The sequence below is a fragment of the Salmo trutta genome, chromosome 28 (assembly GCF_901001165.1).
Source record: "Salmo trutta chromosome 28, fSalTru1.1, whole genome shotgun sequence".
Lineage (NCBI taxonomy): Eukaryota > Metazoa > Chordata > Actinopteri > Salmoniformes > Salmonidae > Salmo > Salmo trutta.
In genome coordinates, this window is record NC_042984.1 from 13,861,593 (window position 1) to 14,004,910 (window position 143,318).

Genomic DNA, 143,318 nt, shown 5'->3' on the forward strand with positions numbered 1-143,318 from the left:
TCTTGTCCTCTTTGTCACCCCTTTGTTCCCCACTCCGCTCCCCCCTCTCGTCCTCCACACACACACTCCTCATCCACCCTGCCAGGAGAATTGCCACAGCCCCTAACCGTATCAGGAGCACTGCTAGATTGAAAATACAGGAACTGTACATCCATCAATGGAGAGGGAAGGGAAAGAGAGAGAGAGGACGAGGGAAGAGAGAGAGAGAGAGAAAGAGAGAGTAAGATAAAAAGAAAGAATGAAGTAAGGTAGGAGGATAGTCCAGTGCTGATTGGCCATGACGTCAAGGTCATAATAAGCAGCCTAGTGACCAGGTCATGACCTATGGATCCACTTTACACACCACTGTTATTATTCTCCTGTAATGTGATTAGTGTACGTCTGCTACACTTCACTTCCAGCTAAAGTGATCCACTGCTCAGGCCTGTCTGCCTAACTGTCTGTCTGACTTTCTGTCTGTCTTTAACATTGTGAAGCCAAAACGCCTTAGTATATCTTTCATAATAAATAATAAAGTATTTTTCTGTTCAACTTCCCCTGTCCTGCTAGAGTGGCTGAATCTATATCTCACCTATCCAGTTTGTCTTTAAGCGATGCGCCGTGTTTGAATGGACTGCAAGGTCTCAGCAGCACACTGTTTCTGTCTGCAAGGTGTGTTAACTAGTGTCCATCCATGTGCTGCAGCATCACTACTGTAATGGCCATCTCACTATAGCCGATAGCTGAGGATACTGAAATTAGAACAGTAGAGGATCTGTCTCTGAAATACTGAAATTAGATGGAGCTGTAAGAGGTACTGAAATGCATCATTATTTTTGCATCTGAACTTCATCGAACTGGGAGCTGTAACACATTGATGCTGTCTAAGCACCCGTTGTAATGTAAAATGTGGGCGGCAGGTAGCCTAGCGGTTAAGAGCGTTGGGCCAGTCACCGAAAGCCAACTAGGTGAAAGATATGTTGATGTGCCCTTGAGCAAGGCACTTAACCCTAATTGCTCCAGGATCACTGTCAATAATGCCTGATCTCTGGCCGTGACCCCTCTCTCCAAGGATGTCTCAGGGGGAGTGGGATATGCAAAAAACACATTTCCAATTCACACCTGAATAAAACACACTTGTACATGTGTGAAATAGGACAAACGTAAGCACACACCTAATTCTTATTATAAATGGGGTCCACATATCGGAAACCTCAGGGGGGAGGTAGCTAGCTAGGAAACATACTGTGGTCTGTAGCAACTAGATGAAGGATGGGCCTGGAGGCTATGCATGTGTGCTTAGCGAGGTGAGTTTTGCATCATACAGTACAGAGTAATTCATATATAAATACACCTATTGGGTGAACTTGAATCCTGACCAATAGGAACAGAAAGCCCATATTATGTGTCATATGTCCAGTGTTTTATGGCATGTTGAATGTGTGCAGGGTTCAATCCCAGGTTGTCCTGTTATCTGTTCATGTGCTTCTCTATCTCTCCTCTCCCCCACTTTCTTCTCCCTTTCTATCTCTTCTCTCCCTCCTCCCTTCATATCAGTCTCTCTTCTCCCCCTCCTCCCCCACCTATCTGTCTATCTCTTCTCCCCTCCTCCCCTCCTATCTGTCTATCTCTTCTCCCCCTCCTCCCCTTGCTATCTCTTCTCCCCCTCCTCCCCCTCCTATCTGTCTATCTCTTCTCCCCCTCCTCCCCCTCCTATCTGTCTATCTCTTCTCCCCCTCCTCCCCTTGCTATCTCTTCTCCCCCTCCTCCCCTTGCTATCTCTTCTCCCCCTCCTCCCCCTCCTATCTGTCTATCTCTTCTCCCCCTCCTCCCCTTGCTATCTCTTCTCCCCCTCCTCCCCCTCCTATCTGTCGATCTCTTCTCCCCCTCCTCCCCTTGCTATCTCTTCTCCCCCTCCTCCCCTTGCTATCTCTTCTCCCCCTCCTCCCCTTGCTATCTCTTCTCCCCCTCCTATCTGTCTATCTCTTCTCCCCCTCCTCCACTTGCTATCTCTTCTCCCCCTCCTCCCCCTCCTATCTGTCTATCTGTCCACCCGTGCATCTGTACCAGATGACCCTCGCGTGCAAGGGTGAACATCTCTCTCTTTCCCCATCCCTATATCATTCTCCTCTACTCCCTCTCTCTCCTCTCTCTCTCACCATTTCCCCTCTCCCCCTCTCCCCTCTCCCCCCCTCTCTCTCCTCTGTATCTCTCTCTCTCTCTTTCCCCATCCCTATATCATTCTCCTCTACTCCCTCTCTCTCCTCTCTCTCTCACCATTTCCCCTCTCCCCCTCTCCCCTCTCCCCCCTCTCTCTCCTCTGTATCTCTCTCTCTCTCCTCTGTATATCTCTCTCTCCTCTGTATCTCTCTCTCTCCTCTGTATCTCTCTCTGCTGTACTGTGTGAATAATAGCCTTCCCCTCCTGGTGAACTCAGCTGATAATCCTGGGGAAGCAGTAAGAGCTCATTGATCAGCCTCGCTGACAGGCCCACAAGCCCCAGCACAGAAACAACATGCAAACAACACATACTGCTGCAGGCTCTGCATGGATTGAAAATGTGTGTGTATGTGAAAACGGTGGAGGGGGGGTTGTGTGTGGGGGAGGGGGGGGTTGTATGTGTGTGTGGGGAGGTTGTATGTATGGGTCTACCGATGTGACTACCGTCGGTCTACCGATGTGACTACGTCTGTCTTTTTTGTCCATTAAAATAACATCAAATTGATCAGAAATACAGTGTAGACATTGTTAATGTTGTAAATGACTATTGTAGCTTGGAAACTGATTATTTTTTATGGAATATCTACATAGGCGTACAGAGGCCCATTATCAGCAACCATCACTCCTGTGTTCCAATGGCATGTTGTGTTAGCTAATCAATCAATCAATCAAATGTATTTATAAAGCCCTTTTTACATCAGCCGATGTCACAAAGTGCTATACAGAAACCTAGCCTAAAACCCCAAACAGCAAGCAATGCAGATGTAGAAGCACGGTGGCTAAGAAAAACTCCCTAGAAAGGAAGGAACCTTGAAAGAAACCTAGAGAGGAACCAAGCTCTGAGGGGTGGCCAGTCCTCTTCTGGCTATGCCGGGTGGAGATTATAACAGTACATGGCCAAGATGTTCAAACGTTCATAGATGACCAGCAGCGTCAAATAATAATAATCACAGTGATTGTAGAGGGTGCATTCAGAGTTAGATACAGCAGGTGCGGTAGAGAGAGAGAGTCGAAAACAGCAGGACCGAGACAAGGTTGATCGTCCGATGAACAGGTCAGCGTTCCATAGCCGCAGGCAGAACAGTTGAAACTGGAGCAACAGCACGACCAGGTGGACTGGGGACAGCAAGGAGTCATCAGACCAGGTAGTCCTGAGGCATGGTCCTAGGGCTCAGGTCCTCCGAGAGAAGAGAAAGAGAGAGCGAAAGAGGGAGAGAATTAGAGGGAGCATTCTTAAAACGCTGTGTACTACTCCCTTCACAGAACAGCGCAAACTGTCTCTAACCAGAATAGAAAGAGGAGCGGGAGGCCACGGTGCACAACCGAGCAAGAGGACAAGTACATTAGAGTGTCGAGTTTGAGAAACAGACGCCTCACAAGTCCTCAACTGCCAGCTTCATTAAAAACACCAGTTTCAACGTCAACAGTGAAGAGGCGACTCCAGCTCTGCCTTCTAGGCAGAGTTGCAAAGAAAAAGCCATATCTCAGACTAGCCAATAAAAATAAAATATTAAGATGGGCAAAAGAACACAGACACTGGACAGAGGAACTCTGCCTAGAAGGCCAGCATCCTGGAGTTGCCACTTCACTGTTGACATTGAGATTGGTGTTTTGCTGGTACTATTTAACGAAGCTACCAGTTGAGGCATCTGTTTCTCAAATTAGACACTCTAATGTACTTGTCCTCTTGCTCAGTTGTGCACCGGGACCTCCCACTCCTCTTTCTATTATGGTTAGAAACAGTTTGCGCTGTTCTGTGAAGGGAGTAGTACACAGCGTTTTAAGCTTCAGTTTCTTGGCAATTTCTCTCATGGAATAGCCTTCATTTCTCAGAACAAGAATAGACTGACGAGTTTCAGAAGAAAGTTCTTTGTTACTGGCCATCTTGAGCCTGTAATTGAACCCACAAATGCTGATGCTCCAGATACTCAACTCGTCTAAAGGCCAGTTTTATTGCTTCTTCAATCAGAACAGCAGTTTTCAGCTGTGCTAACATAATTGCAAAAGTGTTTTCTAATGATAAATTAGCCTTTTAAAATTATAAACTTGGACTATCTAACACAACGTGCCATTGGAACACAGGAGTGATGGTTGCTGATAATGGGCCTCTGTACGCCTCTGTAGATATTCCATAAAGAATTAGCAATTTCCAACTACAATAGTAATTTACAACATTAACAATGTCTACACTGTATTTCTGATTCATTTGATGTTATTTTAATGGACCAAAAATGTGCTTTTCTTTCAAAAACAATAAAATTTCTAAATGATCCAAACTTTTGAATGGTAGTGTACCTACTTAATGTAGATACAGAGTGTAGATACAGAGTGTAGATACAGAGTGTAGGGTCTATGTATAGTTGTGTATGTCAGTGGCATGTTTAGCATATAGAGAATCTCCTCTATGTTCATCGGTCCTCCTCACATGACCCCTCCTTCATCTTCCTCTCCTGCTGCGATGTGTGTGTCTGTCTGTATATCTGTGTGTGTGTATGAGTTAGACTGCTGGGTTCATGTGTATATGCAGTATATTTGCGTGGTTGGTATGTGTATGCTGTGTTTGCAGGGTGTGTGTGTGTGTGTGTGTGTGTGTGTGTGTGTGTGTGTGTGTGTGTGTGTGTGTGTGTGTGTGTGTGTGTGTGTGTGTGTGTGTGTGTGTGTGTGTGTGTGTGTGTGTGTGTGTGTGTGTGTGTGTGTGTGTGTGTGTGTGTGTGTGTGTGTGTGTGTGTGTGTGTGTGTGTGTGTGTGTGTGTGTCTGTCTGTCTGTCTGTCTCATTGTGTATGTATGCAGCACATATGGGAGGCATAAATCCTCCCAGCATTCCTTGGGCCCGGACCATAGGAGCAGAAAGGGGATAGCATGCACATGGACTTGGGCTGAGGCTGATAGCTATGAAATTGACCCCTTGATTGATTGAAACAATTAATTATTTTTCGCACCTCCATGCTTTTATTGCCGGGCCTAACAATCATTATTTCTCCTCACAAGGCAAGTGAAGACAGGAGATTGTTTTATAATATATCTACTAAACCCAACGAAGCTTATGCTGAAGCTAAAGATGGCAAACACTTATGTTTCTCAATGTAGGATATTTTCAACTGGCTCAAATTGGCTGTTTTGTAGTCAGTCAGTCAACATTGTAAGGGGTCGCGTGTAAATCAAATCACATTATATTTGTCACATGCGCAGAATATTATATTTGTCACAGCGGCTTGCTTAGGAGGTCTTCCCAACAATGCAGAGGTTAAAAATTATAATAAAAATACAAATAAAATATTAACACAAGAGGAATAAAATACACAAGAATGGAGTTATATACAGGGAGTACCAGTACCAGATCAATGTGGAGCAATATACAGGGAGTACCAGTACCAGATCAATGTGGAGCAATATACAGGGAGTACTTAGAAAGGATTTGCCAGTAGATTGTCTACTTGATTCATGATGATGACTGCTAGCTAAGATTTTGAAAGTATGATGTTGACATGATCAGTCCAATCAAAGCTACTGTACATATAATGGGATTTCACATCATTTTATCTGTCTGTGGCCAATGACCTTCAGCCTTCTTGGATGGGCATTTCTAATGTAACTCTATTGCAGCACCCAAGGGGCTAGAATTTTTTAAGTCTACCCTTAGACTTGGTGGTGACGTAGTGTCCCCCATGAGTGACAGAACACTGAGCCAATCACGGCACAACACTCCGTATGTTCTTCTGGCTTGCCCCACCACAGAAAGCACTGAGCTAAGCTGAATAACCTGCATTTTGGAGCTGCCTTACTCAAGAAAACAAAAAAGAGTCCATGTTTGTATGCGGCTTTATTAACTCAATGATATATATATAATTTTTACATTGTTTGCAAACTGATATGTGACACGTATTAATGCCAAAATAACATGCAAAACAGGCAAGCCCCAATTTTTGGGCAAAAACTGTGGGGCCCAAAACAGGTGGGGCTGCCCTGAACGACAGATCACCACTGCACGTATTCTTGCCAAAATAACATGCAAAACAGGAAAACAATGTGGGACTCTGCCCCACCTGCCCTGAATGACGGGTCACCACTGCTCATTGATCTATGCAATCCCATTTGTCTCGTCCCTATTTGCACACAACAATATGCAGCCATCATGACAGATCAGCGTAACATTTACATTTACATTTAAGTCATTTAGCAGACGCTCTTATCCAGAGCGACTTACAAATTGGTGCATTCACCTTATGATATCCAGTGGAACAACCACTTTACAATAGTGCATCTAAATCTTTTAAGGGGGGGGGGGTTAGGAGGATTACTTTATCCTATCCCAGGTATTCCTTAAAGAGGTAGGGTTTCAGGTGTCTCCGGAAGGTGGTGATTGACTCCGCTGTCCTGGCGTCGTGAGGGAGCTTGTTCCACCATTGGGGTGCCAGAGCAGCGAACAGTTTTGACTGGGCTGAGCGGGAACTGTGCTTCCTCAGAGGTAGGGAGGCGAGCAGGCCAGAGGTGGATGAACGCAGTGCCCTTGTTTGGGTGTAGGGCCTGATCAGAGCCTGAAGGTACGGAGGTGCCGTTCCCCTCACAGCTCCGTAGGCAAGCACCATGGTCTTGTAGCGGATGCGAGCTTCAACTGGAAGCCAGTGGAGAGAGCGGAGGAGCGGGGTGACGTGAGAGAACTTGGGAAGGTTGAACACCAGACGGGCTGCGGCGTTCTGGATGAGTTGTAGGGGATTAATGGCACAGGCAGGGAGCCCAGCCAACAGCGAGTTGCAGTAATCCAGACGGGAGATGACAAGTGCCTGGATTAGGACCTGCGCCGCTTCCTGTGTGAGGCAGGGTCGTACTCTGCGAATGTTGTAGAGCATGAACCTACATGCAGACAGAAGGCAGACAGAGCAGGCATCTATAGGGCTATTATTCTCTCTCATTAAACATGACAGATGGAACTAGGCTACTAGCCTCTATCAAATCCAAATTATTACCCATCATTAGCCTACAGCGTAGGCCTACTGCTATTCGCTGTTTGGTGGTGGGGAGGCGCTGGGTCTGACCATAAAAAACATAGTTTCTACAGAAGATAAATTGATCTACTTCCTGTCAGTCAGTGAACTGCACAGCATTTTCACTGAGGAGTTTCACCATTCATATTTTATAATCCATTATTTTGGTGCTGGTCTGTTTGTGACATGTTGTTTTGTTAATGGGGTTTTCTCTGCTGCTTTGTTCCTAATGTACTGTACCAGGCTGAGTTCATTAGGTCTACGCTGCCTAGAGCAAAAACATTAATGTTCTGTCTTCATTTTCTCTCATTTATTTCTGCCTGTGATACAAGGCTCCCGAGCGGTGAAGCGGTCTAAGGTACTGCATCTCACTGGAAGAGGCGTCACTGCAGTCCCTGGTTTGAATCCGGGCTGCATAACATCCGGCCGTGATTGGGATTCCCATAGGGCGGTGCACATTTGGCTGGGGTAGGCCCTCATTGTAAATAAGAATTTGTTCTTAACTGACTTGCCTAGGTAAATAACCTTTATTTTATTTTTTTAAGACAGCATTGTCACCGTGCATAAAATAAAGCCAAGTGCTTTCTCTCCTCATGGTGAGTGAGCCCTGAGGCGACACCTTGTGGGAAAAACAGGGAACTACCACAACACTAATTTATAAGCATTTCCAGTGGAAGTTCCAATAAAGACTGAAACGTAGTGAAACAAACCCTGCCAGAGACATTCTCCACCATGAAAGAAAAACCACCCAGAACAGAGTTCGATGAAGATGCACTGCTAAGGGCATCTGCTCCACGGAAGGATTATAAAGGAAAATTGAAAAAGTTATCATATTATGACAAGTTATTAGGTTATGACAAGTTATTACGTTATGACAAGTTATCATATTATGACAAGTTATTACATTATGACAAGTTATTACATTATGACAAGTTATTACGTTATGACAAGTTATTACATTATGACAAGTTATTACATTATGACAAGTTATTACATTATGACAAGTTATTACATTATGACAAGTTATTACGTTATGACAAGTTATTACGTTTTGACAAGTTATCTAGGTGGTATGAGAAGGCGGGTCTAGGTGATGATTCTTCAAATTCTTTTGAAAGTGACTTAATCGGAGGGTGTGTGTTTGTGTACGCCTCAGTGAATGCGTTCTGTGTGTGTGTGTCCCATGTGCCAACTTGCTTGTGTGTGATCCTGGTGTCTGTCTGTGTGTTTGTGAGAGTGAAATGAAACGCAATGTGGACATTGACAGATCACAGGGGATTGTACAATTGCAGGTTGCTGCGTCCTGCTGTCACTGGGCTCATCTGTCACTGAGGTAGGACTAGCTGGGAGGCAGGAGGCTTCTCCTCCTCCTGCTCCTTGTGTGTGTGTGTGTGGGGGGGGGGGGGGTCTTGCTCCTGTGGCCCTTTGGAAATCTTATCTTTCTCAGTCACGTCCTCGATGGAACAATACTGTACCAAGACTTTGATGGAAGAAACTGTGCAGATGTGCCAGGTAAAGTATACGGGGAGTTTCCATATACATTATATTGACTTGGCCAATGTGTTGTATTGACTGGGGGATTTTTCAGGAGCTGAACTTGGCAACAACATGAGACTGTGACAGACAGCCTGCTGAATCATCTTCAGACTACTGCTGTACTACGAAGTTTATCCAGCTGCACCTCCATATATCAATACAGACACTCCCTAGAAACACCACCTGCACCTCCATATATCAATACAGACACTCCCTAGAAACACCACCTGCACCTCCATATATCAATACAGACACTCCCTAGAAACACCACCTGCATCTCCATATATCAATACAGACACTCCCTAGAAACACCACCTGCACCTCCATATATCAATACAGACACTCCCTAGAAACACCACCTGCACCTCCATATATCAATACAGACACTCCCTAGAAATACCACCTGCACCTCCATATATCAATACAAACACTCCCTAGAAACACCACCTGCATCTCCATATATCAATACAGACACTCCCTAGAAACACCACCTGCATCTCCATATATCAATACAGACACTCCCTAGAAACACCACCTGCACCTCCATATATCAATACAGACACTCCCTGGAAACACCACCTGCACCTCCATATATCAATACAGACACTCCCTAGAAACACCACCTGCACCTCCATATATCAATACAGACACTCCCTAGAAACACCACCTGCATCTCCATATATCAATACAGACACTCCCTAGAAACACCACCTGCACCTCCATATATCAATACAGACACTCCCTGGAAACACCACCTGCACCTCCATATATCAATACAGACACTCCCTAGAAACACCACCTGCACCTCCATATATCAATACAGACACTCCCTCGAAACACCACCTGCATCTCCATATATCAATACAGACACTCCCTAGAAACACCACCTGCACCTCCATATATCAATACAGACACTCCCTAGAAACACCACCTGCACCTCCATATATCAATACAGACACTCCCTAGAAACACCACCTGCACCTCCATATATCAATACAGACACTCCCTAGAAACACCACCTGCACCTCCATATATCAATACAGACACTCCCTAGAAATACCACCTGCACCTCCATATATCAATACAAACACTCCCTAGAAACACCACCTGCATCTCCATATATCAATACAGACACTCCCTAGAAACACCACCTGCATCTCCATATATCAATACAGACACTCCCTAGAAACACCACCTGCACCTCCATATATCAATACAGACACTCCCTGGAAACACCACCTGCACCTCCATATATCAATACAGACACTCCCTAGAAACACCACCTGCACCTCCATATATCAATACAGACACTCCCTAGAAACACCACCTGCATCTCCATATATCAATACAGACACTCCCTAGAAACACCACCTGCACCTCCATATATCAATACAGACACTCCCTGGAAACACCACCTGCACCTCCATATATCAATACAGACACTCCCTAGAAACACCACCTGCACCTCCATATATCAATACAGACACTCCCTCGAAACACCACCTGCATCTCCATATATCAATACAGACACTCCCTAGAAACACCACCTGCACCTCCATATATCAATACAGACACTCCCTAGAAACACCACCTGCACCTCCATATATCAATACAGACACTCCCTAGAAACACCACCTGCACCTCCATATATCAATACAGACACTCCCTAGAAACACCACCTGCACCTCCATATATCAATACAAACACTCCCTAGAAACACCACCTGCACCTCCATATATCAATACAAACACTCCCCAGAAACACCACCTGCACCTCCATATATCAATACAAACACTCCCTAGAAACACCACCTGCACCTCCATATATCAATACAAACACTCCCTAGAAACACCACCTGCACCTCCATATATCAATACAGACACTCCCTAGAAACACCACCTGCACCTCCATATATCAATACAGACACTCCCTAGAAACACCACCTGCACCTCCATATATCAATACAGACACTCCCTAGAAACACCACCTGCATCTCCATATATCAATACAGACACTCCCTAGAAACACCACCTGCATCTCCATATATCAATACAGACACTCCCTAGAAACACCACAAACTAATTAGTGAAAGAATTAGCAATGTAATAAAAAATTAAATCTCTCACTCCCTTTGCTCTCTCTCTCTTTTCTTCACGCACTGGCTTGTCACCTTCTGCTGTTAGCGCCAAGAATTGTTGATCAACTGTGGACACAAAACAGGAAAAGACAATTAAACCAGACGCAGTAATTCATCTGCCACACAGTCTGACAGGAACACAGCACTGTTAAATATAAGACACAACAGCATCAATCAAAACATGTCACTATAGCTAGCCAGTCACTTGTTATGAGTAATTACAAGTGTAAAAGAAAAGCATTTGAGCATCTGGAAAGAATAAGATAACTTCAATTGAATTTTTTATCACTTTGACTAATTTAAAGCGCAGAAATATATTATGACAAAACTTGAAACATGAAAAATTATCTTTATAATAATTTGCCTTATGTCACACAAGATTCAACTAAATCATTGCATGTTTGAAGAAAGAGCTCAATTTAATCTTATTAAACATTTTTATAAAAACTCAACAAGTCCAACTCAGTATTCCCTACAGACTAGCTGCAGCCCCGCCCCGAGCAGAGCGCTCCATTGCTATTGCTGAGGTTTTATGATGGGCAGTTCACCCTCGGCTGTTATCTGAGCCATCTCAGGAATGGACACGAGAATCAAGTGCAATAAACAAGATTGTCTGGACAGCCATTCACAAAGGGAAGAGTGGGAGGGGGTGAGTTCCCCTATGGACCTTCACACAGAAACTCTCTCTCTCTCTCACACACACACACACGCTACAAACACATCAAAGAGAGAGACAAACAAAACACAATCTACCCACACAGGCAAACATGAGCAGAGAGCAAGAGAGAACTTTGCTCCCAGGCTCCAGGCTAGACAGAGCAGCTTTCCTCCTGTTTGTTTTCACAGCAGTCTCTAAAGAAGGTTCCGGTCTGCTCTTTCTGGGATCTCCCTGTGTGTGTGTGTGTGTGTGTGTGTGTGTGTGTGTGTGTGTGTGTGTGTGTGTGTGTGTGTGTGTGTGTGTGTGTGTGTGTGCTCGTGCTCATACATGCACACTCATACGTGCATGTGTGCTTGCTGAGCATTTGGCGTTCTCTTCTGCCCTGGCTGCTTTGTTGAGTCTGCTGAGCTCTGAGCTGGGCCCCAGGATATCTCCAGAGACAGGGGGTCATAATTTACACCCTTCTCCCCTGAGAGAGCCTGGGAGAGAGGACAGGGGGGGGGTAACAAAGGATAGAGAGGCGCAGAGGATAAGACGGAGGGAGACAGCGAGAGAAAGGTGGAAAGAGAGGGAGAGAGAGGAGATGGAGGGTCCAAGAGTACAGAGAAAATAACAGGAGGATGAGACACAGAGAGGGGAGATATAAGGAGGGATGAATGAGAGATATGGCCAAGATTTATATAGAACAGAATAGGTGATATTGGTGGGATGTGGAATCCAACATGGCTGCTGTATGCTTGCATCATTCAAAATATTACAAAAGTTACACACTCTCTCTTTCCCTTTCTGACCCCCCCCCCCCCCTCCTCTGCAGTGGTAGCTGCTGGGACAGAGACACCTCAGACCGCAGACAGACAGCCCAGCGCTCTGCTGTGTTTGGGGGCAGGTGTACCACCATTACCTGCCTCTAGCCCAACAGACCAGGACCAAGGGCCCCCTCTCACTCTCGTTCTCTCGCTCTGTCCTTTCTTTTCTTCTCCCATCTCATCTATCTCTCTCCCTCACTAAGGGCCCGCCACTCACCCACTTAAGGGAACAAAACGATACACCAGAGTCCCACTCATTGTTAAGTAGAGACAGGACCGAGATCGGACAGAGACAGGACCGAGACAGGACAGAGACAGGACCGAGATCGGACAGCGACAGGACCGAGACAGGACAGCGACAGGACCGAGACAGGACCGAGATCGGACAGCGACAGGACCGAGACAGGACAGAGACAGGACCGAGACAGGACAGAGACAGGACCGAGACAGGACAGAGACAGGACCGAGATCGGACAGCGACAGGACCGAGACAGGACAGATACAGGACCGAGACAGGACAGAGACAGGACCGAGACCGGACAGCGACAGGACCGAGATCGGACAGCGACAGGATCGAGACAGGACAGCGACAGGACCAAGACAGGACCGAGATTGGACAGCGACAGGACCGAGACAGGACCGAGACAGGACCGAGACAGGACAGAGACAGGACCGAGATCGGACAGCGACAGGACCGAGACAGGACAGCGACAGGACCGAGACAGGACCGAGATTGGACAGCGACAGGACCGAGACAGGACAGAGACAGGACCGAGACAGGACAGAGACAGGACCGAGATCGGACAGAGACAGGACCGAGACAGGACAGAGACAGGACCGAGATTGGACAGCAACAGGACCGAGACAGGACAGAGACAGGACCGAGACAGGACAGAGACAGGACCGAGATCGGACAGCGACAGGACCGAGACAGGACAGAGACAGGACCGAGATCGGAGAGCGACAGGACAGAGACAGGACCGAGATTGGACAGCAACAGGACCGAGACAGGACAGAGACAGGACCGAGACAGGACAGAGACAGGACCGAGACAGGACAGAGACAGGACCGAGATCGGACAGCGACAGGACCGAGACAGGACAGAGACAGGACCGAGATCGGAGAGCGACAGGACAGAGACAGGACCGAGATTGGACAGCGACAGGACCGAGACAGGACAGCGACAGGACCGAGACAGGACAGAGACAGGACCGAGATCGGAGAGCGACAGGACAGAGACAGGACCGAGATTGGACAGATACAGGACCGAGACAGGACAGCGACAGGACCGAGACAGGACAGAGACAGGACCGAGATTGGACAGATACAGGACCGAGATTGGACAGCGACAGGACCGAGACAGGACAGCGACAGGACCGAGACAGGACAGAGACAGGACCGAGATTGGACAGATACAGGACCGAGACAGGACAGAGACAGGACCGAGACAGGACAGAAACAGGACCGAGATTGGACAGCGACAGGACCGAGACAGGACAGCGACAGGACCGAGACAGGACAGCGACAGGACCGAGACAGGACAGAAACAGTCAGGGGGAGAAAGGAAAGACAAAGGGGTGGACAGAATAGGAGACACCCCTCACACTAACCTGTTTGGAACAGAGGGGTGGACAGAATAGGAGACACCCCTCACACTAACCTGTTTGGAACAGAGGGGTGGACAGAATAGGAGACACCCCTCACACTAACCTGTTTGGAACAGAGGGGTGGACAGAATAGGAGACACCCCTCACACTAACCTGTTTGGAACAGAGGGGTGGACAGAATAGGAGACACCCCTCACACTAACCTGTTTGGAACAGAGGGGTGGACAGAATAGGAGACACCCCTCACACTAACCTGTTTGGAACAGAGGGGTGGACAGAATAGGAGACACCCCTCACACTAACCTGTTTGGAACAGAGGGGTGGACAGAATAGGAGACACCCCTCACACTAACCTGTTTGGAACAGAGGGGTGGACAGAATAGGAGACACCCCTCACACTAACCTGTTTGGAACAGAGGGGTGGACAGAATAGGAGACACCCCTCACACTAACCTGTTTGGAACAGAGGGGTGGACAGAATAGGAGACACCCCTCACACTAACCTGTTTGGAACAGAGGGGTGGACAGAATAGGAGACACCCCTCACACTAACCTGTTTGGAACAGAGGGGTGGACAGAATAGGAGACACCCCTCACACTAACCTGTTTGGAACAGAATAGGAGACACCCCTCACACTAACCTGTTTGGAACAGAATAGGAGACACCCCTCACACTAACCTGTTTGGAACAGAGGGGTGGACAGAATAGGAGACACCCCTCACACTAACCTGTTTGGAACAGAGGGGTGGACAGAATAGGAGACACCCCTCACACTAACCTGTTTGCAACAGAGGGGTGGACAGAGGGGTGGACAGAATAGGAGACACCCCTCACACTAACCTGTTTGCAACAGTTTCCGTTTCGGAGAGAGGTCCAATTCATTAAGCCATCACAGGTCTGACAGCCTACCAACTGATACCTAAAGACCTGTCCTGTAGTGTCCTACATGCAGTGCACATCTCTATATGGCTTCATTACTATTATTACAAAAGACTCTGGATAGAAAAACAGTGGGTTCAAAACTCCTTTAAATACTTCTAGCATTTTCTTCAGCCTGCCTGAAGTGTTAGATGGGTGGGTTTGCACTTTTTTCACTATTATATTGGTTCCATTGTGCGAGGCAAGCTCAATGAAGCCCAGATAAGGTATTTGAAATGATTTCAAATAGTATTTGAACCCAGGCCTGGTACAGTGCTGCAAATGTATTTTATGTTGACTTCCTAATGAGGTAAGTGTCTATAGCTTTTAGTAAAACCTGTTTCTGATTGACTAAGTGATTCAACTAGAGTAAACTAAAGTGTGCTGCCTCTGGATCTGTATTGGTGGCCTCACACTGTTAGCCTACACACACACACACACACACACACACACACAACATAGACACACACACACACACACACACACACACACACACACACATACCCACACACACACACACACACACACACACACACACACACACACACACACACACACACAACATAGACGCACACACACACACACAAACACACACACAACATAGACGCACACACACACACACACACACACACACACACACACACACAACATAGACACACACACACAAACAACATAGACGCACACACACACACGCACACACACACGCACATGCACACACACACACACACACACATAATAGACGCATGCACACGTAAACACACATTCAGCCCTCCTCTCTCAGAATGCCTCTGTGTACTTCTGATTGACTGCAGAGTAAATGCTTACGCTGCACATCTCACTCCAACACCTAAACACCTGACAGGCAGCCCATAAATAACAGTTAGCCAGAGCCTGCTGCATGGGTAATTTACACCAGCGCTATCTCTTAAACTAACATGTTACAGATCTCCACTCCATATTTTATCACCCAGGAGAGAGCACTTGGAGGAGGGAAGATGAACAAGTGCAAAGTTGGAGACACAGGGTGGTGGGGTGAGGGGTTGGAGGGGGGACTTTAAAGTTCCACGGCCCAGAGAGCAGGTTGAGGCTTTGGGGTGTGGGGGTGTTGGCTCCTCCCAGAGGGGCGGGCAGGGTGCTTCTCTTCAGGAAGCTGGGAACCAGTGGTATGGTCCAGGCCTGGGCTCGTCCCTAGCCTTTGGCCACAGCCATGTACAGACAAACACTCGTAGCCACAGAAGCAGGCAGCAGCACAACACGTGGCAGGAGAAGATCTAGGGAGGACCACGGCCTGAAGCTGCTCTCCTCTTCTCCCTCCATCAGAAATCGCCTTTCTTTGTCTCTTCTCTCTTTCACTGGGTGAAAACGTATCCTCTTTATTAACCCCTTACACTCATGGAAACTGGCCTTTATGGACAGTTTCTAACGGAAACACTATAAAAAGCATATGCATGACATGGTAGCAATTGAAAGGGATCTGTTTTGAGATTATGGGGAAATCATCAGACCAAAGTTGAGAACACAACAGTTCACCTACAAAACACACTGTTGATTTTATGTGCATTTCACATTTACTGTACTTTCACCTAATTTGTCAATGAGGAAATCTGAACAGACTCTGGATACATTCAGTACATAATAAGAATATTCATTTAAATTTGATTAGGCGCAAGATAAGAAAAAACAATTACAATTGTTTGAGTGAGAGTTCTAACTGGCTTCTCCAAGCAGCCACACACCTCTCCAAACTGTGCATACTTCCTGTCATTTATATGTACTTTTATGATTCAAGGAAAGAGCCTTAAAATATAATCTGCTCCAAGCTTTGCCAATGAGGAACTGAAGCAAGCACACTTGTTTTTTTGGTTTGGAACGCAGCCCTGCATCCCCACCATCACATAATTACTGTTGCTGTTTACGCAATCCAAAATAATTCCATTATAAATCACATTCTGGGTCAGGTGGGCATCATTTGACAATTTATTATATATTTAATATATATTACCAACATAGGTTATAATATTATTATTATTATTTTATTATTATATTACCAACTTATATAAGGGACAGTGTTAGGCTTTCAAAAGGCAAACAGATTGAAATATTAGTGCTCATAGAATGGATTCATGGGCGCATCCAAGTGCGTGTTCCGCGGCTAATTTCCCTCACAATTATTTTATCTTGATTTAACTTATTTTCAATGACGGTCTAGGAACAGTGGGTTAGATTTTTGCAGAACGATAGATTTTTATCTTGTCAGCTCGGGGATTTGATCTTGCAACTTTTCGGTTACACCGCTCTAACCACTAGGCTACCCGCCGCCCCATCACAACATGACAAATATTGGGTCATTCTGTTCATGACAACCCAAGGTATAACGCATGTAATCATTGTAACTGTGGATGAAACATAGCTATCATAAACGTTGACACTGTAAATTACATGACTTTTCAAATATGGAAATGTTTAATGCACATTTGGTATTACGGATGTGTGGTTTGCTTGTATGACGTCAAAGCAGTGTACATTATAATCCTCAATGCCTCATCTTTCAGAACACATCGACTCGCTTTACAATATTTCCCTCACTCAGACAACAACAAATGTGAAAAGGTAGACTAATTCGCGAGAGGGATGGGGGCATCTTCTTGTCTCGCACCGTGCTCAAGTTTCTAACCGATGTCAGTCAAAACCCACCTTGCGCTGTGAAGCGGAGAACCTGAGCTCTGACATTGCGTTCCAATTTAGGACTTTATCAATGACAAAATCTGATCTTTTCAACCCGTATGCGGGACGACAGGGGCTGTGATAGCCTACACGTTTGTCTTCTCTGCCTCAAATCAGATATCATTCTAATCAAAATAGAAAACAAATTCCAAATTCAAATGATTTGGCTTTGACTACTTCTAACATTTACATAGCTTGTGGCTTCATAAGAAAATCATTTACATAATCATGGCTTTATGTTTCCAACTGTAAATGTAATATCACATGAAGGAGATTTAATATCCCAGTTTAATAATGGATTTGACAGCATCTTGCTCCCTCTGGTGGGCATTTCTGGAACATTCTACCTGAATGAAAATAGTTTCAGATGTTGTGATCATGTTAACCTATAACTAACTGTTTCCATGCAGCTACAGAATATCTCATTTGATCGATAACATATTTCTGATTTAGAGTCTTGTGGTAAATTCTGGTAACGGTTTGTAAATGTGATTTAGTAGCTCGCTAACGAGCATATTCAGTAACCTACAGTAACTACAATTGCACTGCCTGGAAAAAGCATTTTGAAGACACAGTATAAAACGAACACATAATCAACATTATGTCAGACAATTCCTTTATTGGAGATGACTTTTAAATGCTAAGAGTGCCGTACTGTAGAAAGCTGATATGTTAGAACTGAAGGAGAGAACATAGTCTGGCAGAAGGTGTTACAATTCCTTTGTACATGTTACAACATATACCTGAGTAAGCAACAACATCTGGAGTAGGAGTGTGTGTGCGTGCGTGCGTGTGTGTGTGTGTGCATGCGTGTGTGTTGTAATGGGCTGGTGCAGCTGATCAAGGTGCTGTGAGTGAAGGAGATGAATGGCTTCGCTTGTAGCATGACACTCAAACGAGAACACCAGTGCGTTGCGTTCTGGTGCTCACAGTAATCAATCATGACTGAGGAATGTCGAGGAATGTACAGTAGCCCACCCACTGGTGCTCCAACACTGTCCACTGAGGGCTGATGCCCTCTGGTGGTGATATCATGATATGACAATGACCATCATTCAGCAGCATTGCAGGCAGAGCTAATTCTTTGTATTCTTTGGACAGTTGAAAGGTGAACCATCAGCATTGCGTGAATGCCCATTTCAGCCTGAACCAAAACAACTTGAATAAATGATAAATGTGTATGTGCGTCCGTGCATGATTACGTACGTTACATGTGTGTCCTCAAATATGGAAGGCAGGCGGGAGGAGGCGAGATCAGGTGGGACCATTCTAGCCAATGAGAGGACAGAAACGCGTGCGAACAACAGGCCATAGTGATAGATGTCTTTGTATCTCTGCCATTATAGCATCTGTGACCAAATGGGCAGCACCATTGAGGCCATCTCCATTTTAAAGTATTACATTTTCTTGTTCCTCATTGGCTGATTTGCTCCCAATACATAGGAACCCCCAACCAAACTTTCAACTGTTTCAACTGTTCTGCCTGCGGCTATGGAACCCTGACCTGTTCACCGGACGTGCTACCTGTCCCAGGCCTGCTGTTTTCAACTCTCTAGAGACAGCAGGAGTGGTAGAGATACTCTGAATGATCGGCTATGAAAAGCCAAGTGACATTTACTCCTGAGGTGCTGACCTGTTGCACCCTCGACAACTGTGATTATTATTATTTGACCATGCTGGTCATCTATGAACATTTGAACATCTTGGCCATGTTCTGTTATAAACTCCACCCGGCACAGCCAGAAGAGGACTGGCCACCCATTAGAGCCTGGTTCCTCTCTAGGTTTCTTCCTAGGTTTTGGCCTTTCTAGGGAGTTTTTCCTAGCCACCATGCTTCTACACCTGCATTGCTTGCTGTTTGGGGTTTTAGGCTGGGTTTCTGTACAGCACTTTGAGATATCAGCTGATCTAAGAAGGGCTTTATAAATAAATTTGATTTTATTTGAACCCGTTGACTACTTTAAAATGGTGGAAACCCTCAATGGCAAGGTCCATGTTGAAACGGGATATATCCATGAGTCCTCTATCTCTATGAAAACAGGCACATTGCCAATTTAAAGTCGTTGCCGAAATGCCGAGTCCACTTATATCAGTGCATTCATAACAACCTAACCATTACGAAACTTTTATCCGATAAAATAAGCCTCATGTAGCAAATTAGCAATTACATTTTTAGTTGACAAAATTAGACTCTCATTGACCTGCATACAAAAATGTCTCACTTGGTGGGCTTATTTTCGTGGACAGATTTTGGGTGGAGTAAAACCTCTCGCTTCACCTCTTCCTCTCTGGTTCATGCATGTTTCCAGTTCACTTATGGCTTCATTGCACCCGTGCTGTGCTCCACCCACAGGACAGTAAAAGCACATAAAGCCTGGTAAATTGTAGGAGGGTAATTATGGCTCCTGTTGGATGATGGAAACACAAGAAACATCAGAGGGTAATAAAACAGCCCTAAATGCCAACAGTACATTCATCCATCAGCAGAAAGGTCTGGAGGAGAGGGTAGAGGGTTGTGCAGAGAGGGCTGGAGGAGAGGGTAGAGGGTTGTGCAGAGAGGGGTGGAGGAGAGGGTAGAGGGTTGTGCAGAGAGGGCTGGAGGAGAGGGTAGAGGGTTGTGCAGAGAGGGGTGGAGGAGAGGGTAGAGGGTTGTGCAGAGAGGGCTGGAGGAGAGGGTAGAGGGTTGTGCAGAGAGGGCCGGAGGAGAGGGTAGAGGGTTGTGCAGAGAGGGCTGGAGGAGAGGGTAGAGGGTTGTGCAGAGAGGGCTGGAGGAGAGGGTAGAGGGTTGTGCAGAGAGGGCTGGAGGAGAGGGTAGAGGGTTGTGCAGAGAGGGCTGGAGGAGAGGGTAGAGGGTTGTGCAGAGAGGGCTGGAGGAGAGGGTAGAGGGTTGTGCAGAGAGGGCTGGAGGAGAGGGTAGAGGGTTGTGCAGAGAGGGGTGGAGGAGAGGGTAGAGGGTTGTGCAGAGAGGGGTGGAGGAGAGGGTAGAGGGTTGTGCAGAGAGGGGTGGAGGAGAGGGTAGAGGGTTGTGCAGAGAGGGCTGGAGGAGAGGGTAGAGGGTTGTGCAGAGAGGGCTGGAGGAGAGGGTAGAGGGTTGTGCAGAGAGGGCTGGAGGAGAGGGTAGAGGGTTGTGCAGAGAGGGCCGGAGGAGAGGGTAGAGGGTTGTGCAGAGAGGGCCGGAGGAGAGGGTAGAGGGTTGTGCAGAGAGGGGTGGAGGAGAGGGTAGAGGGTTGTGCAGAGGGGTGGAGGAGAGGGTAGAGGGTTGTGCAGAGAGGGCTGGAGGAGAGGGTAGAGGGTTGTGCAGAGAGGGGTGGAGGAGAGGGTAGAGGGTTGTGCAGAGAGGGCTGGAGGAGAGGGTAGAGGGTTGTGCAGAGAGGGCTGGAGGAGAGGGTAGAGGATTGTGCAGAGAGGGCTGGAGGAGAGGGTAGAGGGTTGTGCAGAGAGGGCTGGAGGAGAGGGTAGAGGGTTGTGCAGAGAGGGCTGGAGGAGAGGGTAGAGGGTTGTGCAGAGAGGGCTGGAGGAGAGGGTAGAGGGTTGTGCAGAGAGGGGTGGAGGAGAGGGTAGAGGGTTGTGCAGAGAGGGGTGGAGGAGAGGGTAGAGGGTTGTGCAGAGAGGGGTGGAGGAGAGGGTAGAGGGTTGTGCAGAGAGGGGTGGAGGACAGGGTAGAGGGTTGTGCAGAGAGGGCCGGAGGTACTCTGTTGAGTTGCTGCTATATAGAGAGACATTATGTCTACTAGTTTACACATATCCTATAGACTACACCTATCCTATAGCCTACACCTATCCTATAGTCTACACCTGTAGCCTACACCTATCCTATAGACTACACCTATCCTATAGACTACACCTATCCTATAGACTACACCTCTAGCCTACACCTATCCTATAGACTACACCTATCCTATAGACTACACCTATCCTATAGTCTACACCTGTAGCCTACACCTATCCTATAGACTACACCTATCCTATAGACTACACCTCTAGCCTACACCTATCCTATAGACTACACCTATCCTATAGACTACACCTATCCTATAGTCTACACCTGTAGCCTACACCTATCCTATAGACTACACCTATCCTATAGACTACACCTATCCTATAGACTACACCTCTAGCCTACACCTATCCTATAGACTACACCTATCCTATAGACTACACCTATCCCATAGACTACACCTATCCTATAGACTACACCTATCCTATAGACTACACCTCTAGCCTACACCTATCCTATAGACTACACCTATCCTATAGACTACACCTATCCCATAGACTACACCTATCCTATAGACTACACCTATAGCCTACACCTATCCTATAGACTACACCTATCCTATAGACTACACCTCTAGCCTACACCTATCCTATAGACTACACCTATCCTATAGACTACACCTATCCTATAGACTACACCTATCCTATAGACTACACTTATCCTAGAGTACACCTCAAGTCTACACCTATCCTATAGACTACACCTCTAGCCTACACCTCTAGCCTACACCTATCCAATAGACTACACCTATCCTATAGACTACACCTATTCTATAGTCTCCACCTATCCTATAGACTACACCTATCCTATAGACTACACCTATCCTATAGACTACACCTTTAGTCTCCACCTATCCTATAGACTACACCTCTAGCCTACACTTTACATCTAGAATGAGGCTGAGCTCCAGGATCCGGTCTCCTGTCTCCCTCCTCCAGCCTCCCTCTAGTCAGCCTCCAGCCTTTCTACTTCTGTCTCCCTCCTCCCTCCCTCCCTCCCTCCTCCAGCCTTCCTTCAACCAGCCTCCTTCCCTCTTCCCACCTCCATCCTAATCCAGCCTGCCAGCTGTCTCCCTCCAGCTCCTTTCCTCCAGCATTCCTCCCTCCTCCAGCATTCCTCCCTCCTCCAGCCTCCTCTCTCCCCCTTTTCTACTTTCTCGCTCTCCCCCAATCTCTTTCTCTCTTTGTTTTTCTCTCTCTTTCCTAGCCAATAGGAAACAGATGAGCTATTTATTCCGCGATAGCCCTCCATTGCCCTTCCTGTCGTCACGGCAACACATCTGACATACATTTTCACGTAGTTTGGAGTAAAGTCTCCTTTTTAGAGCCGATCGTTTTGAAGTAACAACATATTCTTGGAGAGGAAGTCTTCAAGTCAAAAACTACATGTTTATTTATTACAATCGGGATTAGGATTAAGTTCTTGAAACTAGATATACAGTTCAGTAGCAAACTTTATTCACTCCATATGGATTGAAGAGCTCTTGGACGTGAACATGGTGGAAATGTCCCACCTTTTCACCTGGATCAATACTTTAAAGCCTAAGACATCCATGATGTATCACTGACCAGATTAAAGATGAAACCCTAGGCTAGCGCCCTCTTGGATGAACAATAGTCATGATCATTATGAGATGATGATAACACATTAGAAGGGTTAATATGCCTAAATGCTTATGACATGACTTACAATGCATTATAACTGCATCATAATGCATCATACATGCAAGCTTTAAGTTTCACAGATAAATGAAAGGTTTCTTATTCTACTCTAATTTAAACAGATCTCGTTCAAAATTGCATGCAATACGCAGTCAGTTTTTTTACAACAACACAGTAAAACAAACCGGTGGGGACATGCCATAGTGGAGAGGTCAGAAACGGAAACATGATCTTTCTCTCCTCTCTCGGCTCTTATCATGTCTTATAGTTGGTCAAATGCTATGTGGTAAAAGAGAACATTAACCTCACAGTATCACTTATGTAACATATATGTCAGGCTGTATCAGCTCACAGACTTGAAACCAGGTTCACAGTACTAGATACAGAGGGTAGTGAGACAGAGAGAGAGCGAAAGAGACAGACAGACAGACAAAGAAGAGAGAGTGATAGAGAGAGAGACAGAGAGAGAGTGGGTGATAGAGAGAGAGAGAGAGACAGAGAGAGAAAGAGAGAGAGAGTGGGTGGTGAGAGATCGTGAGAGACAGAGAGAAAGAGAGAGAGTGTTTGGTGAGAGATAGCGAGAGAGAGAGAGAGAGAGAGACATCAAACAATTATTATGTAATTGTTTGATGTATTGTATTGCTTTGGCAACATCTGATCGGGTGTATTGGCATGACAGGAACTATTTGAATTAGAGAGAGACAGAAGGTAAAGTTAGAGTGAGGAAAGAGGATAAGAAGGGACTGAAGTGGGAGGTATCTGGTGGTGGAGAGACCCTCTGTTCGCTCTGCTCCCCAAATTATCTCACGTTTCCTGGATTTCTGCCACGGTACTCCGGGAAGAATGGGTTTATTTCTGGCAGAAGAGAGGAGAGGAGATGGAGTCCATGGTCAGACATGAAATGTTTGAATGAGGGTCATGTCACTTGTGACCCCTCTTCTCAATTACTAGAAATGATCTGACACACTGTCTATGATCGATGATCTGATGACACGCTGTCTATGATCAATGATCTGACACACTGTCTATGATCGATGATCTGATGACATGCTGTCTATGATCAATGATCTGATGACACGCTGTCTATGATCGATGATCTGATGACACACTGTCTATGATCGATGATCTGATGACACGCTGTCTATGATCAATGATCTGATGACACGCTGTCTATGATCGATGATCTGATGACACACTGTCTATGATCAATGATCTGATGACACGCTGTCTATGATCGATGATCTGATGACACACTGTCTATGATCGATGATCTGATGACACGCTGTCTATGATCAATGATCTGATGACACGCTGTCTATGATCGATGATCTGATGACACACTGTCTATGATCAATGATCTGATGACACGCTGTCTATGATCAATGATCTGATGACACGCTGTCTATGATCGATGATCTGATGACACGCTGTCTATGATCGATGATCTGATGACACGCTGTCTATGATCGATGATCTGATGACACGCTGTGTATGATCGATGATCTGATGACATGCTGTCTATGACCAATGATCTGATGACACGCTGTCTATGATCAATGATCTGACACACTGTCTATGATCGATGATCTGATGACACGCTGTCTATGATCAATGATCTGATGGCATGCTGTCTGTTTATGATCGATGATCTGATGACACGCTGTCTATGATCGATGATCTGATGACACGCTGTCTATGATCAATGATCTGATGACACGCTGTCTATGATCGATGATCTGATGACACGCTGTCTATGATCGATGATCTGATGACATGCTGTCTATGATCGATGATCTGATGACATGCTGTCTATGACCAATGATCTGATGACATGCTGTCTGTTTATGATCAATGATCTGATGACATGCTGTCTGTTTATGATCAATGATTTGATGACACGCTGTCTATGATCAAATACTGTACATTCTCAAAGTAATCAAATATACTTTCTACTTCTGATCTATGTAAAGGCTTGGGACTGTTGTGAATGCATGCACTAATCTGGTGAATGCAGATATCCAGAGCAAGAAGGATTGGTAATCTACACCACACTAATCCTATGACCATCAGAAATCCACTGTGCTTTTTAAACCTGTTTCCTCTTGTGGAAAGCAATCTATTGAGTCAAAGGCACTGAAAGTACCGCACTTGAACTTTTTGCTGGATCCAAATCCTTGCGGATCAATTAATATGGGCTCCACATTTCCTGATGAAATAAATATCTCAGTTGGAAGTCCAGAGGATTTCACGGGCTCTCAGAACCCTAAACCCTCCTAGAAAAAGCATGGCCATTTCAGTTATCTCCTGACCATTTCCAATTGAAATGTAGGATGTGGAGACAGAGCCAACCTGGTTCAAAGCCTGTATGATGTGGAGACAGAGCCAACCTGGTTCAAAGCCTGTATGATGTGGAGACAGAGCCAACCTGGTTCAAAGCCTGTATGATGTGGAAACAGAGCCAACCTGGTTCAAAGCCTGTATGATGTGGAGACAGGGCCAACCTGGTTCAAAGCCTGTATGATGTGGAGACAGAGCCAACCTGGTTCAAAGCCTGTATGATGTGGAGACAGAGCCAACCTGGTTCAAAGCCTGTATGATGTGGAGACAGAGCCAACCTGGTTCAAAGCCTGTACGATGTGCAGCCTGAGCCAACCTGGTTCAAAGCCTGTATGATGTGGAGACAGAGCCAACCTGGTTCAAAGCCTGTATGATGTGGAGACAGAGCCAACCTGGTTCAAAGCCTGTACGATGTGCAGCCTGAGCCAACCTGGTTCAAAGCGTGTTTGAAAAGAATTTCAAATAGTTTGAGCGTTTGATTGAGCCTGCCTTGGGTTCTAGGTGGGCGGGGTTTGCATTCCATTGGTTCCATTGCACCAGGTAAGCTCAATCAAGCATAGCTAAAGTATTTGAAAGAAATCAAATCCTATTTGAACAGAGGTCCGGTGCATTGTTTAACATTCGACAGACGTGGCCATTTCATTTTTTTTCTCCACTGCCAAATGTCGCATCTCACTTCTACAGTCACAGCTGAGTCATCATCTAAAATCTCAACAGTATAATACCACACATTCATTAAGAGTGTAACATTAGATACTTTATGGTACAACATTATACTCGGGTAAACAGATACAGCGATACGTTCTCTCGGGCTATGCCTTGGTCAGTGATCGGTGGTGGACATGCAGCACCTGGCCAGGGCTTTGGGCAGGGCTGACAACCAGATATCCAGAGGCAGAACGTGTCTGGGCTGAATGTGAGCAGATTAACGCTCACCACACATGTCCTCTCTAGGAAACTCAAGCCGACTTTTCAACGTAAAAGGGCGCCAACAAGTCTCTGTGGTAAAAGGCAGGGACACATGCTATCTGAAACGACCCAATAGTCATGCAGCCGGGATTCCTCTGGGTCAAGGGAGGGCAGGGAAGGAGGGGCTGATGGAGGACAGGATAGGGCCAGGGAGCAAGTGACTACCTTTGGCTGACCTTCCCCTTTTCTTTTCAGCCTCAGAATATCTATTCTAACTACACTGGCAGCTCTGTCTGTGTGTGTGTGTGTGTGTGTGTGTGTGTGTGTGTGTGTGTGTGTGTGTGTGTGTGTGTGTGTGTGTGTGTGTGTGTGTGTGTGTGTGTGTGTGTGTGTGTGTGTGTGTGTGTGTGTGTGTGTGTGTGTGTGTGTGTGTGTGTGTGAGTGAGTGAGTACTCACCAGTGAGGATACCATGTGAAGCAGGTGTCTGTTCAGTTTCCCACCTAGATCTACAGGTGACTGACTGCATGTCATCCCACCCCCTGTATCTCTATCTTCACTCTGGCTGACACTCTGTTCCAATATCCACACTAGCATACTACGTAGAAGGAAGCTATGCACGTGATCCTTTGAGGTTAAATTGTCCAAAATCCAATTTTTTTTATTGAAGAATCGCAAATATAAAATATATTTTGTTTTGTTTAATACTACATGATTCCATATGTGTTATTTCATAGTTTTGATGTCTTCACTATTATTCTACAATGTAGAAAATTATAAAAATAAAGAAAAACCCTGGAATGAGTAGGTGTGTCCAAACGTTTGACTGGTACTGTACATTATAGCTTATGTCTGTGGTGCTTCAAAGTCAGTCCCTGCTCAGTGCATTTTCTACCACAAGAGAAGTTCCTTCTCTTCTTTAATCAGAATCTGAATCACATTGTGCAGCTGCCGGGTAACTTAGGTTATCTAATGGGAATTTACACATGGCAAAGAGATCGCCATCCCAGAGTAACTTCTAATACAGCTTTAAGTGTTGTTATAATATTCAGACGGCCCACAGTTCCAATCTCCACGTGTAATTTACCGACAGGGACGACCACTGGGATAATCTCGGTAGTTCCAATCTCCACGTGTAATTTACCGACAGGGACGACCACTGGGATAATCTCGGTAGTTCCAATCTCCACGTGTAATTTACCGACAGGGACGACCACTGGGATAATCTTGGCAGCAGTCATATGAATAGATTTATTTGAACATAGTGCATATAGACTTGAATGGTAATTCCCATTGTAGTAATTCTCTATCTATGGTGGTAGTCCCACTCTAAAATCAATCAGAATGAATGTGTTTTAAAGCTCTCCACTTAGCTGCTGTGCTGTAAATAAGGAGGACCTGGATCGTATTCAATAGGGTACAACAGAATACAAAAAAGGAACATTTCTTATTGGACAAGTTCATGTAACATTAGTCCCTCCCGGTTTTAGTGTATTTTTTTCTGTTTTAGAGCCTGATGAACCCATGGTTCAGTCATTGTACTGTGTCCGAGAAGAGTGCACTGGAAAACAAATTGGTCAATCCATCGTATGTTACAGTCTAAAGAGTCACACTGTTTAATATTGTATATCCCATACTTTGTCTTCTAACATTGCATAATGCCCTTACAATGTAATGCTATTTTTTTTATATAGCAATGTAATACCAATTGTTGCAACAATTAGCTAACTTCAATTATTTGTGCCTCTTATTAGCTACTCACAAAATGACAAATGTATAAACTTTAAAACATGCAGGAATAGACACTGGTTGTATTGGAATCAAAGGATTCTGTTCTGAAATGATTACAACATTGTGTGTGTAGGACTATTGGTTCATCATGCAATGGCCTTACTAATGCTATCAATATTTTCTCTCTCTCCCTTCATATTCTGCAAATGAATTAATGCTGTAATTACAGGACAAGCCGGAGTTACGAAGGAACACAAATCATCGTCCTTACCAGTTGGCAGAGAAACGAGAGGGATAATTCAAAGTGAGAAGTGGATCAACATTTAGAAAACCAAGGTTACACTGACTATGAGGTGGAAACATCATGCATTATTCCCACACAGAGACGAGGAGTGTTTGATTCTTTGCTGGTGAATGGAGGAGAACTATTCTTTTTCCACCACATGTGGGTCTCTCAACAACATACTGTAACATAACAAAACTTGAGAGTAGCCTATGTTTAGGAATCTGGTGTTGCTATTATTTCCATTAATTGAATTTCCTTCCTCTCCTCATCTCTCCCCTCTCCTGCTCCTCTCCTTTTTCCCTCCTATATTCTCTGCTGGATTCCCCCTCTCAGGCGTGACCTAAACGTCACCCCCAACCCATCCCCAGGCGCCACCCTCCTCCAGCATGTAACTCTAGCTAGCCTGTTTAAGCATTAGCATTTACATTTTATTGGAAGCATTGAGATTTAGAGCGAGGGATCTATCAGCTCTGAGCAGACAGAATGAGTTAACAATGCATTACCTGCCTTTTATGGCAGCTATAACTCTCTGCCCTGGTCCGTAGAAGATATTAATGGAGGGAGGAACGGAAGGATGGATGAGGGAAGCTGAAGGTTGGTCGCATTCCCGCCAAGGGAGAGGAGGGGGGGCTATGGGCCCTGGTGAAAAGTAATGCACGTAATAGGGAACAGGGTGTCATTTGGGACGCAGTCTTAGATATGGAGAAGCTGGGTCTCTCTGTTGCCTTCTTTACTGCACATTAAACATGATAGTGAGTCAAATTATAGAATCACTTCGCAATCACCTTCATACGGATCAGTGATCTACGCGCCGCTGTGCTGTGAGACGCTAATGCCAGAGCTGGGTTAAAATACTATTTCAAATATTTCACACTTTTTGAACGCTTGCTCTAAGCTGCCTGGCGTGCCAGATTCGCCAGGTGTGCGTTTTTGGACTATTCTGTTGGTCCATTAAGCCAGGAAAGATCAATCAAGCAGTCTGCACAGATATGGTATTTTAAATGATTTCAAATAGTAATTGAACCCAGGCCTAGTTCTGCGCTGTGAGAGGCTGAGGCAGAAGCCATCACTGCAGTCAAGGTATGGCCATAATATCTGTGCAACAATAACACAGAACAACAGCTGGAGGACAGCTGTGCAGAGCTGATCAGAACACCAGTGAGACCACCAGAAATGGCATTGGTCTCAGAGATACTCAGACACACAGCCCCTATTGAAATGCAGTATCATAACTTCTGAACATTTAACAGCAAAATAAAATAATATATTCTGTATAAATTCAGTGGCAGCGTGTGTATGTGCATAATAGGTCTCTGTTGTTGAACAGACCATGCAACACTGATCAAGCCCACCTCAGGTACCCTTCCCTTCCCTCGACTCTAGCAACCCCAGCTGCACAGTAGCCCCCTCGACATTCATTTGTGATGATGTGCAGCAAGACAACCAACCTATCACAGGCAATGTCCTCAAACTCATTTACACTGAAAGTTAGATACTCTTACTGCACCGGCTGTGTTTGTGGAGGCTGGCGCACAAACCCATTATTGTACCTCCATTTGTTAGGTCTGCTCACACTCCATGACATCACTGCAACAATTATCACCTGAAATCCATGTATTGTATTTTTACAGTACACAAATAACTCAGACGCACAATACTGAGCTGAAATATTGATTTAGCTAGACAGCAAATTTTCCTCTGTAGCCCCTCGCTGATTTGACTCAACTGGTTCCATAAGCCTGATCATATTTTCCCAGATGCCTCAGTGTTTATACACTACACACAAACACACCGTGGTCCTAAGGCTGCGTTCCGATCATCTACCCTTCTCCAGAAGAGTGCACTTGTTCACTCCAACACATGCAGTTAACATTAGATTGGTGGAAGCATGGCTGTAGGGACTCCAGTGGGTGCAGTCTTTGGGAGAAGGGTAGAGAATAGGAACATAGCCTCTCCCAGTTCTTCAGCACAGTGCAGACAACAGCAGGCTCCATAAAATCCCCTGCTGTTCACTCCCTCTGCTGGGCTTAATGGTCCCACAAGCTGGACAATTTACTGGTGACCTTAACATTCCATTTGTGGAAGAGCAATTTTTTTTTCTTCTCTGAAAATTCCACTATCCAGATGTAGTTTTTGCAGCAAAAAGAGACAAAGGGAGACCATGGGGCAGATATCTGATTGTTCCATGATTAGGGTCAGGAGTTTTACTGACCACCATGTAATCGAAGCAGGAATAACTAGTCTAGGCCCTAGCCTTTACTATGCAAGACATCTGCTCTTTCCATGACAGACTGACCAGGTGAAAGCCATGATCTCTTTTGATGTCACTTGTCAAATCCATTTCAAATCAGTGGAGATGAAGACAGGTTAAAAGGATTTTTAAGCCTTGAGACATGGATTGTGTGTGTGCGTGCTATCGAGGGTGAATGGGCAATAATTAAGTGGCTTTCAACAGGGTACAGTAGGCAACAGGCACATCAGTTTGTGTCAAGAACCGCAACACTGCTGGGTTTTTCCCCATGCTCAACCGTTTCCCGTGTGTATCAAGAATGGTCCATCACCAAAAGGACATCCAGCCAACTTGACACAACTGTAGGAAGCATTGGAGTCAACATGACCAGCATCCCTGTGGAAAACAGTTTCAATAACTTGTAAAGTACATACCCCAAAGAATTGCAGCTGTTCTGAGGGCAAAAAGGGGGATGCAATTCAATTAGGAAGGTGTTCCTAATGTTTCATACATTGTCTAAAGCTGCCTCATACAGCCCAGGTGGAAGAGAATATTCCATTGAATTAATTTATGTGAAGAGCATTAAGTTGCATCAAAGGAATACTTCCTCCCATCTGTCGCCAACATGGTACTGTTCAATTAAAACTCGCTTTTTGAAGAGTTAGACTACACATTCATCAACCAACTATTCACAACATATCAATTATTGCGTTGTTATAAATTAAGATCCAATAAGTGCTCTCTAATTTGAGCTATGAGATTTAGTTATGGGCAAAACAGTAATGATTTGGTCCATTTCTGGTTAAACATTTCCTGACAAGGCCATAGTAACATGCCAAGTGGCTCCATCTGCTGGTATACTATGATTAGTGCAGTTACTCAGCTAGTAGAAACATCACCAGGCCTTTCAAATGTTGAAAACAGTTTACTACAATTTAATACAAGACAAAACAAATTTGCAGAGCATTAAAAAAAAAAGGTAAAATACATCAAATGCTGCACATTTAAAAACATGATAAAAAAATGTATGACTTCAAATGAAATCTTTGAAAGTAAAAGGAGTGGTGTGACAAAATAAAAGTGAACATTCAGGACACACACAAAAAAAAAAAAAAATCTAATGACATGAAACATGTACAACCCTGTTACACGTGTCCAGAATAGGGATGTTTCTCAACGGAAGAATGTCCAAGTTTGTCATTTACAAAAAACGGTTGTTTCTATGACTACAGTGGGTAGACAACTCAGAATTCACTAAAAAAGAAATCACTGCAAGAGGGGGAACAAATCAAGTATGAGTAAATCTAGAGAACAGCTGATGAATAGGACTCTGTCCATCAACTCAACAATATATAGGCTACACCAAATGAACTGGGATATTTGCCTCTTATGGGACTACATGACCTTCCGCTTTGTCACCACATATGTGGATGTGATATGGGAAACTAGGTCTAAGGGGTCAAATCTTTCTACAACTCCTTTAAATCAACTTAACAATAGCAAGTGGAACAAATACACTTAACATATAATCCAAAGTACTGACATGATCTTAAAATGTTAGACTAAAGCAACAAGCGTCCCATGAAATAACACTGTCTGCCTTGTTCCAGTCTCCCACACAGTCCACTGACAAGAGCACTTTGGCTGAGACATTTAGCCACAGGGTGGCGTACCTTGATCGAATCAATGCTGGTTTTGTTTCACATTACTGCAGCGCACGTGGATTGTCCAACCTCTCATCATAAGAATGGTTACAGTTCAGCATTACTGTGATAATGTTGTCTATATACTCAACAATCAAATGGTCATTCACATTTGCAAATAACAATGGCTTGAAACACTGGGCACAACTTTTGAAGTGACCCTTCTGTTCATCTGTAGCCTAACGTAGCAGGCATAAAATAATGGCCTGAAACTAGAGCCCCAACATACTGGTCTTAACCAGAGGAAGAAACTGTCAGGGGGAGGTTTTCTGCACTATTCAAACAATCCAATAAATGTGGAGGTGGAGTTAAGATTGAGTGTCACCGGTCAGATCACAGGACCTTTCCCTGAAAACTGATACAGCCGATTGTTAGGGCACTCAGCAGAGGCTAGTTCATCTGTAATATTTTCTTACTTGTGCTTGATGTGAGGACACTGATTAACAGGTAATCAAAATAATCCAATTCCAAGTTAGGAATAAGCAGCTACTCTAAAATATATTCATGATCTTAGCAATGGAATCAGAGCTACATTGTTAGTTGACAGGGTAAAGCTACAGAAAATAAAACATTGGGACAAAAGAGCTAAAATATTAACATGACGATGATTAAAACAAAAACGTACAATCCAGCCACACTACTAGCAAATTTGAGAGACAAAAACCATGGAAGGAGTTTTACATAAAGGGGCCATATTTACCTTAGAACATCAAAGTTTCACTAAAACTACTGAAGAAAAAGTGTAGAAGAAACAGATGTTTTTCTACCAAGGTGGCCTAGTAGGGGGAAAATCGGATAATAAAGTTATATTGTTTCTACTGCATAACTAACTTTAAGACTTGCAAGGCTGTCGGCTTCCCAGTGGCAAACATGTCCGTTGCCCACATTCAACGTTTCCAGCTTGTCTGATCGAGGATCAGTTGCCCTGTTAGATCAATGACTATATGGACCAGGTGGCCCAGATACTGGATCAGCAGTCAGACACTGAATACAGGTCCCTGGACCATGCTTTGATAGACTGCCCATTTTAACGTCTCAGTGAAGACAACTACCTTCAAGTCACCCTAATATGGCTTCCTGTACCTAGACAGGGTACCGCAGAATCTACAGGTCTTCCTGACACAATTATATCCCGTAAAAAAAAATACTGCACAAAAAGTACAAAGTGAGAGAATAAAGCATGAAGTTGAAAAAAAAGAAAAAACACAAGCCCTTCCCAGTAGCGAGCGCACCCGTTTCACCACATCCAAAACCCCAGTCTTCCTGCATCCTTCTCAGTTTCTATGTAAAATGGCTAGGTTGAACTGTTTGTTATTCAGGGATATTAGCCTGTACATTGGGGCATGGAGGGAGGTATCATGAGAAAGTGGGCAGTGTTCTCCATCGTTGGTTTGTGTGGTTTTTGTTATGTCATTACTAATGGGGTGGGGGGGGTTGTCAGTCGGTACCAAATCCCTCCCCAACCCTCTATTTTGCCCTAAACCTTCAATGTTTGCAGATCAATATGGTGGAATATTTACCACCACTGATTATACCTATGCAGACTATTCAAACAAGTTAACATCAAAGGGTTAAGGCCAAGGGGGAGGAATAGGGCGTGATTTGGTGCTGGCTATACGAGTCTCCAGGTTGTCCCTGCAGAGTCGGGGGTAAGAGGTCAGTGACCGTTCCCGTGGCAAGACATCCCGCTCACATGCTTACAGCACCCTTCTCTTTCTTGTCCCCATCTTCGTGCCAGGTGAGGCGCTCCTCATAGAAGGCTATGACGATCTGCGGGCACTTATGATTGGCCTCCTTGGCTAGCACCAGATCTGCCTCGTCAGAGTCCTTCCTGTAGAGTAAGGAAATAATAAATATAACATCCTTATTTACAAGCCTGCTGCCATGGTGATTTAAACCCAAGATTGGGTAGTATACTGCTTAGTTGACAACTCAATTTGTCAAACTCAATCAGGACAACCAGAAAGTTATTAGATCTAAACTACTATCTTCAAGACAGTAGAGCAACCACTACAGTTAAGCAGTTTCTTGTCACCAGTTTGAAAACAAATTCTTATGGTGTTGTAATCTAACAAAAGAACATAAGGTCAACAATGCTTAAGTACTCAACACTCACCACTTCATGAGGAACATGAGATCGCCACAGGAGTCTGTGGCTCCAATAATCTTCTCCGGTACCAGACCCCTCTCAAAGCCTCTCGCAATCAGGACATCATCCTGGAGAAAAGACCAGTAATACCTTTATGTTGTACATTACAAGTGAAACGTTGGCACCGCTGGAGGGGCTGGGTAAGCACATAAACTGAGTGAACAGTTTAATTTCACAAAGCCTTTGTCATTCCAGTGAAAGTTGATCAAGAGGGTGTTGCTTACCATTTCACTTTAAAATGAGCTCTTCAGTTGGTTAGAAATTTGCAAATGAAAAGTTCACCAGGAAGATCAAGCTGCTGTTCTAGCCTACAATAACAACACTGCAGCACCACTGAAGAGGTTCTTAAGTGTCAGCTCACCTATCAGTAGGCCCCTTTCAGTAAATGAGGATTGGTTTTGTAGACTTGCACCTGGCAGTCAATGCACCTAGATCTTGTCTAGTGTAAACAACCTAGCCTGGTATATAAACCAATTTTGGGGTAAAAAGGTTTATCTACACCAATTAATGACGTAGGTTACACACCTCTTTTTTCCGCTTGGGCTTGTTGCTGCTCCCCTCCTCATCATCATCATCATCAGAGTTCCTCCTCTTGCTGCTGCCCTCCTTGCTACGGCCTGATGATCCCGCACTGGACTTGGATCCTCCAGTGCTGGGGGTTGCACCACCACTACTACTGCTGCTAGGCTTCTTGTAGGTCTTCATGAACCCAGCAATGAGCTCGGGGCAGCCAAGATTCTTCTCTGGCTCCCATGTGTTGTGCTTTCTGCAAAGAACCATGCATTGTAAAAGCAAGCTTGACATTTGACAGGAGGTATACACACTAGTGTCCCAACAGTTTAAAAAATTTAGTGAACTAAAAAAAAATTAAAAAAATGACTAAAGCATGTTGAAAATGGCCTTATTTATTTTTAATAAAGATCTGAGAACTAACAAGCACCAAAATAAAGACAATCAGGGAAAATCTAAATAATTATGCATTCAGGAGTATTTTTGTCATGGCATGGGGTCTCTTGATTGTCATATTGGTGTCACTCAGCATAAGCCATGGCAAAATGTGTAGGTAGAACTGCAGTAAATTTACTTTTTTTAAACTACATTGTCTCTGCAGCCTTAAGGAGGGCCTCAAATGTTCGGTCGGCAGCTGCGCTAATGGCCACAAAGCCCACTACCTAAGCCACATTATGGAAAGGAAGAGGGGAAAAAACTGCATTGGTCATTTTACGAGGGTCCAAAGAATGTTTACCCTCCATGTGTAGGAGTCGGAGAGTTGAACATTAGACACAGTAGCTGACTAAACTCAACTGTGACGTAAGTGTCTGATTAACTCCACCAACAAGTTAAACAGACCATGCTTTGAAGAATTCAGCTAATACCTTGATTTGCCCAAGGTCAATTAAAAAAATGTATTATGAAACGTTTATCTTGTACTGATGTTTGTCTTCTGTAGTTGCGTGCTTTTGATGGCTGAAATACACAATTTTTCAATAAATGTTCATCAAATACAACCACTGACTGACTGCTCATTACTGTTGCTCATTTTCATAATGCTACAAAAATGTGCATGTGCCAATTTAATTTCAACAAGGAAACGGTCAGTGTTTGTATTTGATGACATATTATTAAAAAGTATGGATTTGAGCAAACAAAGGTGCGCAACTACAGAGGACAATCGTTGGTACATGGTAAGCATTTCATAATTAAAAATTGTTGGAAGTATTGACCTTGGGTGAATCGATGAAGTGTGGGGTGAATTCCACAGAGCCTGGTCTCTGCTCAACTCTGTTGAAACATACTGGAAGGGATGACAAATAACACAAATATGGATGGCTAAAGGTAGAAATGAGCTAGCTACAGGAAGCATATTCATATTGAAAACATGTCAAAGTAACATTGCATCACAATCACATGAGGAACATACTTACTCTGAATAGCCTTTCCACTTCAGGAAGAATTCAACTCGGCCCTTCACCGTCCTTCTGTCCAGCACCTTCTCCACAATAAATTCTTCCTCTTCTGAAGATGAGCCTGAGGCACCATCATCATTTTCACGAGTCTTCTTTCCCATGGCTAGCTAGGTTACAGTACCTCAAGTGAGTTAAGTGGCACGTCCCAACTTTAGAGAACCTAGCAAACGTCGAAAGAAGTTTAGAAATGTGTGCAATAAAAAGTTACACATTGGTCTGCTGTCCATTGCTAACTACGCACACTATGAAGTCATCAACATAATAAAGCCGATAAACTAGTTAACTTGTCGAGGGTCATCTAGGTTAAACCCTGGCTTAAATTAATTATTTCTCAACCATGTCCCGGAGGCTGATTGTCCGTTTAAAAGGAATCACTTGAATTATAAAGTACGCTAGGCTAACGTTTACTCAGTCAGCCAATACGGCTAAATTAGCCGGCATGCGTATATTTGACTTATTTGATACAACACAACACTTTCCTCTAAATAGGGGTAAAATAACTAGTTAGTTAGCCAATTGCGGTTTTAATTCATTGCAGTTTGTTAGTAAACGATGCACAGGGGCACACAAATCTAAATAGTCGAAAGCGTGTAAGCTACATAAACGTTAGCTAACATGTTTGTCCCAACCAGCTAGCGAACTGTTCACTACCAACGTAGCTAGATAATGTTAGCTAACGAAGCAATTTCGCAAACGTTATCCTCAAGACTTTACGTTTTTTTTTAACTAGCTAAGAAATAGCTTCATGTTTTTACTCACTTTTGTAATTCGGATGAATTTATTGGAAACCCAAATTGCTTTCTTCCACCACACGGTTAGCTTCAGCAGTCGGCTGGATGCTTTTTCTGGGCTTTTTGTCCCCCCTCCCCACACGACTTGCTTGCGCGCCAAAAGCACAATAGCAGACCGTGCACGCCCACGAAACCGTCGGCGTCAAACCAAATAACTGTGATTTAATAAGTAAATGTTGTGGCTAGCGATGTCCACTAAAGAAATCTGCAGACATTTCAGTATCATTTGGCAAGCTTGATCAAATACTACATTACGTTTATTGATACAGACTTGCCAGAACATAACATTTAATTCAGTTGAAGTGACGTAATTTTAACGTACGCATAAAAAAATATATAAAACTTAAACTCACGCCCACCCCCGGCTGGTGTCGTTTTATTATTGGATATTGCTGATAACTGACTGTGAAGTACCCAATCGGAGTAGCAGCGGAAGAGGGAAAAATATAATTCAGCGGGAACAGCTAACCAATTGCTGAATCCAAGAGGCGTATCCGTCCCTATTTATTATACTGTTTTCTGTCCAGGCACGGTCGTCTCGCTGTCGCAGAATTTCTGTCCTCGAATAAGGAACAAGGGATCGGAAACTACCAGCCACAATGTCGAAGGAGGTAAGTTTTTCTAAGTAATATCTTCCTGCAATTTTGTGATATATACGTTTCGTGTTTAATATAACGTGCACGTTGACCAATCTAGTCAAAATGGCTTTCCCTTCACGAGCGTCTTTGGCAGCTATAATAGTGGGGATGCCGCCATCTTAGCTACAGGCCTCATGGCGTTGATTGTTCTTGCGTTTTATTTAGCCATTTGAAACGGACGTTAAATGTATCCTTTGTAGTTTACACTACGGTTTTACTATAATATTAATCGATAGTTTGTTTACATTTCCCGTTTTTTTTTTTTTTTTTTTTTTTTTTTTAAATCGCTTTGTTTGGTTTACGCTTGCCAAATGTACAATATGGAGCAGGAGTCGACCCCCACCACCCGTGGTCAAGGCCTTTATTTTGTTACACCCTGCCGACGGCATCAAATATGTTATTGTTTGATCTCCACCACTTGTTTCGGATAACTTCAGGAATATGTCCAAATGGTTGGCCTAGTTCGCTACAATGTAGCGCTCGCTCTCATTTGCATCTGGTTCTTTCGTTCTAAATGCATTCTCCCTTTATGTCCAGGCCCCACGTGAACCCGAGCAGCTCCGCAAGCTGTTCATCGGAGGTCTGAGCTTCGAAACCACGGATGAGAGTTTGCGAGCACACTTCGAACAATGGGGATCTCTTACAGATTGTGTGGTGAGTATTTATGTACACATTTGAAACCTTTGTACCTAGTTGGCTGCAGTATTACGGAATGGGTTTCCATTGTCTGTCAAGGTTTAATTGTTTAACTTATATTGAACATCGGTGTAGGTTTTTAATATTTTTGCAATACACTCAATTTTATCAACAGGTAATGAGAGATCCAGCCAACAAGCGCTCCAGGGGGTTTGGGTTTGTCACCTATGCTGGTGTGAATGAGGTTGATGCTGCCATGGAAGCACGTCCCCATAAGGTTGATGGTAGGCTCGTAGAGCCGAAGAGGGCAGTGTCCAGAGAGGACTCCAGCCGACCAGGTGCTCACGTCACAGTGAAAAAAATATTTGTTGGGGGTATCAAGGAAGACACAGAAGACTCCCACCTGCGAGACTACTTTGAGCAATTTGGCAAGATTGAAGTAATTGACATTATGACTGACCGCAACAGTGGCAAGAAGAGGGGCTTCGCCTTTGTCACGTTTGATGACCATGATGCAGTGGACAGGATTGTTAGTAAGTAGTGGTCTGATGTCTGTCTTTAGAATTAAAATCACTGGCATTTGTCTTCTGCTGTAATTAAGGCAATTTTCTATCCCCAGTTCAGAAGTACCACACACTGAATGGTCACAATTGTGAAGTGAGGAAAGCGTTGTCCAGACAGGAGATGCAGACTACAGGAATGGGTATGAGGGGTGGTAAGTCCATGACTTCTTCATGGCAAGTGGTTTAATCTTTAATTATTTCTGAGGTTGGTCTGGTACTAATGATTTATCATTTCTTCCCAGGCCGTGGTGGTGGTGGCGGCGGCGGCAACTATGGCAGAGGTGGGGGATACGGAGGTAATGACTTTGGCTGTGATGATGGATACTTCAGTGGCCGGGGTATGTGGTGGTCCTGAACCACTCAATATGTCTGCTTGAACCTGTGTACTTAACCACTTGTGATTGTTTCAATATACTTTAGGTGACGCTGACTCGTCTGTTTCAGGAGGCAGAGGGGGTGGATATGGAGGTGGAGATGGTGGTTACAACAATGGTTATGGTGGAGGAGATGGTAAGACTTGGTTTATCTGTTGGACAAACACTACTATTATTCCTGGGTATGTATGTAAACTTCACAAGTCGTGACAGCAAGAAGAGCTATAACATGAGACACACAGCAACAGACTGGTCCATTTACATTTGAGTCATTTATCAGATGCTCTTATCCACAGCGACTTATAGTAAAGTGGATACATTTCTCTTACATGCCCCCCCCCCCCCCCCCCCCCCCCGTGAAATCAACCCACAGGGGTTCATGTATATCTATAGTGTGTGCGCTTGTTGCTGGCAATGTATTTAGACTAGAACCTTCCTTTCTATAGGTGGCTATGGAGGAGGGCCCGGTGGTTATGGTGGTGGTAACCGTGGCTATGGTGGAGGACAAGGAGGTTATGGCGGAGGACAGGGTGGTGGCTACGGTGGCGGAAATGGTTATAACGACTACAACAATGGCAATGGCAACGGTGGAAACTTTGGCGGCGGTAAGTCCATGGCCTCACCACAAGAGGCAGCACCAGTTGCTGGTAAGTGGATGGCTTCATAAGCTGTGATCAAATTCTCACACTACATTCTGTTTGGTTAAAGTATTGATCTACTACCTATATTTCCCTTCTAAATGGCATGTAGGAGGCATAAAATGTTACCATATTAAACCTGAGATTTCACATACAAAACCTTAGATGCGTAGGCAGGTAGCCTAGCGGTTAAGAGCGTTGGGCCAGAAACCGAAATGGCCTACTGAATAAGAAGTAGTATGAGAACTCGGTCATAGCTGACTTGATGAAAGTGATGCATGGAATACTCTATCCGAGCTGTACACAAATGATTGGTTATATCCTTGATCCTGTGTAAAATGGCCAGGCGACTCTTCGCTAAGTAATGTGACTTTTTAAATGTGTGCAGGTAACTTCGGCGGCGGTGGTGGCGGCAATGGTGGCGGCAACGGCTACAATGACTTTGGCAGCTACAACAATCAGGCTTCCAACTATGGCCCGATGAAGGGTAACAACTTTGGGGGTAGCAGTGGTGGTGGCAGCGGCGGTGGCAGTGGCGGGGGTAGCAGCGGTGGCAGGAACAGTGGCCCATATGGTGGTAGGTGGCGCATATCAGGCTATCAACTACTCAGCCAGTGCTAAGCAACCAGTTAACACGTGTTTGTTTGGCACTTCGTCAGAGAATCTAGATTAGTATGTAATTGTAACGTTTAGTTTGTCAAAGCATTTGACTGTAAATTAACACCTTAATTTGTACTTTGAGTTGACTGAGGCTCTTTCTGATTCCACCGTTGACCTTTCGTATGTTTATTGCATTTCAGGTGGTTATGGAGGTAGCTCAGGTGGGGGTGGCGGCGGTGGCGGATATGGCGGGGGCTCCGGTGGACGCAGATTCTAAATGTTCAGAAGGTACGTTTTTAAATGTGACTGTTTGAAACATAACGTGTGTAGATGAGACTTACGCATATTCTAGGATTTGTTAAATATGTAGCGTTCTGAAACTAGGGGATCCATTCTTTTACACTTTGATACATAGAATCCTTGTAGTTGTTTTTAGCTGTTGATCCCAGTGTTAAGAATGCTGGATCTCATGTCGTAGGTTCTGGTCATTCCAACAGTCAGTGCACAGTTTAACTTAATGTTGTTCCATATTGTTCAACAGGACTCAGTACTTAGGAGAGGAGAGCGAGACAAGTGACAGGGCAGCTGCAGGTTTACAACCTAGATCTGCTCAGCCAAACAGATGTGGCAGGTTACATCTGCTACAAGAAGAGATGTGTACAATAGAGAAATCATGGCGGGGCTTCATACATTTTTCTGTGTTGTCAAACAGGATTATTTGATGTTTCTGGAAAGCAAGCATTCCAATGAGATTTTATGTAGTTTTTCTTTGAGCCGTTTTTATTTTTGTGTAACTGCAACCAATCAAGTTGAAATAAACCACCTTTCAGTTTTTTTTAAACTGTCGTTCAGTCTTGTTAGTGTCTTTTAGGGGATTGAGGGGGAGGGTGTTTTCTGGTTTGGGTGTTTAATGCATTAGCACAAATACAGATCCACAGGACTGATGGATTAGGTCAGTGACTCTTTGAAGAAATGTACCACTTCTCAATGGAGACTTGCCTGGCCCTGTTTTATTCCTTTCTTGCGTGGGACGTCCTTAGCCTCTTCCAATGCACATACTACAGAATGTAGAAAATAACATGTATCGAGCACATCAAAGTGATACCATAGCATTGAAGTCATTGCTGAACACTGTCACAATGGATTAAGTTATGGTAGTATAATACTCAGTCAACAGTTCATGATCTCTTTGAGAACTGCACCGGAGATTTTGAGTTGGCTGGCTAGATCACTCGCCTGTCATACAGCACACCTGCCAGCAAAGGCTAGCTTACATGATGCAGTCTTGAGGCTAGCCAGCCATGGAAGCCAGCTGAGCTGAGGGCGAGTCATAGTAAACAGCCCATCGCCTGACAGGAGCAGTGTGAAGCAGGGGAGAGTGAGTAGCAAGAAGGCATGAGACTAGCAGGCAGCTGCTACCAAATGGCTTAAATGCTGTCTGTGGGTAAGGAGACTTTTCCAACTACTGTTAGTTTAAATAACATGTTCTGTAGTTAGTACGCGCAAACTCTTGTAGTTAATGTAGACTTGAATAGTATAGCATTCATGACCATGTACAGTTTATTTGGATGTGCAGAGATGTTTTATTACAAATCGCTGCCCCCTGTTCATCTGGTAATACAAGGGGCATTGACCTTTGGCACAAATCGTAAAGATATGCTGCAATCCTTGTAATGCATGCTTATGTTGGCAGTCAAACTATGAAATGTTAAGACTTAACGCCTTTCAATGTTATATCGTCTCAGTCTCCTTTTCTTCTGATACTTCCTAGGAAACTGACTCTGCTCTGAAGGGCTGCAACTGAAAGCATGATGAAGTTGAACACAGTAACATTGCACAAGGTAAGTGACCGTGACCGCTTGATAACGGTTGGAAATATTCATATTTCTTTTGTTTCTCGTATTGTGGGAGAATATCTGAAGCCTCGTCTCTAAGGCTGTCGTCATTTTGTCTTCTGTTTTAGGGTGCCTGGAGAAATGCAATGTTTTTTTTACTGCAAAGACTGCTGTGCAGTATTTAACTTTATTTTTTTTAACCCCATTGGTTTATCAATAAAATATTTTTACATATCTTCCATTTTGGTCCTTTCATTTGCTGTATACTATGATTAAACAGCCACATAGATGGCTAACAATTTTCATCCTCTAATACAATTCATGCAGGGACATAATAGAATTTTCCCAAAATATGTCTTGATATAATGAATAGGCACTTTCAGGAAGTTTGCACACCACTTGAATTTTCCACCTTGTGTTACAACCTGAACTTTCATGTAAAAAATTACAACTTCATCACAGTCTTACACCAATACCCCATGTCAGTGTAATTGTTTTTAGATATGTATACATATTTACAGCTGTCGACCACTTATGGGGAGTAACTATTTTGCTTAGGTAGTTGCATGGACTCTGTGCAATGTGTTTAATATGATTTTTGAATGGGTGCCTCATCTCTGTACCTCCACACATACAATTATCTGAGGTTGAGCAGTGCATTTCAAATGCCAAGACCAGGGAGTTATTGAATGTCCCTCTGCACATGGTGACATTATTTACACTACAAAGATACAGGTGTCCTAAACGCTTTTGCTGGCGATGGCGGCCAATGGTGACTTTAAAACCATTTAATTGGAGAACACAGGCTGGATCAACATTGATACTCCACAATGTTAACCTAAATGAGTGAAAAGGAAGCCTGTACAGAACAAAAATATTCCTGACATGCATCTGGTTGGCAAGAAGATATTACCTATGCCCTGAATACAAAGTGTTATGTTTGGGGCAAATTCAACACATCACTAAGTACGGTGGTTGTGGCTGCATCATGTTATGGGTGTGCTTGTCATCTGCAAGGACAAGGGAGTGTTTGTTTTTAGTTAAATGGAATTGAGCACAGGCGACAACCTGGTTCAGTCTGCTTTCCATCAGACCCTAAGAGGCAAATTCACCTTTCAGCAGGACAATAACCTAAAACGCAACCAAATATACACTGGAAGTTGCTTACCAAGACTACATTGAATGTGAGTGGCCTAGTTTTGACTTAAATCAGCTTGAATCTATTGTAAGACTGGAATGGCTGTCTAGCAATTACCAACTTGAGCACTTGAATTTTGTACAATCCAGCTGTGCAAAGCTTAGACGTACCCAGAAAGACTCACAGCTGTCAAAGGTGACACTAACCTATTGACTCGGGTGTAAATACTTGTGTAAAATTTGAAATCATTTTTCAATAAATATGGAATATGTCAAGGAGTATAAATACTTTCTGAAGGCACTGTATTCTTACAACATTGAATAAAATGTATCCAGAACAAGCATAGCCATGACTTCACTTGTAACTATTGACTCGATTGTACATATGAGCACAGTATCCTAAACTAACTTGTAGCTGCCATACACTTTCAACATTAACATGCATGTTTGTTTCATGATCTGAAATAAGATGCACAAAGATTATTTCTCATTTTGTGCACATTTGTTTATCCCTGTTAGTGAGCATTAATCTTTGCCAAGATAATCCTTCCAACTCAGGTGTGGCATATCAAGAAACTGATTAAACAGCATGATCATTACACAGGTGCACCTGCTGGGGACAATAGCCACTCTAAAATGTGCAGTTTGGAACCACAACACAATGCCACCGATGTCAAGTTTTGAAGGAGAGTGCAATTGGCATGCTGAATGCAGGAATGTCCACCATGCTAATTTCTCTACCATAAGCTGCCTCCAAGGTCGTTTTGGAGAATTTGGCAGTACGCCCAACCTGCCTCACAACCGCAGACAACGTGTGTGGGCGAGTGGTTTGCTGATGTCAACAGTGCACCATAGTGGGGTTATGTTATGGGCAGGCATAAGCTACAGACAATGAACACAATTGCATTTTATAGATGGCAGTTTGAATGCAGTGATACCGTGTTGAGATCCTGAGACTCATTTTATTTTTATGTTTTTTGGTATTTGTGACTAAGAGATGCATATCTCTATTCCCAGTCATGTGAAATCCATAGATTAGGGCCTAATTGATTTATTTCATTTAAATTATATGACCTGTAACTCAGTGAAATTTTTGTTCAGTATACTTAATGGCTCTTACTGTAATGTATCAACATTTCATAATGATGTATAAACAGTGAGGCAGTATACAATAGCTGTCCAATAGATTTCATCTTTACATTATTCCCCATCCAACACGTCAGTACGTGGCACCAGGTATATGTTCCCATCAGGGGTCTGCTGTAGAGAGTAGTCCTCTATAGAGTAGGGATGTCCATCCTCATCCCGGAGCTGAGAGAACACTTCCGCATACAAGTCTGTGAGGCGGTGTTTAACAATAGCCAGGTTGTGTTGGAACTCCATTCTCTCTCTGGCCAGGTGGTCCCTCTGGGCCTGCAGTTGACCCAGCTCTCCCTCCAGGTAAACTATATTCTCCAGCTTCCTCTTCCTGCAGTTCTGAGCCGCCACCTTGTTCTTCCCCCGCCGGCGGATGTCTCTGACGAGGGCGAGCTGGGCGTCCGTGAGCGTGTACTTGGTCAGGAGCTCGTTGAAGTCGTCCACGGGTAGGTTGATGATCTTCTCCAGAGGGAAAGGGATCTTGAGAGCGTGAGCTCTGCGTTCGTCCCGGCTCAAAGGGACAGAAGGAGGGTTGCCTCTGGGTTTTACATAAAACGCCTGAGAAGAGCTCCCTATGCTGACAGAGCTGTTAAGGTGCAAGTCATTCAATGCACTCGGTAAACCCTGTTGATGTTTCATTGACATGGGAGGCAGGAAGTGAGGCGGTGGTTGCATTTGGGATGGTTGTGTTACAGGGAAGTAAGAGGGGTGCGGCCCTGAGTAGGGATAGGACTGGGTAGGATGCTGCTGATAATCCAAGGAGTAAAGGAGGCTACCTCTCCTCCCTTGCTCACCCATACTCACCATCCCCCTGTGACTATAGTTCAGACCAACCTCTGTGCTTGAACAAGCAGGTACGCCGGTCATGACATCATCCGGTGAGGCCAGCGGTGGGCTAGACCCCAACGATAGGCCCGAGTCAGACTCCAGATCATCCACAGTGCATGGTTGGTGTTTGCCCTGCCTGTGATCAGTCCCTAGCACGTGTCGACTTGGACCCTGAGAGAGGCCAGCATTGTCTTTTCCAACAGACCCCTCACCACCAACACTCGTCAGACTCATATGTTCTAGGAAATTCATCTGCGGTGGCGGTAGAGGGTTCAGAACTCTGGGATTCAGCTGGGCTCCAGAATGTCTGTACAGCGCCTCAGTTAATTCACTGGTAGCCTGATGCTGGCAGGCTGGCATTACTTCAGAGTAGGTTCCCTCATATGCAACATCACGGTTTGTCTCACCACAACAGGGGAGAGGCTGTGTATGAGAGTGAGACTGAGCCATGCTATAACTTCCCAGAGATATAGGTGGCTCTGTGGGATGGTACTGAATAGTTTCATATGGGCCATCATGGGGGACCTCAAACTCCTAAAATGAAAAACAAAGTAAGAATCATTAGTTAATGCTTTGTCTTATCATTACAGTTTATCATTACTATGTTACTTTATGTATAAAACAAAACAATTCTACACATTTATCACAGGTTTAAATTGCTATGTGTATTTGTGAACATGTGAAATACCATTTCATAGGAGAATGAATAAATAATCTATGGGGAATGAGTGTGAGAAATGAAACTTTAAAGCAGTGTGCGGGGGGGCAGGCTTGAAAAGGAAGTGAGGGGTCAGGCTATCTTACCTGCTGCCCATAGCAAACAGTTCACCCCCACCTTGGTATACACCCATAGCACACAGTTCACCCCCACTTTGGTATACACCGATAGCACACAGTTCACCCCCACCTTGGTATACACCGATAGCACACAGTTCACCCCCACTTTGGTATACACCCATAGCACACAGTTCACCCCCACCTTGGTATACACCCATAGCACACAGTTCACCCCCACCTTGGTATACACCGATAGCAAACAGTTCACCCCCACCTTGGTATACACCCATAGCACACAGTTCACCCCCACTTTGGTATACACCGATAGCACACAGTTCACCCCCACTTTGGTATACACCCATAGCACACAGTTCACCCCCACCTTGGTATACACCCATAGCACACAGTTCACCCCCACCTTGGTATACACCCATAGCACACAGTTCACCCCCACCTTGGTATACACCCATAGCTCACAGTTCACCCCCACCTTAGTATATACCCATAGCTCACAGTTCACCCCCCACCTTGGTATATACCCATAGCACACAGTTCACCCCCACCTTGGTATACACCCATAGCATACAGTTCACCCCCACCTTGGTATACACCCCCACCTTGGTATACACCCATAGCTCACAGTTCACCCCCACCTTGGTATATACCCATAGCTCACAGTTCACCCCCCACCTTGGTATATACCCATAGCACACAGTTCACCCCCACCTTGGTATACACCCATAGCATACAGTTCACCCCCACCTTGGTATACACCCCCACCTTGGTATACACCCATAGCTCACAGTTCACCCCCACCTTGGTATACACCCATAGCTCACAGTTCACCCCCACCTTGGTATACACCCATAGCTCACAGTTCACCCCCACCTTGGTATACACCCATAGCATACAGTTCACCCCCATCTTGGTATACACCCATAGCTCACAGTTCACCCCCACCTTGGTATACACCCATAGCATACAGTTCACCCCCACCTTGGTATACACCCATAGCTCACAGTTCACCCCCACCTTGGTATATACCCATAGCTCACAGTTCACCCCCACCTTGGTATACACCCATAGCTCACAGTTCACCCCCACCTTGGTATACACCCATAGCTCACAGTTCACCCCCACCTTGGTATACACCCATAGCTCACAGTTCACCCCCACCTTGGTATACACCCATAGCTCACAGTTCACCCCCACCTTGGTATACACCCATAGCTCACAGTTCACCCCCACCTTGGTATACACCCATAGCTCACAGTTCACCCCCACCTTGGTATACACCCATAGCTCACAGTTCACCCCCACCTTGGTATACACCCATAGCATACAGTTCACCCCCACCTTGGTATACACCCATAGCTCACAGTTCACCCCCACCTTGGTATACACCCATAGCACACAGTTCACCCCCACCTTGGTATACACCCATAGCTCATGCTGCCCATGCAAGTGTCTCTTAGGTGTGTTATCAAGTTTCATGTGAAAACAGGTGGTCATTGTGCTATGCAAGGGGCTGCTTGCGATGTACAGTGCTGTGCTTGCCCCCACTCCCTGTCTCTTCATCCTGCCATAACTCAATTGGCCCATTGTCGAGTGTGTGTTACTTTTTAAGTGGGAATACTCAGCATTTCCTTAGATTAAATGTGTATACATAAACTTGACACTACTGTGGTTGGTTTGCAAGATTGTGTCATTTTCTCTTTTCTGTCTGTCTGTTTGTGGTTGCCTAATTCACTACCATGGGAGTGTTTTGCTAAGAGAGGCCAACAGTATGAAATTGCATCTCACACAGTAAGGATATTATTAAAAACAATAGCTATAGTTTTCCATATCACTATGGCTACATGACCAGCTGATGTAGGCAGAAGAGAGAGGCTTTCAATCAAACTCAAATCACATTTCAGCTATATGGTTACATAATTATCAGGCTATTGAATACTCATCCTCCTACCTGAAGCTCTGTGATGGCCATCAGTTCCTGCCAGGCCAGGTCCATCTCTGGGTCGTGGGGTGCTCCACGTGACCGGGCTCCAGGGGCATAGGTGGGCATCGACACCCCCCCACACAGCCTGCCCGGATTCGCCAAGCCCTGGAGAATGAATTGGTAAATGCTGTAAATCTTAGATATCTTTGAGTTATGGCATTTTTATGCTTTATTTTACAACCCTATTTTGACGGTATTTACACTTACAACATGAAAAATGTAATGATAGATACTTTCTGGTACTTGCTTCTTCAAATAGTTGAATACAATTGGTCACAATCATATGTAGGTATGCGTGTTTTAATGAATAAAACATAACCCTTTTTCACAGGAAAGAATCCGATGCCCAGCAAATACACAACCACCACACAACGTTGTCTCAATGGTCTATTTCATTACATGATGTCACCTCAGTCACCCACCTCACTTTGTCTCCTCAGTGGGAGTATGTAGTTGGCTGCTGCACACATTCAGGACAGGCTGTGGTTGCAGGGAACCCTCCGGGAACAGACAGACAGAAGCCACGATTATTATCAGCTTTTTTCATTTTTATTTCGCCATCAGAATACACTGATTACATGCTGAACTCCTCTCTATTGATTCAACACGTGGATGCTAACGCACAAAGGAAAAACACTATAGAAGTCTCACCTCATCTAAGAAAAACACTACATGTTACAATCCTTGAAGAGAACCTGGTGTATTCATCACCTCCGTAAACTGAACGCACCTAATTTCATACTGCAGAAAGATGCACATACCATAAAGGTAGACCCACTAGAGATGGCTGCATGTACTAGATGAGTGTTTGGGTGATGTTCTGTGTTGAACTGTTTAGGACATGCGACAACAAGGCACACAGAGTTCCGTTGGGCTGGATCCCTCCTATCAGCTGAGCTGTGGTGCTACTAGGCCAGTCACTGATAAGACAATCTGCTGGGAGACAGCACAGCGCTCCCTCTGCAGCAGAGGCTGGGGCCTATGCAGTCAGGCCTATGCTTCTTAGTGTAAATTGAAAGTCAGTGAGGGTTTTATAACCTTTATAAATGGTTAAACCTTTAAAATGCTTTATAAGATTTAACGCATTTTATCCCTGTTTAGACTCTTTGGATCAGTAATGAGGATAGTGGACATTGGGACATTCCCATTAATAAGTGCTCATTTGAGAGTAGCAGACAGTACATTGTCCTGGTTTTTATCATCATTGTACCACACATGAATTTCATATTTAGTTTTATGTATTGTAGTTGGCACTATAGATACTGACTAAGATACTTTGGATGATGAGAGATCATAGTCTAACTTTTGAACAATGGACATGCAAAAACTAAGTTATGCATCGTCCAGCATTTACTGGCATTCCTCACTGGCTTTGTTTGGAACTCAACATCATTCAAGCAACTTATTTATACTCAGGAACAGAGCAGGAATCCTTTGCAACAGCACAATGATGACCATTCCATCTTCCATTACCACAATTGTTTATTTACTTTAGTTTATTTTTTTATTCTCATCTCCCCGGCAACACAAAATATTTTCAAGCAATCTGTATATGCCAAGTTTTCCTGATTTAAAGATCTTAGCGATAAAGTATTTCATTTACAACAGGATACATTGCTGCTTCAGAGGAGAAAATGTGATTCATTACTTTGGCTCACACATTCGAATGTCACTCTCACACAGCTAGGAGGTGATGGCTCTCACCTGAACACTATTGCGAAGATGTGACATTATCCCACAAAATACCCAGTCGCCTAATTCATCAAACCACTACATGGTCATCCATCTTTGTATTTTTACTCTGTGATCTGTAGCTACAGGTTCCCATGCATAGCATAAACAACATAGATGGGCTTGTAACTCATATCCTGCCATAACCACTGCTATGTTTGTGGTGAAGGCTGTTTCCTCTAGTACTGAGGGGACAGATAAAGTCGCCTGGCCTGGCTATCAAACACGTCTTACAGATCTTACATCAGGTGTTGCATTAACACAAAAAGCAGCTCAGAGTGAGAAGGTGGTGGACTATACATGAATATCACAATCCTACTCAACATACATTTTTTACTCACATTACTAGGCGCAAGGGCAGCATTGCTAACCCAGGTAGAGTACTGTGGACAAGATAAAAGGATGCAATGTGTAGTTCTGAAGAGTAATCTCTTAGAAATGGTCAGTAGGTAACCATGACACTAATTCCTGAAGAGGACAAATAAGGCTTGAAGAGTAACAGTGAATAGGTCATTTACTAACTGGAGATAACTTATTTTAGCCATTAATTTATCTGGCCTAAATACTTTCTATTCAATATATAGGCTACTAAGATGACAGTTTGATTATAAATATATGCTTGTTCTTCATCTTGGGCATTTGCATAATGTTTTTAATATATGCTTGTGACTATTTTTGAATTTAGTGGCAATTGATTGTCAGTTGTATGTTGTCAAGGGGATTATGTTTGTTGAATAACCAGCTATCAATTGCTTCTAATATTTTTGAGAACCTGTTTTGCACAGTGATGACAAGGTAATAATGAATGTATGAAAAAGGAAAAACACGGTATATTTATAACATAAAAGAAGTAGCATTATCTGGCAATGAAAAAAGCTGGAGAAAGAACATACCTGAGCAACATGTCTCTGAGTCTTCAACACGTGTTCGGGAGACAAAACTCTTCAGAATGACACAGTAGAAACATAATAATCCTGGTAGAGATGAATAAAATGACTTTATATTCACTTTTGTGAGGACGACGGTGAACGTGTCCACTTTTAACCGACCATTATAGGGAGTGCATGTGCTTTCACTCTTTCTATCTCTCGCTCTCTCTCTCGCTCACTCTCTCTCTTTCTGTGTTTCTCTCTCTGCCAATCTCTAGCTCTCTGCTCTGCTACATAGACAGTCCCCAGCATAAAAGGGGTGTCTCTGCCTCCGATGTAAACAACTTTCCTGTAAAGCAACCACACCACCGTTTTTAGCATGCTTCTATCATTAATAAAACACTTGCACTCTGACAAAAAAATCCCCTTTTCCCCACAAGAGAAAACTACAGACCAAAGTCACGACATAACCCCAAACAACCCCTTGTTACCTTTTAAAACAAAGGCAAATTAGTCTTAGCTAGGATCAATAGATGTTTCATCTACATGTTGTCTACATTCTTTGACTAATTAACCATTATTACTCATAGACATGACACAACATGATGCACAAATCCTTATACAAATCTAGCTGATCGCGAGTCAGCGAGTCCGCTTCGTACAAAATGCCTATAAGAAAGCTTCCCTCAGAAGTCCTCTGAAAGGAGAGGTTTGTGGAGTGTGATCTGGAGCACCTGGAGTTAAACCACCCTGGTATTGATTGCTGTTAGAGAGGGCACTGTGCAAGTGGGGGACGGGGCTGAGTTGCAGACAGGCTGGATTGAGACTTAGTTTAGTAGGGATGGAATGTATACCTCCACCAGGTAAGAAAGGCTACATTGTTCTTATATCTGGCAGAGCAACCACTGAGGGAGAGAGAGGAGCAAGGGGAGAATGGAGAGGAGCGTGACTTACAAAACTCTCCCCACCACTGCCCCAATCTAACACATTCTGTATGCATAAAGACAAGCCTAACCTGTCTAATGAGTAACACTAGCACTGTAGACATTTTACTAGACTTATCTATACACATCCAGGAATTGGTAATTGGTAATAAACCAATTGAACTCTTCTGAATTATTTGATGAGCTTGGTGGAGTAGTTTTACTTCTGTGCAGTAATGTACATATAGCGGTCGTCCAAAGGGCTGGTGTGGTATTCTCATGTTCCAAATCTGTATGCATAGTAACGACATGCAACATGAATGTTTTTCCAAAAAACAACATGAAAGGGGGAATTCTACAGAATCTATTTATAAAGATGGGGTTCATATTTCCAAAACGTTGAATAAAGAAACAAGAAACCAGTCATATTTGTAAATCACAAGGAACATACACTGAGTGTACAAAATATTATGAACACCTGCTCTTTCCATGACATAGACTGCAGGTGAAAGCTATGATCCCTTATTGATGTCACTTCTTAAGTCGACTTCAATTAGTGTGTAGATGAATGGGAGGAGACAAGTTAAAGAAGGATGTTTAAGGCTTGAGACAATTGAGACATGGATTGTGTATGTGTGCCATTCAGAGGGTGAATAGGCAAGACAAAAGATTGAAGTGCCTTTGAACGAGGGTATGGTAGTAGGTGCCAGGCGCAATGGTTTGAATATGTTAAGAACTGCAACACTGCTGGGTTTTTCACACTCAACAGTTTCCCATGTGTATCAAGAATGGTTCACCACCCAAAGGACATCCAGCAACATTGACACAACTGTGGGAAGCATTGATGTCAACATGGGCCTTGTGGAATGCTTTCGACGCCATGTAGAGTCCATGCCCCAACGAAGTGAGGCTGTTCTGAGGGCAACTCAAAATTATGAAGGTGTTCCTAATGTTTTGTACACTCAGTGTACTTCTAATAGTACACATAAAAGAACATGGCAGAAGTTTTAAAAAGTCATATTATAAAGTAAGATCCCAGCACCAAGCCACAGATTATGATGATGTTTTGTGTCATTGTTAAAAAAAAATGTAACAAGTAGGTGGCTGACAGAGTCAAGAGAGGTGGGTGTCTACCAGGAATCAGAGAGAGAAGGGACTTCCCAACTTCTCAGCTTCCTAGCACCCAGCCCCCTACTCACCCACCTCCTAAGGATGCCAAAGACTAGGCTGTTATTACCCAGACCACAATGGTTTTCACCCTAATTGCAGTTCCTCTCTCAACGCCCCCTCTATGTGGTGGTGTTTGTTTGCAGCAATTGGTCTTTGACATCTTGGGTAAGTACTTTTCAATTTGTTCTGCTTTAAAGTGTCTCTTGATTTTGGTAAGATTTCTTGTCCATTCCCATGATTTGTATAACATCTCTGAGTATAATCGCCCAAACTCACTATTTATTTATTCCTTTGTCCCTGTCCCCTTGGCCCCCCGAGACACGGCCTGATCACCCCGCTATCATCCAGAAGGCGAGGTCAGTACAGGTGCATCAAAGCTGGGACAGAGACTGAAAAACAGATTATATCTCAAGGCCATCAGACTGTTAAATAGTCACCACTAGCCAGCCTCCACCCAGTAGCCTGCCCAGAACTTAGCCACTGTCACTAGTCGGCTACCGCCCGGTTACACAACCATGCACCTTAAAGGCTGCTGCCATATGTACATGGTCATAGAACACTAGTCACTTTAATAGTGTATACATACTGTTTAACTGACTTCATATTTATATACTGTATTTTAGTCAAGGCCAACCTATTCAACTATTGCTGTACATATACTATTCTTCAGATATACTACATATTCTATCCATATACTGTCCATAATGTCTATACATCCCATCACATACATATATATACTGTACATATATACACTACCGTTCAAAAGTTTGGGGTCACTTAGAAATGTCCTTGTTTTTGAAAGAAAAGCACCTTTTTGTCCATTAAAATAACATCAAATTGATCAGAAATACAGTGTAGACATTGTTAATGTTGTAAATGACTATTGTAGCTGGAAATGGCAGATTTTTAGTGGAATATCTACATAGGCGTTACAGCGGCCCATTATCAGCAACCATCACTCCTGTGTTCCAATGGCATGTTGTGTTAGCTAATCAAAGTTTATCATTTAAAAGGCTAATTGATCATTAGAAAACCCTTTTGCAATTATGTTAGTACAGCTGAAAACTGTCGTGCTGATTAAGGAAGCAATAAAACTGGCCTTCTTTAGACGAGTTGAGTATCTGGAGCATCAGCATTTGTGGGTTCGATTACAGGCTCAAAATGGCCAGTAACAAAGAACTTTCTTCTGAAATTTGTCAGTCTATTCTTGTTCTAAGAAATGAAGGCTATTCCATGCGAGAAATTGCCAAGAAACTGAAGATCTCGTACAACGCTGTGTACTACTCCCTTCACAGAACAGTGCAAACTGGCTCTAACCCGATTAGAAAGAGGAGTGGGAGGCCCGGTGCACAACTGAGCAAGAGTACAAGTACATTAAAGTGTCTAGTTTGAGAAACAGACCCCTCACAAGTCCTCAACTGGCAGCTTCATTAAATAGTACCCTTCTCATTCAAGGGTTTTTCTTTATTTTTACTATTTTCTACATTGTAGAATAATAGTGAAGACATCAAAACCATGAAATAACACATATGGAATCATAACCAAAAAGTGTTAAACAAATCAAAATATATTTTATATTTGAGATTCTTCAAAGTAGCCACCCTTTGCCTTGATGACAGCTTTGCACACTCTTGGCATTCTCTCAACCAGCTTCACGAGGTAGTCACCTGGAATGCATTTCAATTAACACGTGTGCCTTTTTAAAAGTTAATTTGTGGAATTTCTTTCCTTCTTAATGCGTTTGAGCCAATCAGTTGTGTTGTGACAAGGTAGGAGGGGTATTTGGTAAAAGACCAAGTCCATATTATGGCAAGAACAGCTCAAATAAGCAAAGAGAAACAACTGTCCATCATTACTTCAAGACATGAATTTCAGTCAATGCGGAAAATTCTAAGAACTTTGAACGTTTCTTCAAGTGCAGTCGCAAAAACCATCAAGAGCTATGATGAAACTGGCTCTCATGAGGACCACCACAGGAATGGAAGACCCAGAGTTACCTCTGCTGCAGAGGATAAGTTCATTAGAGTTAACTGCACCTCAGAATGCAGCCCAAATAAATGCTTCACAGAGTTCAAGTAACAGACACATCTCAACATCAACTGTTCAGAGGAGACTGTGTGAATCAGGCCTTCATGGTCGAATTGCTGCAAAGAAACCACTACTAAAGGACACCAATAAGAAGAGGAGGTGCATGTTCTACTCATTCTACTCCATGATTAATAATGTGTTTTTCCCTTCTTCCTCTAAATAGGTATTTGTTTTATTATTATCACCATTGTGTCATTAGAGAGGAAGAGGTGCGGTATTGGAGGTCATGCTTTAACAATCCAAAAACATGCTGTATATGATTCGAGCGGAAAAAATACCTCAGCACTGAACAACATGAGAATGTTTGTTTCTCCTGGTTGTGGTCTGAAGAAGGGAAAAACACATTATTAATCATAAGGGGAATGCACCAATTTGTAAGTCGCTCTGGATAAGAGCGTCTGCTAAATGACGTAAATGTAAATGTAAATGTAAGGGAAAAATGAGCCAGTAGCTGCTTGGAAAAGAGAGGAAAAGAGACATGACATGGAAAGTAGAAATAGAACTAGTAGTAGTACTTTATTGATACCATGGAGGGGAATGTCATGCATCACCACAAGTATATCAGCAATACATCATGTTCAGAGACAGGACATGGGCCAATAGCAATGATGATACTATTCAACATAAACCCCAGCCCAATTCCTAAGTAAATATCAATGAGTGTTCACATTGCATGGCAAATGCAAGTTAGTGGACAGTAGACATCGCCCAGCATTGTGCAACGGACGGTGCAAGGCAGGGAGGTTGGAGGGACAATGCGATAGCATGGGCTGCTCCCCTCTCCCCATCTCATGCTTAAAACCACAGCAGTTAGCAGCTCCCTTCATAAGCACCCAACGCTGCTTTTATCAGCACCGAGCAGAGCTTCCGCCGCCCAGCATCCTCCCTTCCCTCCTCTGTCTCCCCTCTCTCACTCTGTTTCTGCATCCATGAATGGATGCACACACACGCATGCATGCACACACACACAAACACAAACACTTCCAATTACTTCGCACCCCACTATGACCGTACACATTCCTGTTGTACTTCCTGCTGATAAATAATGTAATCTCATTATTGTTTGAAGTACAAAGTCAATAGCTTTTCAAAATGTGAGGTTTGAAAAGGTGACGCTGTATTGTGAAATATCACAAGTAGCCTAATCTGTACATCTTATCATTGGTCATATTGAGACATTACCAATGAATGCAATGATACTGCAGGTTAATGTTCCTCATTTGTTGTTTGTCAGGGGTAATGATTGGTCAATGGCAAACATTTTACTCAACCGCAACAGACCATCATCAGGTTTACTGTAATGATGACTGTAATAGAACTACCCGAGAAAGTGGATATTTCTTATACCTGTACATGCTTTTTGTTGATCCTGTTGTTTAATTTAGTCATCATATTGATTAAGGTGTTCATTTTAAGTGGCTTGAGTACTTTAGTAGGAGGCATAATGCAAAAGTGTTGCCTTTAGACTTTACACTGTCAACGTCTTCCGGTTTTCCATCAGTTACATGAAAAGCTGTTCTCCTGTAGCTCTCACTACAACAGAGTTTATTTGAAAAGCTAGTAGCTATGGTTATGGAGGCCTTCTCCCCTCTCTATGACCTGTCTTTCACATTCAATACTATTGAATTGAAAGGAAAACCCATTTGCCCATCTTGTATAGAGGTAAATCACAGATAGAACAACGAGACAGATATTTCACTGGATGTTTAAATGTGAAGCATCCACTTGTCGTTTCCACTCACTACAAAATATGGTAGTGAGAGGAAGCCCAGTGGCTGGCAGTGGGAGAAGATGGAACTAGATGGATTTTGGCCGACATTCTGCAAATTTTCTCATCAATGAAACATTTGATCTCAATACAGTTTTCTGTTCCCAAAACTTAGAATTTGTTATGAACAGAGTTGACTAAAGTTTGTAGACTTTACCCTTTGCAAAGTTTTTTTTTTTAATTGCGTTGTTTAGAAGGAGTGCAAAGGCGATCCTTCTAAAGGCACTCCCTGAGTTATTGAACACGTGCACTTCACATAGTAGGCGTTCCCTAACGGAAATATGCAGGTCATGCTAAAATGCGCCAATAGGATCTTGCTAGCTGGTGCTTGGCTCTGCCCCCCTCCTTGCTTGTTCTACACACTATGACTAATTTGTTCCCATTGGAAACGACAGGCTGTGGTCTATCTTGATTTAGTTATACAAATCTTTGGACAAATTATTAATACATTTTTTGATTAGGCATGTAAAGTAGCAACAGTCACTGTTGTCATGGTTATATCGAGAATAGTCTATACAGTAAAATCACAGGCAATTCAAGTACAAGATCAGAGGATTCGGTTAAAACCTAAATGTTCTTATACTTCTAAACTACAAACAACATGGCATGCCAACATTCCTCTAAGAAGCATCAACCTTTTAACTGAACAGTTCAAGGCTGCATATTGTGTTTCCTCTCAGACATCAAGGGTCATTTCGAAATCTTTAGTGGTAAAATTGTGAAAAACCATTGCAACATTGCAAAATGTGTCGGTTAACCACAGGACTGTTGCAAGTGTATTTTTTGTAATCATATGCTATCATTTAATTCAGGCTATATAATCTATAATATGAATTTACATTTAAGTTTGGAAGCATACATTCTAGGACCTAAATAATAACTTTAATGGCAATGTGCCTTTCCCCAGAAAACAATATTACAATCACAATACTGCCTGCAATAACAGACATAATTTATGTCTTAACCAAAATAGAGGTTGACACGTAAACACTGATGTCATGCTGAATGGATTGGGAATAAAAAAGGGAAAATCCCATCAGCATCAACATCCATGGGTTTCCAGATTGATACTTCCCAGAAGAAACAACCAGGATAATTAGGTTGGTTTATTGTGGGAGGATCTTTAAAAAAACGTTTCATACGACATGTCCGAATATACTCAGACACACATTGGAATCAAAGGGGAAATCAGAGGATCTGCGGCCAGAGAGGAACACAGTTGGCCTACCTCCATTACCGTAGGCCTTTATATAATGGTTATATAAAAGTTACATAATGCTGCAATGTAAAATCTAATGTTTGCAGGGGTGTAGTTGAAGAACATGCCCTCAAAGAGCTTGTCCTTTGGTCAAAGAAATCTAACTGACTTGAGACTTTTATAATACCCCAATTGTGGCTATGTGGTATACCACCACCATTCTGCTTGCTGGAAATGTTACTACCTAACTGCACAGTCCCTCCCTGACTTTGTCTTGATTTGGTACAGTCAGCTCCTACAACCACAAACTTTGGCCCCTGAACCTGATACCTAAACACAATTAAAGCCTGCATAATTAATTATATGAGCAGGTAACCCAATTGTTTAATTTACAGTAACAGAAACATTACATTCAAAGTATATTCTCTCAAGTATTGCACCTAATTAGAATGACCTGGACCAGTGATTGACTTGATTGAAATAGGTGCCTGTACTCATTTTGGTTGCGGTACTGTTTATATTTAGGTGCAGGAGCTTCACAACGCTTTTTAGCTAATATTCTATGAGGTTACAGGAGCTCTAGCAGTAGCAAATTTGAGGTGCTGGTACTCAGCTCCGGTGAGCTCCTGCCCAAGTCAAGCAATAGTCTGGACCAATTATGTACAGTGCATTCGGAAAGTATTCAGACACCTTGACTTTTTCCACATTTTGTTACGTTACGGCCTTATTCTAAAATTGATTAAAGAAAACATTTTCATCAATCTACACATAATACCCCATAATGACGAAACAAAAACAGGTTTTTATCATTTTTTGCAAATGTATTAAAAGTAAAACACTGAGATACTTTATTTTCATAAGTATACAAACCCTTTGATATGAGCCTCGAAATTGAGCTCAGGTGCATCCTGTTTCCATTGATCATCCTTGAGATGTTTCTACAACTGGATTGGAGTCCACCTGTGGTAAAATCAATTGATTGCACATGATTTGGAAAGGAACACATCTTTCTATATAAGGTCCCACAGTTCAAATCAAATCAAATTGTATTTGTCACATGCGCCGAATACAACAGGTGTAGACCTTACATGGAAATGCTTACTTACAAGCCCTTAACCAACAATGATTTAAGAAAAAAATAGAAAATAAAAGTAACAAATAATTAAACAGCATCAGTAAAATAACAAGCGAGGCTATATACAACGGGTACCGGTAGAGAGTCAATGTGCGGGGGCACCGGTTAGTTGAGATAATATGTACATGTGGTTAGTGTTAAAGTGACTATACATAGATTATAAACAGAGAGTAGCAGCAGTGTAAAAGAGGGGTCTGGGTAGCCATTTGATTAGCTGTTTAGGAGTCTTATGACTTGGGGGTAGAAGCTGTTAAGAAGCCTTTTGGACCTAGACTTGGCGCTCTGGTACCGCTTGCCGTGCGGTAGCAGAGAGAACAGTCTATGACTAGGATGGCAGGAGTCTTTGACAATTTTTAGGGCTTTCCTCTGACACCGCCTGATATAGAGGTTCTGGATGGCAGTAAGCTTGGCCCAGTGATGTCCTGGGCCGTACAGACTACCCTCTATAGTGCCTTGCTTTCAGAGGCCGAGCAGTTGCCATACCAGGCAGTGATGGAACCAGTCAGGATGCTCTTGGTGGTGCAGCTGTAGAACCTTGAGGATCCGAGGAACCATGCCAAATATTTTCAGTCTCCTGAGGGGGAATAGGCTTTGTCGTACCCTCTTCACGACTGTCTTAGTGTGTTTGGACCATGATAGTTTGTTGGTGATGTGGACACCAAGGAACTTGAAGCTCTCAACCTGTTCCACAACAGCCCCGTCGATGAAAATAGGGACGTGCTCGGTCCTCTTTTTCCTGTGGTCCACAATCATCTCCTTTGTCTTGATCACGTTGAGGGAGAGGTTGTTGTCCTGTCACCACACTACCAGGTCTCTGACCTTCTCCCTATAGGCTGTCTCATCGTTGTCAGTGATCAGGCCTACCACTGCTGTTTCATCTGCAAACTTGATGATGGTGTTGGATTCGTGCATGGCCATGCAGTCATGAGTGACCAGGGAGTACAGGAGGGGACTGAGTACGCACCCCTGAGGGGCCCCCGTGTTGAGGATCAGCGTGGCGGATGTGTTGTTCCCTACCCTTACCACCTGGGGGCGGCCCGTCAGGAAGTCCAGGTTCCAGTTGCAGAGGGAGGTGTTTAGTCCCTGGGTCCTTAGCTTAGTGATGAGCCTTGAGGGCACTATGGTGTTGAACACTGAGCTGTAGTCAATGAACAGCATTCTCACATAGGTGTTCCTTTTGTCCAGGTGGGAAAGGGCAGTGTTGAGTGCAATAGAGATTGCATCATCTGTGGATCTGTTGGGTCGCTATGCAAATTGGAGTGGGTCTAGGGTTTCTGGGATTATGTTGTTGATGTGACACATAACCAGCCTTTCAAAGCACTTCATGGCTACAGACGTGAGTGCTACGGGTCAGTAGTCATTTAGGCAGGTTACCTTAGTGTTCTTGGGCACAGGGACTATGATGGTCTGCTTGAAAAATGTTGGTATTACAGACTCAGTCAGGGACAGGTTGAAAATGTCAGTGAAGACACTTGCCAGTTGGTCAGCACATGCTCGGAGTATACGTCCTGGGAATCCATCTGGCCCTGCCTCTTGTGAATGTTGACCTGTTTAAAGGTCTTACTCACATCGGCTACGGAGAGCATGATCATGCAGTCATCTGGAACAGCTGGTGCTCTCATGCATGTTTCAGTGTTATTTGCCTCGAATCGAGCATAGAAGTAATTTAGCTTGTCTGGTAGGTTCGTGTCACTGGGCAGCTCGTGGCTTTGCTTCCCTTTGTTGACAGTGCATGTCATAGTAAAAACCGAGCCATGAGGTCGAAGGAATTGTTCGTAGAGCCCCAAGACAGGATTGTGTTGAGGCACAGGTCTGGGGAAGGGTGACAAAAAAAATCTGCAGCATTGAAGGTCCCCAAGAACACAGTGGCCTCCATCATTCTTAAATGGAAGAAGTTTGGAACCACCAAGACTCTTCCTAGAGCATGCCGCCCGGCCAAACTGAGCAATCGGGGAGAAGGGCCTTGGTCAGGGAGGTGACCAAGAACCCAATGGTCACTCTGATAGAGCTCCAGAGTTCCTCTGTGGAGATGGGAGAACCTTCCAGGAAGACAACCATCTCTGCAGTACTCCACCAATCAGGCCTCTATGGTAGAGTGGCCAGACGGATGCCATTCCTCAATAAAAGGCACATGACAGCCTGCTTGGAGTGTGCCAAAAGGCACCTAAAGGACTGTCAGACCATGAGAAACAATATTCTCTGGTCTGATGGAACAAAGATTCAACTATTTGGCCTGAATGCCAAACGTCACGTCTGGAGGAAACTGGCACCATCCCTACGGTGAAGCATGGTGGTGGCAGGATCATGCTGTGGTGATGTTCTTCAGCTGCAGGGAATGGAAGACTAGTCCGGATCGAGGGAAAGATGAACGGAGCAAAGAACAGAGAGATCCTTGATGAAAACCTCCTTCAGAGTGCTCAGGACCTCAGACTGGGGCGAAGGTTCACCTTCCAACAGGACAACAACCCTAAGCACAGAGCCAAGACAACGCAGGATTGGCTTCAGGACAAGTCTCTGAATGTCCTTGAGAGGCCCAGCCAGAGCCCAGACATCTCTGGAGAGACCTGAAAATAGCTGTGCAGCAACGCTCCCCATACAACCTGACAGAGCTTGAGAGGATCTGCAGAGAGGAATGGGAGTAACTCCCCAAATACAGGTGTGCCAAGCTTGTAGCGTCATACCCAAGATGACCCGAGGCTGTAATCACTGCCAAAGGTGCTTCAACAAAGTACTGAGTAAAGGGTCTGAATACTTATGTAAATGTAATATTTCCGTTTTTAATTTTTAATACATTTGCAACAATTTCTAAAAACCTGTTTTTACTTTGTCATTATGGGGTATTGTGTGTAGATTGATGAGGAAAAAAATGATTTAATCAATTTTAGAATAAGGCTGTAATGTAACAAAATGTGAAAAAAGTCAAGGGGTCTGAATACTTTCTGAATGCACTTTATATAAACCCTTGATTGCTGATGCTATGTATTGGCCATTGAGAGGCTTTGAAGCCACCGGTTGGCCATATTGGCACTCCCCAGTAGGCGCAGTCTTCCATAGGAATGAATGGAGATCTACAGATTTCAATTAAACGTTTCAAGGACAGAATTACATGTATTTAAAGCTGCAATATCTAACATGTGAGCTACCCAACCAAATTCACAAAGAAATGTGAGTTGTAGATCTATCATTCTCATTGAAAGCAAGTCTAAAGGCTGGTTTACAGTCCATCTATTTACATGTCTGTAGTCAATTCTCGTAGCGACATCATGAACATTCTATTGCCATCCGACATCAAACTTGGTGTTGTTGTTCTGAAAAACTATAAACACAAAGCAACAGCCTCTGCTTGATATCAGCAGCCCGGTGCTCCAAATAACACATACGTTCTCTATTTTAACACCAATAAATCCATCCGTTAAAAAATGAATTCAGTAAATTTCAACCTATCAAGCCAGGCAACTAAAAGCAATTTTCTAAACAATGTTTTGGTTTTTTGCTAGCTAGTTAGCTGCCTGGCTAGCCAGTTCAAATAATGTCCAGAGTATATCTGACAATGTCTTAACTTTAGCTTTCATTATTACAGGAAAATAAACCCACAACAACATAATTATTTACAATGTAATGGCGATCTTAAAGAAAATAGCGTACTGCCACAGTGTGCCGAAATAAAAGTAGGTAATTCTATCTTAGAATATTAGAACTCCTGCATCATCTTGTCACTGGAGGATTTGGTCTGGTTGGTGTGGCAGTCTGGTAACAGTCGCAGACATTTAAACTTTTTTCAAGTCTGTGCAACAAGGAAACTGACAGTCGCCACGACGGTCTACAGACATTCCACCGGAATATAAATTAAATGTCGTTTTGACCTACTACACTTGTAGCAATCTAATTGTCTACAGACATGTCAGTAGTGCAAGTATAAACTGGCCTTAGGAAACAGTAAATTTGTTCTGTGTGGGCTATTTCTATGCTTCCCCCTTCAGTTTAGTTTTTGCATCTTTTATTTCGGTTTTATACACGAGCTTCAAATAGCTGAAAATACAATATTTTTGTTTATGGAAAAATAATTTTCACAGTGGTTTAGATGGTAAAATCATTCTCTACACCATACTTGCTTGTTTTATCACATAAACTGACATTCGGAAAACTATTACAATTTTTGCAACCAGGAAATTGCGGAGCGATTTCGGCATAGTGCACTTTTAAGTATTTTTGTTGTTGTAGTGGGGACAGTAACATTAGTAATCTCAAAAATGCTTCCAAAATACTTTTTACGCAACTGTAGGGGAGTGCCAAGATGGAGGCACTGTGGCTTCAACACAGCACCCATAACCTGTCATCTAGTGTGATTATAAATTGTTGGTATGGGCTTGTTGACTTGTACCAACGATTTTTATAACTAAGCCATTGTTCTGTCTGTGCTTGAACTCTGTCCTCAGAACAGAGTGGGCGGTGTCATAGCGGAGCGTTTTGATTGATGCGGATTATCATCCAATGGAAGACGACATAAACGTTTAGGCAGCTAACTAGGAAGTTTGCTAGCTAGCAACTTAGCAAATAAGATGGATACGGTAATGCTGGTAACGTTATATATTTTTTAAATCATTCTGTATGTTATATTTCCTGATTCGATTTTTGTTGGGAGTCTAGCAACCTTTGCAAAAGAGAGATTAGTGTGCTTGCTGCCTGCTGAGAATTGGGAAGGAGCTGTTAGTTAGTTAGCTAGCAATAGACGGTAACGTTACCTGGCGAACTCACCATCCGCTGTTTTAGAAAACTAACTTGCTAGCTAGTTACAACAGCAAATCTCTGGTTACAATGCGTAGTTACTAGGAATAGCTATCAGCGTAGTAATGACACATGTTTCCGTTTGAATGTAATTTTCTTTAGTTAGGTAGTTTGCTAGTTTGCTAACGTTAGCTCGCTAGCTGCTGTGTATTGATGATGTGTAACTTATCTGCTAGGCAGTCATGTCTGTGTATCTTCACAACAGGAACCGTCATTATACACCGTGAAAGCAGTCCTCATTTTGGATAATGATGGAGAACGACTCTATGCTAAAGTAAGACTTTGATACGTGTATTACATAAAGGTGTGTTAGTGCTTGGCTGGAACAAAAGCCTGCATACCCCCAGTAGCTCAGGGCCAAAGTTGGTGATCCCTGCTATTTAACTCATTCTATCAGTATGTAATACACAGCTGCATTATTAGCATACCATATGAAATGTATAAACAACAATTAGTTGTGGTTTCACGCCTCTTTTTATTAATGCTTTATTTACAGTATTATGATGACACCTACCCTTCAGTAAAGGAACAGAAAGCTTTTGAGAAGAACATCTTCAGCAAGACACACCGGACTGACAGTATGAAATGCATTTTAATACACACATGTTCATACACATATTTTCGGGTCAGTGAATAGTGTTGTGGTCTTTTATCCACTAACTGGTCTTTTGAGCAATCAGATCTTTTCACATCAGATCATTTTCAGAGCTGATCTAAAGACCAATTCGGGAAAAAAATGATCAGAATTGGCCTCCATGTCTAAATGCAGCCATTGTCATGTTTCTGTGCATACTCAGGTGAGATCGCTTTGCTAGAGGGCCTCACAGTTGTCTACAAGAGCAACATTGATCTCTTCTTCTACGTCGTTGGAAGCTCGCATGAAAATGAGGTAATCATATTGGAAGGCCGTGGTTGGAAACATATAATGAATAAATTGTATGTTTAATTTCAGTGCAGTGCACCCTGCCATGCTCTAAATGACCTTTTTGTTGTTTCTGTGTTTTGTTCCCCTCCAACAGTTGATGCTAATGGCTGTTCTAAACTGTCTGTTTGACTCACTGAGCCAAATGTTGAGGTGAGACCTAAAGCTGTTCTGAACTGTTTGTTTGACTCACTGAGCCAAATGTTGAGGTGAGACCTAAAGCTGTTCTGAACTGTTTGTTTGACTCACTGAGCCAAATGTTGAGGTGAGACCTAAAGCTGTTCTGAACTGTTTGTTTGACTCACTGAGCCAAATGTTGAGGTGAGACCTAAAGCTGTTCTGAATTGTTTGTTTGACTCACTGAGACAAATGTTGAGGTGAGAGCTAAATCTTACACATCTTTTGCTATCTTTCATCAAAAGGCAAACCTTGAATAATTATCTGTTGTCTTCCTCTGTAGAAAGAATGTTGAGAGGAGAGCTCTACTTGAGAATATGGAAGGTCTCTTTCTCGCTGTGGATGAAATTGTGGATGGGGGGTGAGTTCCATGTCTTATAATTTCTCCATTTTAGATTGGATATTGACTCTAAATGAATTACCACTGCTTATTTTCAACCGTCCAAACCAATAAGCATGGTTGTATGATCTTGGTGAACCACAGTCATAAGACAGCTGTGGTCTGGTCCAGTGTGGCCGTCTCTTTGCACATTGTGAGAGTGATAACAAGCTTCTCTCTCTGCTGTCTCCTAAAGAGTGATTCTGGAAAGTGATCCACAGCAAGTGGTCCACCGCGTGGCACTAAGGGTAAGGGTCTCTTTCCTCTTCAGAAAACACTCTTCACTCAACCCAGTGGACTCTGTTCTGAGTGTGGTTTCCTAACCCCACTATGTAATCTCTCCTACAGGGGGAAGATGTGCCCTACTCAGAGCAGACTGTCACCCAGGTGAGTACAACAACCCTAGTTACCTCATTCATCTCAGCATACTACATTGTTCAGTGTGGATCATGCGCCATTGCATTATTTACTCTCTACTCTCCTGAGACTTAGGATGTGTCCAAATAGCACCCTAGTCCCTATGTAGTGCACTACTTTTCACCAGGACCCAGCCTTACAAGATTAAGAGCTGGGCCCACTGTCCTAGCCTGGGAATCCAGACTGAATCAACCTATATTTTACCTCACCTGTTTCACTTAACTAATTTAGTGAAAACAAAACTGAAATAGAGCTGAATTAAGTCTGGGTTTCCAGGCTACTGAAGTCCCTCTCTCATATACTTCACTCTCTCCAATCCTACTGCTTCCACTCTTCCTTATGCATGGAAAGCCCACGATTGCTAATGATCGCCGTGTGTGTGTGTGTGTGTGTGTGTGTGTGTGTGTGTGTGTGTGTGTGTGTGTGTGTGTGTGTGTGTGTGTGTGTGTGTGTGTGTGTGTGTGTGTGTGTGGCCTATGAGCTGAGGTCCTCTCCGGTCCTGATTATCTTCTCATTTAAGAGGCTACTGTCCTCCCATCCCTTCTCTCTTTCTCTCACTCCTCCTCCTCTCCCTCGCTGTCTAATGATTAATGGCTGGCCGTCTTCCTTACGGTTCTTTTCCTTCAACAAATTAATCATGAATTCATTCCTGCATATTTTGCTTTACTGGCATTACTCATCTTTCTCTCCAGCCTTTTGAGGTAAATGTGTAAATCATATGGTCTCCCTTCATTTACTTCAAGACCCAGTGCAGTCAAAATTCAGGTTTCCTGTGTTTTGTCATATTTGTAGAACAGCTAATGAAACTAACACTGTAAAAATGTTAGCAGTGTTATTTCCTGATAGTTGCTGGTTGTAAAAACTATCTACACTGGACCTTCTCATCAGCGGGTTTTGCATGGGTGGAATTATGGCCTGCCTGGTGACATCACCAGGCGGTATAAATTAATAGACCTTTAACAGACTCTCAAACATCTTACAATAACACCTAGAGTTTTCTGCTTACATATCCCTCCCATTAGGCCCCTCCCATTAGGTCCCTCACTCAGACCACTCCAAGACAGTCCTATCAAAATTCTTGCTTGAATTTAAAAAAATATTTTGTATATTTTTGCTAAAAAGCTATTTGTTTCCTTTTGACCATTTTAATCAAAAACTATTACAGTAAGGTACTTAATTGTTACCCAGAAATGATTTGTTATTGAGATAAAAATGTCTGCTTTGGGCAGTTGGTCTCTGTCTATCAATCGAGGTGGTATTCATTTACATTCATTGTTTCGAAAGGGAAAGTCTCATTTTTGAAATGCAAAAAAAGTTCAAATGGATGTCATAAACAGACTGGAGGCTCATTATACAAGCGTGTGTTTGTATGTTTACTTGTTTGTATGATCTATTTTATAAGGCCAGTTTTCTTCTACAGGTGCTACAGTCTGCCAAGGAACAGATCAAATGGTCTCTGCTACGATAGAACCTGTCAACTCCCCTCATCTAACACTGTACCACCATTACACATGCCTCCTCTCTCTGTGATGTCATCCCCTCTATTCACTCCACACCATTCCTCCAATCAGGACTGAGGAGAGGCTGATCAGTCATCCAATCAGACACTCCCAGGGCCAGGGATATCTTTGAGTATTGTCTGTCTGAATTGATCATTTTGATCATGTGTCGTTACTGTAAAAGGGTATTCTTGTATCTGGCTATGAAGCTAGCTGTGAGAGGGATATTGGATGGTAGTGTGTCAATACATTCCTGCTGCCTGGTTTGCATTTTCTTACCATGTAAGTTGACAGCTTTATGTCCCTCATCTCTGATAACATTCCATGTGTTAACTATAGTACAGACCATAGAAATAATTCCTTCCTATTTCTATGGTACAGACATGGTCAGATCAGGCATCCTTGTTGTTAGTCACATTGTTCCTTCAGAATACTGGATAAATTCAAGCATTTAAATCTTTTGAATAAAAACTTTTAGACACTGAAGCTGCGACTATTAGGATATTTTGTGGTTGTTTGTGTTTGTTCTTGTCACACTTTGAAATATGTTAATGTCAGGGTTTAAATGAATGGAAGCTCAGGTAGCCACTATTAAATATACACTGTAGATTATGTAGAATTTCAGTCCACTTGAACCATGTACTGTTTCCTCAGTTGCAGAGTTCCCATGTCACACCATGGTACTAGAACTCTGCTAGCCAGACAGGGAGCGTCTCACAGCTAAAGCAAGGGCTCCATCTTCTGGTCAATGCACCAAAACACATTCCTGAGGTAAACACTACATGTAAGTGACTTTATTGAGACCATTTCAGTTGTGTTTAGATGCTGTAAAATTGTGAAGGTGTTTATAAATAGGTCACATCTAATTCGTTTTTCCCCTTGATAATCATCCTGCACTTGTGATCCATTTCAAACTGAGCAATAGAGAGATGAATTGTGTGCTTCAGCTAACCTTTTTCTTCTTCTTGATCGTTCCCCCCCGCCTCACAAAAACACACAAGCTCATCTTAATGCAAATGAAAGATGCCCTCCAGAGAATGTAGATCATGTAGATGTCTATTACAAAAATATTCACGTTCTTGATAATGTCTGCATTTCACTACCAATGGGTCATGTTCATTAGGGCACACAACTGAAAACTTTGTACAACATTTCTCAACGAGAGAGAGAATGTTAGTCCCTCCCTGTTCAGTCTGTTTTTTTCGATTTGGTGCCTGATAAATTTGTCCCTGGTGTAGCTACACACCTTGTCAAACTGACGTCTTTAAGGTGTCTGATACAAACTGAAATGTGCATCATAATGTGTAACTGGTCTACCATCCATGACCATGCCTAATGTGGACTGTTTTGGAGTGAGCGGTCCTCCTTGTCCAGACCTTGGCTCTATTTTCAGCATTACTCATGTGTTCCTGAGGCAACACAAACAGATGGCAGTACATGTCTGCTTCAGATGTCTGGTTTGTATGAGCATCAGTATATCAGTTAGTGTCCATGATATAACCACATCAGTGGAGGATGGTGGGAGGAGCTACAGGAGGACGGGCTCATTGTATTGGCTGCAATGAAATTGATGGAACGGAGTCAAATGTGGTTAACTTATGTTTGATGTGGTTGATACCGTTCCATTGATTCCTTGCCAGCCATTACAATGAGCCTTTCCTCCTATAGCTCCTCCCACCAGCCTCCTCTGAATCCAATAAAAGTCATATCTCTTTGATAGATTTTCCCTTGGTGTCTTGACTGTAGTCATTCACAAAGCCTGTTGTAAGTTGACAACCCCAGCTTGTCTCTAGGACCATGCATTACTACTGCTATCAAACACAGTGAGTAAATGGGGTTCCTCACCTAAAGCCCCCCTTCCTTTGGGCCTCTTCTCTGATCCCTCTATCCTTCCTCTAATCTCTTTAATGATGATTTGGCAGAGAGGGATGAAGGGAAGAGCAAGATAAAAGAGAAAGGGGGTGTTCAGTTATCGAGCTGCTTCTGTCCTGGAGCCTGATCAGAGGAGCCTGATCACACACACATTTGTGATGATAGTCAAAGGAAAGGGAGCTAGACTCTAATCCCCTTCTCTTTGCATGGAATAATTGTATCATTCTCCCATGAGCCCCCAAATGTTAATTTCACCAATTGAGAAATGCACTCATGGGTGTGATTGCTTGAGAATAGCTGTATGTCCTGCAGCCTGTCTATAAGATGCAGTAACAGCAGAGTGGATGTTTGTATTGGTGTCTGCCAGGGACACAGAGCGAGAGGAAGAAGTTAAGTGAAGTTAATGAAACATTACTCATCTGGCAGATTCATTGTCTTGGCTGGCCTCCAGTCAGGTCCACTGTAAAAGCCTACAATTTGTGTTGCTAGGTGGACAAGTCAACCGCTCTTCACTCTCTTAAATGGACGCAGAGATGCCACTAAATTGCATTTGTGTGTTATTATATTTTAAGCATTTTGAAATTATTAGGATATGGTGTTAGATCTATTCATTCAATTATCAAACCAGTCAGATTTAAAAATTCTGCCTATTCCCTATTCTATATGTCCCGACCCAAACACGTGTGATTTCGGGGGAGGGGAGATGTGAAAGGCTCCATTGTTTCAATAGCGTTCAGTCTGGTTTATCCAGGCTAGAATGTGAAGGTTAAAGAGGACACGGTTAGACAGCACAGCAGATCTAGACAGCAGCAATGCAGTAATTGATTAGATTAGATCCACCTCACTGTGTCCTCATCCAGCAGGGCAGGGAGGGACTGGAGAGGGTTCAAATGGATCACACACACGTTGGTGCCTCCTGGGTCATCCCATCACTTAGTTTTCATCTAGATATTCAATATGTTTCAGTCATATTTTGTGTGTGTGTTTGTGCATGTGCTTGTGAGTGTGTGTCCTGCCATCCCTTCACTCATTTTCCATCTAGGTATTCCTTCGGCAGGGCAGGCGGTACCTTGGGGCAGTCAACGACCCCCTTTCATCTGCTAATTACAGTTACACCGTCGTAAAAAGACAGAGAGGTAATTTATATTAATTATACAGGAATGAGTATGATAGTCTGTAACGCCATGGTTTGACACGCTGTAAAACAGTCAGGAGCATGTAATGGGCTTGAGCCTTGTAATTGATCGATGCTGTGTACGATAAAAGAGACTGTGTGAGTCAGTAAATGATCATTATTTACATGGTGTGTGGCTGGTGACTGAGCTATATACTTCTCAGTGGCCTGCACTAGTCAGACACAAGGCCAATGCTTCAATACACTACACAGGGGTGTCAAACATACACGGGTGATTTGAGTAAAAAATAAAAACTCGTTTTGACGGCGAGGAAATACAATCAATTTCCAATGTGGCGCTCCGGACCTCATTGAAGACTGAATGCGGCCCCCAGCGTAATATGAGTTTGACACCCCTGCTCTACCCTATCAAACATTTTTTTTAAATAGGACATTAATTATGCCTGTGTTGAAGTCTTAGACTATAATGTGTAAGACTCAGATGCATTACACACACCAGACCTTACAGTGGCGGTTCTAGACCATTTCAACTGGGGGGGCCAAGCTGGGGCCAGTTGTACTGTTAGAGGGGCCAGTTACATTAGACGTTATTGTTGTCATATCGTTTTCTTCACTGCATTGCAGGCATTAGGAGGCAAAAGACTATGTTCATAATCATCATCGTTGCCACTGTCTAATAACGGATGTAAAAAAAAGAACGATAGCAAAAATTTGTTATGTAAAAATCATTTCATAGTCCACATTTAGGGGGGCCACACGGGAGTCCCCCCCCCCCCAGAACCGCTAGTGGTACTATACCCCAATGTATCTGTATTGCACCAGGAAAACATTTTGTATTCTATGTATTCCCATAGAATAGAAAATCATTGCTGCTCTGCTCCGTAGAGAAGCCAGCCAAAAACAACAGCAGTGCCAGAGAACACACCACTGCACATTCTCTCTGTCCCGGTCTCCTCAGCCAGAACTCAACATACAATGTATGTTTTTTTTCCAACAACAACAAAAATGATTGTGCTACTATCAATTACATAAGATGCTGATCAATCCCTGATGTGAAAGTTTAATTCTGTGTTGTTGTATGTCACCAGGAGCCTAGCTGGTCTGTTAGCTACTGTTCATCATTCCAGTGGGAAAGTTACATGTTTGTTAGGATACCGCTTTTCCCCCATCATTGAATAACAGTGCTTTTCCCCCATCATTGAATAACAGTGCTTTTCCCCCATCATTGAATAACAGTGCTTTTCCCCCATCATTGAATAACAGTGCTTTTCCCCCATCATTGAATAACAGTGCTTTTCCCCCCCATCATTGAATAACAGTGCTTTTCCCCCCATCGTTGAATAACAGTGTTTTTCCCCGTCATTGAATAACAGTGCTTTTCCCCCCGTCATTGAATAACAGTGCTTTTCCCCCCATCATTGAATAACAGTGCTTTTCCCCCCATCATTGAATAACAGTGCTTTTCCCCCCCATCATTGAATAACAGTGCTTTTCCCCCATCATTGAATAACAGTGCTTTTCCCCCATCATTGAATAACAGTGCTTTTCCCCCATCATTGAATAACAGTGCTTTTCCCCCCGTCATTGAATAACAGTGCTTTTCCCCCCGTCATTGAATAACAGTGCTTTTCCCCCCCATCATTGAATAACAGTGCTTTTCCCCCCCATCATTGAATAACAGTGCTTTTCCCCCCCATCATTGAATAACAGTGCTTTTCCCCCATCATTGAATAACAGTGCTTTTCCCCCATCATTGAATAACAGTGCTTTTCCCCCATCATTGAATAACAGTGCTTTTCCCCCCGTCATTGAATAACAGTGCTTTTCCCCCGTCATTGAAGAACAGTGCTTTCCCCCCGTCATTGAATAACAGTGCTTTTCCCCCATCATTGAATAACAGTGCTTTTCCCCCATCATTGAATAACAGTGCTTTCCCCCCCCATCATTGAATAACAGTGCTTTTCCCCCCCATCATTGAATAACAGTGCTTTTCCCCCATCATTGAATAACAGTGCTTTTCCCCCATCATTGAATAACAGTGCTTTTCCCCCATCATTGAATAACAGTGCTTTTCCCCCATCATTGAATAACAGTGCTTTTCCCCCCGTCATTGAATAACAGTGCTTTTCCCCCCCATCATTGAATAACAGTGCTTTTCCCCCCCATCATTGAATAACAGTGCTTTTCCCCCCATCATTGAATAACAGTGCTTTTCCCCCCATCATTGAATAACAGTGCTTTTCTCCCCATCATTGAATAACAGTGCTTTTCTCCCCATCATTGAATAACAGTGCTTTTCCCCCATCATTGAATAACAGTGCTTTTCCCAATCATTGAATAACAGTGCTTTTCCCCCCATCATTGAATAACAGTGCTTTTGCATGAACATATTTATCCATCTATCATATTTCATTTGCTTCTCAAACTATGTCAAATACATTTTCCAACACGTTTATAGGTTAATGACATGCTTTATCAAGGGTGTAGTAAATTGACAAAATACTCCCTCTTTGCACTACTTTTCCCCTATGCCTTTTGCAGTCGTCTGTCTCTCTGTCTCTCTGTCTCTCTGTGTCTCTGTGTCTCTGTGTCTCTGTCTCTCTGTCTCTCTGTCTCTCTGTCTCTCTGTCTCTCTGTGTCTCTGTGTCTCTGTCTCTGTGTCTCTCTCAATTCAAAGGGGTTCTCTTGGCATGGGAAACATACATTATGTTTACATTGCCAAAGGAAGTGAAATAAACAAAAGTGAGAAGAAACATATTTAACAATATTAGCAACAAAAAACTATTAGAAATGAATAGTAAACATTGCTCTAAAGATAAAGACATTTCAAGTGTTATTTGATCAGCTATGGACAGTGTTTTAGTTATTATAGTATGAATAATGGGGGAAGACAAACATTATTGGTGGAATTTACAATGTTGTTTGTAAGGCCACAAACCTTGCTGCTCTGATTGCACACTAAGGTATTTCACAGTTTGTAGAACAGAAATATGGTAGTTTATCAATGTTGGATTTGTTTTCCAAAAATTGTTTTGGTTGATTCTTTTCAGTGTGTCAAATAGTTATATTTTTGCTTTCTCATACTTAGGTTGGGTCTGTGTTGCTGGCCTGGGGCTCTTTGGGCAACCTGGTCTCAGAGCATATGTTTACATTGCCAAAGCAAGGGAACTAGATAATAAACAAAAGTGAAATAAGCAATAAAAAAGGACAGTAAACATTACACTTACAAAAGTTCCAAAGGAATAGAGACATTTCAAATGTCATAGTATGGCTATAAACAGTGTTGTAACAATGTGCAAATAGTTAAAGTACAAAAGGGAAAATAAATGAACATAAATACGGGTTGTATTTACAATGGTGTTTGTTCTTCACTGGTTGCCCTTTTCTTGTGGCAACAGGTCACAAATCTTGCTGCTGTGATGGAACACTGTGATATTTCACCCAATAGACATGGGAGTTTATCAAAATTGGATTTGTTTTCGAATTCTTTGTGGGTCTGTAATTTGAGGGAAATATCTGTCTCTAGTATGGTCATACATTTGGCAGGAGGTTAGGAAGTGCAGCTCAGTTTCCACCTCATTTTGTGGGCAGTGTGCACATAGACCGTCTTCTCTTGAGAGCCAGGTCTCTCTCTCTCTCCTCTCTTCTCTCTCTCTGTTTGTGTGATTTAGAAGCAGAATGAAATCCCTTCACATCCAGGCCTCTGCCCTGCCCTGCTGTGCTGTAGTACCCAGACAACAACTGCTCTTCATTTGGACCGGCTGTCTGCAGAGACCTGTAGGAGGGATCACATCTGGTCAGCCAGCTCCCTCTCAGCACATAGACCCATACCCTGAGCCTCAGACCCGGGAGGTGTCCGCCTCAGCCCAGCCTGCCTTCAGCCAGTTAGTCCCTTTGTCTGCCCCAATGTCTCCAGCTGGTCCCACTGTCAGCCAACTGGTATCAACATAGAGTTTGCCTGGAGTAGGCTAGCGATGCAGGAGTAGGCCAGTGATGCAGGAGTAGAATACAGATGCAGTGAAACTGATTTTCAATGTAGGCATCAGGCTTTATGAATGTTTATCCTGGTTGATCCAAGTCCAGTACCATCCCTCAGGGGGACGTGTTTCTCCTCTTTTGGGGCTGTGTTTAGTCTTGTTTTACTCACTAATTCCTCAGCCTGCCCTCTTTAAGCTCCTTTAGTTTTACCGTGGTATATTATGGATGTGGCTTTGAACATGGCGTGGCCTAAGAATTACAGAGGGAGAAAACAAGCGTTTTATTCTGTGGCATACCTCTGTAGCCTTCAGTTCACTCCCTTTCTCCCTCCCTCTGTCATCTATTCTTTCTTTCTTTCTCTCTCTCACTTTCCCCCCCTCCCTCCTTCCCCATGGATTGCCCAAGCACACCACAACACTGTTAACAGACATACCCCTGACAGATTTTCCGCCACCGTCTTTCCATTGGCCGCCAGAGTGACAGGTGTGATTTAGTGCCGCATCCTGATTGGCCCAGGCGTGACAGGGGAATTTATGACTGTGCTGTGATTCGATGCCAGCTGCCTTTGAAGTGAGTTACAGCTCTGTCGCTTATAGGACACAGAAACGGTGTCAGGTTTCAGTCATAAAATCCTATCCCTGAAGGGAGGTGGTGCTGCCTGCTGGATAACACTGCTGGGCTGACTGATGTCATTAGAGGAGAGGAGGAGAGACCCACTGCTAGAGTGTCACACTGAGAAAGAGAGGAGAGAACCACTACTTGAGTCACACAGAGAGAGGAAGTGAGACCCACTACTACTAGAGAGTCACACAGAGAGAGAGGAGGAGAGACCCACTACTAGAGAGTCACACAGAGAGAGAGGAGAGAACCACTACTTGAGTCACACAGAGAGAGGAAGAGAGACCCACTACTACTAGAGAGTCACACAGAGAAAGAGAGGCGAGACCCACTACTAGAGAGTCACACAGAGAGAGGGAGAGGAGGAGAGACCAACTACTAGAGAGTCACACAGAGAGAGAGAGGAGGAGAGACCCACTACTAGAGAGTCACACAGAGAGAGAGAGAGAGAGAGAGAGGAGGAGAGACCCACTACTAGAGAGTCACACAGAGAAAGAGAGGAGAGACCCACTACTAGAGAGTCACACAGAGAGAGAGAAGAGGAGGAGAGACCCACTACTAGAAAGTCACACAGAGAGAGGAGGAGAGACCTACTACTACTAGAGTCACACAGAGAGAGAGAGAGGAGGAGAGACCCACTACTAGAGAGTCACACAGAGAGAGAGAGGAGGAGAGACCCACTACTAGAGTCACACACAGAGAGAGAGAGAGAGAGGAGGGGAGACCCACTACTAGAGTCACACAGAGAGAGAGAGGAGGAGAAACCCACTACTAGAGAGTCACACAGAGAGAGAGGAGGAGAGACCCACAACTAGAGTCACACAGAGAGAGAGGAGGAGAGACCCACTACTAGAGAGTCACAGAGAGAGGAGCGACCCACTACTAGAGAGTCACACAAAGAGAGAGAGGAGGAGAGACCCACTACTACTAGCGTCACACAGAGGAGGAGAGACCCACTACTAGAGAGTCACACAGCGAGGGGGAAAGACCCACTACTAGAGAGTCACACACAGAGAGAGAGGAGGAGAGACCCACTACTAGAGAGTCACACAGAGAGAGAGGAGGAGAGACCCACTACTAGAGAGTCACACAGAGAGAGAGAGGAGGAGAGACCCACTACGAGAGTCACACACAGAGAGAGAGAGAGAGGAGGGGAGACCCACTACTAGAGAGTCACACAGAGAGAGAGAGGAGGAGAGACCCACTACTAGAGTCACACACAGAGAGAGGAGGGGAGACCCACTACGAGAGTCACACAGAGAGAGAGAGGAGGAGAGACCCACTACTAGAGTCACACAGAGAGAGAGAGAGAGAGAGAGAAAGAGGAGGAGGAGAGACCCACTACGAGAGTCACACAGAGAGAGAGAGAGGAGGAGAGACCCACTACTAGAGAGTCACACAGAGAGAGAGGAGGAGAGACCCACTACTAGAGTCACACACAGAGAGAGAGAGAGGAGGGGAGACCCACTACTAGAGTCACACAGAGAGAGAGAGGAGGAGAAACCCACTACTAGAGAGTCACAGAGAGAGGAGCGACCCACTACTAGAGAGTCACACAAAGAGAGAGAGAGGAGGAGAGACCCACTACTAGAGTCACAGAGAGAGAGGAGAGACCCACTACTAGCGTCACACAGAAAAAGAGAGGAGGAGAGACCCACTACTACTAGCGTCACACAGAAAAAGAGAGGAGGAGAGACCCACTACTAGAGTCACACAGAGAGAGGAGGAGAGACCCACTACTACTAGCGTCACACAGAGGAGGAGAGACCCACTACTAGAGAGTCACACAGCGAGGGGGAAAGACCCACTACTAGAGAGTCACACAGAGAGAGAGGAGGAGAGACCCACTACTAGAGAGTCACACAGAGAGAGAGGAGGAGAGACCCACTACTAGAGAGTCACAGAGAGAGAGGAGGAGAGACCCACTACTAGAGAGTCACAGAGAGAGAGGAGGAGAGACCCACTACTAGAGAGTCACAGAGAGAGAGGAGGAGAGACCCACTACTAGAGAGTCACAGAGAGAGAGGAGAGACCCACTATTAGAGAGTCACAGAGAGAGAGAGAGAGAGAGAGAGAGGAGGAGGAGAGACCCACGACGAGAGTCACACACAGAGAGAGGAGGAGAGACCCACTACTAGAGAGTCACACAGAGAGAGAGAGGAGAGACCCACTATAGAGAGTCACACACAGAGAGAGAGAGAGAGAGAGAGGGGAGGAGGAGAGACCCCCTACTAGAGTCACACAGAGAGAGAGAGGAGGAGAAACCCACTACTAGAGAGTCACACAGAGAGAGAGAGGAGGAGAGACCCACTACTAGAGAGTCACACAGAGAAAGAGAGGAGAGACCCACTACTAGAGAGTCACACAGAGGGAGAGGAGGAGAGACCAACTACTAGAGTCACACAGAGAGAGAGAGAGGAGGAGAGACCCACTACTAGAGAGTCACACACAGAGAGAGAGAGGAGGAGAGACCCACTACTAGAGAGTCACACAGAGAAAGAGAGGAGAGACCCACTACTAGAGAGTCACACAGTGAAAGAGAGGAGAGACCCACTACTAGAGAGTCACACAGAGAGAGAGAGAGGAGGAGAGACCAACTACTAGAGAGTCACACAGAGAGAGAGAGAGGAGGAGAAACCCACTACTAGAGTCACACAGAGAGAGAGGAGGAGAGACCCACTACTAGAGAGTCACACAGAGAGAGAGGAGGAGAGACCCACTACTAGAGTGTCACTCCTCTCTTTCACTGTGTGTGACTCTAGTAGAAAGAGAGGAGAGACCCACTACTAGCGGGTCACACAGAGGGAGAGGAGGAGAGACCAACTACTAGAGTCACACAGAGAGAGAGAGAGAGGAGGAGAGACCCACTACTAGAGAGTCACACACAGAGAGAGAGAGGAGGAGAGACCCACTACTAGAGAGTCACACAGAGAAAGAGAGGAGAGACCCACTACTAGAGAGTCACACAGTGAAAGAGAGGAGAGACCCACTACTAGAGAGTCACACAGAGAGAGAGAGAGGAGGAGAGACCAACTACTAGAGAGTCACACAGAGAGAGAGAGGAGGAGAAACCCACTACTAGAGTCACACAGAGAGAGAGGAGGAGAGACCCACTACTAGAGAGTCACACAGAGAGAGAGGAGGAGAGACCCACTACTAGAGAGTCACACAGAGAGAGAGAGGAGGAGAGACCCACTACTAGAGAGTCACACAGAGAAAGAGAGGAGAGACCCACTACTAGCGAGTCACACAGAGGGAGAGGAGGAGAGACCAACTACTAGAGTCACACAGAGAGAGAGAGGAGGAGAGACCCACTACTAGAGAGTCACACACAGAGAGAGAGAGAGAGGAGGAGAGACCCACTACTAGAGAGTCACACAGAGAAAGAGAGGAGAGACCCACTACTAGAGAGTCACACAGAGAGAGAGAGAGGAGGAGAGACCCACTACGAGAGTCACACACAGAGAGAGAGAGAGGAGGGGAGACCCACTACTAGAGAGTCACACAGAGAGAGAGAGGAGGAGAGACCCACTACTAGAGTCACACACAGAGAGAGAGAGAGGAGGGGAGACCCACTACGAGAGTCACACACAGAGAGAGAGGAGGGGAGACCCACTACGAGAGTCACACAGAGAGAGAGAGGAGGAGAGACCCACTACTAGAGTCACACAGAGAGAGAGAGGAGGAGGAGAGACCCACTACGAGAGTCACACAGAGAGAGAGAGAGGAGGAGAGACCCACTACTAGAGAGTCACACAGAGAGAGAGAGGAGGAGAGACCCACTACTAGAGTCACACACAGAGAGAGAGAGAGGAGGGGAGACCCACTACTAGAGTCACACAGAGAGAGAGAGGAGGAGAAACCCACTACTAGAGAGTCACACAGAGAGAGAGGAGGAGAGACCCACAACTAGAGAGTCACACAGAGAGAGAGGAGAGACCCACTACTAGAGAGTCACAGAGAGAGGAGCGACCCACTACTAGAGAGTCACACAAAGAGAGAGAGGAGGAGAGACCCACTACTAGAGTCACAGAGAGAGAGGAGGAGAGACCCACTACTAGAGAGTCACACAAAGAGAGAGAGGAGGAGAGACCCACTACTAGAGTCACAGAGAGAGAGGAGGAGAGACCCACTACTAGAGAGTCACACAGAAAAAGAGAGGAGGAGAGACCCACTACTAGAGTCACACAGAGAGAGGAGGAGAGACCCACTACTACTAGCGTCACACAGAGGAGGAGAGACCCACTACTAGAGAGTCACACACAGAGAGAGAGGAGGAGAGACCCACTACTAGAGTCACACAGAGAGAGGAGGAGAGACCCACTACGAGAGTCACACACAGAGAGAGAGAGAGAGGAGGGGAGACCCACTACTAGAGAGTCACACAGAGAGAGAGAGGAGGAGAGACCCACTACTAGAGTCACACACAGAGAGAGAGAGAGGAGGGGAGACCCACTACGAGAGTCACACAGAGAGAGAGAGGAGGAGAGACCCACTACTAGAGTCACACAGAGAGAGAGAGAGAGAGAGAGAGGAGGAGGAGAGACCCACGACGAGAGTCACACAGAGAGAGAGAGAGGAGGAGAGACCCACTACTAGAGAGTCACACAGAGAGAGAGAGGAGGAGAGACCCACTACTAGAGTCACACACAGAGAGAGAGAGAGGAGGGGAGACCCACTACTAGAGTCACACAGAGAGAGAGAGGAGGAGAAACCCACTACTAGAGAGTCACAGAGAGAGGAGCGACCCACTACTAGAGAGTCACACAAAGAGAGAGAGAGGAGGAGAGACCCACTACTAGAGTCACAGAGAGAGAGGAGGAGAGACCCACTACTAGAGAGTCACACAGAGAGAGAGGAGAGACCCACTACTACTAGCGTCACACAGAAAAAGAGAGGAGGAGAGACCCACTACTAGAGTCACACAGAGAGAGGAGGAGAGACCCACTACTACTAGCGTCACACAGAGGAGGAGAGACCCACTACTAGAGAGTCACACAGCGAGGGGGAAAGACCCACTACTAGAGAGTCACACAGAGAGAGAGGAGGAGAGACCCACTACTAGAGAGTCACACAGAGAGAGAGAGGAGGAGAGACCCACTACTAGAGAGTCACAGAGAGAGAGGAGGAGAGACCCACTACTAGAGAGTCACAGAGAGAGGAGGAGAGACCCACTACTAGAGAGTCACAGAGAGAGAGGAGAGACCCACTACTAGAGAGTCACAGAGAGAGAGAGAGAGGAGGAGGAGAGACCCACGACGAGAGTCACACACAGAGAGAGGAGGAGAGACCCACTACTAGAGAGTCACACAGAGAGAGAGAGGAGAGACCCACTATAGAGAGTCACACACAGAGAGAGAGAGAGAGAGGGGAGGAGGAGAGACCCCCTACTAGAGTCACACAGAGAGAGAGAGGAGGAGAAACCCACTACTAGAGAGTCACAGAGAGAGAGGAGGAGAGACCCACTACTAGAGAGTCACACAGAGAGAGAGAGGAGCAGAGACCCACTACTAGAGAGTCACACAGAGAAAGAGAGGAGAGACCCACTACTAGCGAGTCACACAGAGGGAGAGGAGGAGAGACCAACTACTAGAGTCACACAGAGAGAGAGAGAGGAGGAGAGACCCACTACTAGAGAGTCACACAGAGAGAGAGAGAGAGGAGGAGAGACCCACTACTAGAGAGTCACACAGAGAAAGAGAGGAGAGACCCACTACTAGAGAGTCACACAGAGAGAGAGAGAGAGAGAGAGAGAGAGAGGAGGAGGAGAGACCCACTACTAGAGAGTCACACAGAGAGAGAGAGGAGGAGAAACCCACTACTAGAGTCACACAGAGAGAGGAGGAGAGACCCACTACTAGAGAGTCACACAGAGAGAGAGGAGGAGAGACCCACTACTAGAGAGTCACACAGAGAGAGAGGAGAGACCCACTACTACTAGAGTCACAGAGAGAGAGAGGAGGAGAGACCCACTACTTCTAGCGTCACACAGAGAAAGAGAGGAGGAGAGACCCACTACTAGAGAGTCACACAGAGAAAGAGAGGAGAGACCCACTACTACTAGCGTCACACAGAGGAGGAGAGACCCACTACTAGAGTCACACAGAGAGAGGGAGAGACCCACTACTAGAGAGTCACACAGAGAGAGGGAGGAGGAGAGACCCACTACTAGAGAGTCAGAGAGAGAGGAGAGACCCACAGAGAGAGAGAGAGACCCACTATGAGAGTCACATAGAGAGAGAGAGAGGAGGAGAGACCCACTACTAGAGAGTCACACAGAGAGAGAGAGACCCACTACTAGAGTCACAGAGAGAGGAGGAGAGACCCACTACTAGAGTCACAGAGAGAGAGAGGAGGAGAGACCCTCTACTACTAGAGAGAGTCACACAGAGAGAGAGGAGGAGAGACCCTCTAGTACTAGAGAGAGTCACGCAGAGAGAGGAAAGACCCTCTACTACTAGAGAGAGTCACACAGAGAGAGAGGAAGAGAGACCCTCTACTAGTAGAGAGAGTCAGATAAAAGGAGAAGTACAGGTCTCCCCAGTCACACACAACTACTCCACTGTCGTCGTTGAACTGGGAGTGTGTAGCACCTTCCTCAGATCTCTATTTTCCCGCAGTAAAGATAAGTATCATAAGGATAAGTAGACACTTTGAACTGCCCCCTCAACCATCCACTTATCTTCCCCCGTCCATCCCCAGCCCATACATCCTGTAATCAACGAGGCAGAATTATATTACTGATAATATATCAAAATCTATAACACTAAAATGGCAGACTAAATCACTGTATCTATCGCATAGCTGATCAACAGAAGCAAACCGCCAAAGTCACTTTGAATCCTTGTCTATCTACCCACTGGTACAATATCTCCTATGAGCCATAAACACAGTTAGTAATCTATCTATTGCCTATCTATGTCTCCATCAGCCAGGCAGACAGTCTATCCCCTGCAGATCAGAAAGAGCCCATGGCCTGTATTCATAAAGCATCTGAGAGTAGGAGTGCTGGTCTAAGATCAGGTCCCACCCTGATCTTGTTCATTATGATCCAAAAGGCTAAACTGATCCTACATCAGCACTTACTACTCCGAGACGCTTTATGAATATGAGCCCAGAGTGCACTTCTGTACCACTGGTGACCCGTGAATATCTCTAAGGGTAAATAGCGAGGCCGGCCCTGTCTATCAAACCCCAAGGATTCATGGATCATTCACACTGATATCAGAACCCTCCTCACTCTTTCACCTGACACTTACAGGTTAGGTCAGTCTGCTCAAGTGGAAAATTGCTGGAAAATAGAGAGAGAGAGAAACCATGGACTACCCTAATGTAATTGCATAATTCCTTGATAGATCGAAGAGCGAGACGGGCATATGAACTTGCTTAGCTAGAGGTTACATGGCAGACGCAGACTCACCGTCGTGCTGCGTTAGAGAGAAGACAGGTTCTGCACCTAAACACCATGGCTGCTCACTTCTGTGAACTCATGACTGACATTGTGACAAGAGATTAGCCTAATCATATTAATAGCGTCTAATATTTATCAAGTAATCATTACAAATATTTGCTATTGTCGCTATGTGTAAGTTAAAGCGCTGGTTTTAACATGCCATACTCAGTTAACATGTCATGTGACCATGCATATCACATGACCATGCATATCCATTTCAGAAATGACTCTAAGTATGTCATAGAGGTTGACTACACACAGGGCTGAAATAGTGCTTTAATAAATCATCCACAAGACTTCAGCATGTCAGAGCAGACAGTCTCTCATACCAGGCCTGTGTCCCAAATGGCTCCCAAAAAAGTGCAATACTTTTGACCAAAGCCCATTCCCTATAAAGTGCACTACTTTTGACCAGATGGGCTCTGGTCCAAAGTTGTGCACTTTATAAGGAATAGGGTGTAATTTGGGATACACCCCCAGAAGTCACGCTTCTACAGCTGAGCCTAGAAGTTGAGCCTGGAAGAAACCTTGTTAATATTCTCCTCTATCGATATGCGTGGTCAGTAGGTGAGAACACATTAAGGAGATTCATATTTCATATGAAGCAGATCTATTACCTCTATATCTTTCTTAAACTTATTCTTACCTACTTCTTGGTCCTGAATCCTACGGGTTCATGCCTTTATGGTGTGTTGCTGTAACAGCTTTAGAGAGGCCCTTGGAGATTTCAGAGTGACTTAAGGCCTTTTTAGTCCAGGAGAATATGTGAAGGGCCTTTTTAGACCAGAAAAATAATGTGTTGTCATAATTGCCTTTCTTCAACATCAGATTTGCAACGGTTTGTTTGCTGACTTCAGAGTGCTGGGGTGGCACCATGGCAGTGGCACGCTACTCACTGAGGGACCCACCCATTGTGCCTAGGCTCAACATTCCTTGGAGAAGCACCAGCCCTGCCTTGCCGGCCCCGACAAGCCCCAACGAGCTGCAGATTAATGGGGTGGCGTTGGGCCATGGTGTGTTAATGTATCTGTCTGTCTCGGCTAAATGCCTGTGACTCCCTCCGTCTCCTTCCGTTTGCAGAGAGAAGTGGTGGGAAGCCACCTGTGGTGTCTTGGCTTGGAAAGAAAGGTGGTCTGGGAAGGGCTGGGCTCCGGCCGTGTTGTCCATCTTATCCAGGGGAATGTGAATGACTATCGAGCCAAAACACCAACAGACCTCCCCTCTCTCAGCATGAGGTGGATAGGGGACAACATGAACATTTTGTTCTAGTATGTGTCTTATGGGTTAATGCATGAATATGCAGGATTTGGTAATTAGGCCATTCGTGTGACTGTTTCTCGTTCAAATCCTTTGTCACCTATCATATGCTCTGACAACTTCTCTTCCCGACTTGATCAGATGGGACAGAAGTGTTGAGGAACGGGAATAATATGCTTCAGCGTTAATTGAGAGGGGAAAGTCTGTCAAAAGCAGCTGAATGTGCAGTAAACTAACAGTGTAAACTTGACGTGTCACACAGCTTTAGGGTCATTCCACCCATTCGGTACCTTTTGAGAAGTGTAACTTTGTCAATAAAAACCTCATTTTAACATTCTGTCATAAAGGGCACATGTTCAACTTAATAGAAAACAAGATTTCCCATCTCTAGAGGTAAACAATTTAATAATGACTATAGTAAGTGCCTATAAATGCCAAATAAAGTACCAGGGTTGATGATTTCTTCTTAATTCATCCATAAATCCCCTTGTGACAGGGGGAATGGAAGCTTGTTGTGTGCAACAGGAAGTGGCAACTAAATGCAACCTTAATTTTTGTATTTTTTATTCTTAAAACATTTCTAGCCTATCTATGGGTAATAAGGTTGAAGTGCCAATCAACATTGTGTGAAAATAACTACCACAGGAGGCTGCTGAGGGGAGGACATCTCATAATAATGTCTGGAATGGAGTGAATTAAAGGGTATCAACCACATGGAAACCATGTGTTTGTTGTGGTCGATACCATTCCATTGATTCCGTTCCAGCCATTACTATGAGCCCGTCCTGGTTAAAATCTTTCTAGAAGTCAAACAGGATGCACAGAGACTTCAGCAAGTCTATTCATTTAAAAAATATCAGATTTATTGAATTATCAATGTGGTCTATATTATAGGGCACTTACTTTAACAGAATTTAAAAAATCTATATTGGTGCACAATTTCTACTTAAAAGGCAGTCTTTACGTGGATTGACCATTTCTTATTGGCCACATACAGAAATCTTTCAGTAAGCTTTTTTATCAAGTGATTGCCTGTGCATCATAGAGTTGATTTGCTATCTATTTTTAGTCATGAATTTACCAATGAAACCAAATGAATCCAACTATTTGGAGGCCATTTTGTTTGTCACCCTCAAGCAGCAGAAAATGCAGTCAGTCATGTAAGATGGCTGCCATATAATAAGGGTCCATTCTTGCTTTCCAGTCCCAAGAGAGCACTTCATGCTCACTGATGTCTCAGGTCCTCTGAACAGTTCTTATATGGGTTTATTATGCTTCTGCGTTATACTCTGTATTAGGATTCAGACCCTCATATATAATTAATTTCAGAATAATTGTAGTGAGTTTTTGAGAATATTATATTATTTTGGTCTTCATGATTTCTCTGTGCAGAGTTGATGGGATTTCAGAATGTATAGAAAAGCCTACTTGTAATGGAAAACTATTTGGTATCTGTTTACTAATAGGCTGTGGGTTGAGATACCTTAGAAGGCTAGGGTTTACCTTAGAAGCACGTCATGATATATAGACCATGCTTTACGACTAGATACTCATGTATAAAACAACCGTTCTATCACACTTTTAACTGCTTAAAGCTGAAATCTAGGATTCAAGAGACAAGACAATTTCTGTATTAATATTCCATAATTTCCATTACTGGGTGGCCACACCACCGGTAGTTAGTAATACCACTGTGGCCACCACCGGTAGTTAGTAATACCAGTGTGGCCACCACCGGTAGTTAGTAATACCAGTGTGGCCACCACCGGTAGTTAGTAATACCAGTGTGGCCACCACCGGTAGTTAGTAATACCAGTGTGGCCACCACCGGTAGTTAGTAATACCACTTTGGCCACCACCGGTAGTTAGTAATACCAGTGTGGCCACCCCCGGAAGTTAGTAATACCAGTGTGGCCACCCCCGGAAGTTAGTAATACCAGTGTGGCCACCCCCGGAAGTTAGTAATACCAGTGTGGCCACCACCGGTAGTTAGTAATGCCACTGTGGCCACCACCGGTAGTTAGGAATACCAGTGTGGCCACCACCGGTAGTTAGTAATACCACTTTGGCCACCACCGGTAGTTAGTAATACCAGTGTGGCCACCCCCGGAAGTTAGTAATACCAGTGTGGCCACCCCCGGAAGTTAGTAATACCAGTGTGGCCACCCCCGGAAGTTAGTAATACCAGTGTGGCCACCACCGGTAGTTAGTAATGCCACTGTGGCCACCACCGGTAGTTAGTAATACCAGTGTGGCCACCACCGGTAGTTAGGAATACCAGTGTGGCCACCACCGGTAGTTAGGAATACCAGTGTGGCCACCACCGGTAGTTAGTAATACCACTGTGGCCACCACCGGTAGTTAGTAATACCACTGTGGCCACCACCGGTAGTTAGTAATACTACTGTGGCCACCGGTAGTTAGTAATACCACTGTGGCCACCACCGGTAGTTAGTAATACCACTTTGGCCACCGCCGGTAGTTAGTAATGCCACTGTGGCCACCGCCGGTAGTTAGTAATACCACTGTGGCCACCGCCGGTAGTTAGTAATGCCACTGTGGCCACCGCCGGTAGTTAGTAATACCAGTGTGGCCACCGCCGGTAGTTAGTAATACCACTTTGGCCACCGCCGGTAGTTAGTAATACCAGTGTGGCCACCGCCGGTAGTTAGTAATGCCACTGTGGCCACCGCCGGTAGTTAGTAATGCCACTGTGGCCACCGCCGGTAGTTAGTAATGCCACTGTGGCCACCGCCGGTAGTTAGTAATGCCACTGTGGCCACCGCCGGTAGTTAGTAATGCCACTGTGGCCACCGCCGGTAGTTAGTAATACCACTGTGGCCACCGCCGGTAGTTAGTAATGCCACTGTGGCCACCACCGGTAGTTAGTAATGCCACTGTGGCCACCACCGGTAGTTAGTAATGCCACTGTGGCCACCACCGGTAGTTAGTAATGCCACTGTGGCCACCACCGGTAGTTAGTAATGCCACTGTGGCCACCACCGGTAGTTAGTAATGCCACTGTGGCCACCACCGGTAGTTAGTAATGCCACTGTGGCCACCACCGGTAGTTAGTAATACCACTGTGGCCACCACCGGTAGTTAGTAATGCCAGTGTGGCCACCACCGGTAGTTAGTAATACCAGTGTGGCCACCACCGGTAGTTAGTAATACCAGTGTGGCCACCACCGGTAGTTAGTAATTCCAGTGTGGCCACCACCGGTAGTTAGTAATACCAGTGTGGCCACCACCGGTAGTTAGTAATGCCACTGTGGCCACCACCGGTAGTTAGTAATGCCACTGTGGCCACCACCGGTAGTTAGTAATGCCACTGTAGCCACCACCGGTAGTTAGTAATGCCACTGTGGCCACCACCGGTAGTTAGTAATACCAGTGTGGCCACCACCGGTAGTTAGTAATACCAGTGTGGCCACCCCCGGTAGTTAGTAATGCCAGTGTGGCCACCACCGGTAGTTAGTAATGCCACTGTGGCCACCACCGGTAGTTAGTAATACCAGTGTGGCCACCACCGGTAGTTAGTAATACCACTGTGGCCACCACCGGTAGTTAGTAATGCCACTGTGGCCACCACCGGTAGTTAGTAATACCAGTGTGGCCACCACCGGTAGTTAGTAATACCAGTGTGGCCACCACCGGTAGTTAGTAATACCAGTGTGGCCACCACCGGTAGTTAGTAATACCAGTGTGGCCACCACCGGTAGTTAGTAATACCAGTGTGGCCACCACCGGTAGTTAGTAATACCACTGTAGCCACCACCGGTAGTTAGTAATGCCACTGTGGCCACCACCGGTAGTTAGTAATACCACTGTGGCCACCACCGGTAGTTAGTAATACCACTGTGGCCACCACCGGTAGTTAGTAATGCCACTGTGGCCACCACCGGTAGTTAGTAATGCCACTGTGGCCACCACCGGTAGTTAGTAATACCAGTGTGGCCACCACCGGTAGTTAGTAATACCACTGTGGCCACCACCGGTAGTTAGTAATGCCACTGTGGCCACCACCGGTAGTTAGTAATGCCACTGTGGCCACCACCGGTAGTTAGTAATACCAGTGTGGCCACCACCGGTAGTTAGTAATACCAGTGTGGCCACCACCGGTAGTTAGTAATGCCACTGTGGCCACCACCGGTAGTTAGTAATACCAGTGTGGCCACCACCGGTAGTTAGTAATACCACTGTGGCCACCACCGGTAGTTAGTAATGCCACTGTGGCCACCACCGGTAGTTAGTAATACCACTGTGGCCACATCTCCCATTCTACACCTGTGTAGAGGTCGTGTTGAATGGGAAATGGGGTGAGGAGGAACGAGGAAGTGAATCTTTAATGAGCAGTGTGCAATAAAGATTCACTTTATAGACCCTCTGGTCAAAAGTAGTGCACTATATAGGGAAAAGGTTGTCATTTGGGACGCAATGCCAGTGTTGAAGAGACACCACATACAGTCTGTCTGCAGAATGATTTCAAACCTGGATGATTACAACACTCTCTGCAATGATGGAGTGGTATCACCCTCTCTTCTCTCCTCTTCCCTCACTTAAGGGAGCCCAGTGTAGTACTCCAGCCTCTGGGTGCTGTAAATCAGGGCTGGAGAGGGAGCGTCAGAGCACACACTCCCTGGTCTGCAACCTCCAGTTCAGGCTGATCTCCTCCAGCTAATCGTTCCTGGAGGTTTAATTACAAAGCCTGGTCAATAAGGGGGGAGAGGGCAGGTATAGCCCCAATACAGGGGGAAGAGAAGGGTTTGAAACAGAATAGCCCCAAAAGGTGGTATGGGGGATGGATAGGTCCAATATGAAGTGGAGAGGAATGGAAAGGAAGTGATGGCCCCAAAAAGAGAGAGGGAAGAGGTAAAGAAGGGGAAGCCCCAATACAAGAGAGGGATGGCCCCAGCTCAGGATTTGTTCAGACAGTTGGTAGGCTACTCCTACTTATTGTCTCAACACCACTCTCCCATAATGTACAATGTTATTCTCACTCAACCAGCTAGGCCATCTAAGGTCGCTTCACTCTCTTTCTTTCCAAACCATCTCTGAACAAATGCAATGCTCTAATGCTATCGGTACTAGATAATATTGAGAATAGTATCAACGCCTGCCTGCTGCTGCTGGGTAACGATCATAGATGTAATGGCAGGGATAGAGGCTCCCCTAGTGGTGTATAGCAGGTCTTGCAGCTATGCAATATAGTTGGCTTCCAATTCAGTTGAACCTGTGTGACATCTCCTGGCAAGATGGGTGAAACTACATCTCCCTTAGTCATTTTAGAAAGCCAGAACAGTACCACATGTCTAAAAACTACAAAAAGAGAAACACCTTTATTTAAGCTTGAGGCCCTAGTTTTCCATTCACTACAATATGTCTTACCGGGTCAAAATGGACTTCCATTTGCCTGTGATGGGGACTAGAATCATGACAATAACAAAGTTATTATTTTTAAAACAAAACCTAATTTTACAAAAAAAACATTTTTACTGTCTTTACCAAAAACAAGATCACTTCACTTAACTTAGGGGATCACAAATGCATGCAAAACTACAAGTAATAAAAAGTGAATGAACTAATCATAACTGCTACACTAGACAGGCACTAGTGGCAGTTCTGCCTCTACTCCTAATTTAAATGACATTTTAAAATATATATTAAAATAAATTTAGCAGTAGAAAACTGACTGCCATAAAACTGCTTTGACACAACTAACAGTCTGACAGTGATGCAATAGTAACTACTGGTTCTCTATAAAAAACCTTATGTCTATACAGATAACTGTTGTTTCTCCTATATTTCAGGCTTCCTCACTCCAGTGTTTATAAATACAGAATGTCATCATGACCTCGTCCCAGATCTGTTTGTGCTGTATATCCCAGTCCCACGGTCGTTGATATGACAATGACTGACTCAGTGGCCTTGTGATTAGAGTGTCCGCCCTGAGATTGGAAAGTCGATCCTCAGCCGAGTCATACCAAAGACTGTGAAAATGGGACCTGGTGCGTCTCCGCTTGGCACTCAGCATTAAGGAGATAGATTAGGGGTAAGGGCCTGCGATAGACTAGCGTCCTGTCCAGGAGGTGTACTTGTATATCAAGCTGCCTCATCTGTAGCGTGAGTAATGTACCCAGATGCGCCTATGAGCTGTTCCAGCTTGCAGAAGTCAACGCTTGTGCAAGTCTACTTACTTACAGGAGTTGGAAAACCAGTACAAACTGATCTGGGACCAGGCTACCATAATGGAGCTTGAGACGCTCCAATAAAAATTTGAATGAAAAGTACCCCACTGAGTAGAGAGATACTGAATTCCAAACCTACTGCCTAGCCATGCCTGTAGATCTGAACGTATTAGACAGATGGAAGCAATAGCTATTACCATACTGGTTATATTTATCTAATGCTCGCAGAAGTGCCTAGGCTGTAGGGGTCCTTTTGGATCAGAAATGGTCATCTTCACTGAAGATGCCAGAGGTGAATAGAAACACAACATGGTATGATATTATAGAGTAAATATTCATTCACAAACATGGGTCCCTTCTGGGTCAGAGAAGGTCAACGTTGAGAGGTCAACCATCCTGCTTCATCTGCTGCTTATGATGACCCCTTCTATAAAAAAAAACACCAGACATGAAATATGACAAGATGGATCAACGTACTCAGGACATTTGATAACAAGGAATTAAAATAACACAAGAGTTAGGAAAGACAGACTCTTCAGAGTGAATGAATATAGAATAGGCCTACATACAGTCCTGAACATTCACTGAAAAGACTATAGGTCACTAACATAGAAATAGAATACTAGAATGGACATTAGTAATTATATTTCTATGGTTATTATGCCCAAAACGGTAGCTATGAGAGGTTCTAGAGTTAAACAACATATGACCAGTGTATCAAATGTGACATATATTTAGACAGCATTGAATCAAACCCATAACAAGAACTGGATGGATGTGTGGGGGACACAACAGAGAACAATAAATGTGCCATGAACTCCGTAATGGTCTCTACATTAAGGTTGGATCAGCTAGTTATACTGGTCTATTAGCTGACGACCATTCCCTAACAAGGTAGTCCAGGAGCTAGCGAGCTACAAGCAGTAGCAACAGAACCAACTTTGAATGAGTCTGAGTGGTTCAAGGCCACAAGGATGTGTGTTCACCGTTGTCCTTAAAATAACTTCATGTCCATTGTATGATCTGGTTGGCCAATGAACACTGAGGCTGCTTGTGGAACAAGAAGAGTGTCCTAGGTTACTGATCAGTATTCTGCCCTACCAAGCAAAAAGGCAGTAACTGCTCGTTTGGTCAAAAATGTGTTAATGTCATTTTTTGCTACATTAAATGCATGCTTAATCATGTGGACAAGTATCCTGCCTCTACTGTATTGTGTTTTGGAGAAAATGGGGGTCATGTTAGCAGTAACTGCATAAAGTTACTGTGAAACAAAGGTAAATTGAAGCCATATTTATCAGTTCCACGCTATGAGCAGTTACTGCCTTTTTGCTTGGTAGGGCAGAATTGCCCAATGGTGAGCTTCCACAAACACTCAATGGTAAAAAATCAAAGCCAGGGGAGCATATTGGTTTGACCAGGCCAACCTTACATTGAGTGTCCATGGATCATTCACAGTCAAAAAAATACTAGTCCAATTGAGGCTACAACATATCAGTTTGTGAATTCATTATTGCCATAGTAATATGACAGCGTGCCCAAACCTCTCCCACCCTAGGTCTTGTACCATGTACGTAACGATACAAAAATTTGAATAAAACGAGTAGAAAATTATTCACTATCCCATCAACAGGATATGAACTCAGTGGTGAGAACAGCATAAGGTTTGGTGTCTTTCTCTTGTGTCTTAGCCAGGTTTATCTGGGCTGAGGGACGACGCAGTACTGGTCTGCTCCAGTATGTGGCATCATTGAGCGGAGGACTGCTGACTGTGTGTTAGGTGGGGGGGTTTCTCCGAGGGGTCAGAGGTTAGACAGCCAGACGGCTGTTCTGCTGCTGTAGGGGGCTCCAAGTGGCCTGGTGCCCAGGTGCATCCTGGGAGTAGGCTCCTCCTCTGCTCTCGCAGGAGAATGACTGGTTCTCCTCCTTGGGAAGGCTGGTCCTCGCTCCACACAGGCGCCGGTGACGTAGCAGACGGTCCGTCCGTGAGAAGTTCTGAAACGAGGGTAGAGGGAGAGCAAACTCATAACCACAAATGACAGGAGTCTGTAATGTACCTACCTATTGACTCCAAACCCTGGATCATGTTCAACAGGAAAACATTGTGGAGTGCTGCAGATAGAAATGTGATGAAAAGAGCCGACATGATTCCTTATTTTAAAAATCAAAACTATTTTTATTTGTCAAGTGCCGAATACAAGGGTGTGAACTTAACTGTGAAATTCTTGCTTACGAGCCCTTCCCAACGATGGAGAGTTAAAAATGTTTAATGAAAAGAAAAATAGTAATAAGAGGAATGAAATACACAAGAACGGAGCTATTTACAGGGAGTACCAGATCAATGTGCAGGTGTACACGGTATCTGAGATACAGTAGATACAGTGCATTCGGAAAGTATTCAGACTCCTTGACTTTTTCCAAATTTTGTTACGTTAGACTTATTGTAAAAATAGGTTAAATACATTTTTTCCTCATTAATCTACACACAATACCCCATAATAACACACAATACCCCATAATAACAAAGCAGAAAAAGGTTTCTCAAATTTTTTGCAAATTTATAACATTTAAAAAACAGGAATACCTTATTTACATAAGTATTCAGACCCTTTGCTATGAGACTCGAAATTGAGCTCAGGTGCATCCTGTTTCCATTAATCATCGTTGAGATGTTTCTACAAATTGATTGGAGTCCACCTGTGGAAATTCAATTGATTGGACATGATTTGGAAAGGCACACACCTGTCTACATAAGGTCCCACAGTTGCCAGTGCATGACAGAGCAAAAACATAGCCATGAGGTCAAAGAAATTGTCCGTAGAGCTCCGAAACAGGACTGTGTCGAGGCACAGATCTGGGGGGTACCAAAACATTTCTGCAGCATTGAAGGTCCCCAAGAACACAGTGGCCTCCATAATTCTTAAATGGAAGAAGTTTGAAACCACCAAGACTCTTCCTAGAGCTGGCTGTCTGGCCAAACTGAGCAATCAGGGCAGAAGGGCCTTGGTCAGGGAGGTGACCAAGAACCTGATGGTCACTCTGACAGAGCTCCAGAGTTCCTCTGTGAAGATGGGAGAACCTTCCAGAAGGACAACCATCTCTGCAGCACTCCACCAATCAGGCCTTTATGGTAGTGGCCAGACGGAAGCCACTCCTCAGTAAAAGGCACATGACAGCCCGCTTGATGTTTGCCAAAAGGCACCTAAAGGACTCTCAGACCATGAGAAACAAGATTCTCTGGTCTGGTGAAACCAAGATTGAACTCTTTGGCCTGAAAGCCAAGCATCACGTCTGGAGGAAACTTGGCACCAATCTTACGGTGAAGCATGGTGGTGGCAGAATCATGCATTGGGGATTTTTTTCAGTGGCAGGGACTGGGAGACTATTCAGGATCAAGGCAAAGATGAACAGAGGAAAGTACAAAGAAATCCTTGATGAAAACCTGCTCCACAGTGCTCAGATCCTCACTGGGGTGAAGGTTCACCTTCCAACAGGACAACCACCCTAAGCACACAGCCAAGACAATGCAGGAGTGGCTTCGGGACAAGTCTCTGAATGTCCTTGAGTGGCCCAGCTAGAGCCCGGACTTGAACATCTCTGGAGAGTCCTGGATATAGCTATGCAGCGACAATCCCCATCCAACCTGACAGAGCTTGAGAGAATCTGTAGAGAAGAATGGAGAAATTCCCCAAACACAGGTGTGCCAAGCTTGTAGCATCATACCCAAGACAACTCGAGTCTGTAATCGCTGCCAAAGAAGCTTTACTGAGTAAAAGGTCTGAATACTTAAGTAAATGTGATATTTACATTTTTTATTTTGAATAAATTAGCAACAATTTCTAAATACCTGTTTTTGCTTTGTCATTATGGGGTATTGTGTGTAGATTGAGGGGGAAAAACAACTTAATCCATTTTAGAATAAGGCTGTAATGTTACAAAATGTGGAAAAGTCAAGGGGTCTGAATACTTTCAGGAATGCACTGTATGTACATGAAGGCAGGTAGCCTTGTGGTTAGAGCGTTGGACTAGTAACCGGAAGGTTGCAAGATCGAATCCCCGAGCTGACAAGGTAAAAATCTGTTGTTCTGCCCCTGAACAAGGCAGTTAACCCACTGTTCCTAGGCCGTCAATGAGAATAAGAATTTGTTCTTAATTGACTTGCCTAGTTAAATAAAGGTAAAATAAAATGTAAAAAATGTACATGAAGGCAGGGTAAGTGACTAGGCACCAGGATAGATAATATTAAGAGTAAAATAAAGAACAGAGTAGTAGCAGCATATGATGAGTGTAAAGGTGTGTGTGTGTATGTAGTGAATGTGTGTGGGTTTTGTGTGAGTGTGTATATAGTGGGTATAGTCTTGTGAGTGTGTGTAGAGTCAGTGCATTATAGTCCGGGTAAACACTAATAAACTATTTAGCAGTCTTATGGCTTGAGGGTCGAAGTTGTCTCGGAGCCTGTTGGTCCGAGAGCTGATGCTCTGGTAGGGAGCTAGGCCCCACCTTCTGTAGCGCTTTGCGGTCGAGAGTGGTGCATTTGCCATACCAAGCGGTGATGCAGCCAGTCAAGATGCACTAGATGGTGCAGCTGTAAAACGTTGAGGATCCGAGGGCCCATGCCAAATCTTTTCAGCCCCCTGAGGGGCAAGAGGCGCTGTCGTATCCTCTTCACGATGGTGCAGGTGTGTGTGGACCATGTTAAGTCCTTAGTGATGTGGACACCAAGGAAAATAAAGTTCTTGACCCGCTCCACTAGAGCCCTGCCAATGTGGATGGAGGCGTGCTCTCCCCACTTTAGTCCACGATCAGCTCCTTGGTCTTACTGACGTGGAGGGAGAGGTTGTTGTCATGGTGCCACACTGCCAACTCTCTGACCTCCTCCCTCTGTGATCAGGCCTACCACCGTCAGCAAACTTGATGATGGTGTTGGAGTCGTGAGCAGCCACGCAATCGTGGGTGAACAAGGAGTACAGGAGGGGACTAAGCACACACCCTAGAGGGGCCCCTAAGTTGAGGGTCAGTGTGGCGGATGTGTTGTTGCCTACCCTCACCACCTGGAGGCAGCCCATCAGGAAGTCTAAGACCCAGTTACAGAGGGAGATGTTCAATCCCAGCTGGGAGAGGGCAGTGTGAAGTGCAATTGAGATTGCTTCATCAGTGGATCTGTTTTGCGTCATCTGTGTTTCTGTTGGGGAGGTATGCAAATTGGAGTGGCTTCAGGGTGTCTGGAATGATGGTGCTGATGTGTCATGACCAGCCTTTCAAAGCACTTCATATTTACAGATGTGAGTGCTACTGGGAGGTAGTCATTTAGACAGGTTACCTTGGAGTTTTTGTGAACAAGGTCAATGGTGGTCAGCTTAAAACATGTTGGAATTACACTTCAGAAAGGTATGTTGGTTCTACATAACATATTTCTATTTGAACGTTCCAAAACATTGTATCCTGCCCTGCTGATACCAGGTGTGTGTGTTAGGAATGGGGTAGTGTATGTACAAGGTGTGTGTGTTAGGAATGGGGTAGTGTGTGTACCAGGTGTGTGTTCGGAATGGGGTAGTGTGTGTACCAGGTATGTGTGTTAGGAATGGGGTAGTGTGTGCCCCAGGTGTGTGTGTATTAGGAATGGGGTAGTGTGTGCCCCAGGTGTGTGTGTGTGTATTAGGAATGGGGTAGTGTGTGTACCAGGTGTGTGTGTGTGTCTATTAGGAATGGGGTAGTGTGTGTACCAGGTGTGTGTGTGTGTGTGTCTATTAGGAATGGGGTAGTGTGTGCCCCAAGTGTGTGTGTGTTAGGAATGGGGTAGTGTGTGCGTGTATATTAGGAATGGGGTAGTGTGTGCCCCAGGTGTGTGTGCGTGTGTATTAGGAATGGGGTAGTGTGTACCAGGTGTGTGTGTACAGTGTGCAGTGCAGATCTCTCTTACTTGATTGCAGCGATCACACTGGTAGGGCTTCTCTCCACTGTGAACCCTCTTGTGTCTGTCCAGATGATATCGCTGAATAAACCGCATGTCACACACGTCACATGCAAACGGCTTCTCCCCTAAACAACACAAAAACACTGTTCAAAACATAGTGGTATGGATGACTTTGATGGATTTTTTACTTAAGAAAAATAAAACATTGGTTTTTGGTTGTGAGTGAGAGTCGTGCATATTTCTCTACTGATTGTTTTTCTGATGAATGTTATAACTGTTGCCACATTTGCTGAGTATTCCTGAGCAAGGAAGGGGAAAGGGAAAGTGATATCAACCTGTATGAGTGAGGATGTGCCTCTTCAGGTGGTAGCTACTGCGGAACGCTCCATAGCAGTGCTCACAGATGAAGTTCTTCTGTACTAGTGAATCATGATCATCATCCCCGTTAATATCCATCTCCACCTGCTGAGAAACCCAATGAGTGTTCAGAAGAGCACAACTTCTCATGTCTACACAAACTTCTGTCCTATAAGTGTATCCAACATTGTACATTCCATTTCCCCGTCGCACACACTACTTACCTCCACTTTCTCTCTCAGTTTGTTGGGCGTTCCTGATTTTCTGTGCTTCTTCTTTGTCGATTGCATATTCTGGCTGGCCTGCATATCTTTCTCATCCAGCAGCCTGGGCGTGTGAAATGAGTGTCCATCTTTTCTGATTAACTATTGAGGAGAAAGAGGGGGGAAAGAGGGGGGTTGTTGGTAATTCATGTTTATAACATACTCACCAAAATAAAGCTATGGCTTAGATATGAATTACATGTTTTAGATTGCTGATAGATTTACAATAATTACATAAACATCATTTCTGATTCATTGACAAATGTAAACAACAACAGTGTTGTTCTCCATGCCAATGAACACAGAAGCACTTGTGTGTAGACTACATCCTTTGGGCCTATAACGTTAGTGTGTGTCTGTTTCTCACCAGGGGTGGGCAGCTGACTCCCGAGGGCAGGACCATGTGGCTGTGGTGGGCCTGGTGGTTGTTGTGGTGGCCGTGGTGAGCCTCGTGAGACTGCTGCTGGTGGCTTTCAGGGTTGTTGTTGTCTCTCTGACCCTGGCCTTGCTGTGACGTCAACTTCTTCTGACTGCCAGACATGTTGTTGGCCTGCATCAGGGCGATGCTGGACAGCACCGTCTCACAGCCCAGCAACCCAGCCTACAGGAACAACACAAAACAGCAGTTCAGTTGGAGCGTAGTATGGTGGCCTAGAAGGGTCATCAACCCAGCCTGCAGGAACAACACAGGACAAAACACACAGAAGCTCAGCGTCAAGGTCCATGCCAGGGCTGCAGTCCCAAGCATAAAGGCCCAACACACAGCGCAAAAATCCTGCAGGGACTGTAGATGGTCATTCACTGACTGTTCTCGGTTCTTTTTTTGGCCTGGTGTGTCAGGCTTCTAAGAGAAAAACTGTGAGGAAGAGGGAACAGAGACAAAAAACAAGAGACTAAATAAATAGAAACAAAACAATGATGGAAGGAGAATTCAACTGACCCATTTCATGTGGTCTCGAACGGAGTTGTTGGGATGGTGTGTCATCGCCGGTGCGTGGTTTGAATGCGTGTGTGTGTTTGGGGGTAAAGGGGTGCGTCAAGGTGGGTCACTCAGGATGAGGGGTGTGAGAAGAGACCACACTCACCCAAATAATCAGGGGCCAAGGCCTGGAAATAGAGGGTTATTGTGAGGCCAAAATGATTGTATTTTGTTTATTTTTATTTGGACTATGACTACTGGTATTCATATTCAGGCCTATATATACTAGTTACAGTGCAAGTTGGATTAATCATCAAGGGTGCTTTTATACAATTGGCTTTGTCACCTCAACAAAGGAAGTTTATATCAGGCTTGGAGAAAGCAGCCACAATGGTTTGGTGTATGCCACCTCTTCCCATGGAAAACAGAAAACATTGTTGCAATGAAGACAGAAATAAAGGTGGACAAGGACAGTTTTTTTAAATGATCTTGTAGTTCATGAAGATGATCTGAGAAGGGGTGATGATTAATGTATATGCAAGTTACTCAAGAGAACATTCAATATTGACCAAAGTATTATGCTAACGATATGATATCACATTTTTGGAGTCAAGTACAAAACCAAACAAGAAAGCCTAATTTAGCCTAGCCACACAGTTGACCATCTTCTATGCAAGTACTCTAGTCTTCATGCAAAGGGACAGCTAAAGCTGCCTGGAAGTGAGGGTCTACCTAGCTAGCTTGTTAAAGCTGCCTGGAAGTGAGGGTCTACCTAGCTAGCTAGCTTGTTAAAGCTGCCTGGAAGTGAGGGTCTACCTAGCTAGCTAGCTTGTTGAAGCTGCCTGGAAGTGAGGGTCTACCAAGCTAGCTTCTTGTTAAAGCTCACACCCACAGCACAATGATAATGCAGTATGGGTCAAATGCATTGGATAGATAACCTATGTTTTGATATTGCAATACGCTAAGGCCTGTAAAAAAAAGCAGTAGTATTCAGTGCTCTAATTTGCTACAATAATTTCTGAATACTGAGAGAGAAAATATTTGCCAGCTCAACGTTAGCTAGTTACCTAATAAGCTAGCTAGCCATCTATCTAGCTAGCTAACTAGATATCACAGTCTGCCTGAGTTTTCGAGGCCAAATACCAAGACATGGGTAAGATGAGTGAAAATATTGTTCCGCTAAATATTTTGTGAATAATCAATCATGAAGTAACGTATGAGGTAAAGCAAGGATCTGCTGAGGTGAAGCTAGGGCAAGAAGACTCACTGGTTGAGTCCCCACCCACACGGACAACACAACAACAGGCAGGGCGTGCGTGTTGAGCAAACTACACATTGTTAAAACTCAAATTTGCCTTAAAATTCTGGGAAATAACTTAATCATATGCATTGTTAACTCTATGGTGGCTTTGTTGGGAAGTACATTTTAGAATTGGTTTACCTTAAGATTTTGTTGAGTTTTGCAGATTAATATTTCTTGTCGGAGTTCCAATTTTTCTCAGTTTACAAACACAGGAAACGCTACCGGAAGTGTTCACCCGTAGAGCGTGTCCACGTGATTTCAGAACAACGACGCATAATGTCGGCCATGTTGGCAAGGGAAAGATAATGGGTAGTTTCACATATGGAACAATGACTCAGATATTTCCGCGGATGTATAAATATGAAGCATCCTGTTTTACACTCCACCAAATATGGTGATGGGAAGGAAGCCCAGTGGCCAGCAGTGGGAGGAGATAGAGCAAGATGGATTTTGGCCGACGTTCTGCTAATTTTCTCATCGATTAAGCATTTCATCTCAATACAGTTTTCTATTTCCAAAACTAAAATATGTTACGAATAGAGTGGACTAAATTTTGTAGACTTTACTATTTGCCAAAGTGTAAAACAATGGTGTTCTTAAGAAGGAGTGCAAAGGCGAATTGAGATATTGCACAAGCGCACTTTACGGAATAAGCGTTCCTAACAGAAATATGCAAATACATGCTAGAACGCGCCAATAGGATCTCGCTAGCTTGTTCTGGGTTCTGCCCACCTCCTTGCTTGTTCTGCCCACTATGATTAATTTGCTCCCGTTGGCAACGATAGGCTCTAGTCTATCTTGAGTTAGTTATAAAAAATCTTTGGTAATTCTCCCATGAGTTTGATGTGTTCATACCATTCCATTTTTTTCAGTTCTAGACATTATTATGACCCGGTCCTCCCCAATTAAGGTGCCACATAAAAACATTACTGTCATCACAGTAAACTACTTCATACACCAACCTTTGACAATCGTTTTGATAATCTGGACTGTTCTCCTTTCCCAGCAAGATGAACCAGAAACACACAGTCACAAACTCAGGCTGTTCAATTGGAGAGCAGAAGACCTTGGTGAGATGAAAATGGGAAAATAAAAATCTTCTGTAGTGTGTACATTACTATCAATAAAATCTCCCCTTCTCTATAAGTTGAAATCACTCATGTTTCTTCATCTCCTCTACCAGAAACCTGTGGGACAGACAGGGACAAATGATTAATTCCATTCCATTTAAAATGTCTTTCATTGACATAGGTTTTATCAAAATCTTTAAATGAGAGATATGAGATAAGGAGTCACCTTATTTAGAATTACAGCCATGGGGTTGTACCAATTATTTACTGTATATTTACACTAGATAACAGACAGGTGTTGCTGTTTTAAAGCCTCAACGCCTCCATCTTGGCATCATTGTAAAAAATATATATTTTGGAAGCTATAGAAATGTATTATATTACAGACACCTTAATGTATTATTTAAAATTGTATTATGTGAGCTAAACATAAAAATGTTTTTTTTTAAATATAAGAACATTTTCCATTTTTTTTATGTTACTGTCCCCATTGCAACAAAAAAATACTTAAATACATGTAATGTTGTATTTAATTTAAATACTAAATAATTTCATTCATTCCTATGGAGGACTGCTACTTCTGGGGAGTGCCAATATGGGACAGTGGCTTCAAAGCCTCTAATTGGCTAATACATAGCATCAGCAATCCAGGGTTTATATTCATCATTGGGTTGTACCCAATACCCATGAATACACCTATAGGCTATCTGATTGTACCGTGTATGGGCGAAAGCCCAGTCTACACGCTCTGCCAAGCCATGTGAGCCCAAAGCTTTCCACATCAACCACAGCTTCAGATAGTCGATCACTGTATTGACTTGTCCCCTTTGTACAGACTCATGTCATATAACTTATCCTGCTGGAACAGGTATGTTGCGTTCGTGCTGTAGCAAGGCTTCAACAGGTTCTGTGGAAAAGGGGAAGACATGAAGATATTCTGAGGTTTCGCTCAAGAATGATGACAAATAACTGCATTTTTTTATTTGAAGAAAAACCACAGAAGGGACAGTAGAAATATGTAAAAAGGAGCAGTGGTGTGAAGTACTACTTCAGTAGTTTTTTGGGGTACCTGTACTTTACTATTTATATTTTTGACAACTTATACGTTTACTTCACTACAGTCCTAAAGAAAATAATACACTTTTTACTCCATACATTTCCCCTGACACCCAAAAGTACTTCTTACATTTTGAATGCTTAGCAGGACAAGAAAATGGTCCAATTCACGCACAAGTATCAAGAGAACATCCCTGGTCATCCCTGCTGCCTCTGATCTGGTGGACTCAGTAAGCATGCATGCTTCATTTGTAAATTATGTCTGAATGTTGGAATGTGCCCCCTGGCTGTCCAAAAAAGAAAAGAAAATGGTGCCATCTGGTTTGCTTAATATAAGGAATTTGAAATTATTTACAGTGCATTCAGAAAGTATTCAAACCCCTTGAATTTTTCCACATTTTGTTACGTTACAGACTTTGATTAAATTGTCCCCCCCCCAATCTACACACAATATCCAATAATGACGAAGCAAAAACAGGTTTTTAGATTTTTTTGCAAATTGATAAAAACCAAAAAACTGAAATATAACATTTACAGAAGTATTCAGACCTTTTACTCAGTACTTTGTTGAAGCACGTTTAGCAGCGATTACGGCCTCAAGTCTTCTTGGGTATGACGCTACAAGCTTGGCACACCTGTATTTGGGGGGTTTCTCCCATTCTTCTCTGCAGATCCTCTCAAGCTCTGTCAGGTTGGGTGGGGAGCGTCGCTGCACAGCCATTTTCAGGTCTTTCCAGAGATGTTCAATCGGGTTCAAGTCCGGGCTCTGGCTGGGCCACTCAAGGACATTCAGAGACTTGTCCCGAAGCCACTCCTGCGTTGTCTTGGCTGTGTGCTTAGGGTCGTTGTCCTGTTAGAAAGTGAACCTTCGCCCCAGTCTGAGATCCTGAGTGCTCTGGAGCAGGTTTTCAAGGATCTCTCTGTACTTTGCTCCGTTCATCTTTCCCTCAAACCTAACTAGTCTCCTAGTCCCTGCCTCTGAAAAACATCCCCACAGCATGATACTGCCACCACCATGCTTCACCGTAGGGATGGTGCCAGGTTTCCTCCAGACGTGATGCTTGGCATTCAGGCCAAAGAGTTCAATCTTGGTTTCATCAGACCAGAGAATCTTGTTTCTCATGGTCTGAGAGTCTTTTAGGTACATTTTGTCAAACTCCAAGCAGGCTGTCATGTGCCGTGTACTGAGCAGTGGCTTCCGTCTGGCCACTACCATAAAGGCCTGATTGTTAGAGTGCTGCAGAGATGGTTGTCCTTCTGGATGGTTCTCCCATCTCCATAGAGGAACTCTGGAGCTCTGTCAGAGTGACCATCGGGTTCTTGGTCACCTCCCTGACCAAAGCCCTTCTCCTCGATTGCTCAGTTTGGCCGGGAGGCCAGCTCTAGGAAGAGTCTTGGTGGTTCCAAACTTCTTCCATTTAAGAATTATGGAGGCCCCTGTGTTCTTGGGGACCTTCAATGCTGCAGAAATGTTTTGGTACCCTTCCCCATATCTGTGCCTCAACACAATCCTGTCTCCGAGCTCTACGGACAATTTCTTTGACATCATGGCTTGGTTTTTGTCTGACATGTACTGTCAACTGTGGGACCTTATGTAGACAGGTGTGCCTTTCCAAATCATGTCCAATAAATTGAATTTACCCCAGGTGGACTCCATTTAAGTTGTAGAAACATCTCAAGGATGATCAATGGAAACAGGTTCCACCTGAGCTCAATTTCGAGTCTCATAGCAAAGGGTCTCAAATCAAATCAAATTTTATTTGTCACGTACACATGGTTAGCAGATGTTAATGCGAGTGTAGCGAAATGGTTGTGCTTCTAGTTCCGACCATGCAGTAATATCTAAGAAGTAATCTAACCTAACAATTTCACAACAACTACCTTATACACACAAGTGTAAAGGAATGATTATGTACTGAAGTGTAAAGGAATGAATATGTACATAAAAATATATGAATGAATGATGGCCGAATGGCATAGGCAAGATGCAATAGATGGTATAGAGTACAGTATATACATATGAGATGAGTAATGTAGGGTATGTAAACATCATATAAAGTGGCATTGTTTAAAGTGGCTAGTGCTACATTTATTACATCAAATTTTCCATTATTAAAGTGGCTAGAGTTGAGTCAGTATGTTGGCAGCATCCACTCAATGTTAGTGATGGCTGTTTAACAGTCTGATGGCCTTGAGATAGAAGTTGTTTTTCAGTCTCTCGGTCCCCGCTTTGATGGACCTGTACTGACCTCGCCTTCTGGATGATAGCGGGGTGAACAGGCAGTGGCTCGGGTGGTTGTTGTCCTTGATGATCTTTTTGGCCTTCCTGTGACATCGGGTGGTGTAGGTGTCCTGGAGTGCAGGTAGTTTTCCCCCTGTGATGCGTTGTGCAGACCTCACTACCCTCTGGAGAGCCTTACGGTTATGGGCAGAGCAGTTGCCATACCAGGCGGTGATACAGCCCGACAGGATGCTCTCGATTGTGCATCTGTAAAAGTTTGTTAGTGTTTTTGGTGACAAGCCAAATTTCTTCAGCCTCCTGAGGTTGAAGAGGCGCTGCTGCGCCTTCATCACCACGCTGTCTATGTGGGTGGACCATTTCAGTTTGTCCGTGATGTGTACGCCAAGCAACTTAAAACTTTCCACCCTCTCCACTACTGTCCCGTCGATGTGGATAGGGGGCTGCTCCCTCTGCTGTTTCCTGAAGTCCACGATCATCTCCTTTGTTTTGTTGACATTGAGTGTGAGGTTATTTTCCTGACACCACACTCCGAGAGCCCTCACCTCCTCCCTGTAGGCCGTCTCGTTGTTGTTGGTAATCAAGCCTACCACTGTAGTGTCGTCTGCAAACTTGATGATTGAGTTGGAGGCGTGCATGGCCACGCAGTTGTGGGTGAACAGGGAGTACAGGAGAGGGCTGAGAACGCAACCTTGTGGGGCCCCAGTGTTGAGGATCAGCGGGGTGGAGATGTTGTTACCTACCCTCACCACCTGGGGGCGGCCCGTCAGGAAGTCCAGGACCCAATTTCACAGGGCGGGGTCGAGACCCAGGGTCTCGAGCTTAATGACAAGTTTGGAGAGTACTCTGGTGTTAAATGCTGAGCTGTAGTCGAAGAACAGCATTCTTACATAGGTATTCCTCTTGTCCAGATGGGTTAGGACAGTGTGCAGTGTGATTGCTATTGTGTCGTCTGTGGACCTATTGGGGCGGTAAGCAAATTGGAGTGGGTCTAGGGTGTCAGGTAGGGTGGAGGTGATATGGTCCTTGACTAGTCTCTCAAAGCACTTCATGATGACGGAAGTGAGTGCTACGGGGTGGTAGTCATTTAGCTCAGTTACCTTAGCTTTCTTGGGAACAGGAACAATGGTGGCCCTCTTGAAGCATGTGGGGACAGCATACTGGGATAAGGATTGATTGAATATGTCCGTAAACACACCAGCCAGCAGGTCTGCGCATGCTCTGAGGACGCGGCTGGGGATGCCGTCTGGGCCTGCAGCCTTGCGAGGGTTAACACGTTTAAATGTGTTACTCACGTTGGCTGCAGTGAAGGAGAGCCTGCAGGTTTTGGTAGCGGGTCGTGTCAGTGGCACTGTATTGTCCTCAAAGCGAGCAAAGAAGTTGTTTAGTCTGTCTGGGAGCAAGACATCGTGGTCCGCGACGGGGCTGGTTTTTCTTTTGTAGTCCGTGATTGACTGTAGACCCTGCCACATATCTCTAGTGTCTGAGCTGTTGAATTGCAACTCTACTTTGTCTCTATAGTGAAGCTTAGCTTGTTTGATTGCCTGGCGGAGGGAATAGCTACACTGTTTGTATTCAGTCATGTTTCCGGTCACCTTGCCCTAATTAAAAGCAGTGGTTCGCGCTTTCAGTTTTGCGCGAATGCTGCCATCAATCCACGGTTTCTGGTTGGGGAATGTTTTAATAGAAGCTGTGAGTACAACATCACCGATGCACTTGCTAATAAACTCGCTCACCAAATTAGCGTATTCATCAATGTTGTTGTTCGACGCTATGCGGAACATATCCCAGTCCACGTGGTCGAAGCAATCTTGAAGCGTGGAATCCGATTGGTCGGATCAGCGTTGAACAGACCTGAGCGCGGGTGTTTCCTGTTTTAGTTTCTGTCTATAGGCTGGGAGCAACAAAATGGAGTCGTGGTCATCTTTTCCGAAAGGAGTGCGGGAGAGGGCCTTATATGCGTCGCGGAAGTTAGAATAACAATGATCCAGGGCTTTGCCAGCCCGGGTCGAGGAATCGATATGCTGATAGAATTTAGGGAGCCTTGTTTTAAGATTAGCCTTGTTAAAATCCCTAGCTACAATAAATGCAGCCTCAGAATATGTGGTTTCCAGTTTACATAGAGTCGAATGAAGTTCTTTCAGGGCCGTTGATGTGTCTGCTTGGGGGGGAATATACACGACTGTGATTATGATCGAAGAGAATTCTCTTGGTAGATAATGCGGTCGGCATTTGATTGTGAGGAATTCTAAGTCAGGTGAACAAAAGGACTTGAGTTCCTGTATGTTGTTATGATCACACCACGTCTCCTTAATCATAAGGCAGGCATACACCCCCGCCCTTCTTCTTAACAGAGAGATGCTTGTTTCTGTCGGCGCGATGTGTAAAGAAACCAGGTGGCTGTACCGACTCCGATAGCGTGTCTCGAGTGAGCCATGTTTCTGTGAAACAACAAACTTTACAGTTTGGGTCTGAATACTTATGTAAATATGGTATTTCTAAAATTTCTAAAAACCTGTTTTCACTTTGTCGTTATGGGGTATGTGTGTAGATTAATGAGGAAATGAATGAGGAAAAACATTTATTTCATCCATTTTAGAAGAAGGCTGTAAGTTTAATGGAGATGCAGGGAGTCAGGACGCAGGTGCAGTCGATGAGTTTAATAGGAACGAACATGGAATGACTACAAAAACAGGAGTAGCGTCTAAACATGAAAACAGGAAACAATACTAACTAAATAAAGGGGAAGCAATCAGGGAGTGATGAAGTCCAGGTCTGCGTAATGATGGTTGCTAGGTGTGCGTAATGATGGGTTGCCAGGACCGGTGGTTAGTAAACCGGCGACGTCGAGCGCCGGGGGAGCGGGAGTAGACGTGACAGTAACGTAACATAATGTGGAAAAAGTCAAGGGGAATGAATATTTTCCAAATGCTCTGTATACTTTTACTTTTGATACTCAGTATATTTTAGCAATTATACTGAACAAAAATATAGAAGGAAGTCAGTCAATGTAAATAAATAAATTAGGCCCTAATCTATGGATTATACATGACTGGGCAGGGACGCAGCCATGGTTAGGCCTGGCAGGGCATAGGCCCACCCACTTGGGAGCCAGGCCCAGCCAATCAGAATTAGTTTTCCCCCACAAAATAGCTTTATTACAGACAGATATACTCCTCAGACGATCCCGCAGGTGAAGAAGCCGGATGTGGAGGTCCTGGCTGGTGTGGTTACACGTCGTCTGCGGTTGTGAGGCTGGTTGGACGTACTGTCAAATTCACTAAAATGACGTTGGAGGCGGCTTATGGTAGAGAAATTAACATTAAATTCTCTGGCAACAGCTCTGGTGGACATTCCTGCAGTCAGCATGCCAATTGAACCCTCCCTCAGAAATTGAGACATCTGTGGCATTTTGTTATGTGACAAAACTGCAAATTTTAGAGTGGCCTTTTATTGTCCCCAGCACGAGGTCCACCTGTGTAATGATCATGCTGTTAGCCCGTGTTTTTATATGCCACACCTGTCAGGTGGATGGATTATCTTGGAAAAGAAAAAACTATCACTAAGAAGGAAATAAACAAGTTGAGAGAAATATGCTTTTTGTGCATATGGAACATTTCTGGGATCTTTTATTTCAGCTCATGAAACACTTTTTACATGTTGCGTTTATATTTTTGTTCAGTATATATTTACTTTTGATAAGCCTACTTCCGTATTTTTAAAACCAAATACTTTTCGACTTTTACTGGGTGACTTTCACTTTTACTTGAGTCATTTTCTATTAAGGTATCTTCACTTTACTCAAGTATGACATTTGGGTACTTTTTCCACAACTAGAAAGGAGCATTGATTCAAATGGCAGGACTCTTATTTTGACAGAGCATAAGGATATAGAGGAGCCAAATAACATGGAAATAAAAGGAGGTGTTGTGTTGTCTTAGCTTGAGCAGAATGACTGAACACTGCAAGGCCGTCAGCAGCATCTTTGCAGTAATTCGTTTTTTTAGTTACGTGTTATTTCTTACATTATTTATTGTATTATTACCTACAGCCAAAAATAACTTTTGGATATTCAATTGGCAGTCATTCACCAGAAATTCGAGCAGAAGTTTTACTTCCTTGACTTAGATCCTTTGTTTGAACTTCCAGAGTCAGCTCTATCCAACCCGGGGGCTGCACCAAAATGCAGAAACCAGAGAAAAGGAAGAAGAAGCAGGGCCCTAGTCAGACTCAGGCGGCGTGCATGCCATCCACCGCTTCCGAGTATATCACTCAATAATGTTTAGTCCTTGGAAAATAAAGTAGACATGCTTAAGGCGAGGATCTCCTTCCAGAGAGACATCAGGGACTGTAACGTACTCGGTTTTACAGAGTCATGGCTCTCTCCGGATATATTGTCCCCGTCCATTCACAGGAAGAAAGAACTCTCCGGGAAAAAGAATGGTTGAGGGGTTTGTTTCATTATAACAACTCATGGTGTGATTGTGGTAACTACATGAACTCAAATCCTTTTGTTCTCCCGATCTGGAATACCTCACCATCAAATGCAAACCACTTTTACCTCCGGAGAGAATTTTCTTTTGTCATCGTCACATGCCGTGTGTATTAACCTCCCAAGCTGTCACATCGATGGCTCTCAAATAACTACAATGCACTATGTAAATTGAAATGCATTCCAGGTGACTACCTCATGGAATGTCAAGAGTGTGCAAAGCTGTCATCAAGGCAAAGGGTGTCTATTTGAAGAATCTCAAATACAAAATATATTTTGATTTGTTTAACACTTTTTTTACTACATGATTCCATATGTGTTATTTCATAGTTTTGATGTCCTCACTATTATTCTATAATGTAGAAAATTGTACAAATAAATCAAATCAAAATATATTTTATATTTGAGATTCTTCAAAGTAGCCACCCTTTGTCTTTGTGAGACACAGAGTAGGTGAGTAGGTGAACAGATGAGTAGGTGAACAGATGATCTCCGCATGTGTGGTTCCCACCGTGAAGCATGGAGGAGGAGGTGTGATGGTGTGGAGGTGCTTTGCTGGTGACACTGTCAGTGATTTTTTTTAAATTCAAGGCACACTTAACCAGCATGGCTACCGCAGCATTCTGCAGCGATACGCCATCCCATCTGGTTTGCGCTTCGTGGGACTATCATTTGTTTTTCAACAAGACAATGACCCAACACACCTCCAGGCAGTGTAAGGGCTATTTGACCAAGAAAGAGAGTGATGGAGTGCTGCATCAGATGACCTGGCTTCCACAATTACCTGACCATAACCCAATTGGTTTGGAATGAGTTGGACCGCAGAGTGAAGGAAAAGCAGCCAACAAATGCTAAGCATATGTGGGAACTCCTTCAAGGCGGTTGAAAAACATTCCAGGTGAAGCTGGTTGAGAGAATGCAAAGAGTGTGCAAAGCTGTCATCAAGGCAAAGGGTGGCTACTTTGAAGCATCTAAAATATACAATATATTTTGATTTGTTTAACACTTTTTTGCTTACTACATGATTCCATGTGTTATTTCTTAATTTTGATATCTTCACTATTATTCTTCAATGTAGAAAATAGTATAAATAATGAAAAACCCTTGAATGAGTAGGTGTGTCCAAACTTTTGACTGGTACTGTAAATACTGTATACGGTATATACACTACATGACCAAAAGTATGTGAACACCTGCTTGCTGAACAGCTGTTTGATGGGGTTGAAGTCAGGGCTCTGTGCAGGTCAGTCAAGTTCTTCCACACCAATCTCAACAAACAATTTCTGTAAGAACCTCGCTTTGTGCACGGGCGCATTGTCATGCTGGAACAGGAAAGGGCCTTCCCCAAACTGTTGCCACAGAGTTGGGAGCACAGAAACGTCTAGAATTTCATTGTATGCTGTAGTGTTAAGATTTTCCTTCACTGGAATTAAGGGGCCTAGCCCGAACCATGAAAAACAGCCCCAGACCATTATTCTTCCTCCACCTAACTTTACAGTTGGCACTATGCATTCTGGCAGGCATCGTTCTCCTGGCATCCACCAAACCCAGATAGAGTCCGTCGGACTCCTAGATGGTGGAGCGTGATTCATCACTCCAAAGCATGCGTTTCCAATGCTCTAGAGTCCAATGGTGGCGAGCTTTACACCACTCCAGCCGACACTAGGCATTGCGCATGGTGATCTTAGGCCTGTGTGTGGCTGCTCAGCCATGGAAACCCATTTCATGAAGCTCCTGATGAACAGTTATTGTGCTGACAATGCTTCCAGAGGAACTTGGTTGAGAATGTTGCAAACGAGGACAGACGATTTTTACGAGCTACGCGCTTCAGCACTCGTCGGTCTCGTTCTGTGAGCTTGTGTGGCTCTGAGGTACCGGAACACATTGGGAGAAAAAGTTACAAACACAACATAGCAACGCAGCAGCCAGAGTAAATAAATCAATGTAGTGTACAGCAGAACACACATATGAGAATATATAGGCCTCCTGCCTATGTGACAATATGAAGCACATATTCAGATTAACTTCACAATACAGAAGAAGTGTGTAAAGAAAAAACAATTCAACCTTAGTTTCAAAACCTCCCACAAGGACTAGTGGAGGTGCCAGTGGTGATACTGAACTGGCGGGAAAATCAGCTCTGCTAGCTAAGGCATCGCCATCACGAACAGTTTGCCCTCACTCCGCTCCTCTGGCACTGACAGTTCTCTGGCTCGTTCTGGGTTCAATACACAAGCTTTCTCTGGATTTTTGTCATCAACATGTCATCAAACACGATGACCTTTTCTTATCCATTTTTTATTTGGCTTTCCCACATTTCAAATTCAGTAGGGAGACAACTAACCTTGGCTGCGTGACGTGATTACGTAGGGACCTCTTCACTAGCTGACCACTACCAAGACCTGTGTCAAGATTAGTTACTTACCCCACCGGCCCTCCCCATAACCTCCATGTGCAAATAAGAGAGCAGGTCTGGAATCAGTGTGGCAGGATAGGATGATTACGCAGAAGGATGACTGCACTTTTACATGATTGTCTTCCTGGGGGGGTGGGAGAAATAAGGAGGAGGCAACTTGATTTAACGCTCATCGTTTTTATTAGAATGTTTACAGTGCGAACAGTGAAAAGTGGAATAAATCACGCCACGAAGGGTACTGGATCCGGGTAAATAGGTGCCGAAATGAACAGGGTCAAATCTGAGGTGCCGGATCCTGTTCCGGCAGGATCTGGCTCAAATTAAGCACTGGGAAACTAACTATTCTTGCTTGTCTGTTTAGCAGGAAGGGTTTCTTCTGACTCAATGGTTTGTCTTCTCTTTCTGGTCAATTCATTTCCCCCTAGATAAACAACAAAATATAAATGTAAAACTGTGCATAATTCTTCAGCCTCTCCAAGAATGGTTTATGCAGTAAATATGGTCCAATAGAAGGGCGGCTACATCCCCCAGGTTAGACTTAGAGGAGTAGACCTGCAGCTCTTTGATGATTCATTGACAGTTTCTTGAGGAACGGAAGTTTGAGAAACGGCTCTTGCAGTTCATTGACTATCAGGAACTGCAGTAACACCTCTGCAGCAGCGGCTCCTTTATGGATCACATGGTCCAGAAGGTCCCGGGCCTTTTCTAATGCGTCAGTGAGGACCTTGACCTGCTGGTACTCACGCCGGGACACTAGTCTGAGAGAGTCTGAATGCTGCTGCACAAAGTCAGGGTCTGCACTCAGAGCATTGATCAGCTTGGGCTTTAGACACAGTAATTGCTGGGTATGTCACGTTCGTTAGAATGATCAGACCAAGGCGCAGCGTGAGTAGCGTTCCACATAATTTATTACAAAGTGAAACGTAATGCGACCGTCGCTGGAGACTCCGGACCGCAGACTGTCGCTGGAGACTCTGGACTGGAAGCTCTGGACTGGGAACTGTCGCTGGACTGGGCAAGCGCACTGGAGGCCTAGTGCGTGGAGCCGGGACAGGTGGCACCAGACTGGTGACACGCACTTCAGGGAGAGTGCGAGGAGCAGGCACAGGACGTTCTAGACTGGGGAGGTGCACTGGAGGCCTGATGCGTGGGACCGGTACAGGTGGTACCATACTAGTGACACGCACCTCAGGGAGAGTGCGAGGAGGAGGCACAGGACATACCTGACTGGGAACACGCACTTCAGGGCAAGTGCGAGGAGCAGGCACAGGACGTACTAGACTGGGGAAGCGCACTGGAGGCCTGATGCGTGGGACCGGAACAGGTGGCACCGGACTAGTGACACGCACTTCAGGACGAGCGCGAGGAACAGGCACAGGACGCACCGGACTAGGGACACGAACGTCAGGGAAAGTACGAGGAGGTGATACAGGACGTACTGGGCTGTGAAGGCGCGCTGGAGACCTGGTGTGTATAGCTGGCCTCAATTGTACCAGAACTTTAACACACTTCTCAGGACGAGTAGAGGGAGCTGACACAGGACGTACTGGGCTGTGAAGGCGCACCGGAGACCTGGTGTGTATAGTCGGCCTCAATTGTGCCGGAACTTTAACACACTTCTCAGGACGAGTACGGGGAGCTGACACAGGTGGCATTGGACGACTAACACGTTCCTCAGGGCGAATGCCGTGCATACTACGCCAAACCAACAGCTCTCTCTCTTCACTCTCCTCCAATTTATCCAACAATTCCTCAAACGTCTCTAAATCTCCCCTCCGTTCACTCTCCTCCAATTTATCCAATATCTCCTCAACGGACTCTGACTCACCCCAATATTCCTCTTTGCTCTCCGACTCGCCCCCCGGCCTCGCCGACCAACCCATGTGCCCCCCCCCCAAAAAAAAATATTTTGAGGTTGCTTCTTGGGCTTGTGTCGTGGCCGCGAACCCTGTCGTCGTTGCTGTCCTTCCTTCACCGCCTGCGTCTCCCGCCATGGAAGGAGATCCTGTCCTGCCTGGATTTCCTCCCAAGTCCAGGATCCCTTCCCATCCAATATCTCCTCCCAAGTCCAATATGTCCCCCACTCCTGGTCACGCTGCTTGGTCCTGGTCGGATGGGATATTCTGTCACGTTCGTTAGAATGATCGGACCAAGGCGCAGCGTGAGTTGCGTTCCACATAATTTATTACAAAGTGAAACGTAATGCAAATACAAAACAAATAAAGAATAGACAAACCATGACTACAATGCAACTATACATAAACAATATCCCATAACCCCCAAGTGAAAAACAAGCTACTTAAGTATGATCCCCAATTAGAGACAACGATTACCAGCTGCCTCTAATTGGGAATCATACCAATCACCAAACATAGAAAAACTAAACTAGAACCCCACATAGAAAATAACAACTAGAAAACCCCCTGTCACGCCCTGACCTACTCTACCATAACAAATAAAAGCTTTCTATGGTTAGGACGTGACAGGGTACCACCTTAGTGTTCCTCTTCAGACATGATAGGCTAGCTATCCCTCATACTGTACCTCTTCTGGACCTGAGAAAATTATGCATTAAAGTAGCTATCTCCACTAAATCTCCAAATGAAAGCTGACACCATGCAGCTGTAAAGCAAGCTGTCAAACTGTCTCAAATGCTCATCATAGGAATATTTTGATTTCATTAAAGTAACGTGATGTGCTAGCTGGGTATAGACCGTATATACATTGACAGGCAGCCAGCAGGCGTGAAGTGACTGAGTCCTACATGGTTGGCATGATTCACGATTCAGCTACCTAACTCGTTCTAAGAAAGTTGATTTCTCCTGTATACTAGTTCTTGTGAGTTCTGAAATTGTATCCAATTGCAAAAGCGTAGAGAGAAGTCATATTTCGAAGCCCAACTTTAATGTGTGAGTAAGCAAATTCAATGATGAGGTACCGTTGTTGTTTGGTGTATGTATGATCATTCATAATGGCCCATCAGTATTACCTGTTGGTCACCAGTCTGAGTCGTTGTTGATGGGAGTTGGCTGGCAGTTCCAACAGAGCAGACCTACCACGAGACTCATTACTGCAAGGCAAACCAGTGAAATGGTAGAAACAGCCCCTGTACAGTCAAAAGGAGGTGCAGGCCGGGCTGGCTTTGAAATGGCTTTTATTACTCAACATGTGGATAAGAACGACTAAGGGGCAAATGTTTACTTTTTATTCATGAGAAAAGCATCTCTATATATAGGCCTACAACTCCCCTCTCTCCTCCCATGACAGTCCCAGCTAATACAAACAGGAACAGAGTTTAATTTCCAAATATATAAGGCTGGGATAGCCTAAACCGAGCCAAAAATGACATTTCCTCTTCACAATGTTTGTTTGTGTCTATTTGATCATAGTATCTTTATCTATGGGTTTCCAAATAGGCCCTTCTGTGTTGATTGGATCTCAGGATTTAATCATTGTTACACAGAACACTGACTCATTGTGGGAAACAGTTCTCACATTCTGATCCCTGCTGCTGATGTCATCATGTTGTTTGAGACTTAGATGACTAGTTAAGGAACATGTCTACAGGCCCCTGCTTGCATTTAGGTACAGGTTACTGCCAAATAAAGGAAACAATATGGTGTTGGGCCACCACGAGCTGCCAGAACGGCTTCAATGTGCCATGTTATAGATTCCTCAAGTGTCTGGAACTCTATTGGAGGGATGCGTCACCATTCTTTCACAAGAAATTGCATAATGTGGTGTTTTGTTGATGGTGAAGGAAAACGCTGTCTCAGGCGCTGCTCCACAATCTCCCATAAGTGTTCAATTGGGTTGTCCTGGTGACTGAGACACACATTAAACCCACTATGCTCCTTTCCTAGCTAGCACATAACGTTCTGAGAAACATACGTTTCTTAGAGCTTGGTGAGAGCGATATTCTCTTGGCTCTCAGCACATTTAAGGAACTTGACAAAAAAATAGTTATTTTCTTGGTATTTCATTACAGAACGTTTCCCAAAAGTTCAAACATGATTACATTTCATTTCAATTTTGGTAATATTCTAGGAATGTTCTGCAAATGGTTTGACATTGGGAATATTCTCAAATATTTCAGAGACCGTTAAGAAACAACATTCTTCTGTGGGAATTTCAGTACTTCAGCATAATGTTTCTTACAGGTTCTATGTAATGTTCTCAAATTGTTCTGAGAATGTTAAGAAAACATTCCACAAAAACCACAAGACTACTTTAGTAATGTTCAGAGAATGTTCTAAGAACTTTATTTAAAAACATTCCGTTCTCAGCTTCAACAAAAATCTCTCGATCCTCTATCTTGTTAAGTGTGTTGGCCATGCTCACTAATTGGCCACACCTGATCTTAATGAGTGCTTTTTTCCTTCATAATGGGGTCTGTTATAGATAGATTTAAAATATTAAAACGAACAGCTTTGTACAAGTTAAAAGAACATTGAATGCTAGCTACATCCTGATGGCTCAATGGACCAATTCCATGGATAGAGAACAGAAGGTCATATTGTAGGTTCTAATCTCACTGACACTGTGCGACAAAAAAATAAGTGTTTACATGATTAATGCCTAAGCAAATGAATTTCCATGTGTCTGTGCTTGGAGTTCAAAACAGTTAAGCTAACATTGTCAATATGTCTTTTTGAAACATTTTCTCAGTTATTTACTTTCAAATAACCTATAATTTCCATTCTCAGAACGTTAATAAAACCTCCCAGGAAAACTTAAGGAATTAGAGTAAAACATTCTCAGAACCTCCCTGCAACCTAAAAATGTACATTCCCAGAACAGGAACAATGTTCATTTCCATTCACAGAACTTTTAAAAACCGTTCTGTTTTACTGGTTAATAAGGAACAACCATTTCCACAACTTCCAAGGAACCAAATCTACTAGCTGGATTGCAACCCTGCTTTCAAGGTCACTGAGATATCTTCTTCTAGCTAAGGTAGCCAAAATACTGGGCATTTGTATACTTGTTTAATTAACTCAGGAACCACACCTGTTTGGAAGCACCTGCTTTCAATATACGTTGTATCCCTCAAATCAAGTGTTTCCTTTATTTTAGCAGTTACTTGTATGCATACAGCTTGTTGTTGAGCGTAGAGCCAGCATGAAATACCTGACGGTCTGGCAGATACTCGTTGTAATAAATTAGTGAATGAATAGTCAGCCATTCTTAGCATGGATGCCATGTAATGAGAGGATAAGCCAAAAGAAGGTTTCACCTGTGGTTCCTCCAAAGACACACAGACCGTCCAAAGTAAAGCCAGAGAGAGTTTTATCCTGATCCACACAGGGCTTTGACTGTTACACAACTTTAAATGGAACCAAGTTTGTATTCTCTGAAATCCTGTCTGCTGTAGACATAGTTATCTGTCAGGTTACGTTTAGCTTCAGCGACACAGAACCTTACACTACACACACAGTAGAATCATGTGGTTTGGATTAGACTGTAGTGATGTGACACTGATGTAGCCCAGACCCTGGTGCCACGTTATCTGAAGCTTAGCAGTCCTGTTTAACCACATGGTATTATGTCTTAAACATCTTAGAGGAACAACAAGGTACAGAGGATTTATTTTGGTATGGGTTTATTGACAGACAGACCTTTTAAGTTGAAGAGGGATGAGAACATGGGTTTGATTGCGATAAGACGTCTCAAGTCTTTTGATCACTGACACTCAGTGGCGTTTGTCTTGATTGTGAACGACTCACATCCTCAGCCTTTGACCTCATGAGAAGGTGGGCGGAGTCTGTGCCACTTCCATGAATTGAGTGGGATTCTTCCCTTTATGTCATACTGTGTTGGAGGTGTAGGCTGTACTGTATGTACTCACCTTGTTTGCTTTTAGATTCACCCTCATGAACACAGGGTTGTCACTAGTTAACACATCCACAAAGTCATAATTATGGCTAAACCATGCACATTTCTACAATTTCTCTTCTTAAATTGCGATTTTAAACCTAACTCTAACCTTAACCACACTACTAAACTCATGCCTAACCCTAACCTTGAATTAATACCAAAAAGCAATGTTTTGGTGTGCCAATATAGACTTTGTGGCTGCGGAATCTGACTTTGTGGGTGTGATATCTAGTGTAAACCGGAACACAGTGTTTTGGACGGGAGGGACTCTGACTGTACCTGCCAGGTGGAAATAAATTCTGCATCGTTATTGGTTGGAGTCTCATGGTCTTCATTTGCCCCCTCCCATCTCTTCAAGCATATTACAGACTTCTATGAGCACACAGCAGTGCAAGACAGCAAACTGTTACTGAGGCACTAAGGAGAAGGCTTGAAGACAGAGAGAAGGCAAAGAGACTGAGGAGAAGGCTTGAAGACTGAGAGAGAAGGCAAAGAGACTGAGGAGAAGGCTTGAAGACTGAGAGAGAAGGCAAAGAGACTGAGGAGAAGGCAAAGAGACTAGTTGAAGTAGTAAGAGAGGACTCATAAGACAAACTCAAAGGTAAGTAATGTGCCAAAGCTCTTTAGAATTTTTATGGGGTGACAGATTATTTTTAAAAGCCTGTTATGTTTGTTTTCATGAGATGTGATGCAAAACAGCTTGTCTGTAAATCACTAACGAGAAAAGAAACAAAGTGATTTTTTTTTTTTAAGCTGATTTAAAAAAATAATAAAGGCTTATCATGGTATTTATCAGTCTGGAAATAATGCTTTGAAAGCTGGGAGTTACATTGGGACTAATCATTTTAGCTGTTTGCGCTCTGTACTCAAGTCATTTACTATTAGTTATATTTTTATTGTATAGCCAATCATATGCTGCTGGCAATTTCCAAAATTCATTGTCTGAGGTGATATTTTGACTTGATCTGTGTGTAGTGTTCAATCAGTGGATAAAGCAGAAGGGAAAGTGTCAAGGCTAGCTCTTGGCTACCAGTTGACTCTTGGTAAATGGGACTTTCCTGAATGCATGCATGCACTAAACTAAAGAGCATATCTCTTTCTATACTGGACAAAAATATAAACGCAACAAAAGTGTTTAGGCCCATGTTTTATGAGCTAGATACATGCCAACCTGCTAAATGGGGTCTTTTTTGCTGACTTCAATATTATTCCTAATAACTGTGAGATCATCATGGTGGTTTGTGCTGGATGTGTGGAAGGAAGGTGGCTCATATTTCTTCTTATAAAGGAATATATAGCCTAGGTCTACCTGTCTCGCCATACCTCTGTTCAAAAAGGACAGTTTAAACCAATAGTTTCAGACAGTACTATGTTCCCTAACTCGAATCCTCATCATCCATATAGGCATTGTTTTTGTCTGGTGGACCATGTGTAATCCTAAAATGAGAGTGCATGTAATGACAGTTAGGCTGAGAGTGAGTGCATGCATCTGCTTGCCCTCAATTCCAGTCAGTCTGTGTGACGTCCCAGGAAACAGGTGGGTAGTTCGTGGAACTCTGACAGAGAGATGACTGGGGAAGGCCTGTGCCTGCTGGTAGTAGCTTGGGGGCTTCAACTTCATGATGTGTCTGAATGATAAGTGGATTAGTAGCTGCTGTGTGCTGGCTACTGCCTTACTCACTGCTGATTCATCCATAGGAACCGCAAGTAATTAACACAATTGTAGCAGGGACGGTTCGGGGGGGCAGTGCCCCAGTGACAACAATTTTGGTACCCCTTCCCTAAATGTGGAGTATGAAATTATTTTTACATAACTAATTTTTGCTATCTTTCTTTTTTTTACATCCGTTATTAGACAGTGGCAACGATGACGACGATTATGAACATGGTCTTTTGCCTCCTAATGCCTGCAATGCAGTGAAGAAAACGATATGACAACAATAACATCTAATGTAACTGGCCTCTCTAACAGTACAACTGGCCCCAGCTTGGCCCCCCCAGTTGAAATGGTCTAGAACCGCCTCTGAGTTTCTAATTCCAGACGAGTATACGGGCAGTATGATTGTCTAGGGTAGAATTGTGAGGTTAATTTGACCTCCTATTTTTTTTTTTCACCCTCCAGCAAGCTATAAGCAGTTTTTCCCTGAGAACAACAGATGGCTATCGCTCCGTTCAGTCGCAGACAGTGGGCCTCCCACTCCCTCAGAGTCACAGGTAAGGAGTTGTCCATAGTCGGCACCAGAGGCAAGAACAACGCCATTGCTGAGCGCTTCTCCAAGTAAGTTTCTCACTCTCTCCCATTTACCCTTACTGTGACTGTTACTCACTTCCTAACATCTTCTCTTCTCAATCAATGACTCTTCACATTTAAACTCACCCAGATGTATCTATTCTCTCTCTATTGTACATACCCCTGTATCAAGGTAGAAACAAACTTACTCCTGACCACTGATGGCTTTTCCATCCTAGTATGCACTGCTGCCTGAAACCGTAGTAATAGATCACCATTCACTGCCACTCTTTGTCCTGTCCTGTCCTCTCCTCACCTGTCCTGTCTCCTCCTGTCCTGCCTGTGTTTGCTGGATCAGTACAAGATAAGAACATTAAATGGCTTGAAACTGTATTTGATAACATTGCTGATTTTTACTAGCCTGAGTGCCAGTCTGCTTGTGCTATCATGCCAACTCATTGTCTCTCATTGTCATTGAGAGGCAAGAGGACAAATAGATCATGGACCAGGCTAGATTTTTACCAGTTTGTCTAGCCAATTGTAGAAACAGCACCGACTATTACATGTCTGAGATTGGATTTGTCCTCCCTTCATACCTCTCTACTTTTCAACAGTTTGACATTTGTCTTCCCTTCTAGCTGTTGCTATTCTGTGTAGATTGATGTTTATCCATAACATCACCACAAACCTGTTATTCCAGTTTCACTGATGTCGACAGTTCTTAATAATAAATAGTCAAGATAATTCAACTGAGATGATCTTCCTGTGAAATGTCTCTTTTATTCCCCCGAATTACCATCCAGCGTCTTAGTAGGCCATTTTATTGATTGAAACGTCCCTTTTGCTATTTTATAATTGGTACATGGTCAGGGTCATTGACATGCGTAGTTTCATATTTTTGATATTCTGAGAAGGTTTCAGTGTCTGACCACTAGGAGACAGCGTTGATCCATGTTTGTGTATAATTGGAATTAGAAGAGACCCTCACAAACGCCCAAGTAGTTTTAGTCCTAGAGGCTAAGACAGGGCTGTAAAACGGCACTACCTCATGATGTAGGCCTATGCTCACAACCCCATCTATCCTCTTCCTAGATACCAACTGGCTGCAGAGGAGGGCAACTCGGAGAGGAAGAAAGCAGTAAGTATCCAGTCAGGGTTGGAAAGTGCAACTATCTAACAAAGCTATTTCTCTCTCTCGTATTTACTCATCCTCACTCTCTCTGACACACACACACACGGATGTCCACATGCTCCAGTTGGAGGCTAGACTAGAAAAGCCTTAATCCTTATATTGAGACTTTAATCTTAAGGTAGATAATACCTCCACTGTCGTTTCACATCGCTGCTCTTGTTCCTGGGTGGTCACACACTTCACGGGCATGAAGGAAGACAACGTAATGCCTGAAGCCACCGTGCTGGTACAGCCTCTCTTCCGGGTGGTCAGTTGGCTCGGCCTGGGAATTGCACTTGAGGGGATATAAACAGACCGCAGGGATTGGTTTTCTTCATTAAGCGACTTTTTCAATCCCAGGTAGGTGTCTGTCATAGGTAAACCATCAGTTGTTGTACTGTATTGAAAGCAGTGCTTGAAGTGGATTGAAATAGGTGCTGGCACAGATTTTGGGTGACCGTACTGTTTACATGTATATTTAGGTGGGGAAGTGCTGCAATAAGCCTATATTCTATAAGAGGTGCGGTATTTATAACCAGTGGGGGGAGGGGGCAACTGAACTGTGTCAATGGCAAATGCAAAGACTCAGTTTGTGTCTGGGACTCCTCAGTATGATGTTGGGGTTTACACCTGGGTTGTGGTGTAGAACTAGCTGTTGTCACGGTTAGCAGAGGCTCACGGTATTTTCAAAGAATGTAACATTAGGTAAATCCTTCACAGTTTGGGGAGGGGGCATGTCGCAGTTCTCCTGCTTTCTCTTTTCCTGGATTGTTCCCTTTCCTTCAACTGACCCTTTTCTGTTTGACAATGGTGCCCTCTTGGTGAAACGTAAATAACATGTTAGCATAATACAGTTGGATTATCAATCAACATAAATCAGATTTTATCAGTATTCCTCACTGTCGAGGCTCCTTTTTCTCTCTCGCTCCCCCTTCCACTCTGTTTCTATCTCTCTCCTGGTGTAGGGGGGTGGGCAAGCTCCATCTTTACTAAAGGCCTTTATCATTTCCACCAGGCAGATACACAGCCAACTGGCCTCCAGGTTAACAGGCTTTCACACAGCCAACTGGATCACATCAATAAGGGATCATAGCTTTCACCTGGTCAGTCTATGTCATGGAAAGAGCAGGTGAATCCAGGTGAAAGATATGATCCCTTATTGATGTCATTTGTTAAATCCACTTCAATCAGTGTAGATGAAGGGGAGGAGACAGGTTAAAGAAGGATTTTTAAGCCTTGAGACAATTGAGACATGGATTGTGTATGTGTGCCATTCAGAGGGTGAATGGTCAAGACAAAATATTTACGTCCCTTTGAACAGGGTATGGTAGTAGGTACCAGGCGCATGGATTTGAGTGTGTCAAGAACTGCACAGCTGCTGGGTTTTTCACACTCAGCAGTTTCCCGTGTGTATCAAGAATGTCCACCACCTAAAGGACATCCAGCCAACTTGACACAGCTGTGGGAAGCACAGTCAACATGGGCTGGGTGAGCAACTCAATATTAAGGTGTTCATGATGTTTGGTATAGTCACTATAGATATTGCAGTTCTTATAATATGTTATGAATTCCAATTCATACAAATTTGTAAGTGCTTAATTCCCTACTGCATATTTAAATGGCTGTAAATCGTTATTTCAGCTTCACTAATCTTATTTTCATGGCTGTTATGTCAACACAGGACAATGCTTCAGTTGTTTACTTGAAAGACGGCATTGAGATTTTTTTCATGAGTAGGCCTATCTTGTGTTTAACATCCCTTTAAAGTGTTCTAGTCATAATGTTAGTCATTTAATGAGCATGAGAAACTGTAGTCAGCTGTTTGGGTTAGCTAGGGAGAGGTCTTGTTGGAAAGATGCTAGTCCAGTTGAATGCTAACTGTAGCTTTATTAGAATGCGGTTGGAGACTCTTGTATCCTGAAACTATTGATGTGACTGTTTCCTGTCCAATTACCCATTGATCTCTGTATCTTATCTCCTTCACATGCTGCTAATAGTATTACCCTCATTGCCCTTCTGGGTTGAATTCCACAGTGTTTCTATTCTATGATTCTATTCTTGGATTCTATTAGGCACACACTACAAACTGTGCAACCCTTTTGATTTATGCCATTGCTATGTTTCTGCTAGTCAGACTATGAACAAGTTGAGGAGTAGCCCTGGTGAATATAATGGATATCTTAATAAACAAAACTTTCTCTCTACGTCCTCCTCGAGGCTGCAGATCCGTTGCCCCCAACTCTCTGCAGTGGCAACCTGAGTGTGTTGAAGAAGTGGTGGGAGCAGCCTGTCCAGTCCTCAGCCACGTCCTGCGCCCCGCTACCCCACACTCGCTGCTTACTCCCCTTAAACCCTAAAGCCAAGCATCGGATTCAGCCCCAGGCCACTCAGGCCCAGCCACCTCTCTCACCAGACCCCAACACCAGCCCCACAGCTGCTGAGGACCAGGCAGGACCAGGCATGGAGAGAAGACTGCAGCAGAGAGACCCAGAGAGGCAGGAGGCAATCGCAGAAGTACCTTGTGTCCCCAGTGAGAAGCCCAACATCCCCCTCAACAACCTCAAGATGCTGTTTGAGAAAGGAGAGAACCAGCAGAACAAAGTAAGTCCAAAGTCACTGATTACAATCTAGCATGTTTCTTTTTTAATAGGATATATTTTGTTCGTGTCACATTTTCAGAGACACCTTTTTTACTCATTACATGACTTGACTTGACTTTATATTATATTTCAAATCTTACGTCACATAAATAGTGAGATTGGCTGAATGGAAACACTCTTCTATTATTTAGGTATTAGGAGTGTTGTTGTGTGGATCACATGCTGCTCTGATGGTGACTTAGTCGATGGGTTTGCTAAAGAAAAGCCCCATGTATTTTAATCTGAGGTCAGAGGACTGCCTGAAGCTGAAGTATTGTGGTTCATAAGACAACTGGTCTGTGTGTCCTCATTGTTCCTGTTTTAGAAGGGAAGGTGTCTTGTTCTCCAGGGGTCAGAGCCCTCCTGGGGTTAGTCATGCTGCCTGTCACATGCACCGCTATGACTGTTCTCATCTCAGGACAGAACACTCCTCGAGATAGGCTAGCTATAAACATGTCCTCAGGCAGATAAAAACAACCCCTGTCCTCATGCTCCGTCTGGGGTTAACAGCCATGTTGATATAAAGGCAACATGGAACCATTTTCCAAATGCACTGTAAACTTTTGATACTTTAGTATATTTTAGCAATTATACTGAACAAAAATATAAATGCTTTTTATATTTTACTGAGTTACAGTTCATTTAAGGAAATCGGTCAATTTAAATAAATTCATTAGGCCCTAATCTATGGATTTCACATCACTGGGAATACAGATGCCTTCAAGTTCATCGGGCTGTTTATTGTGGAATGTTGTCCCACTCCTCTACAGAGGCTGTGCGAAGTTGCTGGATACACGCTGTCATACACGTTGATCCAGAGCATCCCAAATATTGTCTTGTGAGTATTCAGGCCATGGAAGAACCGTGACATTTTCATCTTCCAGGAATTGTGTACAGATCCTTGCGACATGGGGGCGTGCATTATAATGCTGAAATGTGAGGTGATGGCGGCGGATGAATGGCACGACAATTGGTCTCAGGATCTTGCCACGGTGTCTCTGTGCATTCAAATTGCCATGGATTAAAATGTAATTGCTATTGTTGTCCATAGCTTATAACTGCCCGTACCATAACCCCACCGGCGCTCTGTTCACAATGATATCAGCAACCGCTGGCCCACAACGCCATACACGTGCGTCTGCGGTTGTGAGGCCAGTTGGATGTACTGCCAAATTCTTTAAAACAATGTTGGAGGTGGCTTATTGTGGAGAAATGAACGTTCAATTCTCTGGCAAAAGCTCTGGTGGACATTCCTGCAGTCAGCATGCTAATTGCACGCTCCCTCAACTTGAGACATCTGTGGCATTGTGTTTTGGGACACAACTTCACATTTTAGTGGCCCTTTATTGTCCCCAGCACAAGGTGCACCACCTGTGTAATGATCATGCTGTTTAATCAGCTTCTTGATATGCCACACCTGTCAGGTGGATGGATTATCTTGGCAAATGAGAAATTCTCACCAACAGGGGCGTGCAGAAATTTGAGAGAAATAAGCTTTTTGTGCAAATGGAACATTTCTGGGATCTTTTATTTCAGCTCATGAAACATGGGACCAACACTTTACATGTTGCGTTTTATTTTTGTTCAGTGTAGATGAGCTCATTTAAAAGCAAAGGATATTTTTCACCCTTTCTACTCTAGAGTCTAGACTAACTGTTTGTTTTTCCTGGCTTGTACAAATGTTAGGTATTGAATGTGAAAGGCCAGACTTTCAATGTAACTTTCCTATGAGGTAGGGTTTTAGTTGACCATTGATCAAGATTCAGACTTAAAAAAAAAAAAAAAATCAGAGCCAGTGCTGTGGGTTAACTAGCTTACTACTCGGTCTTGGAACATGGACGCCCGCCTGGACACCAGATCAGAGGAGTGTTTTTGTAGCGGCTTAACAAGTTGCCTCACCTGCCACGTCCCAGCTGGCTGAACCTTCCTTCATTTCTTAAGCACATGAGCAGCTCTTTCTTGTTCTCTCAGCTGACAGCCAGGAAGTGACCTGGGCTGCCCCTTCCCTCGACCCAGCCCTGTGCCTGGCCTGCTCCCTGACCTGTAGCTCAGCCCCTGCCCCTCTCCTCGAGAGGTGGTGATGTCATGGGGCAGGCATGAACACTACTGCAGTAGAAAAGAAACTGAGCCTCCTCTGATAACAATCCCTCTCTGGCTTATCAAAGCAAGGCCTTCTCCTGCCCCTCCCTCTCTCTCTCTCTTCTTCTCCTGCCCCTCCCTCTCTCTTCTTCTCCTGCTCCTCTCGCTGGAGGAGACGGCCATGAGGGAGAGGCACTGTGAAATTAATTGACCCAACTTCACCCCCCCCCCCCGGTCATCCCCCTCCCTCCTTTCCAGCCCCACTCCATATGCCCCCCTCTCTGCTTCTCTCTCTTTCTCGCTCTGTGTGACTGTGACGAGGCAGAAAGGAAGGACGAAGCAGAGGCACCAGTCCAGTGGAGCCACAGTGTAATGAACAGAATCGAGTTAGCTGCTGTTGATGTTCCAAGCTCCTCCAGGACAGACATGAGCGCTCCAGCTTAACTCCTTTCCTCTTCCTTGTGTTCCACTCTGCTTCTTCCTGTAGCTCCTAGCGTTGCTTTGCAAGAGGTAAATATGTTTTCTGTTCTTTGTTTGGTCTCAACCTTGGATCTCCATAAGCTCACTTGTAGTGCTGCGGCTCTGAAACAGTCTCCGCCTTATATTTGGGGTTTGCTTTCTTTGCTAGTTGAATGTCTTTACTAGGTTCTAGCGGATTACACTGTGAATTGAGTCCTTTGATGGGAGGGCTAGCCTATACACTGGCTGCACTATGGTTGGTGAATTATGGTTACTGTCAGTGAATGGGCTTATCAAGGCCTTTTTCATGTTTTTGTCAATGGTGGTTTTGGGCTATATGTAGCCTAAAACTCACTGATTTTTGAATTGACCTTTTTTGTTATTGCTCTGATGCCCAGGCAGCCAGCCAGCCGGCGGTAGGATTCAGGGAGGAGCCTCGATTTGTATCTGTCTCTGGGGGTTTTAATTGTCAGTAGGATTAGTGTCAGCTCTTTGTCTGTCTGGCTTGCTGATCACTTCCTCCCTCTCTGAGCTCAGCTGCCTCCTGGCCTATTGTTTGTTTACAGCCTCCCCCATATTGTTGAGGCACCACCCGTGACCATGGTCTGGAGAGGGTATCGGCTGAGTCTTGGTTTGGTTTGGGAGGGGTCTCTCCGCCTGGGGTCCATCTGGGCCAGCTGGGGTCTGGCTCCCTCTAGATTAATCCACCCTGGAGGATGAAACGGCACGTTCAACCCCTTTCTGCCAATGCAGATCTAAAATCCAGACTGCCACAAACGCACAACGCTATAAAGACCTTTCCTTCGGAACAGCACTACTCTGTCTCTTTGTATTTCAGGGTTTTATCCACCATTTGACCCCTCTCATCCCCCACTGTCTGTCTGTGTATCATTAAGGCTGTGCCTGTTGCAGTCCCAGCCTCGCAGGGCTCTGTGACACCCTGTTGCTCCTCTAATCTCTGACACTGATCACACTCTGGCTAAAAGGCTCTGCGTGGTCAATCCAACGTCTGCAGTGACCGTACAGCGTTTACTGCGATGCAGCCTCAGCAGAAGTCACAGCATTCATACTACTTGTGCTTCATAGAGCAGAGCTGTCGTGAAGGAAGTTGTCAAGGACGTGAGTTTGCTTATACAGGACCTCTCGCCCCCACCTAATGTCAACCAATCATGTCAATGCGGAGATATACGGAGACCTCTGCATTGTTACAACATTTGGGAGGCGCACAGTGATGCGGTACACCCCTATCTGCCCCAGGCTCTATCTCACTGAGCTCATAAGGGGATTAGAGTACAGAGGGCTGGGAGAGGCTTGGAAGGAGAGGCAGACAGCCAAGAAGGGGGAGCTGGACAACAAGCCAGGCTGCTACTGGAACTGACTGACTCACTGCCAGGCTGCCATACATACCTCTTCTCTTCTCCACTCCTGTTTTCCTCTTCTGTCAGAGCACAGGGCTCAGAACTGTCTGATGGCCCTGGTTCTCTCCTACTGTGTGTTTATGCTAGCCTAGAGCTAAGTATGTGAGCATCATATGGTTCTGTATGCAAACCACGATGCAGGTGCTGCTGGCATTAGTCCGTATGTTCAGAGCCTGCTGAGTCTACAATGTAAAGGCTACCATAATGGAATATGCTGTCCTGATAGCGTGGCTTGGCTCTGTGTTTCCAGGTGTCCAAAGCACCTGTGAGGATCGGAGGCATCACTGATAACATGGACCAGCTACTTGGAGGTACTATTCCACTGAGGGGACACACACGGAATGGGACACCAGAGTTAAAATCAAATGCATTCTTCTCCATGAGTATATTGTTTCACTAGGCCACACAGAACTACAGACTGTAGCTGTTTCAGTGGTGTGGACTGTATGGAGAGGGCTGGGGCTCAGTCCTTGTGCTATGATCAGCAGAATGCCCCAGTGATTACAGGAAGAATGATAGTTACAGGAAGATGGCTTTTTCTTTCTATTCCCCCGTGAACCTGTTCCCATCACAGCCTGACAAACACCATGGTTACGTCCTATATAGTATCGTATTCCTTAATAGTGCACTACTTCTGAACAAAGCCTATGGGGCTGTAGTCAAAAGTAGTGCACTGTATAGGGTGACATTTGGGACACTCCCCATGACCCACAGTCTACATTGTGCTGAATCTATAGCCTGTACTTTCCTTTCTATAGCTTATGCACAAGGTGTGTATCTGTGTGTGTGTGTGTGTAACCTGCGCTTCTCTCCGTCTGTCTCCTAGATGCAGGGAGTATGGACTCCATGCCCCTGAGGGACAGGATGGCCATGTACCAGGCTGCTGTGTCTAAAAGCGAGGTTTCATCCTCAGTCAGCGTGAGTACCTGTCCTTTACACTGCCGTGGAAGACTAACTGCCATGTCTATGGTTGCATAATGGGGATCCAAATAAACCAAACTTCAGGCCCATCCCGGCCGGAACCTGTCATGTGCAGGTTACTTATCCCAACTGTAAAACAGGTCCCTGTCTTTCTCTCTCTGACAGGGTGATCAGTTGGACTCAGACCTCCTCTGCAGCAGCAAACAGAAGGAGAATGTACCCCCAGGCAGTGGGGACATGGTGAGGAACTGTGCTCTTTGTGTCTGTGTGAGTTTATATCTGAAACATCCCTAAATCATCATCTCCTCTCCTCTCAGGGTTCGGACTCTGAGCCCAACAGTAGGAAAGCCTCTTCCACAGAGAGCAATGGTAACTATTTTGGTCCACTACATTTCACCAAATCTATATTCTTGTCCGTCATCATTTATGTCTCCTCCACTGAGTGTACAAAACATTAAGGACACCTGCTCTTTCCATGACATACGCTGGCTAGGTGAATCCAGGTGAAAGCTTTGATCCCTTTTCATGTCCCTTGTTAAATCCACTTCAGTCAGTATCATGGTCTCCAACAGGTTGGTTGTGAGCTACCAGTAGCTTGCGGGCCACCTACCAGTAGCTTGCGGGCCACCTACCAGTAGCTTGCGGGCCACCTACCAGTAGCTTGCGGGCCACCTACCAGTAGCTTGCGGGCCACCTACCAGTAGCTTGCGGGCCACCTACCAGTAGCTCGCCAAACAATTCTGAAAGTACATGCAATATTCACCTGTTCCACCACAAACTGTCATAAATCTCAAGTATCAGACACCGCAAGCTCCCAGCTACTATCAAACGAATGCAACATTGACATTATCCCTGGTTAGCCACTATTGGCTTAAAAAGCAAAACCTAACACAATATCTGCCAATTAAGTTCCAGCAATATTGCCCCTGTCTGTCTGTGTGGTGCTAGTGCTCATCACTCCATGTGTAGCCAGTAGCGATGGGTCGATCGCAGCAAACAAATGGCTCTTCTTGGTAATTGTCGGGAAGCGAGTCGCATATGTGAAAGAGGCGTTCATTTGGCTCCCTGATTTGCATCACTTTTACTGAAGATGGTAATTCGCAGTGCAGGAACAATATAAGGAGAGCCTGATTCTGGTCCACACACATTCAATTTGATTTCCCCCCCCCAAAAAAAATTATGTTCAGGCCATAATTTGGTCAGGTAAAAATATGTTTGAACTCACATTTCACGATCTGACATAATGATATGTTTTAAGCTTTAAATTATAGATTTTATTTTTTTCATGGTTTTAGGTCCATTTCTAAGCATTACTGAACAGAGCCGTTTGGGATCCAAATGAGCGCGGCTCTTTTAGGTGTCAAACGATCCGGCTCGCAGAAAAGACTCGGCATGCCCATCGCTAGTAGCCAGATGATGTGATAACCGTCTTGTGGGTTAACAGAAATACTATCCCCAAAACCTTGTCAATTATTTTAATTGCAAAGTAGGCTTATCTATTTGCAAACTTTGCCATGAAATGAGTAGCAGTAGTACAGAACCACTGCTAGACCGGCACGTTAGACGGCACAGTAGATGCCAATTAAAGGGCCAGATGTGCAAATAAGTGTAGGTAAAGGGGAGGAGACAGGTTAAAGAAGGATGTTAAAGCCTTGAGACATGGATTGTGTATGTGTGACATTGAGGGTGAATTGGAAAGACAAAAGTTTTAAGTGCCTTTGAACAGGTTATGTTAGGTGCCAGGCGCACCGGTTTGAGTGTGTCAAGAACTGCAACGCTGCTGGGTTTCTCACGCTCAACAGTTTCCTGTGTGTTTCAAGAATGGTCCATCACCTAAATGACATCCAGCCAACTTGACACAACTGTGGGAAGCATTGGAGTCAACGTGGGCCAGCTTCCCTGTGGAATGCTTTCGACACCTTGTAGAGTCCATGTCCCGACAAATGAAAGCTGTTCTGAGGGGTGGGCAGATGCACGCAAGCAACTCAATATTAGGAAGGTGTTTGTAATATTTGGGGTACTCTGTGTATTAGGTCAGTATATTCACAACAGCTCCCTCTGTTGTTGTCCCTCTGTCTCATGTCACAGCAGGCTCCAGTATCGGTACTTCTGTATCCTCGACCCAGAACGACCAAGCTCAGCCCAAGAACTCCAGGGTGAGTTCAACAGTACCTTTTCTGCATTTTTCTCAGAAAACCATTCACTCTCCTAACTAACCTGCCTTGAATGCCTCTATTTTATGTGTGCACAGAGCTTCTGCTTGCCTGCACAGGAGAGCTGTGTGTCGTGTCAGAAGACCGTCTACCCTCTGGAGAGACTGGTGGCCAATCAACAGGTCTACCACAACACCTGCTTCAGATGCTCCCACTGCAACACCAAACTCAGGTAAGTGGATTGGACAGATGCCATGCAGCAAGGAATTGTTTATTGTTTAAACATCTGTGAACCTCACTGTTAGTGGACCTTATATTGTTGTTAGGTCCACAGTCTTGTTCCTCTTGAGTTTAAGGATGAGGGTTTATGCAGCTTGATTATTAAAAAGGATTCTTTCTCAATGTGTGCTTTGTCTCCCTCTGCTGGACAGCCTGGGAACCTACGCCTCTCTGCACAGCCATGTCTATTGCAAGCCTCACTTCTGTCAGCTGTTCAAGGCCAAGGGCAACTATGACGAGGGCTTCGGCCTGCGCCCTCACAAGGAGCTGTGGGAGACCAAAGGGGAGGAACAGGGGACCGAACAGACCACAGAGGTCCCCTTCTCCAAAGACAAGCTGAAGAAGTGTGCCTCTACCGGCACACTGTTGATCAGCCCAGCAGTAGAGGAGTCTCCACTGGCCAAGGTCAATGTGGTAACAGCCTCCCTAGAGACCCGTACCCAGATCTCCGTAGAGAAGGACAAGCCAGTGGAGACACGTCGGCTGAAGATTTCCTGGCCTCCCCGCACCGAAGGAGATGGAGAGGGGGGCAACATGGGGTCCAGCCCCACCTCAGATGGGAGCTCCGGTGGCAGACCATCCCGTGCCAAGTGGCCCCCAGAGGGTGACTCGGCCTTCCCCGACCAGAGCCCAGAGTCCACCGAACGCTCCACCCTCTGCAGGAGCTCCTCCCTCAAAGAGCGCAGCCAGCCCTTCTCATTGGCCAGCCCCTCCCATGTTCCTGCCCCTGCTGCCAGTCAGACAGCCAATCCTGAGCCAGAACTGCTGGAGAGGATGAGCTCATTGGAGGACAGGGAGCCTGAGCCGGCCTCCAGTCCTGAGGAACAGAGCATAGAGGTCCAGGAACAACCTGACAGCCTGTCACCTGACTACCACACACCTTCTGACAACAGCTATGTGGATGTCCAAACCAGCTCTGAGGAGGAGGGGAGAGAAGCACCTCTAAAAGAGAGCCACCACGAATCACTAGAGTCAAAAGAAGAACAGGGAGCGAAGGAGGACTGGGAGGAAGATGAAGAGGAGAAGATGGAGGGAGAAGAAGATGGGGAAGGGTTACCTTCTCAAAACTGCCAGACTGCCTCGTCAGAGATCGTCACGCCCCCCTCGTCTCCGGAGGCGGAGCCTAGACCCAAGACCAACCACATGTCTCAGGATGTGGGCTTCTGGGATGGCAAGGAGGCCGTCTCTGTAGAGGAGATGATTAAGAGGAACCGCTACTATGAGAAAGATGAGGACGAAGAGGACTGAAAGAGTCTCTGGTTTATTAAGTCAGGAACATTATTAGACATAATCAACAGGCTGTTGACTGTAAACTTTTCTCTCTTCATTTCCCTTTAACCTAAGGAACGGTGTCTGGCTGTGCTTGGTGGGATGTCAGTTTCTTTCTTTTCTACTACTACTCATTGTAATAATTTATCTATGTCAGTTTTACCTTAGCTCTGGGTTTGTCCGGAAGATGGTACAAACCAAACAAATGCTGATAATATGAACTGAACCCAGTGAATGAGATATTTTTGTCTGTATTTGAAAATACAGTAGTTTTATGAATGTTTTTAAGGTGGTATGTTTTATCAGAACAGCAGGATAGCTGTAAGGACTGGAAGGGTTTCCACCATATTACGTATTCTGCTGGTTATCGTTGTTCCAACTTGAATAAAGAAATTGTTATACAAAATATTCAGTGACCTCTAGTCTCATTATACACATGTAGATCGAAAAATGGAAATAACCACCTTTTGATACATGTATTACAGTGCATGGGGAAAGTCTTCAGACCCTTTGAAATGTACCACATTTTGTTAAGTTACAGCCTATTCTAAACTGGATTAAATAGTTCCCCCCCCTCAATCTACACACAATACCCCATAATAACAAAGCATTTTTTGTGCAAATGTGTATATATTAAGAAGGGAAATATCACATAGGTATTTAGGCTCTTTACTCAGTACATTGTTGAAGCACCTTTGGCAGCGATTACAGCATCGTCTTTGGTATGCGCTACAATACTTATATCTCCCTCACTAACTTTAAGCATCAGCTATCTGAGCAGCTCACCGATCGCTGCAGCTGTACACAGCCCATCTGTAAATAGCCCACCCAATCTACCTACCTCATCCCCATATTGTTTTTATTTATTATTATTATTTTTTTTTTCTCTTTTGCACACCAGTATTTCTACTTGCACATCTCACTCCAGTGTTAATTTGCTAAATTGTAGTTACTTTGCTACTATGGCCTATTTATTGCCTTACCTCCTTACTCCATTTGCACGCACTGTATATAGATTTTTTTCTGTTATTGACTACGTTTGTTTATCCCACGTGTAACTCTGGTGTTTTTTGTCGCTTTGCTTTATCTTGGCCAGGTTGCAGTTGGAAATGAGAACTTGTTCTCAACTGGCCTACCTGGTTAAATAGAGGTGAAATAAAATTAAAAAAGCTTGACACACCTACATTTGGGGAGTTTCTCCCATTCTTCTCTGCAGATCCTCTCAAGCTCTGTCAGGTTGGATGGGGAGCGTTGCTGCACAGCTATTTTCAGGTCTCTCCTGAGATGTTCGACCGGGTTCTGGCTGGGCCACTCAAAGACATTGAGACTTGTCCTGACACCACTGCTGTGTTGTCTTGGCTGTTTGCTTGAGGTCATTGTCCTCTTGGAAGGTGAACCATCGCCTCAGTCTGAGGTCCTGAGCGCTCTGGACCAGGTTTTCATCAAGTATCTCTCTGTACTTTGCTCCGTTCATCTTTCCCTCGATTCTGACTAGTGTCCCTGTCCCTGCCCCTGAAAAACATCCCCACAGCATGATGCTGCCACCATACTTCGATGTAGCGATGGCGCCAGGTTTCCTCCAGACGTGACGCTTGGCATTGAGGCCAAAGAGTTCAATCTTGGTTTCATCAGGCCAGTAAATCTTGTTTCTCATGGTCTGAGAGTCCTTTAGGTGCCTTTTGGCAAACTCCAAGCGGGCTGTCATGTGCCTTTTACTGAGGAGTGGCTTCAGTCTGGCCACTCTAACATGAAGGCCTGATTGGTGGTTTGCTGCAGAGATGGTTGTCCTTCTGGAAGGTTTTCCCATCTCCACAGAGGAACTCTGCAGCTCTGTCAGAGTGACCATCGGGTTCTTGGTCACTTCCCTGACCAAGCCCCCCCCACATTTCTCAGTTTGGCCGAACGGCCAGCTCTAGGAAGGGTCTTGGTGGTTCCAAACTTTTTCTGTTTAAGAATGATGGAGGCTCTTGGACCTTCAATGTTTAATAAAGCTGTCATGGCTACTTTGAAGAACCGCAAATATAAACTAGATTTAGATTTGTTAAACATTTTTGGTTACTACATCATTCCATATGTGTCATTTCTTAGTTTTGATGTCTTCACTATTATTCTACAATGTGAAAATAGTAAAAATAAAAACCCTTGAATGAGTAGGTGTGTCCAAACTTTTGACTGGTACTGTGTGTGTGTGTGTGTGTATATAAATTATTATTTCCAACCCTTGATAAAGGGCCATCCATGTGATATGGAGAATATAATTTTTACTCCCACCAACCCAGCTCAAGCCTGGTCCCAGATCTGTGTGTACATGTCTAGCATGACGCTGACCATAGGAGTTGGCTATACAGCAAAAACAGATCTGGGACCAGGCTAGCTCAGCTCCAGTAGGCAGGTGTGAGTGCTCACAGAAGGGCACTACTCACACACAGAGAATCTGTTGGCATCCCAAATGGCACACTATTCTATATAGGGCATTAGTTTTGACCAGGGCACGTATAGATAAAAAGTATGGTACCCAGGCTAGGGCACATAGGGCTCTGGTCAAAAGTAGTGCTGGTAGCCTATTGGTTAGAGTGTTGGGCCAGTAACCGAAAGGTTGCTAGATCAAATCCCCGAGCTGACAAGGTAAAAATCTGTCGTTCTGCCCCTGAACAAGGCAGTTAACCCACTGTTCCTAGGCTGTCATTATAAATAAGAAGTTGTTCTTAACTAACTTGCCTAGTTAAATAAAGGTTAAATAAAAAATATATAGTGAATAGGGTGCCATTTAGGAAGCATAGCCCAGTGCTCACAGGAGGGCACTACTCACTCACTAGTATGGAGAAACAGAGAATCCTAGTGCCTATAACTGGAACTGCCAGTAGGCTCTCTGACTCAGCAGAACTGTTGGACATGCATTGCATTGCTATGTTTGGGGCTCCCTGACTCAGCAGAACTGTTGGACATGCATTGCTATGTTTGGGGCTCCCTGACTCAGCAGAACTGTTGGACATGCATTGCATTGCTATGTTTGGGGCTCCCTGACTCAGCAGAACTGTTGGACATGCATTGCTATGTTTGGGGTTCTCTGACTCAGCAGAACTGTTGGACATGCATTGCTATGTTTGGGGTTCTCTGACTCAGCAGAACTGTTGGACATGCATTGCTATGTTTGGGGCTCCCTGACTCAGCAGAACTGTTGGACATGCATTGCATTGCTATGTTTGGGGCTCCCTGACTCAGCAGAACTGTTGGACATGCATTGCTATGTTTGGGGCTCCCTGACTCAGCAAAACTGTTGGACATGCATTGCTATGTTTGGGGTTCTCTGACTCAGCAGAACTGTTGGACATGCAGGTTTATCCATTTAGAGGATGTAGGTTGGTCAGGTTTATCCGTTTAGAGGACGCAGGTTGGTCAGGTTCATCCATTTAGAGGATGCAGGTTGGTCAGGTTCATCCATTTAGAGGATGCAGGTTGGTCAGGTTCATCCATTTAGAGGATGCAGGTTGGTCAGGTTCATCCATTTAGAGGATGCTGGTTGGTCAGGTTTATCCATTTAGAGGATGCAGGTTGGTCAGGTTTATCCATTTAGAGGATGCAGGCTGGTCAGGTTTATCCATTTAGAGGATGCAGGTTGGTCAGGTTTATCCATTTAGAGGATGTAGGTTGGTCAGGTTTCTCCGTTTAGAGGATGCAGGCTGGTCAGGTTTATCCGTTTAGAGGATGCTGGTTGGTCAGGTTCATCCATTTAGAGGATGTAGGTTGGTCAGGTTTATCCGTTTAGAGGATGGAGGTTGGTCAGGTTTATCCATTTAGAGGATGCTGGTTGGTCAGGTTCATCCATTTAGAGGATGCTGGTTGGTCAGGTTCATCCATTTAGAGGATGTAGGTTGGTCAGGTTTATCCGTTTAGAGGATGGAGGTTGGTCAGGTTTATCCATTTAGAGGATGTAGGTTGGTCAGGTTTATCCATTTAGAGGATGCAGGTTGGTCAGGTTTATCCATTTAGAGGATGCTGGCTGGTCAGGTTTATCCATTTAGAGGATGCAGGCTGGTCAGGTTTATCCATTTAGAGGATGCTGGTTGGTCAGGTTCATCCATTTAGAGGATGCAGGTTGGTCAGGTTTATCCATTTAGAGGATGCAGGTTGGTCAGGTTTATCCATTTAGAGGATGCTGGTTGGTCAGGTTTATCCATTTAGAGGATGCAGGTTGGTCAGGTTCATCCATTTAGAGGATGCAGGTTGGTCAGGTTTATCCATTTAGAGGATGCAGGTTGGTCAGGTTCATCCATTTAGAGGATGCAGGTTGGTCAGGTTTATCCATTTAGAGGATGCAGGTTGGTCGGGTTTATCCATTTAGAGGATGCAGGTTGGTCAGGTTCATCCATTTAGAGGATGCTGGTTGGTCAGGTTCATCCATTTAGAGGATGCAGGTTGGTCAGGTTCATCCATTTAGAGGATGCAGGCTGGTCAGGTTCATCCATTTAGAGGATGCAGGTTGGTCAGGTTTATCCATTTAGAGGATGCAGGCTGGTCAGGTTTATCAATTTAGAGGATGCTGGTTGGTCAGGTTCATCCATTTAGAGGATGTAGGTTGGTCAGGTTTATCCGTTTAGAGGATGCAGGTTGGTCAGGTTCATCCATTTAGAGGATGTAGGTTGGTCAGGTTTATCCGTTTAGAGGATGTAGGTTGGTCAGGTTTATCCGTTTAGAGGATGCAGGTTGGTCAGGTTTATCCGTTTAGAGGATGCAGGTTGGTCAGGTTTATCCGTTTAGAGGATGTAGGTTGGTCAGGTTTATCCGTTTAGAGGATGCAGGTTGGTCAGGTTCATCCATTTAGAGGATGCTGGTTGGTCAGGTTTATCCGTTTAGAGGATGTAGGTTGGTCAGGTTTATCTGTTTAGAGGATGCTGGTTGGTCAGGTTCATCCATTTAGAGCAGGCCCGGGAAAAGGCTGGCCTAGGGGCCGTATGCGGCCCGCGACTTGATTCAATGCGGCCCGTGGAATCATGCTCAGATCACATAAAGAATTTACGATAGTAAAGTTTTGAAAAAACGTATTTGCTATACAAATTAAAAGCCCAATGAATACTCGCCTTTGTGTAATGATTTAACTCCCACCGCTTGTGAGACATTTATTTTGAAGGCACCTATAAACAACTACACGAGGACAGACAGTGACTAACAGGCTGACACACACGTCACAGTTACAAATAGTAGCTATAGTAGAAAAAACTAGTTTTTCAAAGAGAAAAGTAGACAATGAATGTAGGGTGTTCCAGCAAGACTGGACGTTGACATGTTTAATTATTGAGGTATCAGGAAAAGCTGTGTGCTTAGTGTGCAAAGAGAGCATCACTGTCTTGAAAGACTACAACTTGTCCCGACACTTCCAGACGAAGCATGCAGAGAAATATAGGAATGCCTTCTGAGCAGAGGGCAAGTGCATCGAAAGACTTGCTTTCTCAGTTGCAGCAAGGGCTTTTCACAAAACTGCATTCAGCAAACAACGGAATTGCGAGAGCTAGCTACAGTGAGGGAAAAAAGTATTTGATCCAGTGCTGATTTTGTACGTTTGCCCACTGACAAAGAAATGATTAGTCTATCATTTTAATGGTAGGTTTATTTGAACAGTGAGAGACAGAATAACATAACCACAAGGGGGAGCCCAAAGGCATTCACTGACACTCACTGAAATCACATCACACATCAAATCTCTCTCTCTCTCTCTCTCTCTCTCTCTCTCTCTCTCTCTCGCTCTCTCTCTCTCTCTCTCTCTCTCTCTCTCTCTCTCTCTCTCTCTGTCGCTGTCTCTCTCTCTCTGTCTCTCTCTCTCTGTCGCTGTCTCTCTCTCTCTGTCTCTCTCTCTCTCTCTCCCTCTCCGTCTCTCTCTCTCCGTCTCTCTCTCTCTGTCTCTGTCTCTGTGTGTATGTGTAAAATATCCTCATTGTGCTTCCTGTGTAAACGCAGCCGAAGTGAAAATTCTACGGAAATTAAGATTCGGCCCAGACGGCTGACTCATCTCCCATTCAATCTCAATTTAGGCAAATGTCACTATGTCCTTTTGTTCTGTTGGTTTCAGGGAGGAACTGGTATATCATTAATGGGAACAAGTGACATTGGAAACTCTTTTAACTTCCTCTATTGTAAACAAATCTCCATTCTCGAATAATAAAGATCTATTAATTTGAATAGAAAATGTGCACCTGTGTCATTGACGTTATTTTCACCAAGTATGTAGTCTCATGGGAACATGATGCCACAGCCCATGATATCACCCTCGAAACAGCAAGGACCAAAGGGTTTCCCAACCCCACTAACATGGACGATATTCCCATCATCTGAGAGAGAGAGAGGGATGAGAAAGAGAAAGACACAGTCAGAGAGAAGGGATGAGAGACTGAGAGTGAGGATGAGGGAGAGTGAGAGAGAAAGAAGCTTTGTCAGTGAGGACTGTTGATAATCGATGTGATTTATGTTGATTGATTGATTGATTATTTAAGTTATGTTATTTAAATTTCACTAAGAGGGCACCATTGTCACCCTGTAATTGTTCTTCGCAAAAAACATGTCACTAGAAACACCTGCAGCGGAATTTCACTTGAAACTATTTTCAGGATGTCCACAAGAAGGCAATGATTATCTAGGTAAACAGGTAGGTTAACAGCTATGTAAACAGCTAGGTAAACAGGTAGGTAAATATCTAGGTGAACAGCTAGGTAAATGTTGCTGTCCCATCTATTCAAAATGTTCCGGTCTATTTTGCACACTGTGTACAGCGATTAGCAAGGGGACATGTTCCTGTAGCATCCCAATGTTATGGACATGATCACTGGGTCAAACAGGACTCTACCACACGCATCTATACACATACATAACATTACCTCATGATTCATTAAGTAAAACAAATTCAATCGCTGGTGAAAAACAACAAAACAATAAAAAATAAAGCAAGAGGGAGACAACAATAAAAAAAATTATTAAAAAAACATTGCCAAAGGTAGCCTGCAGTGTGTGTGGCTAGGTTGCTGCAGACATGATCCTTTCCGGTGTGTGTGGCTTGGTTGCTGGTAAATATTTTTGGAGTTGTCATGGGAGCCGTCCCCGGCTTAAGATACTGTTTAAACAATCTCTATCTGAGTGTGTGTGTGTGCGTGTGTGTGTGGGACGGGGAGAGAAACGGAGACACTGTATCATTAGTGCTCCCATGAGGGCCTCTGTCACAACACACACAACACACTCAGCAAACACTGGTGCCACCAAGGGGGAGGAGAGGAGGGGGGGGGACAACTGCTCGCCATGCCAGGAAACCTGGCTGAAACCTGGCCGAGACCTGGCTGGAAGGCAGCTGAGGACCGGAGGGATGGAGGAACACAGAGGTGAGAACGAGAGAACAGGGCTGGTTGGCGTTCGTAGTAAGAGAGTATGTCTGAAAAACACAGGGGCTTCCCTCAATCCCTCCCTGGCCAGGCCCGGGGAACTTTGACTCAACTGATTCCTCAACAACAACATCACCAGCTAGAATATGAGTGGATCTTCAACACCACAGCCACTGATCTAGAAGATACATACAGCAGGTCTTAATTCTTAAAATGTGACGATGGAGGTGGTAGGATAGGGCCTGTGCCACTTAGGCAAAGTAGTGTTGGTGGTAGGATAGGGCCTGTGCCTTTTAGTCAAGGCAGTGATGGTGATATGGTAGGGCCTGTACCTGGTGATGATGGCGGTAGGGCAGGGTGGGGACAGTGACAGCCAGGTTAGGTATTAGTGGTGGTTGTAGGGCAGGGTGGGACCAGTGACAGCCAGGTTAGGTATTAGTGGTGGTTGCAGGGCAGGGTGGGGACAGTGACAGCCAGGTTAGGTATTAGTGGTGATTGTAGGGCAGGGTGGGACCAGTGACAGCCAGGTTAGGTATTAGCGGTGGTTGTAGGGCAGGGTGGGGACAGTGACAGCCAGGTTAGGTATTAGTGGTGGTTGTAGGGCAGGGTGGGGACAGTGACAGCCAGGTTAGGTATTAGTGGTGGTTGTAGGGCAGGGTGGGGCCAGTGACAGCCAGGTTAGGTATTAGTGGTGGTTGTAGGGCAGGGTGGGGACAGTGACAGCCAGGTTAGGTATTAGTGGTGGTTGTAGGGCAGGGTGGGGACAGTGACAGCCAGGTTAGGTATTAGTGGTGATTGTAGGGCAGGGTGGGACCAGTGACAGCCAGGTTAGGTATTAGTGGTGGTTGTAGGGCAGGGTGGGGACAGTGACAGCCAGGTTAGGTATTAGTGGTGGTTGTAGGGCACGGTGGGGACAGTGACAGCCAGGTTAGGTATTAGTGGTGGTTGTAGGGCAGGGTGGGACCAGTGACAGCCAGGTTAGGTATTAGTGGTGGTTGTAGGGCAGGGTGGGACCAGTGACAGCCAGGTTAGGTATTAGTGGTGGTTGTAGGGCAGGGTGGGACCAGTGACAGCCAGGTTAGGTATTAGTGGTGGTTGTAGGGCAGGGTGGAGACAGTGACAGACAGGTTAGGTATTAGTGGTGGTTGTAGGGCAGGGTGGGGACAGTGACAGCCAGGTTAGGTATTAGTGGTGGTTGTAGGGCAGGGTGGGGACAGTGACAGCCAGGTTAGGTATTAGTGGTGGTTGTAGGGCAGGGTGGGGACAGTGACAGCCAGGTTAGGTATTAGTGGTGGTTGTAGGGCAGGGTGGGACCAGTGACAGCCAGGTTAGGTATTAGTGGTGGTTGTAGGGCAGGGTGGGGCCAGTGACAGCCAGGTTAGGTATTAGTGGTGGTTGCAGGGCAGGGTGGGGACAGTGACAGCCAGGTTAGGTATTAGTGGTGGTTGTAGGGCAGGGTGGAGACAGTGACAGCCAGGTTAGGTATTAGTGGTGGTTGTAGGGCAGGGTGGGGACAGTGACAGCCAGGTTAGGTATTAGTGGTGGTTGTAGGGCAGGGTGGGGACAGTGACAGCCAGGTTAGGTATTAGTGGTGGTTGTAGGGCAGGGTGGGACCAGTGACAGCCAGGTTAGGTATTAGTGGTGGTTGTAGGGCAGGGTGGGGACAGTGACAGCCAGGTTAGGTATTAGTGGTGGTTGTAGGGCAGGGTGGGACCAGTGACAGCCAGGTTAGGTATTAGTGGTGGTTGTAGGGCAGGGTGGGGCCAGTGACAGCCAGGTTAGGTATTAGTGGTGGTTGTAGGGCAGGGTGGGGACAGTGACAGCCAGGTTAGGTATTAGTGGTGGTTCTAGGGCAGGGTGGGACCAGTGACAGCCAGGTTGGGTATTAGTGGTGGTTGTAGGGCAGGGTGGGGACAGTGACAGCCAGGTTAGGTATTAGCGGTGGTTGTAGGGCAGGGTGGGACCAGTGACAGCCAGGTTAGGTATTAGTGGTGGTTGCAGGGCAGGGTGGGGACAGTGACAGCCAGGTTAGGTATTAGTGGTGGTTGTAGGGCAGGGTGGGGACAGTGACAGCCAGGTTAGGTATTAGTGGTGGTTATAGGGCAGGGTGGGGCCAGTGACAGCCAGGTTAGGTATTAGTGGTGGTTGTAGGGCAGGATGGGACCAGTGACAGCCAGGTTAGGTATTAGTGGTGGTTGTAGGGCAGGGTGGGGACAGTGACAGCCAGGTTAGGTATTGGTGGTGGTTGTAGGGCAGGGTGGGGACAGTGACAGCCAGGTTAGGTATTAGTGGTGGTTGTAGGGCAGGGTGGGGACAGTGACAGCCAGGTTAGGTATTAGTGGTGGTTGTAGGGCAGGGTGGGGACAGTGACAGCCAGGTTAGGTATTAGTGGTGGTTGTAGGGCAGGGTGGAACCAGTGACAGCCAGGTTAGGTATTAGTGGTGGTTGTAGGGCAGGTTTGGACCAGTGACAGCCAGGTTAGGTATTAGTGGTGGTTGTAGGGCAGGTTTGGACCAGTGACAGCCAGGTTAGGTAGTGCTAGTTGTTGTAGGGCGGGGCCTCATGCTGCTGGTGAGTCACTGATGAGGAGCTGTGATGGGGCCCTGCTCTGATAGCCCAGCGCCCGCCAAGCTGACAGGGTTAATGAGGCTTGGTGAGCCGCTGCCTCACTGGCTGCTCCCAACAGGACACTGCAACACAAACACACAGCACGCACACGCACACACAAAGACACACACAAACTGTCACACCTAAACAGGGCGCTACGCCTCAGTCCGCTCTGAGCACAGAAGAGGGTCCATGGTCCATTGACACAGTCAGCACCATCACACTGTCTCAACACAGGGAATGGAGGTCCTCACTGTCTATGCCAATATCATAACATAAACACTTGTGATTGATCTGAGTGATATGACACGCAGGCAGCTGGCAGCCACAGACCATAAAAACAAAGATGAGCTGATTCCCAAATGGCACCACTACTTTGAACCAGGACCAATAGGGTGCTGTGGTTTAACAGATGACTGAGGTGGCAAACCAAACCAGGCAGAACCTCTTCACAGAGTTCTGTCTTCGCCCTTCACTGTTTTTGTGTCTGCAAATAAAAGCAAAACAGCAAGAAACAGTTTCAAAATTCAGTAAGGCAAAATAACAGACACAAATTGAAAATCTGCCTTTCCTATAGAGAGTCTGCTAAGGCCTTGTGCACCATCGAGAACATCCTGACTGGTTGCATCACTGCCTGGTATGGCAACTGCTCGGCCTCCGACCGCAAGGCACTACAGAGGGTAGTGCGTACGGCCCAGTACATCACTGGGGCCCAGCTTCCTGCCATCCAGGACCTCTATATCAGGCGGTGTCAGAGGAAGGCCCTAAAAATTGTCAAAGACTCCAGCCACCCTAGTCATAGACTGTTCTCTCTGCTACCACACGGCAAGCTGTACCGGAGCGCCAAGTTGAGGTCCAAAAGGCTTCTTAACAGCTTCTACCCCCAAGTCATAAGACTCCTAAACAGCTAATCAAATGGCTACCCAGACCCCTCTTTTATGCTGCTGCTACTCTCTGTTTATTATCTGTGCATAGTCACTTTAACTCTACCTACATGTACATATTACCTCAATTACCTCAACTAACCGATGCCCCCGCACATTGACTCTGTACCAGTTCCCTGTATATAGTCTTGTTTGTTATTTGACTGCTTCTGTTTAATTATTTGTTACTTTTATTTTCTATTTTCTATTTTTTACTTAACACTTAATTTAAAAAAATCTTTACTTCTTTAAAGCATTGTTGGTTAAGGGCTTGTAAGTAAGCATTTCGCTGTTGTATTCAGCACATGTGACAAATAACATTTGATTTGATTTGATAATGCCAAGAGTGTGCAAAGCTGTCATCAAGGCAAAGGGAGGGTACTTTGAACAATCTAAAATCTAAAATATATTTTGATTTGTTTAACACTTTTTTGGTTACTACATGATTCCATCCATATGTGTTATTTCATAGTTTTGATGTCTTCACTATTATTCTACAATGTAGAAAATAGTAAAAATTAAGAAAAACCCTGGAATTAATTGGTGTGTCCAAAAGTTTGACTGGTACTGTAGATACTTTGGATACTTTGTCATGAGTGTGCATATTGTGAAGTCCTGAGTTATTGCGTTGCTGATTGTGTTAAAGGCTTGGATGGATGGATGGATGGATGGATGGATGGATGGATGGATGGATGGATGGATGGATGGATGGATGGAGAGGAGAGCACTAAGAGATTCTAGGAGGCATGTTCATCTGGGGTGCGTCCTTTGGGCCATGGTCAAAAATAGTGCACTATGTAGGGACTAGTCTGTCATTTGGGATGGACCCTAAGAAGTACTAGGAGTCCTGTTGATGTAAAGTGAAGGAGCTGGACAGGAGCCTGTATGTGAACCCAAGCATGGGAAAGCAAACCTCAGACATAGAGTGAAAAACCACATACATCATTTTTAAGATTAATGGGGAGCTGTGCTGGGGCGTGCAGATTCTTGTGGCGTCTACCACCCGCCAGCCAAACCAGAGGGGGAATCCACATACAGAACCCAGTCGGACTGACTGGCGTGGTAACGTTATCGTGGTGCCCCAATCCATCCCTCAGCTCTGTCTGGCTGTATCATCTCCAGCTTTACTAGGTTACGTCCCAAATGGCACCCTATTCCCTTTACTGTGCACTACTTTGGACCAGGGGCCATTAGGGTTCTGGTCAAACGTAGTGCACTAGGAAATAGGGTCCCATTTAGGATGCAGATTAGAAGAGATTGTCAGATGTTGAGGAAAATAAGCAGTAAGGTTGCATGCTATAAAGTGTACTACTTTTGACCAGAGCCCTAATGGCACCCTATTTCCTATTTAGTGGACTACTCTGGTCAAAAGTAGTGCACTAGACTGTATAGGGATTTGAGAATAGGATGCCACTTCAGATGCACTTTTAACTAGAACGCATGGCATGTGGCTGAGGCCCTGACTATAACCCCTTGACAAGGATGGGTTTAACAATAAGGTCCGTCAGACTGGCCAATGTCTAGATAACTCTCAGCATCCCCACAATACACTCCCTCTTGCTCTGATACAGTCGCAGACCTAGCAGTACTTGATGGCTAATCTATAGTAATAGATAGCAGTGGGATGCTGGAGGCTTTGGGATGGCAGATGCCTGGAGACAGAGAGATAGCAGTGGTTGGTAACAGGGCCTGTCTTCACAAAGGGCCACACTGAGAAGTTAACAAACCGTAGCAAGATAACTGCAACGGATTCACCGACTGGCGAGAGCGCGAGAGATAGGCTAACTCTCTGAGGAATGAGATATTGTCCCCCTTTCTTCCTTAAGACGTTTTGTTGTTCTGTTCTTTATCGGCCTGTGTGATCCTAGTCTATCTGCCTTGGCCCCCTCCAGATCTACCTCCTTCTCCAGCTCCAGCCGAGAGAGATGGTGCCCAGAGATGCTTGGTTTGAAACTGCCTGTTTCAGAGAGATACACAGGAAACAGCTCTGATCCATCAGACATATAAAACCTCCCAACATGAGTTGGTTCAAAACCCACATACTCAGAGAATGAGCTAACCGTTAAGCCAGGC

The 143,318-nt window shown here is 44.6% G+C and overlaps 6 protein-coding genes and 1 long non-coding RNA gene across 21 annotated transcripts; 4 read left to right on the forward strand and 3 right to left on the reverse strand.

Annotated features, from left to right (window-relative positions):
• Positions 1-31,404: 31,404 nt before the first annotated feature.
• On the reverse strand, positions 31,405-37,365 carry LOC115165543 (chromobox protein homolog 5). The gene is made up of 5 exons (XM_029718731.1): positions 37,078-37,365; positions 36,277-36,478; positions 34,877-35,117; positions 34,319-34,419; positions 31,405-34,033 (listed from the first exon to the last, which is right to left on the reverse strand). The coding sequence occupies exons 2-5, from the start codon at positions 36,417-36,419 to the stop codon at positions 33,892-33,894; spliced, it is 627 nt and encodes a 208-aa protein (XP_029574591.1). The 5' UTR covers positions 36,420-36,478; positions 37,078-37,365; the 3' UTR covers positions 31,405-33,891.
• Positions 37,366-37,593: 228 nt separating this feature from the next.
• LOC115165541 (heterogeneous nuclear ribonucleoprotein A1) lies at positions 37,594-42,632 on the forward strand. Of its 4 annotated transcripts, XR_003870196.1 has the most exons (11): positions 37,594-37,720; positions 38,285-38,401; positions 38,559-38,916; positions 39,003-39,098; positions 39,189-39,242; positions 39,367-39,456; positions 39,767-39,967; positions 40,347-40,535; positions 40,759-40,846; positions 42,330-42,399; positions 42,522-42,632. XR_003870196.1 is itself a non-coding variant. In XM_029718728.1 (10 exons), exons 1-9 carry the CDS (start codon positions 37,709-37,711, stop codon positions 40,833-40,835), a joined length of 1,194 nt encoding a protein of 397 aa, XP_029574588.1. In that variant the 5' UTR covers positions 37,594-37,708; the 3' UTR covers positions 40,836-40,846; positions 41,100-41,404. The 4 variants fall into 4 exon arrangements, 3 of the variants coding, with proteins under 3 accessions (XP_029574588.1, XP_029574590.1, XP_029574589.1); XM_029718728.1 differs by lacking the exons at positions 42,330-42,399; positions 42,522-42,632 and adding an exon at positions 41,100-41,404; XM_029718730.1 differs by lacking the exons at positions 42,330-42,399; positions 42,522-42,632 and adding an exon at positions 41,100-41,404 and having other exon boundaries at positions 39,767-39,925.
• A 1,825-nt stretch (positions 42,633-44,457) lies between these two features.
• LOC115165540 (transcription factor NF-E2 45 kDa subunit-like) lies at positions 44,458-83,221 on the reverse strand. 5 transcript variants are annotated; one of them, XM_029718726.1, is made up of 5 exons: positions 50,896-51,342; positions 50,344-50,385; positions 48,694-48,769; positions 48,239-48,376; positions 44,458-46,029 (listed from the first exon to the last, which is right to left on the reverse strand). In XM_029718726.1, exons 3-5 carry the CDS (start codon positions 48,739-48,741, stop codon positions 44,731-44,733), a joined length of 1,485 nt encoding a protein of 494 aa, XP_029574586.1. In that variant the 5' UTR covers positions 48,742-48,769; positions 50,344-50,385; positions 50,896-51,342; the 3' UTR covers positions 44,458-44,730. The 5 variants fall into 5 exon arrangements, with proteins under 5 accessions (XP_029574586.1, XP_029574585.1, XP_029574583.1 ...); XM_029718725.1 differs by lacking the exon at positions 50,344-50,385; XM_029718723.1 differs by having other exon boundaries at positions 48,694-50,385; positions 50,896-51,341.
• Positions 63,583-67,818, forward strand: LOC115165544 (coatomer subunit zeta-1). 2 transcript variants are annotated; one of them, XM_029718733.1, is made up of 9 exons: positions 63,583-63,721; positions 64,144-64,212; positions 64,435-64,516; positions 64,736-64,827; positions 64,958-65,013; positions 65,321-65,398; positions 65,613-65,664; positions 65,765-65,803; positions 67,254-67,818. In XM_029718733.1, the coding sequence occupies exons 1-9, from the start codon at positions 63,713-63,715 to the stop codon at positions 67,299-67,301; spliced, it is 525 nt and encodes a 174-aa protein (XP_029574593.1). In that variant the 5' UTR covers positions 63,583-63,712; the 3' UTR covers positions 67,302-67,818. The 2 variants fall into 2 exon arrangements, with proteins under 2 accessions (XP_029574593.1, XP_029574592.1); XM_029718732.1 differs by having other exon boundaries at positions 63,589-63,730.
• Positions 82,751-83,991, forward strand: LOC115165545 (uncharacterized). Its single transcript, XR_003870197.1, has 2 exons — positions 82,751-82,955; positions 83,217-83,991. It is a non-coding gene; the product is annotated as an uncharacterized LOC115165545 (long non-coding RNA).
• Positions 83,992-88,958: 4,967 nt separating this feature from the next.
• On the reverse strand, positions 88,959-98,818 carry LOC115165546 (zinc finger protein 740). Of its 5 annotated transcripts, none has more exons than XM_029718738.1 (8): positions 98,725-98,818; positions 97,630-97,694; positions 97,305-97,471; positions 96,732-96,965; positions 96,326-96,466; positions 96,080-96,206; positions 95,751-95,869; positions 88,959-91,825 (listed from the first exon to the last, which is right to left on the reverse strand). In XM_029718738.1, the coding sequence occupies exons 3-8, from the start codon at positions 97,347-97,349 to the stop codon at positions 91,640-91,642; spliced, it is 852 nt and encodes a 283-aa protein (XP_029574598.1). In that variant the 5' UTR covers positions 97,350-97,471; positions 97,630-97,694; positions 98,725-98,818; the 3' UTR covers positions 88,959-91,639. The 5 variants fall into 5 exon arrangements, with proteins under 5 accessions (XP_029574598.1, XP_029574595.1, XP_029574597.1 ...); XM_029718735.1 differs by having other exon boundaries at positions 96,080-96,209; XM_029718737.1 differs by lacking the exon at positions 97,630-97,694 and having other exon boundaries at positions 96,080-96,209.
• A 17,277-nt stretch (positions 98,819-116,095) lies between these two features.
• Positions 116,096-130,760, forward strand: LOC115165547 (LIM domain and actin-binding protein 1). 3 transcript variants are annotated; one of them, XM_029718741.1, is made up of 12 exons: positions 116,096-116,203; positions 116,266-116,337; positions 117,859-118,014; positions 119,059-119,104; positions 121,355-121,738; positions 125,983-126,043; positions 126,559-126,650; positions 126,819-126,893; positions 126,971-127,022; positions 128,742-128,809; positions 128,905-129,038; positions 129,238-130,760. In XM_029718741.1, exons 3-12 carry the CDS (start codon positions 117,893-117,895, stop codon positions 130,331-130,333), a joined length of 2,130 nt encoding a protein of 709 aa, XP_029574601.1. In that variant the 5' UTR covers positions 116,096-116,203; positions 116,266-116,337; positions 117,859-117,892; the 3' UTR covers positions 130,334-130,760. The 3 variants fall into 3 exon arrangements, with proteins under 3 accessions (XP_029574601.1, XP_029574602.1, XP_029574600.1); XM_029718742.1 differs by having other exon boundaries at positions 116,106-116,164; positions 116,245-116,337; positions 126,828-126,893; XM_029718740.1 differs by having other exon boundaries at positions 116,107-116,164; positions 116,245-116,337.
• The last annotated feature ends 12,558 nt before the right edge of the window (positions 130,761-143,318 follow it).

Bases quoted from the DNA above. Each gene is read 5' to 3' on its own strand.
- LOC115165543 (XM_029718731.1), bottom strand. From the start codon at position 36,419: ATGGGAAAGAAGACTCGTGAAAATGATGATGGTGCCTCAGGCTCATCT. The intron at 35,118-36,276 runs GTAAGTATGTTC...GGTTCTTTGCAG, and splicing joins AAGTGGAAAGGCTATTCAGA to AAAGCACAACACATGGGAGC. The intron at 34,420-34,876 runs GTGTGTAACCTA...TCTTTTCTCCAG, and splicing joins AGCCCAAGCGGAAAAAAGAG to GATGATGTCCTGATTGCGAG.
- LOC115165541 (XM_029718728.1), top strand. The intron at 39,099-39,188 runs GTAAGTCCATGA...ATTTCTTCCCAG, and splicing joins AGGAATGGGTATGAGGGGTG to GCCGTGGTGGTGGTGGCGGC. The intron at 39,243-39,366 runs GTAATGACTTTG...AATATACTTTAG, and splicing joins CAGAGGTGGGGGATACGGAG to GTGACGCTGACTCGTCTGTT.
- LOC115165540 (XM_029718725.1), bottom strand. From the start codon at position 48,741: ATGTGTGCAGCAGCCAACTACATACTCCCACTGAGGAGACAAAGTGAG. The intron at 48,377-48,693 runs GTGGGTGACTGA...TTCATTCTCCAG, and splicing joins CACTGAGGAGACAAAGTGAG to GGCTTGGCGAATCCGGGCAG. The intron at 46,030-48,238 runs GTAGGAGGATGA...TTTTCATTTTAG, and splicing joins TGGCCATCACAGAGCTTCAG to GAGTTTGAGGTCCCCCATGA.
- LOC115165544 (XM_029718732.1), top strand. The intron at 65,014-65,320 runs GTGAGACCTAAA...CTTCCTCTGTAG, and splicing joins TCACTGAGCCAAATGTTGAG to AAAGAATGTTGAGAGGAGAG. The intron at 65,804-67,253 runs GTGAGTACAACA...TTTCTTCTACAG, and splicing joins CAGAGCAGACTGTCACCCAG to GTGCTACAGTCTGCCAAGGA.
- LOC115165546 (XM_029718737.1), bottom strand. From the start codon at position 97,349: ATGACACACCATCCCAACAACTCCGTTCGAGACCACATGAAATGG. The intron at 96,966-97,304 runs GTCAGTTGAATT...TTGTTCCTGTAG, and splicing joins TTCGAGACCACATGAAATGG to GCTGGGTTGCTGGGCTGTGA. The intron at 91,826-95,750 runs GTAAGAGAGATC...CCCTCGTTTCAG, and splicing joins AGTGTGATCGCTGCAATCAA to AACTTCTCACGGACGGACCG.
- LOC115165547 (XM_029718741.1), top strand. From the start codon at position 117,893: ATGGCTATCGCTCCGTTCAGTCGCAGACAGTGGGCCTCCCACTCCCTC. The intron at 121,739-125,982 runs GTAAGTCCAAAG...CTGTGTTTCCAG, and splicing joins GAGAGAACCAGCAGAACAAA to GTGTCCAAAGCACCTGTGAG. The intron at 127,023-128,741 runs GTAACTATTTTG...CTCATGTCACAG, and splicing joins CTCTTCCACAGAGAGCAATG to CAGGCTCCAGTATCGGTACT.